This window comes from Agelaius tricolor, unplaced genomic scaffold, assembly GCF_023055355.1.
Source record: "Agelaius tricolor isolate 1412-34295 unplaced genomic scaffold, bAgeTri1.0.p SCAF_20, whole genome shotgun sequence".
Lineage (NCBI taxonomy): Eukaryota > Metazoa > Chordata > Aves > Passeriformes > Icteridae > Agelaius > Agelaius tricolor.
In genome coordinates this window covers 4203792-4323140 of record NW_027269280.1, presented here as the reverse complement: position 1 = coordinate 4323140, position 119349 = coordinate 4203792, and the positions used below count along the sequence as shown (strand labels likewise).

The window sequence follows — 119349 nt, the reverse complement described above, 5'->3', positions numbered from 1 at the left end:
GTGAGCTTCATTTTGATAGAAGTATAAAAATAGAGCTTCATATTTATATATATGACTATAACTATGGGGAGGCTTTTGCAAACACTTAACTTGAAATAAAAAAAATAAAAGAGAGAAATCCCAAATATTCACATTTCCAATCAAATGCCCTGAGTTGCTTTGACCTTTCACGATTTTTTCCTGGATTTTTTTCCAGCACCCGTGTGCTCCCAGGTTGGAATCACCCCCTCCCACACCGTTTGCCTTTGGGAGCTGCCACCTCTGTTGCTTCTTTTCCACAGGGACAAGTGCATGTGCCCAGTTTTCGTTTCCCCAGGATTTCAAGGCATTTCCCCCCCTGCCCTGTCCTGCTGGTGATGTCCTGAGTCCCACAGGTGGGACCACAGTGATGGGGAAAAGGAGGGGGCATCATCCTGCCCCCAGCACCACATCCATCAGCCATGCTGGTGCTCTCCAGCCAGCAGTGATGGAATCATGGAATCCCAGACTGGTTTGGGTGGGAAGGAACCTTAAAACTCATCCAGTTCCACTCCCTGCCGTGGGCTGGGACACCTTGCACTAGACCAGGTTGCTCCAAGCTTGTCCCCAAACCTTGGGCTAGGATGTGTCTTTATGGAGACTTTCAAATCACTCTGCAGAGCCTGGAGGGAAAACACACGTGCCTGCTGTAAATTGGCAAAAAAACCCAAATGTAACGTAATTAATGGGAATATTGGCTCTCAGGTCTTGGGGTTTTATCAACAAATCTTAAATTTAGAAGCTGCCAGGGCTCTTTTAAAGAGGAATTAATCGGAAGTGGTGCTGTAATTGCCCACGAGGAGTAGCCAGGGTGAGAGATAAGCTCATAATGAGCTGTCACTGCCGGGTGGCTTTGGAGTATGAACACCCAAATTAATAAACAGGGATAATTGGAAGGAATCAGGAAGGGACCTTGCTGGTCCCTGCAATCCCTGCTGGAGCTGGAGATCACTGGGTGCGATGCTGGATGGATGGGATGGGATGGGATGGATCCATGGATGGATCCATGGATGGATCCATGGATGGATCCATGGATGGATGGGTGGATGGATGGATCTATGGATGGATGCATGGATGGGGATCACTCCAGGTGGGATGGTGCCTGGCTGTGGTGCTTGGTGGGTGAGACACGGCCCAGAAGCAAAACCTGATGTTTGGGATGCTCAATGGACGGGATGCCCAACAGGTGGAATATTCATGGCCCTGGATGCTCACTCAATGGGATGCTCAGTGAACAGGATGCTCACCAGGCAGGATGGGATACCCCATGGGTGGGACACCCCTTGGATAGGCTGTCTCAGGGCAGGACACCCACTGGATGTGATTCTCCCACGGGACACCTGGAATGCTCAGCAGGTTCTCCCTGGACACCATGGGATGCAGTGTGCCCTGCTCACCTCCCCTTCCAGCCCAGCTCCCACCCCTGCCCTGGGCTGAGCACCCAGAGCATCCCAGCCACACCAGCCCCACTTCCCACTGAAATTAAAAATATAACTCATGGAAGCCCTTCCACTTGTGCTGGGCTCGGAAAACACCAGGCTCCCTCCCCCTCCTTTTTAATAACATCCAAACTGTGGAGCTAAACTACTTGACAGAGGCCTTTAAATATGTGCAAATATATATTTGGACTCGGTCGTTTTTTTTTTTTTTCCTTTTCCCGGAGGCTCTTCCATTAGGTAATATTTGTTGCCAACATTAATTTCATTAGATTTTCATGGCATTTTAATAGGAGCCCCGGTGGTTTTTTGCATATATTAGCATGCGGGAGGAAGGAGAGTCACCAAATTAGAGTGTAAAAAAAAAAAAAAAATCTGGTGTAAGAGGCAGCAAAGGGAAATTCCTGGGAGTGGGGGAGAAGGGGAACCGTGGCACTCCAGGTCTGGCATTCCAGGTCTGGCTCTTTCCCGTCGGCTCCGGAACCTGCCAGCCCTTAATGAAGATATTTCCACCCTGATTGTCAGCGGCGAGCGGGGCCTGATTAGAGCCCGAACCCGCGTGGAAGAGCTCGCAAATTAAATACGCGTTGATTATGCAAACTCGATCCCGGGTTTATCCCTCATAAATAAGGCATGAGCCGGGCTCGGCTCTCCGAGGGCAATATTTATTGTATGCAAATCGGGCACGGGGCTGGGAGGAGAAATAATCAAGTGTTTATCAGGCCAGGAGCTTGGGAATAATCACCCGGGAAAAGCTGGGGATGGGCGGAGGAGGAGGTGGGATGGGGGCGGACAGGGGTGGCACCGGCAGGTGACCGAAATGCCCGCGGGCACCTGCCTGGCACCGAGCCCGGGGCAGGACTGTGAGGTGGACATGAATATTTTGGGTCTAAAGGGATATTTTGGGGCGTATAGGGGTATTTCGGGGTGTACAGTGATATTTTGGGGTGTATAAACTGGCACCAATCCGGGAATCTGCAGGGAGGGATTTTAGGGTGGACGTGAATATTTTGGGTCTAAAGGGATATTTTGGGGTGTCTAGGGGTATATAGAGATATTTTGGGGTGTATAAACTGGCACCGAGCCAAGAGTCTGCAGGAAGGGATTTTAGGGTGGACATGAATATTTTGGTATCTAAAGGGATATTTTGGGGCGTATAGGGATATTTCGGGGTGTACAGAGATATTTTGGGGTGTATAAACTGGCACCAAGCCGGGAATCTGCAGGGAGGGATTTTAGGGTGGACGTGAATATTTTGGTGTCTAAAGGGATATTTTTGGGGGGAGTATAGGGGTATTTTGGGGTATATAGAGATATTTTGGGGTGTCTAAACTGTCACCAATCCGGGAATCTGCAGGGAGGGATTTTAGGGTGGACATGAATATTTTGGGTCTAAAGGGATATTTTTGGGGAGTATAGGGGTATTTCGGGGTGTACAGAGATATTTTGGGGTGTATAAACTGGCACCAATCCGGGAATCTGCAGGGAGGGATTTTAGGGTGGACGCGAATATTTTGGTGTCTAAAGGGATATTTTAGGGTGTACAGGAGTATTTTACTCTGCATGGGGATATTTTAATGTGTATAGGGGACTTTTGGGGTGCAGGGGAGTGTTTTAGGGTGTACAGGAATATTTTTGGGTGTATAGGTGTATTTTAGGGTGCGTAGGGATCTTTTGGGGTGCACGGGAACATTTTGGTGTGTGTAGGAGTATTTTACTCTGCACAGGAGTATTTTGGTACATATAGGTGTATTTTAGGATACAAACAGGTATTTTAGAGAGCACAGGGCACTCTTAGTGTGCACAGGGGTATTTCAGTGTGCTATAGGTGCGTTTTAGGGGTATTTTACTCTGCACAGGGGCATTTCATCACCCACAGGCGCCTGTTCCTGTGCTCAGCTCTGCTCCACCTGGTGCCATGCAATTCCCAGGAGCCGGGCTCCAGAATGTCCAGCACCTCCAGATCTCCCGTGACCTTCGAGCAGAATGAAAAATGGCATTTAAAGTTTTTAGAAAAACCAGCCCTGGCAGCCTGTGTGGTCCTGCCCAGCGGTGCCCCTTCGGGGAGCTCTGGCAAGGAACATGTGATGATGATAAATGCACCCAGGGCGGGTTTTTCTTTTTTTTTTCCCTTCCCTCTTTTTCTTTTTTTTCTTCCCTTTCCCCCCACATCATTTTATAGGAAATACATGTTGGAAATGAAATTGAAATGAAAATGAATAAATATTTCATAGAATACAATTACCGTGGCTCAGGACCAAGACAACTGCAGCAGCTCCTGCTGCACACAGCACGTTTGCAATTCAGTGGCAAAGAATTGCTCTCTGGGCTTTTAATCTGCTTTTTTGCCAACACAAATAATCCCCCCAGCCCCCAGCAGGGAGGTGCCCATGGCAAGGCCTGGATCCAGGCATTCCCCATCACCCCAGGGTGCACGCTGGATTTGCCACCCCATTAAAAAAAAAGTCAACTTGAATTCAATCCTTCTGCCATAAAAGTGAAAAAGAGTGAAAAACCCAGCAGGGAACAGCCTGGAAGGGCTCAGCTTCAATAAAAGGTGACTTGGTGTCTGCCCTCTCCCTGCTGCTGCAGCTCCCGTGGAGCCAGGGACAAACATCCCGAGCCCTGGCGTGGTTTCCAGCCACCACCAGTCAATGGAGAAGAAAAAAAAAGCTTTTTTTTTTTCCAGAGCACAGCGGGAAGTGGAGGATTTATGGGAAACAATTTGGTGTTGAGAGTTGGGTTTGTCTGTTTGCTTTGGCTGCCGGGGTGATGTGAGAGCGCCCCTGGGCTGTGACAGCAGCTGGGGCTCATCCCGAGGGATCCTGCTGGGATCTCCCAACTTCTCTGGCTCCGGGGGCATCAGGGGGTGCCCAAGCCAGGGCTGGCTGGCACTTCCCAGATCTCCAGGTGTTGTGCTGTGATTTCATGGTTTACCCCAGAACCCCGGGTCCCTCCCCTGATAATTCCCTCCCAGGTGTGTCCGTCTCCTCTCCTTTCCCCTCCCAGCACTGTCTGTCAGTCCTGGCATTCCAGAAGGGCGTGGAGGGATTGGCAGATCCAAAGGATGCCCTCTACCCTTGGGGGGCAGTGGGCCATCCAGGTGTCCTTTGTCCCTTTGTCCCTCCCCTCCTGTACCTGCTGGTGGCTCCCTACCCCTTCCCTCCCCTCTCCCTGGGGTTCAAAGGAGCAGCAGCCACGGGCTCAGGGAGTTCTGTTGGAGCTGGTGCTGGATTCAGAGGCCTGAGGGCCAGAATAAAGCTCTGGATCCAAACCCTCCAGCAGAACCGATTCCTTTCCTTCATCATCACCTTAAAGCTTCTCCACAGAGGGAAACCTGAGGAGCAGCCCCTGTTATGGGGGGAAGCTCCATCCCAGCACCACCAGAGCTCCTGCAGGCCTGGACTCATCTCCACGTGCCCAGCTGCAGCACCCAGCCAGCCAAAAGTGTCTGTGGGGTGAAACACCACACACCCAGCCAGCCAAAAGTGTCTGTGGGGTGAAACACCACACACCCAGCCAGCCAAAAGTGTCCCTGGGGTGAAACACCACACACCAGCCAGCCAAAGGTGTCTGTGGGGTGAAACACCACACACCCAGGCAGCCAAAAGGGTCTGTGGGGTGAAACACCACACACCCAGCCAGCCAAAAGTGTCTGTGGGGTGAAACACCACACACCCAGCCAGGCAAAAGTGTCCCTGGGGTGAAACACCACAGTTTCCGCTATTTGGTTCAGCACCAAGGGCCAGACAAGCCAAGGCACGTCCCGCCTGCAATATTGGTGATATTCCAATAGCCATGAGCATCCTCCTCCCTCTCCCGGGGGGACACTCGGCGCTGTCACCCTGAGGGGACGCTTTGCCCGGGAATCCTCCCCATGCTCCCCATCCCAGGCCTTCAAACCCAAGGAGAATCGCACAACCCCGGCACAAGCCCGCACCCATCCCCATCCAGCCCCCCCGAGCTCCCGGTGGGGCTTTGATGCCGGCGGCGGCGGGAGCGCGGGGCCGCGGCGCCGCTTTGAACAGGAATTACAGGGAAAACTCAACAAAATGGCACAGCCGCGGCGGCGGCGTCGTGTTCTCCCAAAGCAGGAATAAAACAGACGCGCAGACGGTGCTTTGCAAACAATTTAATTTGCCTGATGCTTTGATATAGATGAGGATGCGGCGAGGCGGGCGCGGGGAGAGATGAAACGGCGCTGTCGGAGGGAGGGGGGGGATGCGCCGTGGGAGATGTGCCGAGCACCGTGAGAGATGTGAGATGTGAGATGTGCCTGTGTGAGATGTGCCCGTGAGAAGTGTGCCCGGGAGAGATGTGAGATGTGCCCGTGTGAGGCGTGCCCATGTACGGTGTGCCTGTGAGAGATGTGCCCTGCAGGGTGTGAGATGTGCCCCTGTGAGATGTGCCCGTGTGAGGTGTGCCCATGTATGGTGTGCCTGTGAGAGATGTGCCCTGCAGGGTGTGAGATGTGCCCCTGTGAGATGTGCCCATTAGAGATGTGCCCATGTACGGTGTGTCTGTGAGAGATGTGCCCTGCAGGGTGTGAGATGTGCCCATGAGAGATGTGCCCATGTAAGATGTGCCCCTGTGACATGTGCCCCTGTGAGATGTGAGATATGAGATGTGCCCATGAGAGATGTGCCCTGCAGGGTGTGAGATGTGCCTGTGAGAGACGTGAGATGTGCCCATGAGAGATGTGCCCCTGTAAGTTGTGTCCCGTGAGAGATATGCCCATGTAAGATGTGCCCGTGAGAGATGTGCCCCTGTGAGATGTGCCCATGTAAGTTGTGCCCATGTAAGATGTGCCCATGTAAGATGTGCCCTGCAGGGTGTGAGATGTGCCCCTGTGAGATGTGCCCTGCACAATGTGAGAGGTGTCGGTGGTGGCCAAAAGCGCCTCTGCCCCATCTCTGAGCTGCTGAAGTGACCACAAGCTCCTGCAGGACTGGAGCATCGTGTGATGGAGGGACACCGCTCCATCAGTGCCACTCAGGGACACTCTCTGTGGCCAGGGCAATGTGACATTCCAGGCTGTGACAGCAGCTGGAGCTGGGGCAGGTGCAAAACCTCATATCCTGTTGGGATATCCGAATATCCCCAGCTCTGAGGGGACATGAGTGTCACCCCGCCCTGCCCAATGCCCACACCGGGCTGGGTCTGTGAGAAACCTTCACCTCCCACCTCCTGCCATCGGTGCCAGGGTGACTCCAAGCTCCTGCACTGTGAGCATCCCGTGCAGGGACACAGGTGACACTCAGGGACACGCGCGGTGCCACCCAGCCCTGCTCGACGCCCACGCCGGGCTGGGGCTGTGGGAAACCTCCACCCCCAGCAGCCGAAGAGGCAGGGCTGGGAGCGTGTGAGGAGCACTGCTGTCAGATATGGGGCACGCTGAAATATTAATGGAACTAACATTTCAATTACCTTTTATCTGTACAGGCTCAGGCTGCGGCGAGGGGGCTGGGGCGGGCCCCCCCCCGCGGGCTGTCACCCAGACATTCATGCTGTGCTGGTTCTTTTTATTGGTTTTCATCACTTTTGACATTGCCAACAATGAACCTTGAAGTAAATTTTCAGTAGTGACTGTGTCAGTGGAAAACCGTCTCCCTGTCATTTTTCTAAATTAGGCAATGATTCCAGTCCTTGGGGCTGGGGTGGGAGGGGGAAGGATGGGGCTGAGCAGCACGAAGGGGTGGCCATGGGGAGCCTCCCCCAGGCCCCCCTAGCAGGACAGGGGGACTGTCACCTCTTGCAGATGCCCCTCACCTCCCTCCTGACACTGCCAAACCTGCCCTGAGCAGTGCCCAGATGTGCCCTGAGCTGCTGATGCTGCCAAACCTGCCCTGAGCAGCACCAGATGTGCCCTGGGGCAGGGCCAGCAGCAGAGCCACGGTCCGGCCGCCCACCCTGGCCCCCCATGGCACCTGTGACCCCCTCCCTGCCGTGCCATCAGTCACCCCATAGCTGGCACTGCCACCCCTGTGTGACAGCCCTCAGTCCAGGGCTGGCCCCCTGCTCCCAGCATTTCCTTGCCTTTGCTGGTCCCGGGAGCACTCAGGGCTGCAATGCCTCCTCTCCATCCCCACCCATCCCTCCCCACACCCCTGGTGATGCCAGGATCATCCCTCAGCCTGGCAGAGCCCTGGCACATGGGCGCCCCTCACCTCTGCTCCACCGCGGCCCCTCCTCGCCCCGAGGGGGGACACTGAGCAGAACTTTAATTTTAATGTTCATTGAGCATGTAAAGGGGAAAAAAAAAATCAATTTAATAACCTCTCTTCACAAACAGTGCCTGGAGGCTGCTCGGCACACGCGGCTCCGCGAATTTCAAAGTCTTTTGTGCCGGTTTTTATGGCGGGGATTAAACGGGGCCGGGAGGGGGAGCAGCTCCGGCGTTCCCCAGGGGACCTGGGGCGGCTCCAGCCCCACATCGGCAGCACCGGGTCCTGGAGGCGAAGCCAAGAGGGTGTAAAGGGGTGTGAGGGCTCACAAACATCACCGGGAAAAACTCCTCCCTCGGCTTTTCCAAAAGGAACGCTGCCCCTCCGTCACCCACTCCCCAAAAGCGGCTTCAGGGAACCCCGAGGATGGGGCAGGAGTGGGGGGCTCTGGCTGGACACCCAGGGAAGGATTTATTATCGAGGTCCATGTGATTCCTGGAGAAATCATTCAGCAAACGCCGCTCGATGCAGGGCAGGAGCCCCGGTGCGGTGGTGGGAGCAGTTTGCCTCCCAAAATCCAGCCCCAGAGCTGTGAGGGAGTGATGGGCACCGTCCCCATCCCTGCAGCACCGTCCCCCTCTGCACAGGAACAAGTGTTTGCCATCAGCTGTTGATTGCAGCCTCCTTGTCTGCAAGTTTCAGCGCGGTTACAAATCCCAGTGTTATTCAAATCGCATCAATTATTCAATTCCTGCTGCTGGGAGGGTGATGGGAAGGTGGCTGGCGCTGAGCAGCACCCACCCAGCCTCCTTGGAGCGATTTCTGATTCCCATGGGAAACCTTTGATCCCGTGCCTTTGGCTCCTGTGGAATCAGAGAACTGCTCCAGAACCACTCACAAGTTCGTATCCAGAGGCAATTTGCAGTGGGAATGATTCGAATAAACTTTCTGTTGACTTTCTGAGCGATTTTCCCAGCGTTTTTCCCAGCCCAACACCTGACACCCACCTCGTATTGGGCTTTAACAGCCGGGGGGGGAGCGATGCCAGGGTCCTGTCCCCCCTCATCCCATCCCCATTCCAGCCCCAGCGATGCTCCAGAATCACTCCCAGGGGGAAAATCCACTCCCAGCATCATCACCGCGAGGGTTTTGGCCCCAAGGTGCCACCAGCACGGGGATGCCACCGCCAGCCCCGCCGTGCCACCCCGTTTGTGCCCTGCCGGGTGTCACGCAGACACAGAATTGTCGCTGTCATCGCTCCCTCCTGTCCCCAGGAGGTGTCACCGGCATTTATGGCACTGCCCCGGGCCCTGCTTGTCCCCAGGGTCGGCTCTGGGGACACCGGGCCTGTCCCTGTTGGGGACTCTGGGTGCTGCCAGCTCTTCCCGCGGGGTGCTGGGGGTCAGTAAATCACATTTCTGCGGGGTTAAAAAGGGGGCTCAGGGCTCCTCTGGGGTGAGCCCGCTGCAGCATTCCCGGGAGAGGAGCAATCCCGGATTCCCTGCATCCCCCCTGCCTCGCTGCCTCCGTTCTCAAGGCTGAGATTCCCGATGGGATTGAGGAGGAACAGGGGAATGCTCCGGGGAGCTGCGAGCTCCGGCGTTCACCCACAGGACCCTCCGAGGCTGAAATATTCCCTTGGTGCTCCAGATTCTGCTCTGCACACCCCCCCCTCCCCCTGCTTCATTCTTCTGGAGGAAGCCAGAGGCAGATTTTGCCCGAGATCTCCAATATTGGTTCTTTCCCACTGGGAAATTGTATAAAATTCCAGAGAAAACGCCACAGACCCAGAGCTGCTCAGAAATTGCCTCAGTTAAATGAAATCGAAATAAATTCAGAGACGTGGCTGACATGCAGAGGTGAGGGATGGCACACGGGTCCCCCTCCCTCCCTGCTCCATCCCCATCCCACCCCAGCATCCCGACCCCGCTCCTGCCACCCCCGTGTCGCTGCCTCCCCTCAAACGGGGGCCCAGATTTCTTTGCTTTCGGTGACTTTTTCCAGGCACGAGGATGATTAACACATCAAAAGGCTGTTTTGCTTTGCTTAACAATATTATCTGCTTAACTGCCCCGTTAATTGAATCAGGCAGCGTTTGTTTGCGCAGGGGGAGTCACCCCAACAAGTCTGTTTTATTTTGATGACTTTTGTGTCCTATTAGCGGTTTTTAATGCTGCCTCTGCCTCGCAGCAGAGCTGGGCAAGGACAAGCAGGATGGACGTGGAGCAATCCCGGTGTTTCATCCATGAAATCCTGGCTGCTGGATCCTCTCCAGGGCACAAGGGGCAGGGATGGGACCCTCAGGGAGGGCAGAGCCCTGCAAGGTGAGCTCCTCTGGTGCCCTGAGTGTGCCCAGCCCCTCAGTCCAGGCAGATTCAGTCCCTGTGCCAGGTGCCAAAATCCGTCCTGCCTCCACAGCTGGCAGATCCCTCTCCAGGGCTGGGAGCAGGGACAGGGACAGTGTCACCCCTGGGGTTGTGGGACCGCAGGGATGCTGGGGGTGGAGTGGGTGCCCTACAACCCCAGTTGGTGTCCCAGTTTCCCAGGTTTTGTTTGTTTTGGGGGGTTTTATGGTTTATTTTTGGTTTTGGTTTTTTTGCCGTTTTTCTGCAGCCCCTCCATCTCAGGGTGGAAACCAAACTCCGCCGGATTGGGAGAACAGCCCCGGGGGTCCCCCCCAAAGCTCCCACTGAGGTTTTTCCCCCCCGGGCCCGCTCTCCCCCTCCCCTGCCAGGGCTCCCACGCCTGAAGTGCACGGAATCAGATGAAGGGCAGCGGACAAAGCCCCGCAAAGGAACAAACCCCGGGGGCGGGAAGGGCCCCGGGGATGGGGTGGCCGGCGAGGGAACCGAGCCCCGTGTCCCCCGCAGGGTCCCTGTCCCACCCCGAGGGACACAGGGACATCCCCCCGGTGAACACAGAGTGGGTTTCCAGGGAGGGTTTCCAGGCCCTGCTGGCGACAGGAGATGCGGGGATGTCTCAGGTGCGATGGGGACACGTGGGGACACCTGGGGACAGTGACCCCGGGGCAGGACCCGGTGCTGCAGGGTCAGGAGCTCAGGGCTCGGCTCCTGCAGGGGTTCTATCCTTCCACTGCAACCGGGGCCGCCACATCCCCGTTTTCCTTTGGTTCCCGGTGTTCCAGCCAGGCTGGGCTGGGACAGGATGGAGACAGGTTGGGACAGGCTGGGGACAGGTTGGGGACAGCTGGGGGACAGTCTGGGTGATGCTGGGAGCGGAGGAGACTGGATCGCTGGAGAATCCAGACAGCAAATAATCTGGCTCTGAAAAGAGCTGCTGATGCCTCATTAGCAACTTTGAAAAGCATCCGGTGAAAAAGCCTCTGCCCTTGTGCTGGGGGGTTTCTGCTCATTCCTCCTCTTGTCCTTGATTAATAAGGACATTTGCATGTAAATTGGCTCCTGGATCCTTCCCAGCGGTGCCGGCTCGGCTCTGGCCCCACCTGAGGCTCTCCCAGTCTGTACCCACTGCCCTGGGAATGTCTGTGCGCCCCTGGCACGGCCTGGCACGGCACGGCTTTGTCCAGGATGGCACATGGAGCTGGGACACGAATCTCTGCTCTGCTCTGCAGTAACAGCTCGAGTCACCAATGCCTGCAGGGCTGGGGCACGGGGCAGGGACACGGGATGGGGACATGGGGGAGGGATGCAGGGCAAGAAGATGCAGCTGGGATGGGGAATGGGTTGGGACACAGGACAAGGACACAGAGCTGGGATGTGGAATGGGGACACAGAACAGTGACAGGGAGCAGGGACAGAGTGTGGGGACTCAGGGCCCCCTGGGGGAGCTGCCAGCCCAGCAGTGCCCAGATTCCTGCTGCTGCTGCCCGGCCGTGTGAGCAGCTCCACTCTGGATCCTACAAAGGCTTTTCCAGTGTTGGAACTCGCTCCCTCTCCCGCCCGCACTCCCCTGGGATGGCATTTTCCAAAACAAATGCATTTGCTGGATGCATATGGGAAAGTGCCTCTCTGCCTGTTTGATGGCTGTTTCCACATCGTGTCCTGTTAAAAGGCAACTTTTTGTGCATGGAAAACACTGCCTGGCTCCTCCCTTTCCTCTCTCCCACCCTCGTTTGATGGGGGGCACGACAGAGGGACAGGCCATGTGCCACCAGCACTGCCCATGTGCCATCTGTGCTGCCACTTTCAGAGCAGTGGCGTGAGGAGCAGCAGACACGACCCTGCCTGTGGGAAGGCAGCACAGGGAGCAAAGCTCAGCCCCCCAGCCACGGCAGGGAAAGGGGACAGTGGGGACAGCCGGGGGACAGAGGTGTCACTGCACCCTCCCGCTGGGTACAGCCAGACCCCCATGGCAGGAGCTGCTCCCCCAGGGTCCTGCAGAGCTGGAGGGGTCCTACACTCCCAAAAGACACAGCCAGGCTCCATCTGCACCCCGACCCGGCCTTGGGAACCCCAATACCCATTCGGGCAAAGCCAAGCCTGCAAGGGGCCTGCAGAGCCACCAACCGTGTGACATCAGTGCCAACAGGGACTGGAGGCAAATCAACAGGAGAAGGGCACTGCTTCTAGCTGGGCACCGAGTGCCACCACCACTGCCGTCACTGTCACCGCCTGCCAGCCCCTGGCGGTGGATGGAGGGGGCCGGCTCGGGGATGGCCCGGAGCCAGCGCTGCCACCGCTCGCTCGGGTGACGCTGATTTCCCAAACACGGCACAGCGAATTCCCCAGCCCCCGCTAATCAGCAGCCGGCGCTTAATTGGCACAGCTCTGCCTGGCTGGGGTCTCTGCCAAGGAGGGAACCTCGGCGCTGCCGGCAGCCGTGGCCTCCCGTGCCCTCGGTGGGGACAGAGCGGGGACAAACCGGGATGACCGCGGCCACCCGCTTGGCTTGGCTTGGCTTGGCCTGGCCGCATCGCTCATCCCTGGGTGTGCCCATGCCGGGGGCAGCACGGAGTCCCCCGGAGCAGCCGTGCCGTGGCAGGGGTGACGCGGGTGACGCCGGCGGTGGCGCTGGCGCGAGCCCCCGGTTGTGTCGCTCCCAACCTGCCAGCGCGAATCAAAGGAGCTGCCACGCACGCCGCAGCCCTTTCTTCTCATATCACTCACACCACTGCCACGCTGCATTGTGACAATGGGGTGTAATTAAGGTGTCAGCATATCATTTAGCCTTTTCAATATAGAACCGGCAGAGAGACAGGCTGGGAAATCTGCGGTGTTCTCTTTAATGAGGAATGTAGGGGGGAAAGAGGAGAAGTGGAGGTAGTGGCTTGGCAAGGGCGGGACAAAAGGCACCTCTGTGGGGTGTGGGGTTCTGGAGGGTGCAGGGCACTGGGCTGGCACGCTGCTCTGTTCTGCTGGGACCGTCCTGTCCAGGAGGGAAAAGGGACCCTGCCAGGGCCAGGCACTGCCAAGGCTGTGGGAGCGTCCCTGGGGGGCTGCAGGAGCCACCAGCACCTGGAGAAAGGGCCTGGCAGTGCCATGCAGGGCATTCCAGGCGTGTCCCAGCTGGAAGTCGTGCTCAGATGTCGCTCCCACCCCGTGGGGGCCTTGCAGAGCTGTGTGGGACACACAAGGAGCTCATGGCATGACCATGACAAGGGATGGATGTGTGCCATAAGCTCACTCTGGTGCCACAGCAGCACCGGGTTTGATCAGTGCTGCATCCACCACGTCGCTGTTGGGGTCATCCCAGCCCTGTTAATATTTTTCCCCAACTCCCAGCAGTTCAGACCACGGCTGCATCCCCCCAAAAGCCACACATCCCTGTTGCCCCCACCATCCCATGGGCACCGCAGCTCTCCAGGGCCGGCTGCAATCCAGAGGGCAGCCAGCGAGTTCAACACCATCAATAATCCCTGATGGCTACAGAAAGAGCTTTCCCGAGGAATAAATTCTTGCTGCATCAAAAGGAAGCTGCAAATCAATGCGGGAATCGCTCATTCTGAACGATGGGAACTCGTCTCGCTACAGTGGGAAGCGTTAGCTGGGAACGGGGGGAGGACACGGGGCCGGGAGCACCAGTCCCGTCCATAAAATAGGAACAAAAATTAATGATGGGCTGGAACGGGAGCGGGATGATCCATCCCGGTGTCCCTGCTCATCCCGCCGCCGCGCCAGCCCTCGGAGCATGGCTGCAAACTCCTGACCCCGCTGCCTACGGAGCAGCAAATTCCAAATTCCATCGGGATTTTTTTTGTTTTGTCTTTGTATGATCCCCGACAACTTTTCCGCGCGGCGCATCCCGCTCGGGCCGGGCGGTTCAAAGCCGCAGCGGTGGTCCCGGAGCTGCCTCCGCCTCCATCCCCGCCTTTGTCTGCGCCGGCTCCGGCTCTCAGGGCACTTTGGGAGAGATGGATGTGCGGCCCCGCCGAGGCAGACATGTTCCAGGCGAGATCCTGGGAAGAGGTTTCCTTAGCAACAATAATGAAGTGTGAGCGAGAGAAAAGCTCTCCCGGCTCTGCTCCCTCCTCTGGGGACTCCCAGCAGGTTCGGGGACCCCAGGAGGAGGGAGGCATTCCAAGTGTCCGGAGTGAGTGCTGGAGCGGGAGTGGAGCTGCTGCAGATCCTGGCATCGGGATCAGCCGGGAGAGGGGATCTGGGTGTCAGTGCTGGTGTGTGGAGAAGCCAAACCAGAGCAGGAGCGGTGACCCTGGCACTGCCTGAGCATCCCATGGAGCAGCCTCACCTCCCAAATCTCTGAGCTGCCTCTGCTCAAGAGGATGCAGATGTGCCATGGAAGCAGCCCCCGAATCCCAGCTCTGGTGGGAAACCCTGGAATGCGTGACCCCATCCCTGGCAGCACCAGGAGGCACCCCCTGCCCGGCAGCTCCTGCTGGGCTGCTTGGGAAGTGGGATGTGCTGTCCATACTCCGGGAAACATCTGCTGGAGCAAGGGACGGGGATGGCTGTGCCAGGACAGCCCCTGCTCCGTGCCCCATGTCCAGCAGGACCCTCCAGACCCCTCGGGGAGCTCCAGCCTGATCCGAGCTCCAGCCTCAGCTCCACGCCCCCTCCTCCCGGCCGGGGGGATGGCACTGTGCCTCGAATCACAATTACAGTAAATAAATCCTATTAGAAGGACTTTTACTACCGCATGCTCCTCATTACAATCTGCCCAAACCCCCGGCTCCTGGGATCGCCCTGGTAATGAGGCCGGGATGGATGGATGTGGGGAAATTAACGCTGCTACAAGTTAATTTGTTTTTATTAGCAGGCGGCGGCTGGCAGGGGGCGGGGGGTGGGTGCCATCCCGCTGGAGCAGCGCAGGGATGAGGATCCCTCGTGGCACCTGGATCGCTGCGTGTCGCCGTCCCCTCAGCCGCTGCCTGGCTGCTCCTGGCCTTGGGGACAGCACTGTCCCACCCCAGGGCGGGACGGGCAGATGGCAGTGAGGAGCCAGCTCGCTGGATGAGGTCACATCTCATTAATAAAGGCTAATTAAGAGTAAATCATCAAAAAGGGGGGTTGGAGTTGTCTGAATAACCCACGCAGGTGCTGCTGGTAATTAACTCAGGGCTGTGACAGCTCCTGTGGCACCGGGGGGTCACCTGGAGCATCCCCATCCCCATCCTCCGCCCTGTGGCCACCAAGTGTCCCCTTGTGCGCCCTGTGGCACCAAGAACTGTTCCTTGGGAACAGCTGGCCCTGGGAACAGCTGGGCCTTCCTTGGGCTTGGAAAATATAGATCCCGCCGTTAATAATACATACATTTATTAAAATTAAACCACCGTCAGATATTACATCCAGCGGCACTGAATTATGGATAGACCTCAGCCCAACCTTTGTTTTTAATTAAAAAGCCCCTTTCAGTAATTCCATTAAAGCAGCAGCTTATGTTTTCCTCCTCTTCCCTCCCTTTCAAGCGCAATCCGGCAGCGTTCGGGTTGCGCTGATGAAACGGCTTTGAAGTTTCATGAATTGCTGATGTAATTGAATAAAAATAATATTAAGGGGAGAGAAGGGGTGGGGGGAGAGACAGAGACAGAGACATAGAGAGAGACTTTTCTCTAAACCTAAATCCTAATGAAATCACCTTAGTGCGCCCAGCAGAGTGACAGCGAGCCCTGGATTTGCGCATATTCCCGTAATCCTAAACCCATTAGCCAGGAGGCTCCGTGTGAACCACATGTTGCGGATTACAGCCGGGGAAAAAGGCTCCCACAAAACCCCAAACCTCCCTTTAATTGCCAGGGGGAGGTGCAGAGATCCCCCCACCCTGAGGGTGGGAGGTGCAGCTCAGATTCCCCCTTGCCAGCAGCTCATTAATGCTTTTTTTTTTGAGGAATGAAAGTGGGGACATTTCCAATTATTTTGCCGTGTGTTGTCATTAATGGAAATTGGGATTTTTGCCATCACTCACCTGGTTTTGGAAGAGCAGTGAGGGATGGCTGCCCCCGGGATACCCAGCTGGAGGGGATGCTTGGGATGAGCTCTGGTGCTTCCAGAGCCCAGGTGGGAAGGGGACCATGATCTCTGGGATTGGGAAGAGAAAGAAGCTCCTCTCCCCATGGAGAGGAACCTGCTCTGGTGGAAAGTGTCCATGGCATGGGGTTGGAACGAGATGATCCTTAAGGTCCCTTCCAACCCAAACCATTCCAGGATTCCATGATCCTATGACAAACTCGCCTCTCCTTTCTTCTCTCTCTCCTAATTCCTTCCTTCCCAATTTAAGCTCCTCTCCAGGATAATGCAATAAAGACATGAAGCACCTAATTTTCGGTGGGGGACAACAGACGCGACGGTGTATTTACCCAGTCAAACCATTATGAAATCCTACAATTAAGGCTTCAATCAGATAAATGCAATTACATAATACGATCTTATACGATATAATTAAAAACATCTGCAATCAAACCGAAGCCGATGGTACAGTAATCCTTAATCAGAAATTACCCAGCTCCAGCGGAGAGGTTCCATCCCGGAATCTGGTGGGACACGGTGGTGACGGTGCCATCCCTCACTGAGGGAGGATGATGATGGCCATGGGGAGCTGGAGGGACCTCTGGGCCAGCCCATCTGGTCCCTGCCTTGCTGTGCCCCCAAATCCATGCCCACCTCCCCTGGGACATTGGCTCAGCAGGCACGGTGGCACACAGAGGTCATGCCACGAACAAGGAAGGTGTCCTCAGGCTGGCAGTCCCTGCCTGCAAAGCCACCAGGGATTTCCACTGGGAATGGACATCAACATCCACTTTTGGTTGTGCTGGCCATGCCATCCCCCATCCTGCTGCTGGGCCAGGCTGCAGCTCCAGGGCGTTGTGCCCAGGCCTGGTGCGTCCCTGCAGCCGCCGGCTGGCACCAAATGAAGACAAATGGGCTGGGTGACACATCAGCATCCATTAACGGCAGCGCCGTGCCGGGAATGCTGGGGATGTGCCAGCACTGTGCCAGCACCAGAGGAGGAGCAGCAGCACTGGGGCCAGCACCCCACCCCAGGGTCACAGGGGGTCAGCAGGGCCAGCCTTGGGCTTCCACACCCCCAGCTCGGCTCTGCTTGGAGCCCACTTGGAGCTGTTAGCAAGAGAAGGAGCTGGGTGGGATCCAGCCCTGGCAGCACAGCCCTGCCACATCCCCAAAGCTCTGAGCCCCTCACCCCTGCAGCCCCAGCTCCTGCCCTCCCTCACACCTGCCTCTCACAGGGAGCTTTTGGGGGTGCACATGAGAACCCTCTTTGCCCGTGCTGACTCATCTCTCAGCTGGCTCAGGTATACCAGAACAGCACGTGGCATTCCCAGCACTGGAAGGGATATCCCAGGCACTGGAATGGATATCCCAGCACTGGAAGGGATAGCCCAGCACTGGAAGGGATATCCCAGGCACTGGAAGGGATATCCCAGCACTGAAAGGGATATCCAGCCCATGCAGTGTCTGTGCTGCAGTTGTCCAGGGGGCTCAGGAGCAGCCTCAGGATGAGGCAGGAGCACCGACCCTGCCAACCTTTTCCACCCCCTGACCTTTCCCCAGCCCCTCTCGGAAATGCCACGGAGCTCCTCGCCCGGCCAGACGAAATGTCAGGAAGGTGGATGGAATATTTCCAGCCGCTGAGCCGGGCGCTGCGGGCGGTTTTCCCCAGCGCTGTGAGTGGCTCCAGAGGCAGCAGGGGCCGTGCTCCAGCCTGTCCCCATCCTTGTCCCCATCCCTGTCCCCATCCTCGTCCCTGTGCCACCCCAGCGCGGGGCCCAGCCGCGCTTGGCTGGCTGCGAGCGTTTAAGCAGAATTGAGTGTGTGTTCAGGCACTTTCAAACACAAGTAATCTTCATCTGGGAGACGGGAAGTGAAATATGTTATTGCCGAGCACAGTAAATTACCCGTGCCAGCCCCGGCGGATAAAACATCGCCGTCGCCGGCCGGCGCAGTCACTCACCCGCGCCGGGCCGCCACCGCCCCATCAATTACAAAACAAACGGCTGCTGGTCAGCCCGGACACTGCACTGGGACTTGTGCGGCCACTGTGGCACTGGGACCTGCCTCAGGACTTGTGTGGCCACCGCGGCACCGAGCTGCCCCAGGACCAGGCAGGCACCCGGTGTTGGTGGATGGATTCCTCCTGGAGAGCACCAGAAGGGCAGCGGGAGCTGGAGATGGACTGGCTCTTCCAGCAGCTCCTCCAAGCAGCTTGTGCCGGCTGGTTCAGCCCCCGCTCCCCGGAGTGGCCCCAGCGAGGTGTCCTTGTCATCGTGGTGATGCTGCTTCGTCAGGGCTAACGAGCTGCTGAGCTGCCGCGGCGGCAGAAGCACCCGGGGAAGGCGGGAGGCGAGAGCGCAGCTCCCTCTCCTTTATTTTCCTGGGAAAGACCTTCAGAAAGCCAATCCCTAGCCCATAAAATAAATAAAATAAATTCCTGCAACTTTAACAATCATTGTGTTGGATTTGGGAGATGTTATTCCTCGTGACAGACAAGGGCAATTATCTGCTATCCGCCAGCAGTTTTAGCCTAATTTCATTACTGCTGTGCAATTCTTCCCGAGCCGCCAGTCTATCACTGTCTCCCAGAAAGGATTAGCCGGCACTTTCTTCATCTTCAAATGAATTTTAGCTGTCATGCCCTTGATGAATAGAAGAGGGAGGATGGTGAACCCACGTCGGTGAGCAGCAGCCTGGCTGTGCCACGGCGCCAGCACCGGGACCGTGCCAGAGCATCACCAGAGCTGCCTGGATGTGCCCTGGGATTTCCTGCCATGCAGGATGAATCAGCCATGGGGTTTTCTTGGAGAGCACCCTGGAAATGGGCAGGGCTGGAAGCTGGTGACCAGCATCCAGGAGGGATTAAAATGACAGGATCTGTAATACAAGGAAATAATGAACACGCCGTCCTTCCCCCTCGCCAGGAGATGCTTATCTGTCAGCCCGGGCCACTGAGGGATAGAGAAAAGCAATTTCAACTTCAGAGCTGAAACTGCAGAGGATGTTGCAGGGAGAATGTCCAGGAGATGGTGTCCCAGGAGGATCCACCACAGTTCTGAGCTGGGAGAATTGAGGGTTCATTTTCCTGGCCGAGATAGAATAAGGCACACAGATCCCAGCTCAGTGTATGCTGGGATGCCTTGTCCCCATAGCCTCAAGCTGTGCCAGGGGAGGGCCAGGAGGACGCCAGGAAAAATTTCCTCATGGAAAAGGTGGTCAGGCCTTAGCAGGGGCTGCCCAGGGAGGTTTGGAGTCCTCATCCCTGGGGAAGTGTCCAAAGAAAGCCTGGATGTGACACTCAGTGCTCCGGGCGGTGACAAAGTGGGGATCGGGCACAGCTTGGACTCGATGCTCTTGGAGATCTTTCCCAAACTGAATGATCCAGGGATTGTATGAAATACCTGAGCTTACCAGCAAGGAGGGCCCAGCTGGACACCCAGAGGGGTGCAGAGCCCATCCTGGGTCCCCCCAGGACGTGGGACGTCACCTCGCGTAAACGGAAGCTGCGGAGCCGGGGGCTGGCACCGGCCCAGGGCTCCGTTATTTTTGTAAACGTTCATTCCCACCCGGCACAGCATCCTGGCAGAATATTTTAGCACCTTTAATGCAATTTCCTTCTCCCTCTGAAATATCATTTTAATAGAACCCAGCCACACCGTGTACCTGCTCCCTAATAAACCTCTGCGACTTTAATGAACTAAATAGCAAATTACTTTTTTATTCAAGAATGAAATTTCATCATATTCATAATTCATATTTTATTTCAGACATCTGCTGCTGATTACATTACATTTAACTAAAATTAGATGATGCTCAGAATGTAATTAAGCCCCTGCCAAATTCTCTGGCCCACCAATACCAGCCTCGCTCAGCGGGGGCCGCTTGGAACCTAATATGTAATTAGGAGCTATTTTCTAGCTGTTTTTAAAGTCTGAAAATTAGCTGCCTTTATTAATCACACAGACAAATATAAAGCAGAGCCAACGCTTGCTGAAATTTCTAAAAAGGATTTTTTTTTAATTATACACCACATAGCGCTGAGACTCATTTTGAATGTTGATTTGTTGTGCACTGACATTTTGACAACTAGTTCTCAATTTGTCTGTCGTAGTTAGGCAACAACAAAGCAGACGGTAATACTTAACTTTCAAAACCTTCAGCGTGCTGGGAGGGGAGAGGGATGGGGGGGAACAGGGGGGACGGGCTCCCCACGAGCTCTGGGAATGGGGGAGCCCCAAAATCCCTTGGGATGAGAAGCAGAGGGGACAAGGGAGGTGCCAGATGCACAAATGGCCCTTAAATGGCTCTGGGGGTGTCCCTACTCGCCCCAGGGGACCTCCCAAACCTGCCAAGTGTGTCTGAGGACATGGCACTGGCCCTGCAGGCTGTGCAGGGGGTCCCAGTGCCACCTCCTGTCCCCAGGAGGGACCCCTGGAGCAGCGGGAGCCCCGGGGGCGTGAGCAGCCCCCCAGCCCCGCCTGACTGCGCGCTGACATTTCCTCTCTCTCTCCCTGACCCTGTTCCTGCTCTCTCCGTGATCTCCAATAATGTCACTGCCTCCTCAGCATCTACTCAGCGGAGCAGAAAGAAGGCACTGCTGACACCGAGTGCAAACAAACAATAATACCATCTGTGCCTGCCAGGGCCGGCCGGGGAGCGCCGGGTCCGGCTCAGGGGAGGGCGTGCAGGGGGGCAGGAGCCCCTCGGGGCACTGGGACATTCCCCAGGGATAGGGGGAGACACCCCGGCAGAGATGCTGCCCCAGGAACGGGCTGTGAAGGACAAGGACGATTTTAAAAGGTATTTTTATTCAAAGTGTTTTCTTTTTGTTGTCACTAAACACCGGTGACCCCCAGTTCTCACCTCTGCAATTCCTCAATCCCTCCTTTAGGCTGGAGCACAGTCTCCACTCCCCGTCCCTGTGCTGGCTATTAGAGGCAAAGCCAGGCTCGTTAGTCTTGCTGCAGAGCTCGTAATGTGAAAAATGAAGCTCAAGAAAAATTAGCCAAATTACCAGGCTAATCCTTCAGCAGCAATCGCTGCCCTGCTGCACATCCGTCCCGCGGGGTGCCTGCGAGAGGAGGGGCTGATCCGTGGGGAGAACACGCTCCACAGGCTTCAGTTTTGCTTCCAAGGCAGCAAAACACACAAGAGACAGAGCTGTGCCTCCTTCTGCCCCTCTCTGTGTCCCCGTGGGGCACCAGTCCCACGGCAGCAGCTGCTCCTGCCCCGGGCTGAGGAGGGGCAGGGATGGTTTTGTGTGTGCCAGGGCTCAGGAGTGGCAGCAGGAGGTTGGACTCTGAGTGCAGGAGTGATTCCCGTGTGGAAGGTGGGGTGAGAGACATCCCAGCCACCCCTCGGGCTGTCCCTCTGGGTGTAGCAGTGCCCCTGCAGAGCGTTTGATGGAGCTGGTGAAGGAGGAGTTTGGAAAGGATGGAATGGGCACTCCCGTGCTCACAGATGGATGTGAAATCTGTGCTCACTCCAGACTGGGACTGGCTCCAGCTGCTGACTTCGGCAGATCTGGTCCCTGTGGCACAGGGAAGGCAGATCCCAGCAGTGCCTGTGTCACCCTGGACCCTTCCCACAGACCCCGGCGTGGGTCACCCTGCTGCCACGACACTGCCACCACCCTCCCTGCCCCGGAATGTCACCGCTTCCACTCTGCCACAGAGCAGAGCGGGATGAGGACTCAGGCTGGACATCAGGAGGAATTTGCTCATGGAAAGGGTGGTCCCTTTTGGGGAGGTTTGGAGTCCCCATCCCTGGAGGCATCCAAGGAATGCCTGGATGTGACACTCAGTGCTCTGGGCTGGGTGGGAAAGCGGGGATTGGTCACAGGCTGGACTTGGAAAGCTTTGCCATGCTGAATGATCCTGGGATTCTGTGAATTTCCCCTCAGTTCTACTCCCCAGCCCTCAGAGCCAACAAGGCTCAGCCCCAGACATGCTGCTTTGAAGGGAAGCTCCCCGTGCTGGATCTGGCATCTCTTTGTGCCAACATCACAAAGTCGACACATGTAAGTGGTTAAAGTCAACACGCTCCCAGATCCTCACATTGATTACACTGTATTAGAAAATGGTAAATTATTTATCAGCCTTTCTGACTTGTGATTAGTGTAAAGCAGCTCTCAGATGCAAATTGGAATTGTAATTAGACATGTAGAAAGGCAGCATCTGAGACCTGCTTTCCTGAAGCAGTGTAAGGTGCTTTTTTCCTTTTGTATCCAGCATAATTATCAAAGAACACTTTGCACTAAAAAAAACCCATGGATTTATTAAAACCAGAGACAGTTTTACATGGGATCAGGGAACTAAAGCTGGTCACCATGACGCTGGGAGTTTAGAGCTAGAACATCTCAGCTTCTCACAATTAGTTTTTTTTAACCCTGGGTTGGAAGTGGAAGGCAAATTCCCCACCTCTGCCAATTCATTACTCAGCTTTGAGTGAAGCGATTCTTGAACACAGCTACACTTAAAAACCCACTTAAAAAACCCACCCCAGACAAAGAGAGTGATGATAAAACCCCCTTGGCAGGTACAGCAGAGACCACAGTCCCTCAGAGTCAGCTCATGACTCCCAGAGATTCTGGCCTCAGCCACTTCCCTTTCATTCTGTGGCACAGCTCATTAAAATTTCAGGAGTAAAAAATGCATTTACATTTGTGTAATAAGTCTAAATGCATTTAGGTTTTAGAGTTTGTCAACTGCAACTTATGGTGAGCTTTTGAGGACGTGGTTTGGGTTTCTTTCCCCTACTTAATTACACCAAAGTAAACCCAACACCAGGCAGGGTCAGGGACATGCTGGTTGAAGAGTGAAGTGTGAGAGAAGAGCTTTTACAAGGAGGAATTTTAAGCCTGCCCTTGGCCTGGAGCTGCCCTCCTTGCAGGTGCTGTTTGAGCCAGACCTTGCACATGTGAATAAAAACCAGAGCCTGACTACAGGACTCTGCTTATCAGCCCAGGCAGAGATTATAGAAAAGAGTGAAAATCAGTAATTTCACTAGAATTGTGCTTTATCTTGCATTTTAATTACCCAGCACTTAATTAATAGCAGGGAAGAGCTGTATTAAAGGTTTCTTCTTCACTAGGAATGCAGTCCAGAAGAAACAGAGACCGGAGCATCAAGCCCTGAGCTGCCAAAGATGCTCTTCACCCAAAAACGTCAAAGCACCATGCACATCCACCTTGCCAGCTCCCACAGGACAGCAGGGATGAGGGAAGAGACACCACATGCATCTGAAGCAGCAAAGTGTCATTATCCACCCTGGAATCCAGCCAAGCCCCTCTTCTCCTGCCCCTTGGGATCAACACAGCAGTTGAGGAAGGAAATTCAAACCAAGATTTTTGAGAGCTTTGGTCAGACACCACTGGGTGGGTGCTCCCAGGTCCCCATTGCAGCCCCAAATCCCAGTGACACCAGGCCCCAAACTGGCTCCATACCCACATCTGGAGGCCCTCAGCCACACAGGAGAGGGGAAGGAAGTTTCCAGGCATCTGGGCACGCAGAGCTCTGACGAGGTGGTGCCAAGAGGCAGCAGCTCAGCTCTGGGCGAGCGCGTGCAGCACTTGGGCACTCAGGGAGGAGCAGGAGTGCAGGGTCACCCCGGGGGCCCCAATCTTGGTCTCCCAGCATTCAAATCCACAGGCACACAAGTCTTGCTTGGCTGCTTCCACGGCCAGAGGGGAGGTGTCTGCCAAGAGCAAGGCAAGAGCAGCCAGCGAGTCAGCTCGGCCACTGCAGGGAGAGGGAAAGGGCCATGGCTCCTGCAAACACAGCCCCTGGCACAGGGCCAGTGCCCTCAGGGGCTGACACACATAAATGAACACTCTGAATCGGCCCTGGATCACACACTGCAACCCACAGTGCCAGGCAGTGCTGGGACACATCCCACCCATCCCTCCAGAGCCAGACCAGGGCTGGCAGTGACTCCTCTGCTCCCAGACCTGCCCCACCTCCCAGAGCTGTGAGGAAGAGGAAGATGCCCAAGGGGCTGTACTGACCTGGTGGCAGCAGGGTGATGCCACAGCCACCCCCACCAGCCCCTGTCAGTTTGCTGTGCAGGCTGTGGGATGCTGTCACCTGGCACAGCCTGTCCAGGGAGGGGTGGCCCACTCCGAGCACATTTAAGTGGTGCTGGTTTATGTCAAAGAATTCCTAAAAGCAACACAAAGAGAGGAGATGAGCACACACAGAGGCAGAGGCTCTTTACAGCAGTGGCAGCCCTGCCTTCCCAGCCATCCCTTCACAACCACCTCATTTCTGCAGAAATTTGGCCACCAGCTCGAAGGAGCAAGGTCAGGCCAGAGTCTGAGCTCTGAGCTGCTCGTGTATCCCTGTCCCCCATCACAACTTGCACAGTGACAGGGGTACAACACTCCTGCACCTTCCAGGAAAATCCTAATCACTGCAAGCTGCCAGCAGGAATTTTTTCCAGAGCTCTCCAATGCCTCCTGACTGCTTCTCCTCTGCCCTGTCACTGAGTGCTGAGCAGGAGGCTGTGCAAGGCCCCTCGCTGGCCGTGGGAAGGGCACTGAGCCAGCAGCTCTCATTCCTGGCTGTCACCCTGCCCTGCTCTGCCATCCATCCAGCAAGGCCAAATCCAGGGACTTCTGACACGGCTGAGGCATCGCTGGAGAGGTGACACAGAGGGACGTCCCTTTGTTTGCTCTGTGCTGCACTTCTCCCTCCTCACGGGCAGGGCCCGGGCCGGGAGCCAAAGAGCAGCACCACGCTGGGAATCTGGCACCCAGCTCAAGTGAGGTCAAGAGGGTCCTTCCCTCTGGGAGCAGCACAGGCCCCTCTCTGAGTGAGCCCACCCTCCTGGCAGAGCTGTGGGAGCATCTCTGCCACACTTCCCAGCCAGCCAGACCTGCTACTCCTGGAGAAAGCTGCCCCAGCAGCAAGGTCCAAACAGCCCGAGGGACGGACAACACCACACAGAAATGGAAGTTACAGCTTTTCCCCTCCCAGCAGGACAGGTGAGGAATTCAGGAGCAGAGGGAAGGGCCTGGCCTGTGCTTGGAGTAAGTCTGGAGCAGGGCCAGGAGCAGACACCAGCTCCCTGAGCACCACAGGGCCCTCCCAGCCCTGTGCTCCCTCCCCCAGCAAGCAGCACTGAGCTGTTCCCTGCTTGCAGCTCCCGGTGAGCCAGGAGGGGCTCTGTGCACAGGGCAGGTGTCAGCCACATCCCCCTCCCTCAACTCCACCCATGAATCCTGCCTACCTCACACAGGAGGGGACACTGCAGAAAGAATCCCTCTCCCCCCTCCAGAGAGAGCATTTCTGCCCAGTGCTTAGGGAACTGTGGGAAGAGCAAGGAGCGGGTGGCAGGCAGGGCTCAGCCACCGCCCACTCCAGGCTGGGCAGGACACACGTCCATCCAGAGGCCTCTTTATATGCCTGAGTGAGGGCACAGCAGTGCCTGTGATGATCCAAGACACCTGTCATCTCCTGATCCAAAATCTGCCAGGAATCCGATGACAGCTTATGACACACTAGACTAGTTCCATGGTTCAAATACAGCGCTGGCCAGAGCTGCACATTTCAGAAACAGCCCAAAAGATGTATTTATATATCTGTGTGCTGCATCTAATCAGCTGGGCCCCTCTGGGCTCTTCAAGCACAAGACAAAACAACAAGATTCAAGACAGGAACCTGCTCACTGCAGTGCTGCTTCCCGGGTGTGGGACACAAGGATGCTTTGGCATTTTCCATGTGAGGAGCTCAAAGCACAACTCAAATTATCCCCTCTCTTCCCTGTCCCCTGACACTTCTGACAGCCTGAGGACGTGGAATTAAGATGAGTTGTGTGAAGCTGTGCTGTGAACAGACCTCTCTCAGCTGATGGCAGCTCAGCCCACCGTGAGGGGTCCAGAATCCCACCCTGATGCCATGGGAGCAGGACTCTGCTATGAATCCCATGGGAACAACCCAGAGCAAGAGCAAGGACAAGCAGAGATCCTCCTGAGAGCCAAGGGGAAGCATCCAGATGCCAACAAGGACTGCCAAATGGCTCCTGAGTGTCCAGGCTGGCTCCCAGGGCCAGGCCAGGTTTGCCTCAGCTGGGACACAGACACAAATCCCTCCCCCACGGTGCTGTGGAGCAGCATTACAGCACTCTCAGCACTTCTTCCACTCGGAAGCCTGTTCCTCCCCCCTCCCCAGCCTCTGCTCTTTGAGCAAAGCCAAGACAAACAGATCTTTGTGTGCACCTCGTGCATCAATGTCAGGTCAGCTCTGGGCACAGCTCTGTCTGTGGCTCTCTGGAGCCAGGATGAGCCTGGAGCACCAGGAGCTGGCTGGGAACCAGTCAGTCCATCACAAACCAGTGGCTCTGGGCTCTCCTCACCCCAGCCCTGGCAGTGACAGAGCTGTTGATTCACAGGCAGTGACTGCCAGAGCTGGGGCACTCAATGTAAGAGAAACAAACCCTCCAGAGCCACAGGTCCCCAGAGCCCCAGGCCTGCCCCTCCCTCCCTGCACACAGCTGGGAAGAGGCACCAGCAGCAGCTTCTGGCTCCAGGAAGGGCATTAAAAGCAGCACACCCAGACCATGGTTTCGCTTAGAACTGAACATTTCCTGCTATCACTTTTTTTTTTTTTCCAGACCTAATGTTCTTTAAATGACATTTTGATGTTCAGCAGTAACAGTGGCTAAAAATACTGGCGAGCAAGCCCCTTACCTCCAGCACAGGGTAATGCTCTGGTGATGGATTTGCAGGCATTGCTTCCAGAACACTTTGGCACTCCTGAGAAATGGCATTGATGGAGTCCAGCACCGGGTTCATGATGGCAGGGAACTGGAAAGGGGGAAGGAGGGATGTCAGGTGCCTGCTTGCTGCTCTTCCAAAACCACTGGGAGGAAACTGGTCCCAGTCTCTTTGAGCTGGGCAATTCCTCACTCATTCCCAGAGCAGGGTGATGGTAACCTGCTCCTGGCTGCAGAAAAGGGAGGAAGAGAAGGAAACAGGCCAGAGGAAGGAAGTGCTCTTTTCATGGTCGCAAATTGGTGATTTTAACTCCTGTTAAACTGGAGGAAGGGAGGAGATGAGCTGAAACCCCATTCCCAAGCAGCTGGGAGATAGGAATACAGTGGCCACAGGAGAGATGTCCCAAAATATCCTGTGGGACCTGCAGTCCAGGGTTATCTCTCAAAGGTTATCCCCCACTTCTCCATCCCACAACCACCTGCACCTTCAGGATCTTCTCCTTTACACCAGCCACCAGGACCTTGGTGCTCCGAGGGACTTTGGTGTTGGTCAGCAAGATCCTCAGTGTGGGCACCCTGGAAGCAACAGGAGACAGAGAATCCCAGAGTGCTTTGGATTGAAAGGGACCTTAAAAGCTCATCTCATTCCAACCCCCTGCCATGGGCAGGGAACATCTCCTGGCCTCTTTCCTTCACACTCCCCAAGGCTACAGCTTATTCTGCCTCAAAAGGCCTCCTTGAGCAGGAACCTAAGATAAGGAGTCCCACTCATTTTACAAAACTTCAGCAGGTGTTTCAGTGCTGGCTGGGATCAGGCTTGTTCCTCCTGGATACAAGGAACAACTGTACTAGAGCTATAAATAGGACTCTAATGTATTTACTAAAATCCGTGTTTTTGAAGCAAATTTTTTCCTTTGAAATACTCTCTACAAGAGTAGCCAGCAGTGGCCATTAACTGCTAATAGAGCAATTTCATGCACTGTGAAAGATTTTAATGGAGTCAGATTATACTTCTCTGGCAGGAGGCAGAGGGAACACACAGGACCCAGATTTCTCTCTGCCAATGGGTTTTCCCACCACCAGGTAAGCACAAAGTTCCCCCTCCCCACAATGTCATTTGCTGCCAGGAGCAGATCCATTCCTGCTGCCCATAATGCCATGAAATTAATATTGATCCTTGCTGCTGTGTTCATCTAATGTCAGATAATGACCAAATGTTTTATTGTCCCCATCCACCCCAACAACTGAGGCTGCCCATACCCAAAATGGGGTTGCAGAGCCCTTCCCACACTCCAGCCATCTCCCATCATTCTCATACCCTCCAACATCCACCCAGAGCCTCTCTGACATGTTCCACCCACCGTGTGTGAGGGTTATTTTTAAACTCCAATATTACCTCTTTAACGGTGTGATTTTTCCTGCTTGGTATCTCAGGGCTCCACCTAAAGTAAAATACATGTTATTGTCTCAGCAGAGAGCGAGCTGAGAGATAACACAGAAGGTCTTTCATCTTCAGAACCTCACCCAGAGCCTGTGACAGTAATTGCAAGAAGCACCAGCTAAATGAACCATGTTCTCCAGCAGCACGGCCCTGCCTCACCCTGCGGCCTTAATGAGAGGGTCTGGCTGGACATGCTCAACCCAAGGCCTTTCCCTTTGCTCTCCTCCTCCTCCTCCAGGATCACATCAAATAATTTTTAAAAAGGCAAAGAGTTTGGCCAGCACGAAACCTTTCCTGAGAAAACAGAATCCAGCAGAGCCAAGCACACGGGATTCCAGGGACTGAAGTGGTGTGCACTGGTGTCAGCAGCCTTCCTGCAGCATGGAATTTCATTGTCCAGAAGGAATGTCTCACTTGGCTCCTACCCTCACACAGGCACTGTGATTAGGTCTCATTAGAAAGATTATTAACAGTCTCCAAGGACACTTTCAAAACACTGGGAAGTCTCTGCTAATTGAAACTAAATGACAGCTGTCCAACTGCATTTTCCCCTGCATTATCCCTGGGACAGGATTAGGTTTCTTTGTTCACTGCAGAATGTTTAAATATCAGTTATTTGCAGCAAGGTCTCTGCCCTGTGGCACCTGCCTGGGGGGGACAGAGCTCTGGTGCTCCTGCAGCCCATTCCCAACATTCCAGCTGGCTCCAGGCCCAGCTCACAGATGGGGCAGACTGAGACAGGGGTAGGATTCCCTGTGCTCAGGCCAGAACAGGGAGCTGAATTTGGGAGTTTCTGCCTGAGAAGCAGCAAACACACCTACCCCAGGTGCCAACAGCATTGTCCACACCCGATGGATTGCCATGGATCACCTGCTCCCCTCGGAAGGCCCAGCTGTTGATCAGTGTCAGCTCTTCTTCTGTCCACCTGGAAGGCAAGGAAATAACTCCAACCAAACAACTCCAAACCAGTGGATAAGGAGGGATCAGGTTCAGGGAGAAGATCCCAGCTTTGGCCTGGTGTAGATCAGATTTAATGGAATTCAAGTCCAGACTCATCCCCACCTCACCAAACAGGGTGTGTTACCACACACACTGGAAAGGCTGAGGGAGCTGGGATTGTTCAGGAGAGGAGTAGCTTTGAGGACACCTCATTCCAGTGCCTGAAGGAGCTACAAGAAAGATGGACAGAGACTATTCACAAGAGCCTGGAATGACAGGACAAGGGGGGATGGCTTTAAGTTGACAGAGATTGACAGGTTTAGATTGGATACTAGGAAAAAATTCTTCCCTGTGAGGGTGGTGAGGCCCTAGTTGGGCAGGGACACCTTCCACTGTCCCAGGTTGCTCCAAGCCCCATCCAACCTGGCCTTGGACACTTCCAGGGATGGGGCAGCCACAGCTGCTCTGGACAGCCTGTGCCAGAGCCTCACCATCCTCACAGGGAGGAATTCCCAGTACCCTTTAATCCTGCTCTCAGTCTGAGCACAAAAACACACCTCTGATCCTCCCTGCACACCACAAGTCCATTCAACAGGTATTCCATGCGGGGGAAGAGGCACAAATTCACAATTTGGGAAAGCCTTGCAGCGTCTTGCAAGGCAATGCAGAAATTCCAAGAGCCACCTGCTATCCAGAAACTGCTCCCCTTCACTCCTGCTTCCCTGGGCCTTGGCTGAATGTCCTTATCCATGTCCACACACCTTGCATTCCACCTGCCAGGATTTAATCTGGGAGCACTCAGCAAACAGCTCACAGCAGCAGCCTCAGGAACAGAGTAAACCACTTGTTTTTAATCCTCTTTGAGAGGCTGCAATTCCTCCCGACACAGGAGCCTTTCTATCCCGCTGTTCTTTTCTTGCCATGGGAAGCAAAACCCTTCTGAAGTCTGACAACCCCAGCTCTCTGCACACCAGCTGCAAGGCAGGAATTATGCTGGATCCATGCTGAAGCCACGGAGGGTGAGCAGGGAATGAAGACATCCTTGCTGCAACACTTAGAGCTGCCTTTTTATTTCCCAGTTTGGGAGATTTGCTCAAGTGCTCCCAACAAGAACCTGTTTCTGGGTCAGGCTGCAAGTTCTGGCTCAGAAGCAGAACACAGAACCACCCTCCTTGCTGTCTCACTCTCAGCCCCACACAAAATCCCACACAACAGAGGTTCTGCCCCTCCAGCTTTGATTTTAAGCAGCTTCACACAAAGCTCCCTCTCACAGGGGCACAGCACTCCAGGTTTCCAAAGGGGAGCTCCAAGGGCAGAAGGAAAGAAACTCTCTTTCATCAGGTACTGATAAAAGGGAAAGACAGGCAGGAGATCAGGAGGAAATGTAGCACATGCAGAAAAGAATTCATGGGAAATGCAAAAGAAACCCAGAAAGGATCCTCAAGGACTCAAAGCAAAACCTGGAAGATGCTCAGAGCCAGAGGAAACTGAGCTTGAAAATTTTCAGTGTGTTTTATTAGATTGAAAAAAATAAGGGTTTTTCGCCCCTTTTTAGGTATGGTTATCTGACCCTAAACAAGGGAAACAGGGGGAGTTTTACAAAGTCTGGGACAGGGCTGGGAACACTGGGCATGGACAGGAGATGGGCTCAGGGTGTCACTTGTGGTGACAGCCAAGAGAGACCAGCAGAGGTGGCAGTGCCAGAATTCGTGCAGGCAAAAGGAAAGGTGGGGCACAGAGCTGTGCATGCCAGGCTGGAATTCCTTACCTGGCTGTGGATTCTCCCTCCTGCAGTGGGCAGGAGATGGCTCCACACAGCATGAGCAGGGCTGCAGCCAGGCACACAGCATAGGCAGCACTGGATCCCAGCCCTGCTCCCGTGGGCAGCTCCGACCACACCACGATATCCACGCTGGGAACATCCCTGGGGAGACAGACACACACACAGGGACTGGCACCAGCACCCTGAATTCCACCTCCACACACAGGGACTGGCACCAGCACCCTGAATTCCACCTCCATACAACACAAAAAAGGCAAAGAAGCCAGTTAGGAGGGATCACAGGGAAAGGTGGGTGAGGATTTGCAAATCAGCACGTGCATCTGACACACTGGGGCTGCAGGAGGGCTCATTCCTGAATGGGGCAGCCTGGCCAAGCCCTTGTGATGGAATAAAGCCCTCCTGAGCTGGATCCATGATTTGCACAGTTTGTCAGGCTGCTAGGAGGGCCTCTTGGTAACTAAATACCTGAGCAGCACCATAAAGAGCCCTTTCAGAGGTTGTTATAAACATATTTCTGAATAAAGTGTAAACATCCCAAATCTGTAACTGCACAGCCACATCCCACTGGAGCAAGAGGCTGGTGGGGGAGATGGAACATGGACATATCCACATCCCTTTGCTCCACTGAACACACCTGGGTTGTGTTACTGACTCCAAAATCAAGCCCAGGAGCTTTTCAGGGCTGCTGAGTGACAGTCCCAGTGCCACCCTGAGACTGCAGGGAAACCACAACCCAGCTGCACACCACAGTTCTTTGTCCTTGGATTTCGTGGATGAGAAGATGGAAGTTGGGCTCTGCTTTGGTTTCTGACACTGCCCTGAGCACCCATCCAGTCACACAGATCACTGATGGTGTTGGGCAAGGCTGGGAACTGGAACAGCCCCAAATTTTCAGAGTTTTAGGCAGATTCAGCCCATAAAGAGATCAGACTTAGTTCAGACAACAAATTCACAGTTTATTTCTGCTTTTCCAGCCTAAGCCAGGATGACAGGAGCTGCCTGCTGTGGGGAGGGGTGTGTGTGTTGTGTCTGTGGCATGAACTGCTCTGGTTTCAGCCCTTAACACTAAGTGAGAGCAGAGGCTCCCAGCTCACCTTCCTGAAGCACCCACCCACCACCAAAATTTTGGGGCAGGAGCAGAGCCTTACCCATACTTAGCAGAAATAGCCAGGCACATATACAGGAAGGCAAGAGTAGCAAGACTTTCTGGAGCTGTGGCCCCGGCAGCAATTCCAGCAAACTCCCTCAGTGCATCCAGCTGTTCTGCACTGGGGGACTTGGACTCATCACCATCAGCTATGGAAGCAAGCAGGGGAGAGTTTAAACACTTAAAAACCAGGGAATTGCTACACTGAGAGCAGTATTTACAACAAAACCTTCTGTTACAGCAGGCAGAAACAGCTGGGGCCCATTTCAGGTTCTACCTGAGGATCTGTGATGAAATAAAAGCAAAATCTCCACCAGGCACTCTGAAATCCCAAGGTTTCCACACTCCATATTTCCAAATGCTTCCCTCCCTACACCTGCCATTGCATCCATCCATAATCACTATGGAAAACATGGCAAGTCACAAACTCTTCATTAAAGGATGTGGATATCTTGGGGATATCCTGGGGCTCCAGCCAGTGAAAGGTGCTGCAGAAATTCCTGTGGGGGCTGGTGTGGGACAGACAGGCAGGAAAACAGACCCAGCGTGGCTCGAGGCACAACAGAACCAGAACAAGTCCCTGGAACCCAAACCAGGAGGGGACAGGGCCGTGCACGGACACCTGAGCATCAGCGGGGCCACAAGAGGAATGTAAATAACTGTGAGGGGCAGGGACAGGTCAGTGAGCAGGGTCAGAGACAGCGAGGCCTCGAAACACTGCAGGGGGGACAAATAACCCCACGGGGGTCCCTGCAGAGTCACCCCACGGCGGGGGGGGGGGGGGGGGGGGTCCCAGCACGGTCACCGGGGTGTGGCAGGCACCGGACGGTACCGAGAGCCCCTCAGTGCCCCAGGGCAGCTCCTCCTTTCTTTCCCCGGGCCTTGCCTGCGATCCGCTCCCGCAGGGCCCGGAGGTCGGGGGTGTCCCAGCTCCTCCGGACACCGACGCCGGGCAGGGAGACGCTCAGCCGGCCCTCAGCGCCAGGCCTCAGGCGGAGAAACGTCCGCAGGTCCAACGCCACGGCCAGGGCCACCTGCGGGCGGAGAGCGGGGGTCAGCGGGGCCGGGCAGCCCCGGTTACCGAGCTGGGCAGCCCTTTCCGGGCCGGGCTTCCCTCGTTTCCCCGCCGTGCCCTCACCTTGCCCAGCACCACGGCGTGCTCCCCGTGCAGGATCACCTTCCCCGGTGCCGACACCGCCAGCTCCCGCGCCCACATCGCCGCACGGCAGCTCACGGCCCGCGCCGACTGACAGCCCCATTCACCAATCGGGGGCCGCACCCTGCCCCGCCTCCCTGCGCTTAGCCAATAGCTGTGTGTCGTGCGAGGGCGGGACTTTGCGGATGGCCAATGGGAAGGGGGCGTTGCGGGGTGGTGCGGCGCTGGGGTGACAGCGTGGGCTGAGGGCGGGACGGTGGCCGCGCGGGGTCACGGCACGGCGGCGACGGCGGCCGGCAGGGATGTGGCGGCGGGCGGCGGTGGCGGCGGAACGGGGCCTGCGGGGGATGGCGGGGCGGCGGTGGCGGAGCGGGGCGGGCAGGTGAGCGTGGGAGGGCCGGGACCCCCTCACGGTGTCGTTCCGTCCCTCTCGGTGTCCCCCCCCGCCCCACAGTGTCCCCTCACGGTTTGTGCCTCCACAGCCCCGAGCGCGCCGCTGGCGAGCGGGCCCCGAGGATCTACACGAGGACGGGAGACTCAGGTAGAGCCCGGGGGGCCCCGGGGGCCGCGGGCAGAGCTCCCCCGCCGGGCCCTGAGCGCCTCCCGCCCTTCCCAAAGGATTCTCCAGCACCTTCACCGGGGAGCGGCGGCCCAAGGGCGACCGGATCTTCGAGGCCCTCGGAGCCACGGATGAGCTGAGCTCGGCCATCGGGTAAGGACCGGCTGGGAGTATCCGAATCACATGGAAAAAAGTATGTTTGTTATGATTTCTTCATTCCCAGCTAACTGTGTTTTGCTTTTTTCTCTCTACTCAAGGCTGGCCGGTGAGTTTAGCAGTGAAAAGGGTTACACGTTTGTTGATCAACTTCATAAAGTGAGTATTAATGATAATCTTCATTCCAGTGCTATTAAAACATGAACTCCATTTTAGCCACAGTGCTCCCACTGACACACAGGAATTCAATACGTTAAGTATTTTAATATATAAATCTTTAAGACTCCCTTGATTGCTCTCTAAGAGGCAAATTTCTTTAACCAAGAAGGAAGCTGGTAGATCAAATTATTAGTTATGGGCAGACAGATTCATCTCTAGGTTTATTCTAAGTCAGATCCACAATATGAACATGAGTTTTGTTGTAACAGAGCTCCAGCTTTGAAACTGGGACACAAACAACCACAAGGGCACAGCAGTGACACAGGTCCTGCCTGGGCAGCCTGTGAGTTTGGCTGATCAGCTCTGCTGAGCACAGCAGTGCAAAAAGCCATGGCTGGGAGTGACAGCAGTTGTGGTTTTTGTCCAGGTGCAGTGCATGCTGCAGGATGTGGGCTCCAACATTGCCACACCACTCTCCTCAGCCAGGGAGGCTCACCGCAGTAAGTCCTGCCTTTCCTGGGGTGGCACAGCCTGTTGTGGGTGGTGGGATGCTGAGTATTTGGTTTCTTAGGACTTGCTGACACAAGGAAGCAAAATGAGAGCTCAGCTTGTTGTCTGAATCACTTTTTTCCATCCGGTTCTTCTCTCCCCTCTATAGAGCGAACATCGTTCAGCGAGAAGCCCATCCTGGAGCTGGAGCAGTGGATTGACAACTACTCAGAGCAGCTGCCTCCCCTCAGAGCCTTCATCCTGCCTGTAGGTGCTGCCTGTGCCCCTCACCTCCTTGGGGTAGCCCTGCTGCTCTGCTTACCATGGGAAAACAGCCTGGGACGCTGCTATTCCCATGGGCAAACGCCAAGAGAAAAGCAGAGCCAAGGAGCTGGGAGTTACATCTGCCCACCCTGCTGCACTGGGCTGTCCCTGCCTTGCCTGGCCCTGGCACAGGGCTCAGTTCCCTGTGTGTGGGAGGGCAGGGGGAGCTGTCCCTGCTGGTGCAGACCCTGAGTGGTGTTTCCTTGCTGTTCCAGTCTGGAGGCAGGAGCAGTGCTGCTCTCCACTTCTCCCGAGCCGTGTGCCGTAGGGCTGAGAGGTGGTGAGTGCTGTGCTGGGATCACCCTGAGGAAAGGGGATGGGGATGCTCCACTGACAGCAAACCCAGGGCTGGGCTGGGCCTGGGGCTCAAGCCAAGCTTTTGTGTGTTTAGCCCAGTTCCAGGAGTGCAGGAGGCACAAAGCCAGGCTCTGTTCTTCCTTCCCCATCCTAAACCTTTTGGGATTCTGCAGCCCTGTCCAGCCTGACCTTGGATGCTTCCAGGGATGGGACAGCCAGAGCTTCTCTGGGCAGCCTGTGCCAGGGCCTCACCACCCTCACAGGGAGGAATTTCTCCCAGTATCCCATCTAACCCTGCCTCTGGCAGTGGGAAGCCATTCCCTGTGTCCTGTCACTTCAGGCCCTTGTAAAGTCTCTGTCCAGTGATTTCCATGGATGAGTATCCTGGGAGGAGCAGAGCAGGGAGCTTCCAGGACAAACACAAGCATTTCTGGCATTATTTACCCCTCCCAGATCCCCCTGGGAAGCAAAGATCCTTCACTTCTGCAGGAGTCAAAGTGGGGACTCCATGGGGAGGTTTGGGGTGGGAAGGGGCTCCAGCCTTTGTGCACTCAGAGCTGGAAAATTAAACACCAGCATTTCCCTTTGCTTTTCCCAGTGTGGTCCCTTTAGTCCAAGCAGGGGAAGCAGATCCAAATGTGGCCAAGTATTTAAACAGGTAAAAAAATAAAATCCCAAACCATTGCCCTGTCCTACTGAAGCATTCCCTTATTCTGGGAATAAAACTGGGGGGTTTGCTTCTCAACAACCTTCTCTTCTGGAATAAGATCACTGGTTTTCCTGCTTTTCCCCTGTTTTCCAGGCTCAGTGATTATCTCTTTGTCCTTGCACGTTATGCTGCAATGAAGGAAGGGAAGGAAGAGAAAATCTACATAAAACCTGAGCCCTAGCTGGGAGCTGGAATGTTTTTTTCCTTGATCATGGAAAACTAAATCCAGTTGACTGCTTTTGTCCATCAAGGAAGGGAGAGAGAACAAGCCTGGACTGGAAATGGGAGCTGCCAAGGATTTCCATGTGAAATAACCAGGACCTTGTTGATAAATCCTGAGAGGAACAGAATCACAGAATATCCTGAGTTGGAAAGGACCCAAACACACCTGTCCTATTCCCTGGGCCTGGCCCACACATCCCATGTGGAGATGGCTCTGGAGCCACTGCTTCTCCTAGCTGGGAGTAGAGGCAGGAGAATTCCATAACATTTTGGAGATGCCTTCATTTCCCTGGGCAGCAGCAGGTGCTGTGGGAAGGCTCTGAGGGGACTCTGAGGGATGATGAAGGGAAAACAATCAGGAAAACAATGAGCTCCTCCTTTGAAGTCACAGTGCTCGTATGGAGCAGCAGCTGGAGGCCTTTGGGAATTTGTGTCCACAGCTCTGAAATAATAAATGTGAATTTCCTTGTACCAAAGGGCCACAAACTGTCACGTTTTAACACCGAGCCCTGTGAGCTTTGCTGCTCCAAGTCCCTTCCAATCCATCAGCTCTGGCTGGAGCTGAGCTGTACAGATTTACAGGAATGCACCAAGAATTCCTTGGCTCTGGCTGCCTCTCTTTGTGCATGTGAGGAATTCTCTGTGCTGACAATCCAGGGCATCCTCTGCCAGGCACAGGGGTGAAGCAGGAAAGGCCAAATCCCAGGGTCTGTGTGCTGGGGGTGTCTCCATGTGGAGCTGTCCCTTGGAATGGTAGGTCCAGCTGCCCCTCCAGCTGGGGGAGCAGAGCCCAGGGTCTGGGAGCATCCAGGGCACTGAGGGTGCAGGAAAAGGGGCTGGGGTGAGGAGCAGGGCCCTGCTGGAGCTGGGTGAGAGGGGCAGCACCCCGAGGGCTCCTCCCAGGGGGTCTGTGCTGAGCCTGGAATGTTTCTGCATGGAGCCCTCAGCAGAGCAGGCTGGAGAGAGCTCACACCCACATCACACACAATTCCAGCTTTGCACTCATTTTCCAGCTTGGAAATACAACTGGGAAGACCCCATGTGAAGCCTGCTGGTGTAATTTTCCCCCCTGGGAATGCTGGGGGCTGCAAGGTGGTGATGCCCATCCAAGGGCTTGTCCTGCTTTTAGTGGGGCAGCTTTTAAATCCATCCTGCCCCTTTTCCCATTCCATTATTTGAGTAGAACCAACCTTAAACTTGTTCTCCAAGGAATCTCTGGCTCTGTGTCCCTTTTTGGGCAGTGAGGAATGCCCAGGAATGAGTGAGGAGTGCCCGGCACTAACAGATCCCCCATCTCATCACTCACCTGGGTTTGAGGCAGATATTTCATGGCTCTTGTTAATGCACATTTTTCATGGAGTAATTTTCCAAGCCTCAGCCTGGAACACATCCCAGTGACAAATGCTCTGGATTTGGATGGTCCCATCAGCTGCAGTGTCACCTCAGCCATTCCCTCTGCCTGCTCCAGCCAGTTTTACGAGAGCTCTGGCTCTGGGACTGAACCTCAGGAATCAAGAGGCTTTTCAAGTTTAATTTAATAAAATCCTTTGCAATATAAATTCTTCATGAATGCTCCATAAATCAGCTTGGGGAGGGATTTATAGTATTTCCTTTTTTATTTTTTTTTCCCAGCTGGGGGGAAGAAATCTCACTACTGTTTTGGGACCAAAGCTGGCATTTGTTTGGATTGCAAGGAGAAATAAATCAAGCTGCTACACTTAACATGATAGAGAGATTAAATTTACTGGGGTGCTCCCAGCTGCCCCCTCCCTCTCTACCCACAGCAGTTGTTTCTGGAGGGCTGAGGCAGAGGGAGGTGCTGGGGTGACCCTTGGTGTGTCACTAAGCAGGGCTTGACTTAAAGAGGGAGTTGAGACAAGGCTGGGACATTCTGCCCTGAGAGTTGTACCCAAGGTCACAGGACAGCCATGGGCTCTTGAGCTGGGGAAAAGGAGGCTCAGGGGGGACCTTGTGGCTCTGCACAGCTCCTGGCAGGAGGGGACAGCCAGGGGTGTCAGGCTCTGCTCCCAGGGAACAGGGACAGGAGAGAGGAAACTGCATCAAACTGTGCCAGGGGAGGGTCAGGTTGGACATCAGGAGGAATTTCCTCATGGAAAGGGTGCTCAGGGACTGGAAGGGGCTGCCCAGGGAGGTTTGGAGTCCCCATCCCCAGAGGTGTCCAAGGAATTCCTGAGCGTGGCACTCAGTGCTCTGGGCTGGTGACAAGGTGGGGATCAGGCACAGGTTGGACTCGATCTTGGAGGCTTTTCCAACCAGGATGAGCCTGGAATTCTGTGATTCCCCGGGCTCTGGTGTACCCTCCTCACCAGGCTGGAGCAGAGGCACAGAGCAGCTGAGCTGCCCCTGCTGCTGACCCCACAAGGTCAGCCAGGCAGCAGCAGCAGCAGAGTGACCAAAACAAAACCCAGCCTCTCAATCCAACTAACCTCCCTTGCTCTGGGCTGGCAGTTGTTTTTCCAAGCTCTTTGTCTCTTCCCAGCCCTCCCAGCCATACAGCATAGGGATTCCAGTGCCTGCACCTCATTAATATCACGGGGGAAGGCAGATGCTTTGTCCAGGCTGCCCAGCTCCAGCGCCCAGCAACATTCCTGCCTCGCAGGGTGCCTGATCTGGGACTGCTCTGGAGCTGCCAGCACAGCCATATGTTGCTAAGGGTCGTTTATTCTTGTTTGTAAAATGTATGGCTGCTCCCAGCTTCCACACTGTCAAAACGAGAAGAACTGGCCCCAAAATCTCTTGCTGCATGATTGGATCAGACGCCCGTACATCTGTTAACGCTGTAGGAGCTGTAAAATGGAATAAGTTGGGCTATAACTCAAGCACCTCGATTACCACCACGATGTGGGAGCAGCAGAACGGCTGCTGCTCCGCCAGCAACGACACAAACATCCATTGTGCCAAGTCAGATGTAAATTTACACAAGGCAGCATTTCCTGGGCCAGGGCTCAGAAGGGAGGAGAGGGATGAGAGCCCCCACCTTGTCAGGGTGTGCTGGAGCCCCAGCACGGTGAGTTTTGGGGTGCACAGCCCTGGCAGTGCGGAGCCAACAGCTCCACTGGAGCTGCAGGAGCAGAGAGAACCACAGGGCAAGTCCTGTGGGCTCACAAGCTCCTGAAACCCCCTTTTAGCCTGGAAATGGGCACAGAAAAACCCTCCCCATCCCAGGGCAGGAACCATCAGCTCTGTGCCTGACAGGAGCAGGCTGAGCCTGTCTGTGGAGGAAGGGGCTGTATGGGACCCTCAGCTCCCCCTGTGCTGCAGCCTGGCCCAAAGTGCCCACCCCAATGCCCACCTCACCCCAGTGCCCCATCCCTGCCTTGGCAGGGCAGGCACAGAGAGGCAGAGCAGCACAGGGAGGGCTCAAACCACCCCAGGGAAACTGGAGAGGGTCAGGCTTGAAGAATTTGACCTCAGAAACAGCCACAAAAGCAGCTTGTGAGCACCAGTTCAGTGCCACTTACCCAGGTGGTGACAGTGCCAAGTGCCACATGGTGTGACCAGTCCAGCACCTGCTGCAGGAGCTGCTGCACCTCTTGGTAAATGGGAGCAAACACAAAAATGAGCTGCAGAGACATCAGGGATGTGGAGACCAGAGCACAGCACAGCTTCCTCTTCATCCTAACCTGGAATCCAGCATGGGGCACAGGTGCAGAACAGAGGGATCAAACAGAGGGAACACCAGCCTGGGTGTGAGCCAGGGGTTTGGGACAGCCTGTAGGAGCAGGAGAGGGGCAGCAGGAGCTGCTGTTTGCTCCTGAACACTCCATGCCTGCAGCAGGTTGGGACACCCAGCTCTGCTCTGTGCCAGCACTGAGCGAGCACCAGGCTCCAGGGATCTCTCCCATCCTCCAGGGATCCCTCCCATCCTCCAGGGATCCCTCCCATCCTCCAGGGATCCCTCCCATCCTTCAGGGATCTCTCCCATCCTCCAGGGATCTCTCCCATCCTCCAGGTACCCTTCCCAGCTCCTCACCCCACAGTTCCCAGTTTTATGGGGTAGCCACGGCCACATCTCCCCTCGGTGGCCCCGAGCGATGCGTGCCCAGGTCCCGGCCGATGCCAGGGAAGCTGGGGCTGTGCAGGCCTGGCTGCTGCCAGCTCTGCCTTGGCAGCAGCTGCTCTGGGCTTGCTTTTTGCTGTTCCTGACAGTGCCAGATGCCTCTGTGTCAAAACAATGGCACTTGCACACTGACTGGGAGCCTCTCCCTCGCTCCCACCGTGCTCCCGCTCCCAGCAGAGCCAGAGAGGGCTGGGAATGGCCAGGGGGGCAGGAGGGCTCCAGGCAGGGATGGAGGGGCACTGAAGGGCTCCAAACCCAAAGTCAGAGGGAAGCTGGAGCAGCAGGCACAGCTCTCACTCCTCCAAGGAGCTTCCAGCGTCAGGCTCAGGCAGAAACACACAATATTATGATATTGTTATTAATATCAAAGCCTGTGTCAGCTCCAGTGGCTGCTCCTCGGGGCTGCCCCCACTCCTGCACTGGGGGATCCCACTTGGATTTCCAGCCTGTTTCCCTCTCCCCCAGTGGTTCCAGTCACCATTCCCAGATGTGCACTGAGCATTGCTGATTGCAGCACTGCCCCTGCATCCGAGGAGCACCAACACCCTCAGGAAGGACCAAAGTCCCAGCACTGTGCAGGACCAGGCAGAACTTCTGCAAGCATATTCCAACATGAGAAAATCCTGCTTCAAACAGTGCTGCCAGGTCCCTTTGGGCTCAGCAGGTCTCGTATCCCCCCACCTGGAGCACCCCACAGCTCTCAGGGGCACCAGGAACCAGCCTGGCAACAGGAATTGCCATGGGAGCAGCAGGCTCCATGCCCAGACTGACAGACTCACAGAATCCCAGACTGGTTTTGGTTGGAAGGAAACTCAAAGCTCATCCCAATCCACCCCCTGCCATGGGCAGGGACACCTCCCACTAGCCCAGGCTGCTCCAAACCCCGTCCAGCCTGACTTTGGACACTTCCAGGGATGCTCTGGGCACCCTGTGGCAGGGCTTCCTCACCCTTGGAATAAAGGCAGGTGCCCTCTGAGAGGTGCCAGGGCCCCAGTGCCCTGCTCTGCTTTGCCAGGAGTATCCCACCAGCACATTCCCTGCCCTAGGAAAGGACCAGGAGACACCCAAACACCTGAACTCATCCCAGCTTTATTTTCTCTGCAGCTCAGACACACAGGGATGGAACCAAGGTCTCCACAACAGCAACTCTTGGATAGAAAAGATCCTTGTGAATCTCCTGTGGCAAAACCATCCCTGGGCAGAATCCATGGAGCAGGCAGGGACTGACACAGCTTCCCTGGGACACAGCAATCAGCCCCTCCACAGGAATCCTTGCCTGCATCCACTGGGAATTTCCCAGACATTTATCACATTTTCCACACCAGCTCCAGCACGGGAGCAGTGTCTGTAGTGCAACATCTCCAGGTTTGGAGGGACCAAGCTTAGTCTGCAGTAAGATTTTTCCTAGGAATTGTACTCCTGAGGAACAAAGGGAAAAGGGGAGCAAGGGTTTGATCTCAGTGCTCAACAACTCATTTCACTGAATGCTCATTGTGCTCTAGTCAGACACACTGCACTTCCTAGAAGGAAAAAGGAGATTTTGGGAGATATTTAAACTCTGAGAGGTCCAAGGTAGTGCCTAAACCTCCCAACTACACAGTCACCAACTGGTTAATGCTGAAATGTTCTATGTATTAAAAAAAAAAGAAATTTACTATCATCTTTAATTTCTGTGACTCACAGCCCAGTGTCCTGAACTCTCTGGATGCAGACATTCCTGTCTGCACCAACACTTCCCATCACTCCTGTTTAATCTCACTGATTTGACAGAGAAGAAGAATCCTGACATTGCTTTCCAGATGCATTTCCAGGCACTGGCTCTAAAAAAAGGGTTATTTCTCTGAAATCCATCTGAAGCACGACAGGAGGAGGATGAAGCCAAGGCCATCTCGCTGCTCGGTGCCGAGGGTTTTCCGACCCCTTGGAAATCTTGTGAAATCTTGTAGTTAAGGGGATCTTCCAGAGCCTAGGGTGTGGAGATCTGTGCTCTACTGAGCTCACCTGGGCCCAGGAATCCCATGGGATGGACCAGGCAGGGCAGCAGGAGAGGTGGGATATGGCCAGGGAGGGGAATGAGGATCCCCAGTGCCACAGGGAGGGAAGGAGGGAGAGAAAACCCTGGGCAGAAGCCAGAAGCCTGTGCAGGAGCTTGTTTTAGCAGTGAGGTGAAGGGCAGGAGGTGACTGGCTTTTAACCCTGTCCCCAAAAGGGCAATGCCATGGCTCTGCTCTGTACCAGAATCCCAGCAGGGCCAGGACAGCCCAGGAGCAGCCCAGTCTCTCCTCTCTCCAGCCTGGGCCAGGGCAGGGCTCACAGCAGCTCAAGGGACCAAAGATGGGAAGCTGCAGAGACACTTTATGAGTGTCTCAGAAATGGCAGGAAGGATCCACACCTTCCCAAGTCACCCCCTGCAAAAGCTGCCTGCTCCAGGCAAACACCAACTGACAGAAATAAGGCCAGAAAGAGACAAAGCGACAAAACAAAGAGTTTGGCAACAAAGCAAATGTGGCCATTACACAGAGAGCCTGCCCTGGGTCCAAACAACTCCCTAAGAAAGGGCCTGCAAGCAAAGGGAAACTTCCATCCCAGAGGGATTCTGCCAGTGGAGGTTTCCAGAGGATTTGACACATTCCCCTGGTTCCAGAGAGGAACCTGCCCCACCTGAGCACCGTGCTGGAGAGCCAGAGTGTGTGCCAGCTCCTCTCCTCTGGAAGCCAAGGAAAATGAATCCTTTCCTGCTCCTGAGAAATTGAGACATGACTCTTTCTGTCCCAAGGCCTGGTCTGGCAGGAGCCTGGCAGAGGCACAGCTGGCTGAGCCCACTCCTGCTGCTCCAGCCCTTAACCTCCAGCATTCCAAAGCCTTCCTGAGAGCCACAGGGTCCATCTGCTCCTGCTGAAGCTGCTGCTTCCCTGTGATTCCTTCTCCAAGACACACCTAAGACCCTGCAGGAGCAGGGACATCTGGAATCCCCTGTCCTGAGAGAGCAGTGCCCATCCAGGCACTTCCAACGCTGCCATCTCCTCGTGGGCTCTGCCATCCCTGTGCCTTTGTGCAGCTTCCCAGACTCACTTCCAGCCAGCCCAGCTCCTGGGGAAGGAAAAAGCAGCACTCCCATGCCCAGCCTGCTGGGGGGGTCTCACTGTCACTAATCTGGGTGGCACTTGGAGCATTCCTTCCGTGCTCCCTTGGGGTTTGCTTTTAAGGACGATTTCCATGGGTGTCAAGTGAAGGGCTTAAAGTCAGGCCCATCCCCTCCTCCAGCCTGGAGCCGTGCCTAAGTAAAACCAGCCCTGAGCCCAGCAGCTCTTCCCTGGATCCCTGTGAACCTCCACTAGCAGCTGCCTCTCCAGGCCTCCAGCGAGCACTCAGCTCCCGCCGAGCTGCTCCGGGCTCCACGTGGGAAGGGCTCCCCCTTCCTGCAGCAGCTCCAAGCCCCATCCCGAGCCCAGGCCGTGCCTAGGACAGCTCGAAGCCGGTGTTCATGCTGATGGCGTAGCGCAGCTTCTCCCTCAGGATGCTCTTCTTGCTGTAGTTGGGGAGCTTGAGGAGGTTGAAGCACGTGGAGGAGGTGGGGAGGCGCCCGCCCGGCTCCTTCTTGCGGATGGTGAAGAAGCCGCGCAAAACGCTGCCCAGGGTGTCCCCCGTGTCCTGCAAGGGCACACAGCTGTCACCTCCCTCTGTGGGCTCCTGGCACAGAGGCACGGGGCAGAGGCGCCAGCACAACATCTGGCACTGGGAATAGGGAGAGCCACAGCCCAAAGCTCAGTTTCCCACCCTTCTCCAAGGAGCTTTGCTGGTAACTCAATGGCTGACACGGGCAGGGTGTGCAGGGAGACAGGAGGGACACAGGGAGATCCCAAACACAGCCCTGGAGGAACCCAGGGAATCCAGGCAGAAGAGTCTGGAGCTGCTCTGTGTGTGTGTGTGTGTGTGTGTGTGCAGCCATGAGCATCCTATTGGGGTAGGGCTGTTTTCAGGTACAGAATCCCAGAACAGTTTGGGTTGGAAGGCACCTTAAAGCTCATCCCATTCCATCCCCTTGCCATGGGCAGCAACACCTTCCACTACCCCAGGTTGCTCCAAGTCCCATCTAACCTGGCTTGGGAGGGACCTCTCCAGGGATGGGGCAGCTACAGCTCCTCTGAGCACCCTGTGCCAGGGCCTCACCAGCCTCACAGGGAAGCATTTCTCCCTGATATCTAATCCTAACATCTCATCTTCCCACGTTAAGGGTCTCCAGGTGAGATGGAGGGGAGGAAGCTGGGCAGGGAATTCCCAAGCCCTGAGAGCAGGATGCCTACCTGGTCATCAGACACTTCCACGCAGCGGATGGAGAAAGGAGGCTTGAGGTAGGCAAAGCCCAGAAGTGGAGGCCTGGAGCAGCTGGTGACAAACTGCAAAGTGCCACATGGTGATGATGGGAGCACAACAGCCACACAGTGACACAGTCCCAGCACTTCTGGGACTGGCACTGAGCACCCCCCAAGTGTGTGTCTGACAGCCTTTGGGGAGTGCCACCTCTGCAGGGCCACTCATGGTGACACCACAGCATCCACAGAGCTCTGCTGGGCACTTCCAGGTGTCAGGAATTCTGGTACTCCTTCAGAGAGCACCCAGCTAACTGGAGAACAGCCCTGGCCCCACCACCCCAGATCCCAGCTGGGCAGGGATGGCTCCTCACTCACCTTGAGGAACATGGCTCTCTCCTCAGGGCTGAAGTCGTTGGCCAGGATGTCCCAGAGCCAGATGATGACACGGTGACTGCCATGGAAGCCCCCGTAGTACACCGTGTGTTTCCTGGGGAGGGAAAGGCTCTGACAGGCCTGCCAGTGCAGCAGGAGGGGCACAAGTGCTGGAAAGGTGGGATGGCTCAGAAGGGTCCTTAAAGCTCATCTTGTTGCACCCCCTAATTCCAGTAGCCCAGGTTGCTCCAACACCTGCAATGGGTCAGGGTTCACTGCTGACACTGAGCCCCCAGCACTCCCAGGGCACTTGGTCAGAGGAAAGGGAAAAGCAGACAGGAATTCTGCTCCCAGGAACCAGTGGAAGAAAGGACCCGTCCCAAATTAGCCTTAAGGAACACATTCCAAAGCTCTGCTCCTCCAAGTAGGAGCAGCAGAAATTGTGGCCAAGTCACTGTCCTGCCACCTCCCAGGAGCTCTGCAAAGGAAAAGCTCAGTTCCCAGGCCAGATGAGGGAAGCCCAGCAGCCCCAGGTGTCACTTACTTCAGGTCCTCGAGGTCGATCTCGGCGTTGTCCCCGGAGATGAGGCGCTGCAGCTCGGGCGCGGAGAACATGCGGATCCACTCGGGCTTGATGATGGCCCTGAAGCCACCAATGAGGGCAGAGGTCTGGCTCTTGATCTGGGTGTGCATCCGGAAATGAGCCATCAGGTGGATGTAGCTGATCCTGGGTGTGAAAAATGCATATTTTATTATTGGTTTTGGAGAATATGAGGATCCACTCAGGCTTCATGATGGCTCTGAAGCCACTGATGAAAGCAGAGGTCTGGCTCTTGATCTGGGTGAGCATCTGGAAATGAGCCATCAGGTGGATGTAGCTGATCCTGGGTGTGAAAAATGTGTGGTTTATGATTGGCTTTTTGCAAATATTAAAATGAATATTAGATGTGTTATGTTAGAAAGTCACGCTGTATTAATTTTTTTTAGTAGTGCGTTAAATATAGTTTTAGGTTATAACATAATGTTAAAATAAAAACTATGCTATGTAAGACACTTTTTTTAAAGAGGGCTTGCAGTGAGATAGCAGCCACAGGACACCTAAATCTTTCAGAGAAAGGGAATTTATTGCTCTCTTATCAGAAGAAATGAACTTCTTCCCACCTTGCTCAGCCATGAAGATATCGTTAGGATTAAGAGGAAGAAGCTGATGCTGACCTGACAGAATCCTGTGTTTGAATGGAATTTATGCATCAAGTATGAGATGTATGAATATGCAACAGGCTATTGCTTTTAAGGATTAATCCTTTGTTAATGTGTGTCCTTTTTCAGGCTTATTTTGCCCAGAAAGATGTACCCAGACATCTGTAACTGTTTGTTTTTATTGTCTCATATTGTCCTAATCCAAACTGTCCAAATTATTGTTACTCTAATTATATTGCTATTTTTATAACCATTTTGTTATCATGAAACATTTAAAATTTTAAAAAACAAGTGATTGGCCTTTTCACACCGTGGGACAGACAGGTGCCACGGGGGACATGGAGCTGACAGGGACACCCAGCACTGAACTGGCCCTGATGAGCTTCTCCAGCCCCAAAAGGACTGGGGCAGCCTGGACAGGGCTGTACTTCTCCCTCCAGGCTCTGCTTGTTATTTAAGCAGATGAAGATGTTTTATCTGCCTCTTTCCCCTCCTCTGGGACTCTGCTCATTTCTCAGAGCTCCTGCCCAGCTCAGGACTAATTGGCTTTAATAACTCCTTGATCAACCTTGGCTTGGACAGAGCTCCAAGTTCTTTTAACAGCTCAGCTCTCCTCTAGGTCTGACCAACAGCTCATTGGGCTCTGCTGCCCCATGGCTGGAGAAACACCATAGCAAAACCATGAAGCAGTTTCCCACCTTCCTGCAGGATGTGGGAAAGGTGCAGCTTTTGTTAGAGAGAGGCTCTTCCTCTTCTCACCTCCAAGCAAAACACCTGAACTTGCTGATTCTTCTTCAGCAGCTCCCACACAGACCCCACCCCAATTCCACTGCCTGGGTTTTTGGCAAGGTCACCTCAGCATCCCCAGGCAGAGCTGTTTCCAGATTGCTGCCATTCCCAGCACTTCTGCTCCCTCCCAACTCCCAATTTGGGTGCAAAAGCTTTAAATTTCTGCTATAAATTACTAGAGCAGCATCCAGGACTTTCAACTTTTTTCCCCCTGAGCTGACTTGCGACAAGCCAGAGGAAAATCCTTTCAAATGCAAACTCCCTGGTCAGAGCTGGAGAAGAGAAAAGCCTGGAAACATCAGACTGCATAGCACAGATCCAGGTGGGATCCAGCTTCCATTTGTCAGGGAAAAGATAACAACCCCCAGATCACCAGTTCAAACACACATTTGCTTAATAGATATTTCATTCTGCTTTTATGAGCACTGAAGGGGATAGGGAATGGGAAAAAAAAGAAGGAACAAAAAGGTGGGGTTGGTTTTCAGGCTCCGGAGTTGACATTTCTGATAACGATCTAAAAGCCGGTTATCTGTGAAAACAGCCCCGGGGCTCGGTGTCTCCTCTGATTTCCTGGCTCTAAAGAACGACTGTCGAGTACATTTGAATTCAGCACTGTCTGCTCGGAACACGGTGCTTTATACAACTGCCACATGTTATCATTCTGAGGAGATCTGTCTGCTCCAAGGTGTCTTTGAGCATCTGTGCCCTCTGTGTTCACGACTGTGTGCCTGAATTGCTTTGAATCCATCTGTCTGTATCCATCACCATCATTAAATCCTGCAAAATCTCCCTGACTGGGTGCCTTTGACCTCAGAAGTGCTGTTTCAAGAAGTAAATTGTCAATTTTTATTTTGCAAATCAAATTTAATACAATTTCTGCCGATGAACTGTAACCAGCAAATTCTATTAAGATATTTATGTGCTCCTTCTGCTCCAATCTATCTCAATTCATTCCAGATGCAAGCCCAAGGAACCAGAATAAAGTATTGTGCAGTGGTGACCTTAAAAATCTAATTGCTGTACTTACTTATTTTCATTGGTAACAGGAATGGTCTTCCCTCCAGGAACAAGTTCATGGCAAACCAGCTGAGGGAAGAAATGATTGGATTGCTAATTACTGCCTGGAACCACAATGGAAGGAAATGCCATGCTAAGCTGTTACCTCCCCATAAAACATTTATTTTTACAATAAAACAGCAGGATTTAAAATTTAAGTAATAATCCTGCTTCTGCCTTGAACCAGTTTCACTTAACTATTAACAGAGTAATTGAACAGTAGGAACTGCAGCTCTCCCACCAGTGCAGCCAGCCCTTCTCCAAGGAAGCCTCCTCTGCAGTCTGATCCATCACTGCTGAACCACACACAAATCAATTCCAAGAGCCCTGGGGGACTGTCACAATCCCAGAATCCAGAGGCTGAGCAAGCTCAGAGAGCTCAGCCTGACAGCACAACCCCAAGCTCCTGAGCTGCAGGTCCCATGCAGGAGCTCTGTCCCTGCAGCCGGGCGCTCCAGGCAGGAAGGCAGAGAGCCAGGAGGGATCTCCCAGTGCCTGCTGATCTCCTGCAGCTCAGGGCCAGGGCAGGACCCTCCAGGTGCTGCATGCAGAGTCCCCACTCCTCTTTGCCCACTTCACAGAGGCCTCTGTGTGCGGCTCCAGGAGAATTCCAAGGTCAGACTGAAGGCAGCACAGTGAATGACCTCAGCTGTGACATGGCTGTGGCTGCAGGGACACTGAGTTCAGTCAGGGTGACCCCACCTGGCTCCTTCAGCACGACCAAAGCACTGGGGAAACAGGAGTGCCTGGGTTATTTTATTTTTAACCTCAGTGAACCACAGCCTGCAGCGTCTCATTGCCGGGCTCCACATCCTGCTCCTACCTTCATTTTTCACATGGAACAACCCTCCAAGCTGAAACCTCAGCAATCCTGCAGCAGCAGCAGGTGTCCTCCATGGCTCCCCATGGAATTTGCAGCAAAAAGCATTTTTATCTTATCTCTCTCCAGATTTTCCAGCTCTGCACACACAACTTCACAGGGCTCAAGTGAAACCAGGTACCTCCAAGTCTTCCTAAGGGACTGCCAAACAGCTTTTCATTCTCTAGGCCAAGAGACCTCCTGACACACTTGGGAGTTTCCCTGACAGAAACATCTATGTGGGAAGAAAAGGAATTTCTCCCTATTGACAGGCTCTTCTTTTAAGAGGGGAACACAAGTTATGCAGGGGAAGCATTAAACACTTTTCAACCCTGGAAGCAGAAAAATTAAGGGTCAGAGGGGAACCTTTTCTTGTGGAAAAAACTGTTTTCTGCCCACAGGTACATATTGAATCCCATGGCTGAGTTCAGACAAGCTGAGAGGACAAAGCAGAGGTAAGGTCCAAAAAATCACTGAATAAAAACCTACCTGACCCATCACATCTTCATCATAGGACAGGGTCAAGCCCAGGTCACTGATATCACCATCATAACGCTGGAGAACAACAAGGAGAAGGAAAAAAGAAAGGGAAAAAAGGTCAGGGCTCAGCAGCAGAACCACCAGTCACTCCCAGTTTCTAACAACAGGAAGCAATCAGGGAGGTAAATGACAGGAAAATTCTTGCTCCAACCTTAATTGAAGTGAGATTTTTATAGAACTCTGAGTCCAAGGAGGGCAGTTCATCCACGGAGCTGTAGAAGACACTGTGGTGGTGCCCAAGGAGCTGACTCAAAAAGAAGGAAGCAAATGGCACATCCACAACTATGCCCTGTGGACAAGAAGAATGCACAGGTAAGGTCCTGCCACACACTTGTGTTTATGGCATCTTTGGTTACCTGCAAGGCAGATCTTGTGATGTGGAACAAGTGCAAAGAGCACTTTGCAAGGCACCAAAATCAGCTACAAATCCCACATTCTCTTAAAATCCATTAATTAGTAAGGCAGGTGCAAAAAGGCACTTGAGGAACTCCATGTGTTCTTTAAAAGAGCTGCATTGCATGGTTTGAACTGAAAGAGGAGAATTTTAGTGAGATACATGGAAAAATCCTTCCCTGTGAGGGTGGGCAGGCCCTGGCACAGGGTGCCCAGAGCAGCTGTGGCTGCCCCTGGATCCCTGGAAGTGTCCAAGGCCAGGCTGGACAGGGCTTGGAGCACCTTGGGACAGTGGAAGGTGTCCCTGCCCATGGGAAGGGGATTGGACTAGAAAGTTCCCTTTCAACCCAAATCATTCTATCAGAGTCATTCTGTTATTTCATCCTCCTTTTTGCCTCATGTCCCTTTAAGGTATCCACAAATGGATGTTTGTAAGGTGGAACACCAAAAAACCAGGCTGGTGTCCCAGCACCATGAGGAACAAACAATGCATGACCCAGGTTTTACCTCCAAAATTATTTTAAACATATGCCTAAAGAAATTCCAGTCTGTTCCACTAAGAGGATCTTTATCCAAGCTGTTTTCCCAAACTCCACTCTTCAATAAAACCCCCCCAAGCAGGACAGGTGCCCTCAAAGGCACCATCACTGACAAGATCCCAACCTGGTGCTCCTGGCTCACCTCATACACAGCCTTCCCAAGCATCTTCCCCACAAACTCAAAGAGCTGCAGGTAGTTCTCATGGATGTAGGATGTTGGGGATGGATACAGCCTCTCATCACCACTGGTGGTCTGCACAAAGAGATAAGAGCCCAGTGAGGCAGAATGGCTTTGCCTGCACCAGGTCACCTCAGGTGGCACCTGTGTCCTACCTTGAATAGGTTCAGTGCAGGGTCAAACACCTTTTTAATGATTTCTTCCAGGAACTCTTTGAAGACCCCATCTTGATCAATACCAGCCTCATCAACCCCCAGGTCATTGACAAACTTCACCCTGATCACTCCCTTCATGGCGTTCTGGGAAAGCTGCCGGAGCTGTTCGTACCCATCCTACACAGAGCAGAAAATCCAGAGGATAATCCCGGAGAGAGACACGTGAAACACCCATCCAGAGATGCAGCAGAGACAGGACACGGGCCCACCAAAGAAATCTGAATTTGTCATATGGTCCTGAGCTCAAAAAACCAGCATTTTCCGAGTCAAAATTCCAGGTTTGCAGCAGCCTGAGCTGAACGAGGATCCAGCATTCTCCTGGAATGTCAGCTCTGGGTGTGGGTGCCTCAGCAGCCACAGAGAAGGTAAAATCACACCTCCCTGCCCTGTTTTTGTCAGGCCAGGCTGCTGCCCTGTGGGCTGGCTCGTGTCCCTCACCTCGAGCATGCGGGAGCGGCGGATGGTGATGTGGGTGACGTGAGGGGACGCCGAGCTCGTCTCCACCAGCCCCAGCTTCTCCTTCTCCTTGGTGACCATGTTCCGGAAGAGCAGCACCCTCTGCACAAAGAAAGCAAATAGACAATCCATGGGGATCCTTCATCCTGCAGGGCAGCAGGGGTTTGGGAGGCTCCTGACACACAGAACTGCTGCTGGTTGTCCTGATCCCAGCTGTTCCCAGTGGTGCCACTGTCACCCACTCACTGCGTGCAGCTGCACACACAGATCAGTTCTGTCTCAACACAGAGATCAAGGCATTTGAAGGAAATGCACTGGGAAGGGGTGAGGACACAGATCAGTCCTCTCTCAGTGACAGAAATCAAGATATTTAGAGGAAATCTATTGGGGAAGGTGAGGATGAAGGAGAAGATTTTTATTCAGCTGGCATTTCAAAAGAAGCCCCATGTCACAAAATGCTCCAGACATGTGTCCCTCCCACCCCAATGGTCACCCAGGCTATTGATTCCCAGCCTCCACCCTCTGCCCCCATCCCACTCACGTTCTTGTGGGGAATGACATGTGGGATGTACTGCAGGAGCAGCTGGGCTCGTTTCTTGTCCTTGTCCAGCTCCTGGAAGAGCACGCTGGGCTTGAGGTCCCTTGACAAAGAAAGGCAGAGATTCAGAGATCCCAGGTATGAAAGAGAGGGAACAGGCAGTGATTCCAAAGATGACTGCAGTGCTCAGTTTACACACTAAGAAGGTAAAAGGGGCCAGGGACACCCAAGCTCTTGGGTGCTGAGTCAGTTTTCAAAGCACCACCTAAACCTCCCACCACAGAGAAAAGCACAACACGAGGGGCGTCCTCAACTGCAAATACAGGCAGCAGTTCCACCTCGATCCCACAGGCAGAATGTCAATAAGGAATCCCAAATCAGGCTCCCCAGAGGATGTGGGGCAGTGGGACAAGCCTGGAGCTGCCCAGGATCCCTGCCCTGGGCCACTCACTTGCGCAGCCAGTGATCCTCGGGAGCGAAGCGCCGGCGACAATCCCGCTCGTACAGCACCATGAGCCAGCCATGCACAGAATGGAACAGCTCCAGGGTCTCCCCTCGGGCATTCTCTGCACAAAAGGAACAAGGCAGCAAAGTCCAGGCACCCCTGGCACCAGCAGGAGCCACACCTTGATTATCCTCCCCACAGGAACATCACTGGGGTGCTTTCCTGATCTGCACGGCCTCTGGAGGGAAGGATTTTGTGCCTCTGGGAAGAGAGATGGTCCCTTCTTTAAACAGAGCTAATCAAAGCCATCTCATTTCACATCCAAGCTGGATATCTCAGCTAATTACCAGAGAGCTGAGCTCTACCCAAATTATACCAGCAGAGAGATCCACAGCAGATTCTACAGAGACCCAAGCAAGCTGCTCTGCCTGGTCACAGCACTGCCCTGCTCTTGTCCAACACATGGCCCAGCCTTGCTAAACCTCATCTCTGCCAAAAACCAACATGCCCATCATGTCTGTTACAGAAATCCTTACTGGAAATAGGGAAGTGCTCTGGATTTGGCACAAAGCATGATCATGGCATCTGGACATCAAAAGACTGGGACATATTCCCACATTGAAGTGCTTTTTGTGCCAAGGAATAATTAGCAGAAGCTTCAAATTCCAAAATTAATGCCATTTGTGGTTCTAAGAGTAACATCAACTCAATCTACTAAAAGCACTCACCTACAATTCCATCCCAGATCATCTTAAACACAAAGGAATTCAGGAAAGAGGAGATGGTCACCAGCTCTTCCAGTTTGAATGAAATCTGCTCTTCGTAGACCTCGATGTCATCCAGAATCCTGTCAGAGCAAACAAATGCAAATGCACAAGTGTAAATTTAATTCCCTGTTGAAATTTTCATAAAGGCACATTATCCTTTAGCAGCAGCTCTTATTTCTATGACAACTGACACCCATGAGGATCCAAAGTCATAAACAACCAAACCTTATTTATGGATTTTGACTGATAGCAGATCCTCACAGAAGATTATATGAGAGGCTGAGATACAAGCAAAGTCAGTGTTTCAGGCTTCAAAAAACCTTTTCCATTCCAAAGAAAATTTTTATTTTTTTATTCAAGAGGAGAGAATTGTCTCTAGTGACCAGCAAGGGCAATTTTCCACCCCCTTTCCCACTTTCTGTGTTGTTTCTTTTCCTCTTCCTGCCCAGTTTTGTCACCAGCTGCAAGCAGCACATGGCTGAGGGAAAAAAGTCCTTTTGAAGCCTTTTATTTTTCAGGAATCAATCCCAAAAGCTTGCTGCTTTACCCTGCCTACTTATCTTCATGAAAAGACATAAACCCTTGAATGTTTCTCTTGAACCTGAAGGAACACAACAGCTCCATGTCACAAATCCAGGGATCCCCATCCAAGTGCTACCTACGTGATGAGGTGACGGGAGCAGTCACAGAAGAGCATCAACATGGCCAGCAGCCTCTTGGATTCCTCTGTGTCGTTGTTCAAACACTCCAAAAAGAGTTTCAGGCCTCCCTGTGGTCCCAGCTCACAGATGAAAGCCCACAATTTGGGCAGCAGATCATCCAGGTAAGTGAGACCTATGAAAATATAAAGTGCACCCAGTAAAGCTCATTCTGCTGCTTGTGAAAGCTCAGAGAGGTGAAGCTTGAAGCTGAAAAAGCCTTTTGCAAAGCAGAAGAGGAACATGAGCATCCCAATTGGCTCCCAGGCCTGTCTGCATTAACAGGAGAGGGACAATCATCCAGAAAAGCACAAAAAAAACCCCCAAGCTTTTAGTGAGGCATTGTTTGCACATCTTAAACCTCTTCCCCCTAATTCTTTTGCAGCTTTAGAAAATAATGAATTCCTGTGATCTCATATCCACCTTAGGGATGAGAACACAACAGGGCTGCACCCATGGTCACTACAAAACACCCAAAGCTCTGGACTCACTCCCTGCTCTACCCAACAGACCAAAACAGTGATCTCCTCCTCCACCCCTTCCCAAGACAGGCAATTTGTTCTCAAGACATATGAAAGCATTCAGTGTTCCCATCACAGAAAGATTAATATTGCCAGGCTCCCCAAAAACCCTGACTCAGGCTGAAGATTGAGAGGGAGTAAGCAAGGTTTCATGAGAGGAAAACTTGCTTTAATTTGTATTCTTGAGAGTTTGTGCTTGATCAAGTGGTGCTGAATGTTATTGATCCCACGGATGATTCAGGATGGAACAAGCCTTCCCCAGCCAGTCAATAACGTGTTGGCAGTGATAAAACTCCCAACAAATCAACAGAAATAAGGAAAAAAAAAAAAAAAAGGGATTTGAGCAGCAGGGAGGTGGCCTGACCTGTGAGGATCTGCAGGCGGATCTGGGTGAGGGTGGTCAGGGTGGTTTGGTACAGGACACAGATGCTGCAAACCTTCTGCACCTCGGCAGAATCCACGCGCTTCCCTCCCACCGGCTTCAGGATGTTCCGGACCGAGGCCGACTTCTGGAAAGCTCTCTTGAACAGGTCTGGGGGCAGAAACACAGGAGGAATGCCAGAAGGCAGGGTTAGATGGGATTTTGGGAAGGAATTCTTCCCTGTGAGGGTGGGGAAGCCCAGGCACAGGGTGCCCAGAGAAGCTGTGGCTGCCCCTGGGTCCCTGAAGTGTCCAAGGCCAGGCTGGGCAGGGCTTGGAGCAGCCTGAGACAGGGGAAGGTGTCCCTGCCCATGGCCCCAAATCCCTTCCAATTCACACCATTTCACAGTTCTGTACATGCTCTACAGGACAAGGTGAAAAGAATGAGCTGTGAGTGCCCTTCCAACCCAAACCACTCGTGATCCACAGTCCTGACCACAGCAAATAACGACCACAGGATCCTGTGTTATGAGCAACAGCTAGAAAATATCAGATTTACAGTTATCCCAAATCCTTTTCTGCAGGACCACCACACCTCACAGGTGCAGGATCCAGGTTCACCTTGCTTCCCACATGCGAAGCTGAGCTCTCATCTTCCCTTGGAAGTCTTAAGTTTTGCCAAAAGCACTTCAGCTTTTTGAAAAGAAACTGCTAAAATAAGCAAATATTTTTCTAGCACTAAAGAAAGAGACTTGCCCCAGGTCACAGAAGCATTCCAAAGAGGAATTACAAATAGGAGGCATCACATCTCCACCTAAGCAGCAGCAGCTGCTGCAAGTAATTATTCAAAGCTTTTGGCATAAGTGGAAAAGTCAAAGCTCTGCAAGTCAGGGAGAGAGATCCACATAAACACACACACACAGAGACAAAAAAATCCCAAAACCCTCCAGAACTGACTTTTCATAGGAAGGCTGTTCTGAGGGGAGATTGGCTGTGCTGGCAGCTGAGCTATCTCCTGATTTTCCAGCAGTTTCTTGCTGAGCACATCATTGAAGAGGATGCGGATCATGTGGACCCCCCAGAGGTGCTGCAGCTGCTTGGTCAGCAGGGGCATGGACTCATTCAGCCTGGAAGACAGGGCAGGGGGACAGCTTAGAAGGCAGCTTGGAATAAAACACCAGGCAGTGATACTGATCCATATAGCTCATAATCCCAACTGGAATATGCACCCACCCATGGAATAGTCTGTGCAGGAATGCTGCAGTTTATGGTGCAGCTAGAACCTGAAAGAGCTGAGAAATTATTCTCACTGTTCATCTCAAAACATACAAGACTTTGCAACATGTTAAAAAAATTAAAAATAAAAGGAGAGGCTTCATCATCTCTCCCTGAGAGGTCCTTCCCACTCACCCATAATCCACAGTCTGTGAGAACCAGCCCAGCACAGGGTGCCAGTGGGTGAGGTTGGATTTCTTCTGGGACACGTACTTCTGGCAGTAGGAGAGCATCTGGATGAGCACCCCCACAAAATGAGCTGTCTCCTCCTCCAGCACCTGGTCATTCAGGGAGCCCAGGAACACCAGATTGCCTGGAGGAAGGACCAGCACAGCAAGGCTTAAGGAGGAACAGATGCTGTGGGACAGGGGTGACAGGTCAGTGAATGCTCTCCCAGTCCCAGGAGAGGATTTGTGTCAGCAGTGATCTCAGAGGCCACCCTGCAGGAAGCCATTTCCAGCACACATCAACCCCTGATGTGGCATGTCCCTTTGGCCACCTTCCCACCAACACCTTCTACAAACTACTAGAAGTTACAACCCACGGTTATCTCAGAGTCCCAACTGGTAATCTTGTTACTTTTGCAGAAATGTGAATTTAAATATGTAGCAGCATTTAGAGGATGGAGATCCAAGTTTGCCACACTCCAAGACTTGCTCAGAGTCCAAGTGAAAAGCTGGCAGAGATGATGCATGACATGGGTACAAGAACAAATCTCTGGCCCTTCTTCCTTTTGCAAAGGTCTCAAACCTTTTCTGTAACATCCCAAAACACACCTCACTTATTACTTAGAGAAAACTATCAAAATAACAATTAAAAATGCTGAGTTGGAGGCACCTCTGCCTCGTGAAAAAAGATGTGAATCAAAACTCTATTTCCAAGGCAGCAGAAGAGGTGGAGGTGCTCACCCAGCAAGCAGAGGGTGTGACTGCCCTCCAGGCACACGCACACGTCCCGGCACTGCGACTCCCGGCTCAGGAACAGGATGAACTTGCGGAAGAGATCGTGGGATTCCATCACTGCCAGGCGCTGGAACACAGCATGGAGGGGCCACTGAGGCTGGAGAGCAGCACAGTCCCTCTCCTCACCTGCCAGCAGCACCTGGCACTGGCTTTTCTTCCCAAAGAAAGCAGCAAGTTGAGGCTGTTTTTGTGTCAAACACTCTGCCCCATAGAGTGTTTGACACGGAGCTGGGCTGGGAAATAAAACCCCTGGCAGGTGAACAGGTCATGCTGGAGATAGAGCCAGATCTTTGCCATGATCTGTCTGCAAGAACACAGGATTTGCCCATTTGGCACAAAACCTGCCTGTCTGCACCAAGCAGATTGAATTGGATTAGTGGGCAGCACACTTGTCACCCCCACAGAGCCTCTGCAACCCAAAAGGGTGATTTTGGCTTTGGGTCTGTGTGTGGTTATGGAAGAGGAAGAGCAAGGACATGAAAAATTCAAGCTGTGGGTCATATATGCCTTTATTATTTATTTATTCAGGTATTTTAGGGCAGTTCAGCCCATCATCCCACTGGTGTTAATAACTTCTGCATTAGAAATCCAGAGTATTTGTAAGGCTTTCACAACAGAGAATTGAAACAGGCAAAGAGAAATGCCAAAACTCTGTTCCAAGAGCTAGTAAAATGGAATAACAAGAGCCCTGATGTGATAATCAGTCCTCTGAGATCACCCACTTACCTCAGGGGTGAGGGTAGCAAGGTGAGTCATTATAGCAGGCACAGACATGACATGGATCAGGAAGGACCTCAGCAGATTGTCTGAGAACTGTGCAGCAACCACAGGGCTACAGAGAGAGAGAGAGAGAAACACTTCAGAGCTCCACTCAGCCTGGGAAAGCAACACAGCCTCCAAATGAGCCATCCAGAACTGGATCCAGGGAATTCCCTCAGCAAGAACCGCAGACACAGGGAATGGGTTGGGCTGGAAGGGAACTTCAAGCTCAGCCCATCCCACACCCCTGCCATGGGCAGGGACCCCTTCCACTATCCCAGGCTGTTCCAATCCCTTTCCAACCTGGCTCTGAAGCATCCCAAAGAAAATATCAAAAGATCATTCACTCACACCTCTGTTCTCAGAGCAAGCTCACCCTGAACTGAACTGCACCCTCAAGTTTAGGCTCACACTAATTCCTGACTTAAAACCACTCTAATCTGAAAAAGGGTGACAGCAAAGTGAGCCATTTGCCTAAAGCAACTTCTTTCCTCAGGGTGATATTCTCAATGGCAGAAAACCACTGAAAGAATGAGAAGTCTTAAAAAAAACCAAAAAAAAACCCAGTAAAAAAGGACAAGTTTGGCTGCAAATCCCCCCAGGCTGCTCCAGCTGACTCACCGCAAGGCGAGGGAGAAGATGGCAGTTAAGGAACCTTTGGACAGGGAAGGTCTGGATCTTGCCAAGCCATTAGTTAGCAAAATCTGGAATGGAAAAAAGAAATAAAAATATAAAAACCCTGTAGTACTCAGGAAAAAAGAATACTATTACTCCTGCAAGAGATTAAGGTTATTTAATGCAGAGAAAAAGAACAGCAGAGCAGCCTAAAATCCAGTTCTTACAAGTTCTTACAACTAGAAGGGCTTCAGGTTAATAATGGCAGAAGAGAGATACTGCAATGAAATCAGACACTCTGCAGGACTTATTTCCCTAGAACCTGTGCTCACAGGCTTTAAAAATTAACAGGCAAGGCTCAGAGTTTGGTAATGTAATTCTTATTTAAAAGATTCATTACATCAGTTCCTTTTCCCAGCAAACAAACCCAACCAATACAATGTGGCAGCTGCAAAGTTTGGCAAAATTATGTAGGACTTGTCCCTGTTCATCTCATGATGAGGTGATTGAGCAGGATTAAGGTTCAGCAGCAGTGACAGAAGGGGAAAGATGGATTTGGTCTCAGGTGAGGACACTGCTTTACTTGAGAAACTTGAGAGATTTTTGCTTTGCTTGAGAAAAATATAATCATGCACAAATCACCAGCAGCTCATCCCTGAGACCCCAGCACAGGCCCAAAGAGCTCCTCAGGAGAGGGGCACAGGCAGGGCTAGGGCTGGTTTGGGTGGAGCTGGGGCTGGGGCAGCCCAGACTGACCTGCAGCACGGAGTAGAAGCCCTTCTGGTTCAGATGGCCCATGATGTTGGCACAGATGTGGTTCATGGCAGGTCTCAGGGTCTCACCTTTGGGTTAAAGCACTGGTGTCACTCCCACAGGAAGGTTTGTCACTGCCCAAGCCCTCCTGACACAAAGTCCCTGTCCTTCTACACAAACCCATCATTCTGGCAGCATTTCACACTGTATTGTTCAGGCTCTAAGAGTCTCATTTCCTCCCACTACTTGTCTGCCTTTTCTACCCCTATTTCCCACAAAACCCGAGAGCTAGGAGCACATTCCCTTATCCTCTGAACACTTCTTGTGTGGGGGGTTTTGGAATATCATGAAAATGCTGTAACAGCTGTTGGTGTCCTAAGGGAAACAGCCTAATCCCAAGGGGAACCAGACTAATCCCAAAGGAATCCTTGTTTTGGGCAAACACAGGAGCAGAATGAATGTTTGTGGCAACCAATGAATCTTTGTGGAAACTGGGTTTTTTTCTGCATAAACAGAATCCCAGAACAGTTTGGGTTGGAAGGAATGTTAAGGATCATCCCATCCCAAACCCCTGCCAAGGGCAGGGACACCTCCCACTATCCCAGGTTGCTCCAAACCCTCTCCAAGGCCAGCTTGGACACTTCCAGGGATGGAGCAGCCACAGCTTCTCTGGAACTTGTGCCAGAGCATTCAGTAAATTTTAACATCAAGCCCCAAATCAGTGGCTTAAAGATTTGGATGCACCAACCTTTTCCCCGGAGGATTTTCCAGGTGGAAGTGTCTGTGAAGGTGACCAGCATTGTGAGGTGCAAGTTCACCAGTCTGGAGTCCTGCAGGATGTCAGGCTGGGATAACAAACAGAGAGTTAACAAATCCCCTGAGCCTTGTGCCACCTGCCAAATGCAGGGAGAGAAAACACAAGAACAGTCCTTACCTTGAGCTGCTTGAGGAATTCACAGCAAAACCACAGGATGTCTTTGATCTGTTTGATCCAGAGCAGTGTGAGGTCCTTGGAGAGTGCCAGCGACACATACCACACCTGAGCAAGGGAAGGATGCACAGAGGGATCAGGGTTTGTGCTGCTGCTGGGCAGAGTTTGGGAACTGAACCCAGCAGTGGGACCAAGATGCTCCTCTCCCCAAATTCTCACATCCCTCACCCCAGAAACCAAGTGTCCTTCAACTCCTGTGGCTGTACAGAGCAAAAATATCCTAGGAATACTAAAGGATTTGTCCAAACTTTCCCTGTGGAATCTCCACAGTGCTCATGGGCTTCTGAAAGCTTAAAATTACATACTAGCAAAGTGAATCCCCACACAGAGAGTTAAAAACAAGCACCAAGCCCTCCCCACTCCAAACCAAACCCCCCTGCTGACCTTGGGCTCGTTCTCCACATCCATGCTGTTCAGGATACAACGGCACAGCTTTTCAAACCTCTGGGAAAATCCAAAGGTGGGATTAGTTCTAACTACAGAAAGGGTTGGAAAAGCACAAGAACAGCTCAGCAGAGGGAGGAAGATCTCTCTGTCTCAAATCAGCAGATGTTCCCAGCATATTCCCAACAGGAATCCTGATGGCTCCTTCCCTGGGAGCACACACATCACACTGCTGCTGTGTGCAGGATTCCCTCCTTTTTTTGGGTGCTGTACCTACAGAAAACTGCATTTGAGCACAGATTTCCATGGGATAGAGATTAACAAATCCCTCACTGCTGCTGCCATTGGAACACAGCGCTCCATCTTCCAGCTGGTTTCCTTCCAGTCAGCCCTCACAGCTTCCTGGGATGATCATTTCAGGGCTTCACTCTGAACCCACAAGTTCAGGGCATGGTGAGAAAAGCTGCTGGGGGACAAACAGCCTTCCCTGTGCCAGTACTGATCTCTGGGAGCTGTCCCAATGTACCTGGGGTGTGCCAAAATCCCCAGGCACTGCTCAGCTCCTGCAGCTGGCACAGTCACCAGGAAAAACATCCATTAAAGGACGTCCCAAATACAGAACCACTGCTGAAAAATTCAAGGCTTCTCCTGTTTCAATTCTTCAGGAAGAGCCAGGAGTCAGAGAGAACATTGCTGAAGGGAAAATATATTGCAAGAACCCCCAAGATCACATGGTAAGGAATTAAACATATTTAACCTGTTCCCAAAAGCAGGGCAGGATGTCAGGGCAGTGTCCTCACCTCCTTGTCCTCCTTGGGACTGAACACAAACAGCAGCTTCCTGGCAATCCTGAACACAGACAGGGCACTTCTTTTACTTGAGCCACATTCATTTGTCCCAAAGAAATCATCCACCTCTCTCCTAGCAAAGAGGGAAAAACAAGGAGTTAAAAAAAGCAATCACAGAGCAAAGAATTCCTTCCCTGAAGGAGAAGGAGGAAGATGGAAGAGAGGAAGATGGAGAGAGACTTTTTACAAAGGTCTGGAATGACAGGAAAAAGGGGAATGGACTCAAACTGACACAGCACAGGGTTAGATGGGATATTGGGAAGAAATCCTTCCCTGTGAGGGTGGAAGAAGCTGTGGCTGCCTCACCCCTGGAAATACTCAAGGCCAGGCTGAAGCAACCTGGGCCAGTGAAAAGCAGCGAGGGGTTTGGAATGAGATGAGCTTTAAGGACCCTTCCAAGCCAACCCATTGCATGATGCCATGAATCCCACACACCTGATGTCCCTCTGCAGGTGGCAGCGACACAGAAACCTCCTGACCAGGGCCTGGAGCTGCACTGCTGCTCTCTCCCTCTCCTTCAGCTCCCGCCGCTCCTCCCGCGCCTGCCGCGCCTTGTCCAGGAACTGCGCCCTGGAGGATTGGCTGGCACTGAACATGGCAAAGGGAGCAAAGGATCCTCACAGCAAACACCTGGAAAAACAGAGCAGAGTGGAAAAAACACCCATAGAAAGGCAGTTCTTGGCTCCCTGCAGGGGAGAATCCGACAGCAGAGGGAAAAGTGGGAATAAAAGAATCGCCAGTGACTGTCACGGGACTGCAGCAGGGACACAAAAACACTGGCAGGGAATCCTTCCAGCACAGCCCACAGCCTGCTGCAGGCTGGGAGGTTTTAAGTGGAAAAATAAACAAATCAGTGGTTTTGACACTGTGCTCCACCCTCTCCAGCCTCTGTTCTTTCCTTGGCAACAGATAAGAACAATTCCCCGGCCAGGGACAGGAGGCAAAGGGCACAAGGAACACTGATTTATTGCCGCTCACCAGATAAAACACCCAGGGCCAACCAGATCTTTATAAACAGCAACAAAGAACTCACCTGAGGGGTCACTTCTTCGAGGGAAGAGTGTGATGCTCATTCACACACGCACATGATCCCCATCCAGAGGCTTTGGGCAGCTCCTGCATGGACGAACACATTCCCTGCGGCTGATTTGGGGATTTAGACTTTCCCTCCACACTCCCGAGTCCTTTGGACCCGATTTATCCCTCCCTGCACCCGCAAGGAAGACGGTAAGTGGGAGGAGAAGCAGCACCGCGGCTCGGCGGCGGTCACCAGCACAGGCACCTGGAGGGGACGGATAATTCCGTCTGTGACAGCACGGAAGGACAAAGCGACCCCAAATCGCAGGGGTCGCCGGGGACCGGAGCAGGTGCCACCCCCGAACAGGACCCGAGAGCCACCCACAGCCTCGAGCTGGGCTGCAGCTCCTGGGACTCGCCCACGGCGCAGCCACCGAGCCCCCTCAGCCCCTGTGACAGCGCCCGCATCCCTCTCGCAGCTCCCGTTCGCATCCTCAGCATCCCCGGGCCAGGCTCGCCTCGCCGGGCCCCGCCGCTGCCGGCAGCCTCCCCGCAGCCCCCAGGCGCTCACCCTCGTCCCGGCGGACACCGGGCCGGGCGGGCCGGGCCGAGCGGCCCCGGAACCCCCCGGTCCGTCCCGGTTCCCCCGCCCAGGCCGCGGCCGCAGCCCCCTCCGCGCCCCCGTGTCCGCGCTCCCCGTCCGGCCGCCAACCCGCCCCGCCACTGCCGTTCCGCCGGCCCGCTCACCGGCTCGGCGCAGGGAGAACAGCCGGCCCTGCGTCGCGGTGATACCGGGAAGGTCGAACCAAGCCGGGCCGAACCAGGCCGGGCCAAGCCCGTGAGGCGGCAGCGCAGCGCGGCAGCGGCCAGGGGGGCCTGGCGGACCATCGGACGGGTTTGGGGGCGCACCCGGGCGGCGCCGGAAGCGAGGCGAGGGGCGGAAGTTCCCCCGCCCGGCGCTCCCGCTCGCTCGGTCCGAGGGGCTCGGTCCGTTCATGGTGAGGGGGAAAGGGCGGCGCGGGGCCCGGGGGACGCGCCTGCAGGGCCGGGATGGGCTCTGGTCCTCGCGGGGGAGGAGGGGCTGCAGGGCTGAGGGGCTGGTGGCGAACGGGGGAATGGGGAGGAGGGTGTGAGAGGCTGTGGGGCCTCGGTGGGGCAGGGGGAGCTGAGGGGGCTCCGGCCCTCGGGGGGGGTGGGGGTTAAGGGACTCTGGGCCGGGGGGCTCAGGGGGGTTTGGGCCATGGGAGGGGGCTGAGAGAGGCGGAGGGGCCGGGGGTTGCGGGTAGCGGTCCTGCCCGGGGGTGCGTGCGGGGGCCGCTGCGCTGGGGAGGGGTCGGGATGAGGATCTGGGGGTCGGGATGAGGATTTGGGGGTCCGGATGAGGATTTGGGGCTCCGGCCCCCAGAGCGATGCGGGTGTTGAGGAGCGGCAGCCCCCAGGGCCGGGCTGGGCCAGCCCCGAGGCTGGAGAGAGTGGCCCGGGGGGAGTCTGACCACCGGTCATTGTCCGGTTTGTGTGTGTCCCGTCCCCAGCGTGGTTTGGGGACGGCAGGGCTGCGATTTGGGGTCTCTCAGTGGTGGGATCGATCCCCTCTGGAACCCCGATCCCATTCCTGCCCAAGCTGGGGTGTTCCGGTACCGGAGGGAGCTGGAACGTGAGCTGAGGTTGCTGCCGGTGCATCCCGAAGATGATGGGATCATGTCTAGGCCATCCCTACCCCTCCTGCTCCCTCTCCTGTGCCGCACAGCTCCGGCTCTTTTGGGAGTTTCATGGCCGTGAAGCAAAAATCCTTCGGTTCGGCTCATCCCGGAGCCCTGTGAGCTGCAGGAGCAGGGATGGAGGGGGTTAATTATCCCACCCTGTCCCATCCTGAGGAAAGGAGGCTCCAAGTGATTAAGGATTTATCGGCTCTGGGGGCATTTGTGGAGCTGAGCCTCCTGTGCCAGTGTGACCTCGGTGACAGGGAGGTGACAGGAATGTGGCTGGAGGCTGCTCTGTCCGGCTGGATTTTGGTGCTCTGAGCAGCGTGGGAGGGCAGGGAAGAGCAGGAAAAGCTCCTGTGTGCTCTCCCTGTTTGCTCTGAGGGAAAAAGCCTTGAAAGCCTGCGGATATTCTGCATTTTAGCACTGGGGAATCTGTTGATTTCTGCATTTGAACTCGCAGGAATCATCTGCTCCACTTGTGTGTGTTGGGAATTGCCCAATTCCATCCCAGATTATTGATGGAGTAAGAGCTTTAAGCTGTGGAGTTGTGTAAGAAATGAAAGCAGTTGTTGTGGGAAAGCATTGGCTTTGCAGTGCAAAACCCAGCTCAGCATTCCCAGGGCTTTTCCCCGGGAAAAAAAAGGGGGCTGTGTCCACGAGTGTCCTTCAGTTCCTGAGAATGAAACATTTAAAACACTTGAGAACTTCACACAGAGAGCCAGGGGAGGAGCGGAGGTGTGAAACACCCGGTGGGAACGGGGGGGTGTCACACTGCAGGGTGGGAACTGTTCCTTTGGGCTGGGAGGTCCTTCCTTGAGCTGGGAACTGCACTCTTGAGCTGGGAGCTGCTCCTTTGAACTGGAAAGTCCTTCCTTGAGCTGGGAGCTGCTCCTTTGGGCTGGGAACTGCTCCCTTTGAGCCGGGAAGTCCTTCCTTGAGCTGGGAGCTGCTCCCTTGAGCTGGGAAGTTCTTCCTTCAACTGGGAGCTGCTCCCTTGAGCTGGGAAGTTCTTCCTTGAGCTGGGAGCTGCTCCTTTGAGCTGGGGAGTCCTTCCTTGAACTGGAAAGTCCTCCCTTGAGCTGGAAATTGCACTCTTGAAGTGGGACCTCCTTCCTTGAGCTGGGAACACTTTCCTTGAGCTGGGACCTGCTCCCTTGAGCTGGGAAGTCCTTCCTTGAACTGGAAATTGCACTGTTGAAGTGGGAGCTGCTCCCTTGAGCTGGGAACTCCTCCCTTGAGCTGGAAATTGCACTCTTGAGCTAGGACCTCCTTCCTTGAGCTGGAAATTTCTTCCTTGAACTGGAAAGTCCTTCCTTTGAGCTGGGAGCTGCTCCCTTGAGCTGGGGAGTCCTTCCTTGAGCTGGAAATTGCACTCTTGAAGTGGGACCTCCTTCCTTGAACTGGAAAGTCTTTTCTTGAGCTGGGAGCTGCTCCCTTGAGCTGGGAAATTGCACTCTTGAGCTTGGCAGTCTCTCCTTGAGCTTGGAGGACTTTCCTTGAGCTTGGAAGACTTTCCTTGAACTGGAAAGTCTTTCCTTGCGCTGGGAGCTGCTCCCTTGAGCTGGGAAGTCCTTCCTTGAGCTGGAAATTGCACTCTTGAAGTGGGACCTCCTTCCTTGAGCTGGGGGCTGCTTCCTTGAGCTGGGAATTGCACTCTTGAAGTGGGACCTCCTTCCCTGAGCTGGTGACCCCGTTCCTTGCAGGAAGAGATGTCGGGAGAGAGCGTGGTGAGCTCAGCAGTGCCGGCGGCCGCGACGCGCACGACGTCCTTCAAGGGGAGCAGCCCCAGCTCCAAGTACGTGAAGCTGAACGTGGGGGGGGCCCTGTACTACACCACCATGCAGACCCTGACCAAGCAGGACACCATGCTCAAGGCCATGTTCAGCGGGCGCATGGAGGTGCTCACGGACAGTGAAGGTAAGGATTGGGGTGTTCCTGGTGCCCTCCACGTCCCTCCTGGGCAGGGAAAGTCACAGGGGTCATGGGAAGGGCAGAGGAACTTCTGTTGGTAGGGTTGGAGGGGTGGAGGATGACTCCTGCAAGGGAGGGTTAGGATTGTTCAGCCTGGACAAAAGGCAGGTTTGGGGTGACCTAATTGTGGCTTTACAGTGCTCGAAGGAGCAACAAGAACCACAGAGAGAATATTTATAAGGCCCTGGAGTGGCAGGACAAGAGAATAGGTTTGGATTAGATATTGGGAGGCAATCTTTCCCTGTGAGGCCCTGGCACAGGGTGCCCAAAGCAGCTGGGGCTGCCCCTGGATCCCTGGAAGTGTCCCAGGCCAGGTTGGACAGGGCTTGGAGCAACCTGGGGGATAGTAGGAGGTGTCCCTGCCCATGGCAAGGAGTGGACTAAATAATCTTCAAGGACTAAATAATCTTCAATCTCCCAACCCAACCCATGCTGTTGTTCCATGATGCCATGATTATACAGCTGGGAAAAATGTGGAACAAAAGACAAGGATGACCTGAGTGGTTGCCTGAACAGCAGAAGGACACTAAGAAGTGCCAGAGCTCCTGTCAGGCCCAGGTGACAGCTGGAGCATCTTTTCCTTTCAGAATACTGACACTAAAGCTCTGAAGCCCATGGAGAAAGGTGGGGATGGTGATTAGGAATCTTTGAGTTGGGATTTGTGTGTCCTTTTGGAAGCTCAGGATGCCATTCCCTCTTATTGTCTCCTTGCTTATAAATAAAATATAAAACATGCTCTGAACATAGGTATAAATGAGTTAAAAGCTGATTTTTAAAAATGAAACAATTTTCTTGTGGGACTATTGACAGCTGATTTCCCTACAACAGAACCAGTTGCAGGATTTTCAAAAAAATTGGAATTTTATCTCCACATTCCCACATTGTAGGTGTGCCAGAGTTTAATTGGAAGCTCAGCTTTATTTTCACTCTGATGTTTTACCCATAACAATATTTAAGAACCTTTGTCTTTCACTGCAGCCTCTGCAAAGCTGATCCTGGAGATTGAAACACCTCCCTTGGGATTAGTTAATTATTATTAGAAAATTTTGTTTGAATTTGCTGAAAATAGAGGAAATATATTACAGGGTGGACTGAGTTTTGAGTGCTTTAAAACAGTCTGTTTAGAGGTTTATGATAAGCTTTCCTGAGATAAAATGAAGTGGATTTGAAGGGAAAAAATGTAAAAATAGAGCCTGATTAGCTGAATATTCCTGGTTTAGCCAGAAGTCTTTATATTTAAGCTGGGGAAAACAAAGCTGTGTTGTTCCAGGTGTAATTCCAGGCCAGGATAAAGCAGGAATGTGGATGCTGTGATTTGGATCAAAGGGTCTCTGGGATACTTATCCTGGATACAGACCATGGAGGTTGCATTGAAAAAGTCAGTCTGTGGGTCAAATTTTGGGAAAAAAGTCAAATGGGAATCCACATTGGGTCCAATTTTGGGAAAAAACTGTCAAATGGGAATCAACACCTTGACTGGGAGCACTGGAGCAGTGGAAATGTTGTGAACATTCTCCCTTTGCTAAACTTGGGCTGGATCTTCCTGTCCCTCCCTGACGCTGCTGTGCTGAATTTGATAATTCCAGACTTCCTGTGGTTGGAAATGGATTGGAAATTCCAAATTCATTTTGGAAACTCACCCTGGCATGATCCCAGTGTCCCGGGCAGGTACAGGAGGGTTGGGACATCCCATTCCCAGGGCTCAGAGGCTCTGGAAGTGCAGGTGCTGTTTGCACCCCAAATCTGAGGATAACTGGAGTTTCTCCCACTAAAATACCACGTTTGGGATGTAAAATCCCAAGTTTGTTTTGCTGTGACTCCCACAGTGTGTGTGTGGGATTGTTCCATGGAACCAGTTTGTGTTTTGAGAGGAATTTGATACTTCCTGTGTGTTGTAACACGGACACTCCCATTGCAGCAGTTCTTGCTTTATCTCCCCTTGCCTGGAAACTGGGACAATAGCACTGGGGCTGCTAAAGGAAACACTTTTTATCTGGAATTCTTCAAAATCCTCCTCATTGGTCACACCCTAAACCTGGCACCAAACAAAATGTTTCTTAGGAGAAGAAGCCAGGCCTGGGGAGCAACTGAAAGGAGTTGAGTTTAACCAGTCTGGAATTTGGGTCCTGCTTTGTGTCTGGGATTCAGATCCCAGCTCCTCCTCCCAGCTGAACAATTCCAACCTGCTGCTCCTCAGGCTGGAGGAGAACAGTCTGGGCTTCTCTGGCTGTGGGTGGTAGATGATTGTTTTCAGCTTAGAAATTATTGATGAACTGTAGCAAATCAGCATATTTGGAACATTTTCTTTGGATGGTAATGAGCAGGGAGAAGGATGTGAGTTTTCCAGGTGCATCCACCTGTTTCCAATTCTCTTTTTTCTCCTGACTCCCTGCTGCTGTCGATGGGGAAGCTGTTCCTGGTCCTGCTGCTGATAAGAGAGTGGAGCCTCAGGCAGTGTCCAGTGTCAGGCTCCTGTTTCACCTGCCAGGGCTTGCTTGGAAAATACCTGGGTTTAGCTGGAGTGTTTGGATCCTGTCCCTAAGAATTCCTATAAGACAAAGATGAAGTTCTAAAGATGATGTGTCCATGGACAAAGGCAGTGAGGGGAGGGGGCTCTGCCCCTCTGCCCAGGTGAGACCCCACCTGCAGAGCTGCCCCAGCACAGGGAGGAGCTGGAGCTGCTGGAGAGAGCCCAGAGGAGACACCAGGATGATCAGAGGGATGGAGCAGCTCTGCTGGGAGGAAAGGCTGGGATTGTTCAGCCTGGAGAAGGGAAGGAGCTGACAGAAATGAGGGAAGGGACTATTTGCAGGGCTTGGAGTGACAGGACAAGTGGGGATGGCTTCAAATTGCCAGAAGGCAGGAATAGATGGGATATTGGGAAGAAACCCACCCTGTGAGGATGGTGAGAGGTTGGGATGGAATTCCCAGGGAAGCTGGGGCTGCCCCATCCCTGGAAGTGTCCAAGGCCAGGGCTTGGAGCAGCCTGGGATAGTGGAAGGTGACTCTGCCCAAGGCAGGGGGTTGGAACTGGATAAACTTTTAAGTTCCCTTCCAACCCAAAGCATTCCATGATTCTATGTTCCATACAGCCCATGGATTCCATGCCCATGTTCCTAAATGGATCACAGGATGTTTTTGGAACACTGCAATTAAAAAAATGGCTCCAAAAGACTTCAGCCCACTTGTTGGCTCTGCTGTGGCCGAGTGGCACCGGGGTCACTTCCCTGTGACTCATCTCCTTTGGGCTGTTAGGGGGAAGCAGAAGGGTTTTTAAAAGCTCTTCTAGTGGTCACTCTGATTTTGCAATGCTACTGGAAGTGTTTTCTCATCCCCACATGAAAATGAGCAACTCTGCTTCAGTTTCACCATCTGTAAACATGAAGTTGCAGCAGATTTTTGCAGCCTACGAGGAGTCACAGAGGAGTTTGGGGATGGTAATTCTGCTCTCAGCTGGCCCTTTACCTTCCTGTGTGCTCCAGTGAGCTTGGGAAGAAGCTGCATTTGTGGATGTCCTGGTTTGTTACCATGGCTTGTGCTTCCTCTTTATCACAGAATCCCAGAATGGTTTGGGTAGGTAAAGACTTTAAAGCTCACCTTGTTCCACCCCTGCCATGGCAGAGACACCTTCCACTAAACCTCCCACTAAAATGGGATTTCTTGCTTTCCATAGTCTGCACTGCCAAATGGGCTTTTTTCTGCTCTAGTTGGATTAGCCATTAGTCTGGATCAGTCCTTTCTTCCATCATTTCTTTCTCTAGTTTGTTGTTCCAGCCTGTAAAATCACACTTGGAGCACACTTTGTGTTGTCTGTGGACAGCAGGAATGAGGGAGCTGGGAAGCCTGGAGTGAGCTGCTGCAGAGTGTCTCCTTTTCCCTCAGAAAGGGCCGTGTTCCCTCTCCAGACTGAACCAAATGTTCAGACTTTCCCTCGTAATTCCATTCATGCAGAGCACACAGGGGCTGCTTTAACCTACTTTCCTTATTTGTCCAAAATATGACTCCTTCCCCACAAGCGTTTCCTCATTGCATTCCTGAGCCTCAGCCCGTGAGAGTGGCCATCTGTTCATCAGGGAAACTCCAGCCTTGGCACTGCCTGACTCCTCCAGGGTCCAGCCTCATCCCAGCAGTGAGAGGTGAAGTGTGGATGCTGCACCCACAGCTTTGGTTGTAGCTCTTTTCTTCCCTGGAGAAGAGAAGGCTCCAGGGAGACCTTGGAGCACTTTGGTGCCTAAAGGAGAGCTGGAAGAGAGACTTTGGGCAAGGGCATGGAGGGACAAGACAAGGGGGAATGGCTTCCCACTGCCGGAGGCAGGGTTAGATGGGATATTGAGGAGAAATCCTTCCCTGTGAGAGTGCTGAGGCCCTGGCACAGGGTGCCCAGAGCAGCTGTGGCTGCCCCTGGATCCCTGGAAGTGTCCAAGGCCAGGTTGGATGGGGCTTGGAGCAGCCTGGGATGGTGGAAGGTGTCACTGCCCATGGGTTTAAGGTCGCTTCCCACCCAAACCATTCTGTGATTTCCATCAGCCTTGAACACCCCCAGTGCCTCTCTCTGGTCAGGGCAGGGTCAGGGGTTATTTTTACTCACCCTTCACAGACTCCTCAGTAGGAACACATGAATATATTCCCAGGGACTGGATGGGCTTTAAGTTCCCTTCCAACCCAAACCCTTCCATGATTCTCCTCCCGCCATGGTCCAGCTGTGCTGCACTCCCTGCTCGCATTCCCCATTCCATCCTCCCACTCCCAGTTCCATCATGTCCTTCACCACTTTGCTCTGCCAAGGCCTTTTGCCACATTGATCTCAGCTTGTCCTCACTGTGGCCTTCCTGTGTCCCCAGGCTGGATCCTGATCGACCGCTGTGGGAAGCACTTTGGGACAATCCTGAACTACCTGCGGGACGGGGCCGTGCCGCTCCCGGAGAGCCGCCGGGAGATCGAGGAGCTGCTGGCTGAGGCCAAGTACTACCTGGTGCAGGGGCTGGTGGATGAATGCCAGGCAGCCCTGCAGGTGGGCACGGGGCTCAGGGGCAGCTGAGGGTGGGCAGGATTTTCTCCTGGTCTTCATGTGGTGATTTTGGAGGCTTGGGATGGAAATGGGGGTAGTTCATGTTGTCATCTGCTGGAGTCTGGTCACATCTAGGAGAACCAGCTTCTTCCCAGAGCTGCTGGAGTCCTGTTGTGATCTTTGTTATGCTCTGAGGTTGCCATCTTGGGTTTGATGCCACTGTCACTGATGTCCTGTTTGAGAGAAGCCCCATTCCAGATCCTGCTGTTTAACTGGGCACAGAACATTCAGTGGTGGAGCACAGGAGTGAACACACCTCAGGTGCTCCCTGAAGAATGGTACCTGGCCAGCCACAGCTCCCCAGGGACACCACAGGGACAGAGTGGACACTGACCCCTCAGCAGAGATCATTCCCAGGAAATGTGGCTGTGCCCTGGGAGCTGCTGTCACTCAGCTGCTGTTTGGTTCTTCTCTCACAGAACAAGGACACCTACGAGCCCTTCTGCAAGGTCCCAGTGATCACCTCCTCCAAGGAGGAGCAGAAGCTGATTGCAACCTCCAACAAGGTGAGAGAGACTGAGGTGTGCCATGGAGAGAGCTGGGGGTGTCCAGCCTGGAGAGGAGAACCTTTTGGGAGACCTCAGAGCTCCTTCCAGTGCCTAAAGGGGCTCCAAGAGAACTGGAGTACTGGACAAGGGATGGAGTGACAGGATAAGGGGTGATGCCTTTAGGCTGAAGGAGGGCAGGGTTAGATGGAATTTTAGGAAAAAATTCTTCCCTGTGAGGGTGGTGAGGCCCTGGCTCAGGGTGCCCAGAGAAGCTGTGGCTGCCCCTGGATCCCTGGAAGTGTCCAAGGCCAGGCTGGACAGGGCTTGGAGCAACCTGGGATAGTGGGAGGTGTCCCTGCACATAGCAGGGAGTGCTGATAAGACAGAGGGAAGATAAGAATAGTGAGGAACCAGTCCCAGAAGGGGTCAGGAGGGATTGCAACCCCATTGCCAACCTGTGCATCACAGGTTTGCAGCAGCAGCAGTAATACCACTGAAATCCCCCTGGGAATTTGTCATTGCAGCTTCTCTGTGGGGCCTTGGGCTGAGCTGAGGTTCCAGCTCAGGCTGTGCTCCCTGGAACTCATCTGTGCTTTGTTTTTTACAGCCAGCAGTGAAGCTGCTCTATAACAGAAGCAACAACAAATATTCCTACACCAGGTAAATGACTTCAGCTGGAATTGTTGGAAGTTTTTCATAGACTAAAATCCACTATAAAAGTTTCCTTTTTCTTCCCCCAGACCCAATGACAGATTGGTGTTGGCAGGCACTCCATTTTTTCCCAATTAATTTCAAACTGAAGTCAGAAGGGAGTCTGCTGCCATCCATGGAAGGCTGAGCCTGTGCTATTTCTGTGCCAGAGGAGTTCCTCTAATCCTTAGGTGCAGCTGGCAGAGGCTCCTGGCCAAGTGCTGTCTGCGTTCCCATGGACTGCAGTGTGGTAGTTGAACACAGGGAGCTCAGTGAGTGGTGAAATCATCAAACTGGATTGATGATTGATGCCCTTGTCCTTTTTCCCTTATTCCCTTATAAGTTTCATGACATAACACTGCCCATCCAGGGTGCTGAGCTCAATGGTTTGAAGTGAAATAATAAGAATAAATTTCTTTGGTTTGCCCCATCCCTGGAAGTGTCCAAGGCCAGGTTGGATGGGGTTTGGAGCAGCCTGGGCTAGTAGAAGATGCCCCTGCCCATGTCACAGGGTGGCACTGGATGGGCTTGAAGGTCCCTCCAACCCAAACCATCCTGGGATTCTGTGACACAGGAATCTGAGACCTCAGAGCTGTCAGCACTCACTGCTCCCACTCTTTGCACGTGCTCTGTAAATTCCTGCTGCTGCCTCCATTCCCACAGCAACTCTGATGACAACATGCTGAAGAACATTGAGCTCTTTGACAAGCTGTCCCTGAGGTTCAACGGGAGGGTGCTCTTCATCAAGGATGTCATTGGGGACGAGATCTGCTGCTGGTCCTTCTACGGGCAGGGCCGCAAGATCGCCGAGGTCTGCTGCACCTCCATCGTTTATGCCACCGAGAAGAAGCAGACCAAGGTACAGGAAAACTGGGAATGCTCCAGCCTGGCACCCTGGCAGCTGAACAGGCTGGCACTTTGTCATTGTTCAGCACCTCTGGAGGGTAATCAGTGCATTGAGAGTGGGGCAGCAGCTGGAGCTCACCCTGGGGGTACAGCAGGAGCTGCCTGCACTGGGCAGTTGGGATATTCCATAAAGCCCTGTGGTACTCCATAGCACATCATGACATCCATAATGTTCAGTCCAGCTCTATCTTCAGACAAACTGGTGCATTTAGCTACATTTGGGTTTGGGAGTTGCAAGTAGATGACCTAGGGATGAAACTGATTTTTAAGGTCCCTCCCAACCCAAACCATTCCCTGGCTCTACACCCCCATGTAAGGAAGGATCCAGCAATGGCATACCTTCCCTGTATTCTTCCCTTTCCCAGGAGAGATCTGCCTGGTTCTGGTAAAAACCCAACTTGTTGTTGGACTCAAAAGCTGGAAGCAGAAAATGGAATAGGAAGGATTGTGCCTGAAAGGGTTTCTGTGGCTGGGGTGCAGTCAGGGAGCTGCAACAGTGGGTGTCAGGAACCCAAACCGAGGTAACCTGGCCCCTGCAGTCAGCGCCCTTCTCTCCCCTCCCTGCCAGGTGGAGTTCCCAGAAGCCCGAATTTACGAGGAGACCCTGAACATTCTCCTGTACGAATCCCAGGACGGGAGGGGGCCGGACAATGCCCTCCTGGAAGCCACGGGAGGGGCTGCAGGGCGCTCCCACCACCTGGAGGAGGACGAGGAGCGGGAGCGCATCGAGCGCGTGCGGAGGATCCACATCAAGCGCCCCGACGACAGGGCCCACCTGCACCAGTGAGCCAGCCTGGGGACCCCCTCAGCTCTGGGGAAGGGGCTGCCCTGCAGCAGGACCAGGCAGTGCAACTCCTGTCCAGCACAGTCTGTAAATTGGGATTTGTAACAAACTCTAGGTTATTTGGGGTATTTAAACACGGTAGTTGTAGGGCGAGGATCCGTGAGGTGACTGGGCAGCCTGGAAGGGCCTGTTGAGCAGCTGGAGAAATGCCCAGAATTTTTAGCACTCTTGTCTGTTGCTGTTTTGTGCTGGAGAGGAGGAGGACTGGCTTCCTGTGACTTTGGTAATGATCCTGCACTTTAAAACCAAAACAACAAACAAAAGGTCAGCCAGCCACCCTCCTTCCCTCCAGGCACTCCCTGACCCTCCTGGGCTGGAGGGAAAGGCAGGAACCTGGACCCAGGGTTGCTGCAGAGCTCCCTGGCTCCTGGGAGAGAGCTTGGGAGTGCCTTGGGTGACTCCCCAAAGAACAAATGGCACAGGCTGATGAGATTCCTGGAGTCTGGGGGCAGAGGATTCCCTCAGAGCAGTGGGAGGGAGCAGGGGCTGCTCCCTCAGGTTCCCCACAGCTCTCAGGATCTGCTCCTCCAAGGGTTCAGTGGGGCTTCTGCAGCACTGAGCTGGGAACACCCATCCCTGTTTTATCCCTCCAGTTCAAGGTTAAAATTCCTCCCAAACGAGGAGAATCAGGAGCAAACTGTCCACGGTTGCTTTCCCTAGGAGTGGTGTTGGTACTGGTCAGTGCTTAGAGCTTCTGCCTGAGCCTGGATCTCAGCTGGGGGGTTGGTTTCCAGCAGCTCCCAGGTACCAGGAGTCACAGCAGGTTCAATCCCCCCATTTTGGGGGTGCTGGTGGGGGGCAGCAGCCCTGGTTCCCTTCTGGAGCTGATCCAGGAGCATTGCCCTGCTCTGAGTGAGGGGAAACAGAAGCAGGCAGTGACCCAGAGGCAGATATTCCCTGTTTGACTTCACCCTGAGGCCGTTCCAAACCCTCCCAGCCTTGGCAGCTGTGTGTGGAAGGGCAGAGCATGGAGAAGGCCACTGCACTGTGGTTTTCTACAAGTGCTTTTCTCTTTCAATGAATATTTTATCTACCTCCTTGTCTCCTGTTGCCTGTTGTGGAGTCAAGTGACAGCAGTGGTGGGAGGTGGGCTGTCATTCCATAGGGCTGAGCAGAGCCACAGCTGTGACAGTTCAGGTCACCAGTCCTGGGAGGGAGAGAAACCTGAGGTAGGAAGTGTTAAATTTGCACTGCAGCAGCACCCACGGGTGACACCAGAGCCCTCTGCCCTGGGCTAGAGTTTCTTTTGACCCTTTTTGTGGAATATTTAGCACTGGCTTTAACAGCCACACTCCTCTGGAGCAGCAGCTCTGTGTTCCTGCTCCTGGCTCAGGGCTGCTGAGGACATGGGAACAGTGTGAAACCAAAGGTGCTGCAGCAGCACCAGCCACGTTCTTCTGTTCCACAGAGCTCGTTGGTAGAGGCTGAAACACACCAGGAAGTGGCTGTACAGTTTTGGATCATCAAGTAAAGCTCAAAGATTTTCAATTTAATCTGAGGCCATCTTTCTAGTAACCAAAGACTTCTCCACATTGCAGGCAGCTGCTGGCTGTGGCAGGTGGGGGTGTTATACCTGCCTCCTCTCCTCTCTCTCCTGCAGCTGCTGATTGTTCACTGAGAGCTCCACAGTCTCCTGGGGGTTCAGCAGCTTCAGCTCTGTCCTGACACCTCAGGACTTCCAGTTTGAGTTGTGCTTAAACCTGTTTGCAGCACCCTCTAGGGCTGGAGCAGTGCAGAGGGGGAAGGAGCCAGTGCCTCTCCCCTCAGGGCTGGGGTAAGCTGAGGGTGAGGCAGGGAAGGCCTGGGTTGCTGTTTCTCCAGCACTGTGTACTTTGGCACTTACTGGTCATTACTGGGCTGTCACTGGGCTTCTTAGCATCTGGAGCAGCCCTTGGGGGTGGAGGCTGTGTCCCAGCAGAGGGGGACCAGGGCCCAGCCCCAGTCCTGCAGCAAACCCTGCTCACTCCAGCTGGGAGCTGCTCTCCAGCTCATCCCCGGCTGTGCTGACCCCTGCAGACCCCAGACCCAATCCAGTCCTGTGGGGCAGAGCAGCTTCAGCCCCAGGAGGTGACACCAGTACTAAGCACCTGACAGGTCACAGCTACGTGATTAACGTCTCTGTAAATAGATCCTTAACTGGCTTCAGGCTTTTCCCTTTCAGGATATGCAAACTAAGTTCTTAAAAACCAGGGGAGGGCTGTTTTTAATCTTTGTACAGCGCTTTGTAGAGCTGTTGGTTTAGCAAAGTCACTCCAGGAGAGTAAAAGTTTCCATTTCAGTTTTGTTACTTCGTTTGTGGGCAGACTGTGTCTTAACTCACTCCTGAGCTCACCCTCGGGGTGCTGGAGTGGTGCAGCCAAGCTGTGCTGTCCTGGGGCCTGTCCTTTACCTGCTGTCCCTGTCCTTGCTCTGGCCACACCCTGCTCATGCCCTTGCACAAATGCTCTCAGCCCTGAGCCTCGTTACTCTAAATGGTTTTACTCTGAGCTCTCAGGTGCAGCTGGGGCTCAGGGCAGGTGGCCTGGGCACAAGCAGCTCTTCAGATTATCCTTCCCTGCCTCCCAGTGCCAGGGAGAGCAGAGCTGGCTGCTTCCATCCCCCAGCACCAGCAGTGCCAGCACGGCCCAGGGGAGCTGAGCAAAGTCCCCCTGGGGAAGGGATTTTGTCCCCTCCCAGCTCCTGACACGGGTGGGGCTGCACAAGGAGGGGACAGGGACCAGCCCTGGTGCCCCTTTCCCCCCTCTCTCCCTGTAGCAGCTGCTCCTGCACTTCCCCAAGGCAGGTTTGGACCCCCTGAGCAGCACCTGGGCAAGGCTCCAAGCTCCCATCCTACCTTAGAGCAAAGCATAGGTAGAACCTTTCAGTCTTAATGGAATTGTTTCATGGACAACAGCAAATTCCTGTTCTGTACAATCATTCCCACCTGTCCAGACTTCTGCACAGAACAAGCTTCAGCTGGATTTCAGTGTATGGTTGATGTTTGCAATATGTACTTTTGGTTTTTTTTAATATAACACAATAAATTAGAAGATATTTCATATTTACATGCGTGTCACTTTATTACTTGCTTGGAGCTCCATGGCCTCATGGGCTGTGTGGCTGGAGGAACTTTTGGGATGAAATATCAGATCTCCATCCTAATTAATGTCAGTTTGACCTCCCAGCCCTCCCTGTGGGAGAGGCCCAGCTGTTGGGATTCTCTCTGGTCAGTCTGCCTTGAGAAAAATTGTTTTTAGATCAGGGTTAATACTGCTCTGCACTTCTTGCAGTGCTCCTGAGTCGTGAGTCAAAGTACAGCTAGAAAAGCCTTTTGGCTTCTGTCCTAATCCTTCCTGACCTCTCAGAGATGGAGATTTTACCTTGGAACTTTGGGGATAAACGTCCCTGTGACCACGTAACGAGCGTCTCCTACTGGGAACGTTACAGCAACATCAGGGATTTTATTTATCTATAGTTGAATAGTTTTAAGCTATAAAAAAAAAGAGCCTAAAAGATGCAAACAAACTCTCAAATCACAGCAGCCCTGTGGCATCAGAGATTCCAGGGGAGATGTGAGGGCTGGTCTCATCCTGCAGGCTCCTTTCTGTTCTCAGCCAAGGGAACAGCAACGGGTTCTCATCAAGACTTTTTTGGGGTTGACACCTGGGAGGAGAAGAGGAAGGAGCCATTAAATCAGGAATTCTCAAAGTGCCTGGGAAGAGAGGTGGTGGTGGAGTTTCTATTTGCCCATTGGTAGATAGAGACAGTTCCCTCCATCTCCTCTGCAGGATGGAGAACTCCTCTTGGAATTCTTCCTTGGAGCTGTCAGCTCATCAGAGGACCTGCTTGGGTGACAAGAAGTGCCTTCCCTCCATCCCCCAACTCACTTCAGGCATAACTTGGTTGAGGGAGGTGGAAAACATCCCCTGAGGCCTCATTTTGCTGGTTCACATTGAGTTTGGGTCAGACTAAATTCTCTGAGTGCCCACACCAGGAACCAGCCTTGCTGCCCCCATCCCTGGGCCAATTCCTGCACAATCCCTGGACCTGCAGCTCCCAGCCCTGTCTTGGATCACCTCCTGCAGGTGACACTGACGGGGTGGTCACCTCCTGCTTTGGGAGGGCACTCAGGCCCTCCTGGACTCCCAGGAAGGGAGGGCTGTGTTCTCTGCAGGTGGAGATCCAAAGGGGGAAGCACCAGGTGGCTCCCTGTGCTCAGCTGAGGCCTTACCACTGTCAGCTGTCCAGTTTTGTCCTTGAAGACCTGAGGCTCTGGCCCCACGGTGAACACCATGGTCCCCTCCTTCCCGGAGCCCACACGGAACCGGAGGCTGGAAGCACAGGAGGGCCCTTGTCATGGACAGATTTTATGAAAAATCCTTTCCTTTGGATTTTTTTCTCTTGAGAAGCTGAGAGGCCTCAGAAACGAAATGCAAACAATGGTTATCTGCTGCTGTGGGATGCAACAGGTGCATCTGTGGATTGGTCTTGTGTGGTTGTTTTTAATTAATGGCCAATCACAGCCCAGCTGGCTCAGACTCTCTGGTCAGTCACAAGATTTTATTATCATTCCATTCCTTTTCTATTGCTTTGCTAGCCTTCTGATGAAATCACTTCTTCTATTCTTTTAGTATAGTTTTAATATATCATTTTAATATAATATATATAATAAAATAATAAATCAGCCTTCTGAAACATGGAGTCAAGATTCTCATCTCTTCCCTTGTCCTGGGACCCCTGTGAACACCACCACAGCCCCTGGAGAGCTCTCCCCACAAGAGGCTTTACTCCAAACCCCCTTTATTTCTGTTCCCTGGGCAAATCTCGTTAAAGGAGCAGATCAGAGCCTCCAGCTTAGGTGAATTTCCTAAACAATTGCATTATCCCAGCGAGCCCAAGGGGTTGATGAATGGAACAAGGCTGCCTAGCCCAGGCTTTTTGAGTCTTCTTGGTGCAATTAAGCACTGGAAGCTAAGCAGATCTGACCTGGAGGAAAGCACTGAGCACACCAAATCTAATTAGAGCTGAAATGCAAAGGCCAGGCTGAAAAGCTGGAGCAGAATTGCAGGTTTCACCTGCCAGCTCCAATTCCCAGAGAGGCTGGAGACATGGGCTGCATCCACCTGCCAGGAGCACTGGGAGGAATCACATTTTGGGCCTCCTCAATCTGTCTGGGAGAGGAGCATTTGTCCTGATGTGACCCACAGCTTCCCAGCTGGCTTTCCTGAGGCTAATGGGATCCCCTGTGGAACCACTAAAGCCATGACCTCATGCCCAGGTCACATCAGAAAACTGAAAAAAAAAGTGGGTTTAAAATAAAATCACCTAGAAATAGGTTGGGTTTAGGCAGGTGGGGCGTGGGCAGCTGTCAGAGCAGAGCAGCACCCCCAGCAAGGTACAAGGACTCTTTGGAATGATTTTTAAGACATTTTCTCTCAGTGCATCCCATTTCATCTCCCTGTGCCTCTGAAAGTCACAAAAACAGAGATGCTGCTGCACAGCTCTGGGCAATGTCTGCTGGGGTGATTCAACAGTCTTGACCTAGTCCAGGCCTAAAAGGTTTTCCCATAAAACTGAGCCTGCCCAGGGCTACCCATCCACCTTCCTGCCTTCCTTACCTTCCCTTCACCACTTTAACAACGCTTTGCTTGTTGGCCAATATGCAGAGCTTGGTGACTGTCTCAAAGATGTGCTCACACTGCAGGATCACATCTCCCTGGAAACAACAAAAAAAGAGGGATAAAGTCACCTGGCATCACCCCAGCACCTGATGGTGCAGAGAAATTCCTTTGGAATGACCACCAGGCAGAAGTGACCAATTTAAACACCCTCTCCAGGGATTATTTAGGATTTATTTGGTCTAAAATAAGGAAGGAGTGTGTCCAGAGAAGGGGATGGAGAATCAGCCACACCAGGAAGGGCTGAGGGAGCTGGGGAGCTCAGCCTGGAGAAAAGGAGGCTCAGGGGGGATCTTCTCATTCTCCACCACTCCCTGGCAGGCTGGGATTCCAAGTGAAAGTTTTCATGTTGAGACAGCAAGGATGTGAAGGCCTGGCTGATTACACACTGAATAAACACCAGGAATTGTGTCATTCCAGGAGTTCATAGGATGGTATTGGAGGCATCAGCCCCATGGCCTCACTTGAGCCACCATCCCCATTTCCTACCTTCTGCTTGTTGTCCTCAGGAACGTGAATGACCACGATCCCATCACTCAGGTTACTGGTGGAGATCCCTTCAAAAGAAGCCCAAATTTAAAGGAAAACACCAAACCCAGCTCCACACCACCCTCAGCTGCTTCCCCCAGGAGAAGCAACTCCAGCCCCACATGGTTAAAGGGGAAATCACATTCCTGAAGGAGGGCTCTGTCCTTCCTTAGAGTGAAGATAATTCCCATTCTTAGAGCAAAACACACGAAGCTCCTACTTGGATTGATTAATTAATCTGAATTTTCAAAATATCTTCTGAAGGTCCCTTTATGTCACCCATTGTCCATAGCACAATTCCAACAGTGGTGATTTAAACCCCTGCAGGAGCTGTTTGCCCCAAACCTTTCCCTGGTGCCTTGGTTTTGGTAACAGGAGAGGGGAAAGGATCCATTCTACCCCTGAACTGTAGTTCCAACAGTGCCAGGATTAAAAAATACCCACAAACCAGGGTAGGAAAGGTTTGGGTCATTTTTTCTCCTCTCTGTGTCAGCAGAAAGTGACGTCCTCCTGCATTTAAACATTTCAAGGAACTCTTACTCATAAAATCATCCTTCAAGGCTTTGTTCAGCCCCCAGGAAAAGAGGGACAGATCATTCCAATATCTTTGCAAGACAAAGTTTCATAATGTCATCCTTCCTTAAAGGATGCCTGGCAGGACAGGAATCCCCACAACAACCCACAGAACCATCACGGAATGGTTTGGGTTGGAAGGAACATTTAGGATCATCCCATTCCACCTATCCCACTAGTCCAGGTTGCTCCTAGTCCCATCCAGCCTTGGACAGCGACTCCCAGAGGTACCTTTCAGGGTGGAATATTCGATTTTCTGTTTGATCTTGGCCATCTCCACCACGTAGGCCGAGCTCTGGGTGAGCACCAGGAGCCGCTCCCGCGCCTTGAACCCGTTCCTGTCGTATTTCACCACGGGGGTCACGTACTGAAAACAACGAGCTGGAATCAGCATTTCCACCCCTGCAAGCTCCTGCTCCAGGGGTTTGGATTTTCCTGGCTGGAAGCAGCTCAGAGAGGAGCAGCTCTGCCCGTGGAGTGCAGGTCTGAGCTCACAGGGATCTGGATTCCCTACACTGGGAAATTCAGGAGGCAGAATCCTGGGAATGATGGGGTCCCTGTGCCCTCTATGCCATAACCATGGGAAGTGCAGGGACACTCCAGCTCTGCTCCTCCCCTGGACAGGGCTAGGAATGTTCTTTAAGCTTTCATTAAAAGGAATCTTAAGTAACTCTTAATTAGGTTTTCTATTATTTCAGTTATTTTTCTCAATGATTTTGAGACCTGTCTCAAATTTAGAAGCAAGGAAATGGTGGCTCTGCTGCTCTTCGTCAGTCCCCGAGTGAGCAACCAGCTCCAGGACTCCAGTGAATGTAATTCCAAGAGTTCTGTCCTTCCCTTACCTTGATGTTCTCCCCACGGATGAGCTGCAGCACTTTGGGGTTTAGGTCATTCTCTTCTGAGGAGCAAACCATAAAAACAAACTGGGTGTGGGTGCCAGAGCCACAGCCCCAGACAGACACTCCCCACTCCCCAGCAAACTCCAGAGAGCTGGTTCAGCTGTCTTCATCCCAACTGGCTTTCCCCCCTTGGAATGCTCCCTTCCAAACTGAGGGCAGCCACCTCCAGCTGCTCCCAGACCCATTTTGGTGACTTTTCCTGCCTGACAAGTAAATTCACACCAGGAGTTTCTGCCTGGTTTTGGGTCTGCTGTTGGTTCAGACCCTGGTCCATCCCAGCTCCCATGGAATTCTGCTCAGGTTGATGGCTTTCTGTGCCAGAGGGATCCCAGTACCCCCAGTTTGAGAACAACCCAGCAGTGATGTGATGTCACTCGATGTGACAGGGAGGAACTCCACTGGCAGGTGATGCTGCCTCTGCCAGGAGGGAATTTCTCTTGGGAAAAGAGAGCCTGTTTGGTCAAGCAGGAATTTCCAGAGCCAGGAAGACGTGGCTGAGGCCCGCAGGGGTTTGCTGCACTCACTCAGGCGGGTCTCCAGGAAGGGCTGGCTGAGGCTCTCCAGGTACCCCTCCTTCTTCCCACTGAAAACAGCACTGGTCACCACCTTCTGCTGCAGCTGATGGGAGAAGGAACAGCCTTGACCCTCAGAATTCCACCACAGGGAACACCAGCAGGGACAATGCAAACACTGCCACTCCCACAGCATCCTTCTGCTCGTACGCTGCCTGCCTGACTCATGGAATCTTGGAATTGTGCTGCTTTTCTCCTGGCACCTTTGGGTTATTCTGGGAAAATCCTACAGATCTTTGGTATTTATGGATCTTTTCCAATTCTATGCAGAGCAGATTTCATGCCATTAAATTAAGCTCCACCTGTCTGCCCTCTCCATCATGAGGGACACCTGGCTCCAGGAGTTTGCTCTCCTATGATGAGAAGTTTGCTCTTATCCCTGAAGGACTGACTGGAGCAGCAGGACCAGAAGGTGCTGCCTGTGTCCCAGGTGATCCTCAGGGATCACACCTGTTTGAACTGCCACATTTGCATTCCAGGGGTTGTTACCTGCACTTTCCTCTCAGCACTGAGCCCTCGGCAGTATTTCCTCACCAGGTTCCTCACGCAGATTTTCTGGAGCATCTCGGATGTCTGCATTAAAAAAAAATAAATCAGGAAAAAATAAAGCAGGGAAGTTGTACAAACAGCTCTGCCTGTGCCATGAGCCTAGAACCCCACGGGATTAATTTTGTCTTTATTAGGGCTTGTGAATTCACTCTACTGTCAGTGCATTTTCCCTTTTTATTGTTTAAACCAACAGGGAGCTTCATCATTTCTCTTGCAAGGACCAACCACTGTGCTATTCCACCCATTCCCACCCAAACACAGCAGATCATGGGGTTTTCCAAAGGCTCTGAACAGAGGATGAGCCAGCAGCAGATCATTTTCTCCCACCTGGAATGTGCACACACATGGCCACCAAACATGGGCCACCTCCACCTCTCCCAGAGCCTCCAGGACCCCTCACCTCTTCCAGGATGGAGGGAGGCTGGAGCCAGCTCTTGTCCAAGACATTTTTTGGGAGGTGGTCTCGGAGCTTCATCAGGTAGTGGTACTGTGAAAGCCTCACAAAGTCCCTGTTCTCTTCACAGAGGGGTTTCTTCCGATTGATGAAGCCGATTATGAACCTACAGAAAATATCCTGTGACCTCCAGAAATCCATGGAAATGAGGGGAGGGACAGGCTAAGGATCGCTGGTGTTAGCTCAGGTACACTGAGGGTCAGCCATGGAAATCTCAAGCTTTAGAATATTCTAAATATTAACAGGTTTTTACCAAGTTCTGTTGGCCAAACCACAGCGCTTTGGAGCTCAGAAGGAATCAGCTCAGGAGCTGGGTTTAGGGGAGCGGAGAGGGAATGATAAAAATTATGAGGAAATTCTTCCCTGTGAGGGTGCTGAGGCCCTGGCACAGGCTCCCAGAGGAGCTGTGGCTGCCCCTGGATCCCTGCAAGTGCCACAGGCCAGGCTGGACAGGGCTTGGAGCAGCCTGGGACAGTGGGAGGTGTCCCCTTGGCAGGGTGGGGGAACTGGATGGGCTCTGAGGTCCCTTCCAACCCAAACCATTGTGGGATTCTGTGGCTGGGCAATATGGTTGGGACAGTTACTTCCTGATGGTCTGCACTGCCCACGTCCTCTTCTTGGCTGCCCTCCGTGCCAGGGCTCCTCTCCAGCAGGCCTCCAGCTTGATTGCTGCAAGAGGGAACCAGTCCTGGGCTTTGGCCTTCACATGCACCCAGCAGGAGCTAAAACTGGTTATTTTGCAGCTCTAAAAGCCGGCTGGTGGGAACAGCAAGTTTGGAATGTTTTTCTTCTCCGTGGTGGATCAAGTTCCACTGTGCTGTGGGGCTGAGCAGCAAGGCCAGCCCTTGTCCCTGCTCTGCCTCCTGCTGTCCCTGCCCACAGCCCAGGAAGCTGCTTTACAGAGCCTGCACTTTACATCAGCCTGCTGTGATAAGAGGGGCTTTTCCCCCAGCAGCTGAGGATCAACCCCCAGGTACCCCAGAATGTCCCCAGTGTGTGACAGAAGCTGCTGCTGCTGCTGCTCAGAGCTGCTCCCACAGCTGAGCCAAGAGCAGCTCGTGGTGTGAGGATCCAAACAGAACCAAAGGAACCTCTGGAAAAGCTCTGGGAATGCTCTGGGTGCAGCTGCCACCTCCTGTGACCCCAACAACCCCAAGTGCTGCCACAGCACCACGGATCTGGGACCTCCCAAGGCTCCAGGCCCTGTGGAAAGCCCCCAGCCCTGAGAGAATTCCCCACTGCAGAGCCTGTACCTGCTTTCCTCTTCTTCTGGTAGGCTCTTTTCCCAAGGAATCCTTTGTATTTGGCCTGGAGTCTTGAAACTGGAAAGAAGGCAGAGACATCACTGGCACCTGCAGGGTCAGGGGGGTGAGGAGCTGAGCTCCTGCCCTCTCCATGGCACAGGGGACAGAGGGGACCAGAAGCAGCCCCTGTGGGCACCATGCCCTCCAGTTCTGCTGCTCAAGGAACCCCTAGGATGAGACAGAAGAGACCCCAGTCCCAAGGGAAAGGCACTTGGTGCATCTGGGCACAGACAGGGAGGTACTCATAGGACTGAAGAGCTCCAAAGGAGCCACAAATCCACAATTCAAGGGATTTCCCCCCAGCCTGGAGCAACTTTACTGAGTTTTCCATAAATTCTGAGAGCTAGGCAGGCCAGGCTTGGGAGAGACCTTAAAGCCCACCCCACTCCATCCCTGCCATGGGCTGGGACACCTTCCACCATCCCAGGCTGCTCCAAGCCCCACCCAAGCCAGAGCCAGGAAGAAGGTCCCAGGCCAAGGGAACTGGAACTTACTCAGCAGGTGCTTTCTGTACTCAAAGGCATCTTCTGTGGCAAACAGGGTCTTTGGGAAACGGATGAATATTTTGGTTCTGAAAAAGAGACCAGGAGCAGGTTATCCATGGTGAGCCATCCTTCCTGAGCAGGCTCAGAGCCCCCCAAACAGCTGTAATGCCACTCAAGCCTGAGCTGCCTTGGACTGCCCAGGGAAGCAGGAGAAGCTGGAGCCCTAACACAGAAATGGAAGAAATGAGGTTGGATTGAAGCTCCCATGGAAATAGGTAAAAATAATGAGGAAATTTGTGCATCGAGGGTTTTATCTCTCTCCTTGCTGCTGTCACAGACAGGACATAAGATCCAGGACAGCAAACACTGAGCAGCCAGAGCAAGGAACTTACCTTCCTAATTTGTACTCCTCAGGCTTGTAACCAATGTGTTTGATGAGTCTCTCCACACCCTCTGCTGCTGGCCCATGCCAGTGTGGCCAGGTAGCTGGGCAGAGACTTTTGTACCTGAAAGATCAGCAGGACATCAATGCAAACAACCTGAAGTTTGAAGAAATCCCTCCTGAAACCACCCCTGAAACTCCCTCTGCTTCACTCAAGGCGGGAGATGCCAAAGCAGATCAAAGCGATGCAGATAACAACAGGCAAAGGACATTTTTGAAGCAGAGGGGGTTCTGCTGACAACTCTCACTGCTGGGACTGGAGTTTTGCTTGCTCTGCAGCCCTCAGGAGGGCAGGATTACCTGGCCACAGGGGAGGCAGCCCCCTCACCTTTGCAGGAAGAGCTCGTACTTGCGCCGGTAGGCGAAGCCGGCGCGCCTCACCCGCAGGTGCTCCATCAGCCCCAGGTACTTCACCTGGTGTCGGATCAGGAAATCATCAAACTTCCCTGCAGTAAGAGCACACCTCCACTGGTCAGTTCTGCCTGGGGAAGCTCACCCACATCCCCACGTGCTGGGGGAAATCAGGAAGGAACCAAATCCCCAATTACCCATGGGGACAAATTTGCTGCCAGCTTGAACAGTGTTTACTTCCCAATACCTATCACCTGTGTTAGACAGTGAGACTTCTACTCTTAACCAATCTAAAAGTGCCAACATCACAGCAGAAGATAGAGGCCAAGAAGAAGGAAAAAGGCTGGACATGCCCAGATCCCTCCATTTTGCCTCCTGAACCCCCATTCTAAAAACCCCAAAATCTATTTTTTCACCCAGTGATAAATTCACTATCATTCTACTTAAACTGTCATGGCTTGTAATCCTTCATGTAAAGGTTGGTAATTCTTTTTTCCAAGGGCTCAATCAAAGGCACAGGGGGCTTGGGCTCTGTGCCAAGGTCTCTGAGCCCCCTGGCAGGGTCTCCAGTCCTCCAGGGCAGCCAGAGGAATTTCCTGGGCTCCCACACATCTCCACAACATACACACACTGCACCCTGCTCCAAGGAAATCCCTCTGCCCACTCCTTGGAGTCAGCAGAGCCTCCAGGCCCAGCCTCACCAGGCTCCTTGTTCTCATTGGGTTTGATGCAGCGGATGTACGAGGGCTCCTTGGACATCAGGATCTCGATCAGGCTCGTCAGGCTGTTCTTGAACTGGGTTGCAACCTAAGACAGCATCAAAAGGACTTCCTGAGCTCTGGAACTCCTCCCTGCAGGGAGGGAAATTGACTCCCTGCATCCAGCTTAACCCTGGAAGCAAAAGCTGATGGTGCATTGGTAGCCTGGAGTTTTTGGAGCGTGGTCAGTTGTGTGAGTGCTGAGCTGGAGCATTTGAGCCCTGGCCATGCAGCTGGACACATCTGGACACAGCAGGCAGCCCTTCAGATCCCCCTGCTCCTTGGGGGATGTGCTGTGGGATGTGACTTTGCTGGCTGCTGTCTCAGCAGCACCACTGTTCCTCTGCCAGGGAGCTCTCAGGGGTGGATGGCAGCAAAACCATCCACCAAGTGCAGGAATCCCAAACCCCCACAATTTATAGGGTGGGAAGGGCCCTCTGGAGATCACCCAGTCCAACCCCCTGGCAAGGCAGGGTCACCCAAAGCAGGTGACACAGGAATGTGTCCAGGTGGGTTTGGAATGACTCCAGGCCCTCCCTGGGCAGCTCCATGGAAAGCTCTTCCTCAGGTTGAGGCAGACCTTGTCATGTTTTAGTTCATGTTGTGTTTTAGTTTATGGCCATCAGGACTGAGGAAGGGATCAGTGATTAAACCAAGGCCTGGGGAGCTGAGATGATATTCAGAATTAAGATTAAAGACAGAACTCACAGTCTCTGGTCTCCTCCTGTTGTCCAGCTCTGACAGGAGGAAACAATCCCTGATGATGCTGTTCTTGGAGTTGCACAGCACCTAAAACAGGAGGAGATAAAAGTTGACCTATTGAGCAGCCTTTCTACTCCTCCTGGGAGCAAAACAGCCCTAAAGATCAGTGCTGAAGAGAAAAGGATGTTTTTGTTTGCTACAGAAAGTAAATAAATATTCTGCACCAAGCAGGTGATGTAAAAGAGCAGCATCCCTTTTTTGTGCTTACCTCCTTCAGGTTTCTGTACAGCAGATCATTATTCTTCTCCAGAAATCCTGAAAAAAAAATTTAATTAAAAGAAAATAAAAAAGAAAACAGGAACATTCACATCCTCAAAATTCTCACTGCAGCCACATTTAAGACTTGCAGGTCAGTGCCTGCAGAGGGCAGGTAATTTGTAATTCCTCTGCCCATCAAGTCACCATCACCCACAGCAGTTCAAGGAGCTCAGGAGCTCCAGCCTGGCCATTCCCACTCACCCACAGCAGTTCAGGAGCTCAGGAGCTCCAGCCTGGCCATTCCCACTCACCCACAGCAGCTCAGGAGCTCAGGAGCTCCAGCCTGGCCATTCCCACTCAGCAGTTCAGGAGCTCCAGCCTGGCCATTCCCACTCACCCACAGCAGTTCAGGAGCTCCAGCCTGGCCATTCCCACTCACCCACAGCAGTTCAGGAGCTCAGGAGCTCCAGCCTGGCCATTCCCACTCACCCACAGCAGTTCAGGAGCTCCAGCCTGGCCACTCTCACTCACCCACAGCACAGTAGGTGACCTCTCCAGCGTAGTGGAGGAGGCGGAAATCCACCCAGTCGATCGATTTCCGCATCTTCTGATCCGCCAACTTGCGCCTGCCGGGGGAAAACCCAACAGAACACCAGGAGAAAGAGCAGCAAAGAGATTCCCTCAGCCTGGGGACAGCCACAGCTGGGGGACAGCTGGAAAGGTGGTGTTTGAGCCTATTGATGGGGCTCTGACTGTGGAGTTACGGCCTTTGAGCAGACCTTCATCTCTCCCTGCTGGCAGCTCCCATAAACTCCTCAGGATGTCTGGGATCTACTCATGGCCATTTGGCAGTGATCACCCATTCCAGAAGTATTTCTATTTCTTCCCATAACATCAATTTAAATACATTTTTACTGCTTATGTGGGGGGAAAAAAACCACCAGCTTCCTCAACCCCAAAGCAAACCCGGGGGGAAAGGATTTCAGACATTTTTGCCCTAGAGCGAGAACCCAAATACAACGAAAGAATCCCAAATGTTCAAGAATAGCAGGAATATTTCAGAAAGCAAGGATTCCTGGGGGGAAAAAAAGGAACCAAACAAGAAGAAAAAAAAAGAGCAACTTCACAGCTGAATTTTCAGCTTTGTAAGCAGTCACAAACAGCAGAGCTGAGTGTCACAACAGCACGTTCGTGTATCAAAGCTCCTTCCAAGAGCAGATCCCGTGGAAGTAGCTCCAGCACTTCTATTTAAAGCTTTTAATCAGGCAGAACAGCATTAAGGCACATTGTGGTGACAAGGAAGTTGGCTACAAATTTTCCACTTGGCTGTGGTGGAGTTCAGAGCTGCAGGAACAGTGACAGCTCAGCACTGTGACTCTCAATTGATGACTTGTCACAGCCCTTCAGCAGCTCCTGCAGGGAAGTGCCAGCACAGCTCGGCGCCAACGCGCTCAGCTGCCACCAAAACGGGATCCAAACCCCCTCCAAATGGAGTATGAACCAAAATGTCACTCATCTGGGGGAGAGGAGCACAAGCGCTTTCTCTCCTCTTCGTACTCCAAGCTCACACAGAACAAGATGGGTGTAAATATTTACATATCCCCCCTCAGCTTCAGGCATTTGGCTCCTTGTCACAACATCTTCAGCTTTTCCTGGAGTCCCTGGGGACCAAAGCCATCTATGGCCAAAGCCATTTAACCTTCCTGGGCTAAAATCCTGGGCTAAAATCCCCTGATTTTGGTGTGGAATGACAGACTCAGAGCTCAGCATCAGAGCAGTGAAGAGACAGAGCCCTGCTCACACCTCCCAGCACCCCGGACGCACCAGTGGGGATTTCCAACATCAGACACTGGATGGGCTCTTTGATTCCCTCTGGGACAAGGCAGAGATTGCTCCCTCCCCAGCCCTGGCATGGATTTGGGATGGGAAGGGTCTGGGATAGGATACAGAGGGTAAATGCATACGTCACGAAGTGGGCATGGTCTCCTACTTTCTCTTCCAGCTTTTCCAAGAAGCTCAAATCAGTGGCTTCCCCAGGCCGTAGGCACTCCTCATCCTGCAACAGCAGACACTGGATCAGAGCTGCTCTGAGCTCAGATCCCCTCCTCAACAACAACATTTAGGGCAACTTTGCCCCACAAACCCAAAGCTCCATTGCAGGGGAAGCAGAACATCCCCCACCTTTAACTCCCCCCGAAATTGGATCCTCTGGGTGTTTGTTACAGGAACCTGTGTTTATGTTCTGGATAACACAGACCCATCCCATAATTAGAGGGTAAAATGTGATTAAGAACCATTAGAGCAAGGCACAGGCCTGCATTTTAATTTAGTACAAACTCTGTTCTTACCAGGATGGAGATTATTCCTTTGTGCTTCTGCTCAACCAAGTCACAGATTATTTTGTTGTTAAAATATGGGATTGGTTCCCACTGGAAAAGGGAAAAAGGAAGAAAAATTTTAGATTAAGACCTTTTGTTTGCAATTTTTAAAGTTCTTTGGAACTTAAATAAGATACAGCCTCAGATCCCCCTGAAATGAGTGGTGTGAATTAGGATCCACTGAGGGAAAAGGTGACAGCACAGTGATCCACAATCCCACTCCAGAGTTCTCCTGCTCCCAGCAGCCCACACCATCCTCTTGTTCTCTGCATAAATCCTCTCCATCTTTCCATGTTTTACACTGCTGGAATCCCTCATTCTCCAGGGACATTGTCACTGCTGAGCATCTGAGTTCTGGGGAAGGTCCTACTTCTTCCTTGAATGATGTCAATTAAGTCTGGGCTAAATTGCACTTCAAAAGGGCTACAGAAAGAGACCCCTGCAAATCCTACACTTCCCATGGGAACAACAACAATCTAAAAAAGCAGGATGACTTTCACACTGGTGATCAAAAGCATTCAGTGCAATGGCAGTTCAAAGGGAAAAGGGAGGGTGAAATATAATTTACCTCAATGCCTTCCAGTTCATATTCCTCCTGCTCTGCCTTCAGGGTCATCTCAATCAGCAGCTGCTGCAGCTTCTCATTGCAGTAATTAATGCAGAACTGCTCAAAACTTCAGGGAGGTTAAATGAGCAGCAGGTTTGATGCGATCCAGGGGCACTTTTGCTTCTTCCTCCACCCATTCCCATAGAGAGACCAAGCCCTCATTTCCACAGGGACCAAATTCCCCATTTTCACATGGAACAAACCCCCCATTCCCACACAAACCAGCCCACCCCTTGCTCCCACACTGTTGCACCACAGCCCAAAGCAAAGCTTTTCCTGAGGTCCAGCAAACCCTGCACCCAGGTTTTAGTGCCCTGTACTGGGCTGAGGGCACTCTCAAAAATTCATGCAGGAATGTCCTGTACCCCCAGGTCACCCCAAATCCCAGGAACAGCCCTTACCTGTTTGTGTCCAGCACTTCAAAGCCATAAATATCCAGCAGGCCAATAACTGTTTTCTGAGTTGGGTCCTGTCAAAAACATCCCTGCTCTGCCATTGCTCCTTCCCTGCACGTGGCTGCTCTCACCTGAACTTCAAACTTTCTCTTTCAGAGAAATCTCAGTGGAGAAGCCACTTTAAGGCAGGTAATGAACTGCTAAAACTCTTTAACAGGGAGTAACTAAAGGGTTTTCCAGCTCAGGGCTGGGGGATGTCCCAGCAGCAATTATCCAACATCCCAGATATTTGGTGATGGGGGTTGTGGGGCCTCTCTGGAGAAACTGCTCAGCATTTTAGGAGCACTCAGGACCCCAGACAAGAAACCAACCTTGTTGGCAAGAGAGCCATTGATTTTGTTGACCAGCCAAGTGAAAGTCCTTCCATAAATTGCTTTTGCTACGGCATCCCGGGCGTAGAATGCCAGATCCACGTTCAGTGGGCTGAGCACCTGGAAATAAACATATCCCAGAGAGGATGAGCACCATGGGGATCAGAGCAAACCTCTGCACAGCCAGGTCACCTCTGTGGCTTGGAGAAGCAGCCACATTGTCCCACAGCACAGCACAGCCACCCCTGGACTGCAGCCATTCCTGCAGGGGGTGACAATTGGACCATTTAAGGTCCTTTCCAACCCAAACCACTCTGGAATTCCCTGATTTTCCCTACAGCTTTATTTTCCACTAGTGTTCCTTCAGCCTGGTGTATCCCCAGCTGCCAGCAGGTTTGGGGCACTACATTTTGGTGAGTATTAATTTAGACGAAGCAGGAAAATATTCTGACCTCGTTTTACTTCTATATTATTAAAATAAAAATATATAACGTTCAAAGAGTGGTTTTCTCTGTTTGTGCAGCCCAATTTCCCAGGAAGCACCGTGGCCTGGGCAAGGGGAAATTGTTTGGCTCAAATACAATTCCCCGTTCCAGTTTTTTACCAGCTCCTGCCCTGTTCAGCAATAAAACTCCAATATATTTTAGTTTAACGTCTCAGGCTGGAAGAAGGGGATGTGGAGGAGGAGAGGGACAGTCAGAGGGATCTGGTTTACACTCAGAACTGGCTCCTCACCCACCCCCCATGTGGGATCTCCCAGATTAATCTGGGACCTCACAGAACTCCCTGGTACCTCCTCGGATCTGGCTTCAATCTTCCTGTGGGTGAGAGCTTCGTGCAGGATGGACAGGTGAGCACCCAGGAGCTGCGGGGAGAGAAATATCTGCACTCAGAGCACAGCCACGGGAAATAAGGAATAATAATCCTCCCTGTTCAAATAAGCAGCACTGTGTGATCAGCAGGGCACAACATCCACCCCCTCCCCAGCCACCCCCGTCTTGGAGCCACAGGAGATAAGGAAATTTCAGGGAGAAAACTCGAGGTGCTTTACAAGAAGAGCTGGGTATTTTTAGAGTTACCCTTGTGCTTTTGGGAATAAATATTTTGTACCAATAGGAAAATCCCAGCAAGGTTCAGGTTTTCCTCCCAGCACTGGGAATTCTGAGCCCATCTGGGCAGAGGCACCTTGGAAATCCACTTGATCTGGGAGCCGTCGCGGATGATGGCGTGGCCGTTGCTGTCCTCCTCAAACTGGATGTTCCCAAGGTGCAGGACACTGGCAACGATTCCAAAGAGATGCTGATAATGGGAGATATTCCATTAGAACGTGATTTCTCACAGCCCTGTGGGGTGGTGCTGATCTTTCCTGCCATTAATTAACAGAATTTTGGCTGGGCTGAAGGAGGCGAACCAGAGGATCCAGTGCCACCCCTGGCATCATGCCCTTCACCACCCACTCCCTCAATCCCACCGAATCATGGAATCCCAGAGTGGTATGGTGTGGAAAGGAACTTAGAGATCATTCAGTCCCACCCCTGCCAGGGCAGGGACACCTTCCACTATCCCAGGTTGCTCCAAAAAACCCCATCCATCCTTGGACACTTCCAGGGATGAGGCAGCCACAGCTTCTCTGGGCAGCCTGTGCCAGGGACCCAATTTCTTCCCAATATCTAATCCAAACCTACTGTGTGGCAGTGGGAAGCCATCCCCCTTTGTCCTGCCACCCCAGGCCCTTGTCCAAAGTCCCTGTCCATGTTTCTTGTCAGCCCCTCCAGTCCTGACTACCCAAAGTGTGTCCTGTTCCACCTTTCACCCCTCTCCACAGCTGCTCCCATCACTTCAGGAAAAGAGCAGTGCCCTCCTCTCTGAAATCCCCTTGCTCAGTTCCTTTTCACCAGCAGTACCTCGATATCTTTTTCAGTGAAGTCAATGATGGAAAAAGCTTTCCGGACGATTTTCCAGTCATTCTTGTCATTGATAGAAAACACTTTGGCACATCGACCCTGGGCAGCAAAAGAAAGATGAATTAATACAATTAATTGATAAAGAACTTTTATTATCAGCAAACAGACACCTCTGGGTACACTGCTTTCACTGCCAGTTCCCTCAGTGAGTTTTCTCACTGTTAGTTAATCCTGAGCATGGCTCCTTTGATCAAATCTTTCAGTTTCTACTGGAAACCCCAAATAAATCAAACCCCTGAGAGTGGAGAGCATCACCATAAATTGCCTGAAGCTGTGCAGAGCTTGATCTTCCAGCCATCCCTTATTTTTAGGGTAAGAATACCTTCTGGCCAAGCTGCATTTTCCATCCTTACAATTCCTGATGAGCCACAGAGCAGCTGCAGCTCCCACTGACCTGGATGAGGTACGTGTATTTCTGGGGGTTACGCTCCAGCCCGAGCCAGCCGAGCAGATCCTTGTCTGCCCCCTCCAGCAGCTGGTAGAAAATATGGAAATTCCTCTCTCCATGGTTTTGGTGGACAACTCGGGATTTCTCAATCAGGTAGCTGAGGATGTGCCCTCCCACTGGAGCTCCCTGGCAGAGCAAAGCAGGCAGATCAACACCAAAAATATCAATAATCCCCGTGATTGCTGTTTCTTTACTCCCAGGAATGAGGAACAGGCTCAGGAAAAGCCAAACTCTGCTGTCATTTATCTGCCACCTTTTGCTTAAGAATGTCCAGCAACAGTGCAAGGATTTGCTGTCCTGTAAGAGTAACCTGAGCTTTAGAACTCTCTCAGAGCTTTCTGTGGAGCACTGCCAGGATTGCCAGCAAGGCTGGAAGTTTTCAGGATGGATAACCAGTGACCTCACCTGCAAAATGCAAGGTCTGCAAAAACAGGGGCAGAAATGTGCAGGGTAAGAATTAATAAATCCTGGGCTGCCTGCTCAGCATCCAGGGGGTTTCTCAGGCACAGCTCCTTTCCCCAGCGCTCCACTGAGTTTGTTCTCACCTTAAAATCAAACTGGATGTCCATGTACTTCCCAAATCTGCTGGAGTTGTCGTTGCGCAGGGTTTTTGCATTCCCAAAAGCCTGGGGGCAAGCAGAGAGGGAAAGTCACTCCTCACCTCACTGGGACCAAGTAACCAAGACTTGCTGCTTCAGCCAAGTCCCACTGAATTTAGTGAGATTAAAAAAAAATACAAACGAATGCATTTGCATAGCTTTAAAGTGGAATTCAGCTTAACCAATTACTGGTTTTTCTTATCTAGCCCTAAGGAACTGCTGCACAGTGCAGTTTTCTTTTATTTTCTTGTATTTCTTCCAGCCATCCTCAAATCAAACCCCCAAATTCAAATTTCCGAACACTAAATGATACGAAATCCCAAATATTCTTTCAGAGGCTGTGCCAATATTGGCCATTCTTGCTCAGAGCTGCAGATTTGCAGGGAATCCTCGAGCAGTGGGGCCACCAACTCCAACCCCTCTGCATTTTTGGGTCTTCCTTTGGTTTCTCACCTCGAGGACGGGGTTGGAGAGCAGGAGCCGGTCCCGGACAGTCTGGAGCTGCTCCGTGGTGGGACAGGTGACTGCATAGTACTGCAGGATCTTCTTGGATGCCTCTGTCTTGCCAGCCCCACTCTCCCCAGAGATGAGGATGAAGTGGTTGTTGAACTCATTGCACATCACCCTGTAGGCGTTGTCAGCTATGGCATAGCTGGGACAGGCACAGGAGGGGAAACATCCATTAGGAATGGCACAGGAGGAGGAATGGCAAAGGTTCCCAAGAGTTCTTACTCCTGGTTTAGTGTTGGACAGGGTAATGGAATCCCAAAATGGGTTGGAAGGGATGGTAGGGATCACCTCATTCTGGGCAGGGCTCTGTGAAAGCTGGGCTCAAAACCTGAGCCTGACTCAAGGCCTGACAGTAAAAACCAGGCCTAGTGACTGTGGACACCCCCGTGGTGGCTGGAGAGCATTACAGGGAAATCCCGAATTAGGAATACCCACAGAGATGCCAGGGGAACACTCACAGGTGTGGGGGCAGCTCAAAGAAGTTCACGCCCCGATAGAGCTGCATCTGAGACACTGTGTAAATGTCCAGCTCCTGGTAGGGGTTCACAGACACGAGGAGAGAACCAATGTAGGTCTGCAGGGAGAGAGAGCCCAGTGGGACACCTGCTTCACCCCAAAATCCCAAAGGAGGAGCCAAGGGACGCCTGCTCCACCCCAAAATCCCAAAGGAGGAGCCAAGGAACACCTGCTCCACCCCAAAATCCCAAAGGAGGAGCCAAGGGACACCCGTTTCACCCCAAAATCCCAAAGGAGGAGCCAAGTACCTCAGGACATTATCCACAAATAAATGTCAAAACTGGTACAGAGCTTGTTGTGAGAGAACCAAACCAACCAAGAACTCTTCCCAAACTGATACCAAACTTCTTCCAAAATCCCCTTGGTCAGGAGTAAAGCTGAACCATGAGAGCAAGCTCAGAGCCTGACAATTTGAATGCAAGGATTTGGGATCCCTTGGTGCTTCCAGGGCCCTTTTCCTACTCAAGTTAACACAACACAAAAATAAAACCCTCAGCCCTTCCCAGACAAACCTTGTCCTGCCTTCCTTCAATCACAGCATTCCCTTTTCCATTCCCTCCCTATTTACTGCACGTCCTTTAAAGCTTTGCAAGGCAACTCAGAGCAAGCTGAGATTTATTTTCAGGAGTTCAGGCAGATGAATTACTCCTGGGTGATCGCTCTGCTGGGCACTACCAACACCTTGTTAGATACACACAGGATACTCAGCTCTTCCTCCTGGACCTGACCAGCAAGGCCCCCTCAGGGACATCTCAGCAGCCATGAGGCCACCTTAGGGACATCTCAGCAGCCACACGGTCACCTCAGGGACATTTCAGCTGCCACATGGTCACCTTAGGGACATTTCAGCTGACATGAGGCCACCTTAGGGACATCTCAGCTGCCACATGGTCACCTTAGGGACATCTCAGCTGCCACAAGCTCCCCTCAGGGACATCTCAGCTGCCACAAGGCCCCCTCAGGGACACTTACATAGATGAGGTTCTCCTGGTAGCGCTTGCGAAGGTTGTTGAGGAAAGCAGCCTCGCTGGTGTGGGAATCCAGAAGGACAAAATCCTGCACCCCGACCTTGTCCCGGGCTATCAGAGCCCCTTCCATGATGGGCTCGCCGTTCTCGTCCACCTCCTCCTTCTACAACACAAAGATTGTGGGGTGCAAGGTCAGGAGGGGGAGAGAGGGTCCTTCCCAGGGACAAAAATCAGCCTTGCACAGGTAATTCCAGGAGATCATTATCCCAGCTTGTCCAAGGATGGCAATTCCATCCAGGCTCTTCCCAGTCCAGACTCGCTGCTGTGAGCAGGAAGGAAGATCCCAGTTTCCATAAAAACTGAGACAAACCCACCCCTGGAGATGCAGTCAGGATCTGAACACTCAATAACTCGGTCTAGACAGAATTTTCCATGTATAAAGTTGGAATAAACAGTGGAAGGCACCAGAAAAAAAACCCTTAGTTTTTCTCCTTTATACACATCTAGGCATGAAAGTGGAGAATCCCTGGGAAAGGCTGCGAGGAGTTTGACCTGTAGGCAAAAAAGATGAATCCCACAGCACCACCCAGCACAAGAATGTGATTCCCAGTGCTCCCAGCAGCAGCTCCAAGCCAGCTTTCAGTGCTGGCAGCAGATGTCCCCACACGCCAGCGAGAGGCACGGCCACTGCTGATAAAACTGATCAGAGAGGGACCCGGGGATGTTCAACCCTGCCCAGCATCCCCCATCCCTCTCCAAAGGCTGAGAGGTGCAAAAAAGGCTGTCCCTGACACAACCAAATCCTCTTGCACCCTCCATTTCTGACCCCTCATGGTAGAAATTGAATTCATCTGGGAAATTCTCACTGCTGAGGGTCAAGCTCAATTCCCAGGCTATAAAAATAAACTGTGCTTTTTATTTACCTAAACCAAGCTGCTAATTTCATGCTAGCAAATAAAATAAGCATTTTTGTGTACATATTTCATACATATTATGGTATGACAAATTATGGTATGACAAATTATGTCTCCATCACACATATCATGGTAATATTCTGCTAAAGTTGGCTTTTCAGGGTTTCCTTTTGTTTTTACAGACACCAGGGTTACCCAGTTCAGAGACAAATTCCTATCCTAAGGCAGAAATGGACAGAAACGAATTCAGTACATTTGGAGCAGCTTACCTTGGAGTAAACTGCCTTGGAGTGAGCTGCCTTGGAAGGCTCCAGGGTTGGAAAATTAAAGGTGGAACGTGGCTGAGCAGCCAGAGCAGCTCCAGGCCATGCTCACCAGCCCAGCACCTTTGCTGTTCTCCTCCTGCCCTCAGGGATATTGCATTGTCCCATTTTGCTGCTCCACTGCTCAAGAGGACCTTGTGGTTGCGTGTGAGGTTTTCACCAAGCACTAAAAGGACAGGGATGCTCTGTTTGTGCAGGTTCTGCCCCCTTTTTTTAAATTTAATTTTGATTTTTCCAAAGCAGAAGCTTTGCAAACTGGAAATAGGCAGCAAGTTGAATGTTCCTGCTGAGCTCTGGCAAGCCCTGACTCTGGAGGGAGGATTTTGGGATGAGCCTGCATGAGGCACTGGTGGATATTGGGGCTCAGTGGATTTGGGAGCAGGGTTGCAAAAAATGAAGAGCAAAGGACCCAACCACACAGTATCCTGTATGACTGTGGCAAACTCAGGAAAATCAGTTCTTAAACAGGAATTTTAAGGTTATTCTCATTTTAATCCAGCCTGTTCTTTGCATTTGTCTCTAAGAGCTGAGTTTTGAGATTTATGCTCAGCAGCAACAAGACCACAACACTCCAGAGAGAAAGATGGCCTGAAAGCAGGTTATTTAAATAACAAATAAAGAAATCAGACCTGCACTCACTTCACACACAAGAAATGCCATTTTTTGCTTTGCTGACTGTCCCCAGCCCCAGGATTCAGAATTCCCCATTTTTCCTTAGCCAGGGCATGACCTGATTGTGATCACTTTTCTGTCAGAAAGCTCCCTACTTTTACTTTAAATATTAACATCCTTTTTTCCCCTTCCCCTGCACATGACCACTCTCATCCATTTGTTTTGCCTGCCCTTAGCTCAGGCTCCATTGGTTTGGAAGACAAAATAAAGGAAGATTTTTGTTTCTCAAACCAACACCTGGACAGAGCTCACTCCCAGTTCAGGGAGGAACATGGAAGGGGGAGAGAGAAAAGATACTACTACTACTACTACTAATAATAATAATAATACTAATAATAATAACTCATCATTATTATTTTTATTATTTTGCTTCTGACAGAGCTCTCAGGAAAAGCCACTTTTCCTTTCTCTCCCAGCGGGGAAGCAGGAAAGGATCAACCTGACTCCCCCTCAGCACCTGCCCTGCTCAGGTTTCCTTAACCCACTTCTCTCACGTGTCTGTTAATGAGTAAATGACACTGCTCCCCACCAGACAAAACTCCTCAACTCTTTTCTGGCCTGTTTTGTGCCCAGATTTTCTCAGTATTTTGCTGGTGCTGATAATTTTATGATCCCAGCACATTTTAGTGCCCTGTTCCCAGCCATTTCTGGAAGTTCACTTCAATTTTTGTGTTTCCCTGAATAAGAGATGCCCCAGGACTCATCAGTGCATGTGAGCCCAGCAAGACACTGCTCTTTTAAAGGATTATTTCCCTTCCCTCATCACTCAGGAGCCAGGAGATTTCTTTCTCTCCTAAAGACACGAGCTTGATCAGAAAACCTCTCCCTCACTACAATGAAGGGTTTTGCTTTTCCCACAGGGATTTGTCTGTCAACAGGGAAACTGCAAGGAACTCTGTGGGATCACAGCACAAATTCCTGAGCTCTGCAGCTCCTGAGAAAGAGTCAGGCAGAACAGGCCAGCTCCTTTGACAAAGTTTGCACCACTTTGAAGCAAGATCTGTCAAGAAAACAACTTTAAAAAAAAAAACAAAACAGAAAGAAACTTTGCGAAATTATTATTTATCGTCACCAGAGGATCAAAACTTCATTTTTCAATTGATGCTCCATTGATGCTTCTTTGGTTTAACGCCATAGAACAGAAGAGATGAGGGTGCAGGGGGGAGGAGGATCACTTATGAGGCCACAGCTATTTTGGAAGCGCTGGAAAAGCCCAAACCATGCAGGTGAGAGCCTCAGGTGGGCATCAGCTCATCCCATGGACCTTTGAAAGCCTCATAGCTGCCACCCACGCAGGGAACTGCACCAAAAGGTCCAAGCCAGCAAACCCAGCTTTACTGGGGCCACCAACAGCAAAAAAATCTCCTCAAGGATCCTCCACACCCCAAACCATCCCGGAGCTGCCGGATTTCCCTTCCACCACCCTGCAAATCCCGAGGTGGTTTTTATGTCACACCTGAGTCCTGCTTTACCTCCACCCTCCCCTCACCTCCTTGTCCAGCCCGTGCTGCTTCCACAGAGTTCCCGGGGCTGGAATTGAGTCCCACGGACACCCAGGATCGTGTGTCGGGCTCTGTGCTGCTCCCTCCTTGGGCAGGGATGCGCCATCCTCCCTCTTTAATGAATTATCCAAGAGCTGTCAGCACCCAGCGCCGGGAGCTGCCGCCAGCACCTCCAGGAGCTTCTGCCTCTCACCAAAACACCCACGGCTGTCTCTGGGGATGAACCGAGGGGTTCTGACCTTCCCGATGGGCAATTCGGGCAAATTCGGGCACAAAATGCATCAAAATGCATCCCATCACTGCTCAGCCCCTTCCCACAGCTCCCGGCTCGGCTCCCACTAGAGGTCACTGCAAAACCCAGTTTAAGTCGCAGTTTCCATGGATTTTCCTTCTTTTTTTTTTTTTTTTTTTTTTTTTTCATATGCAACAGGCAGTTTTCTCCACTCAAACATTATTTTCCTGCTGGACACCGACTGCCACTTGGTGCCAGCTCTTCCTGCCTCTGCCCACCTGTCAAAGACAGCAACAACAGAGATTTCCCCAATTTCCAACAGGATAAAACCCATCCATCTGGGAAATGAGCAGCACCAAGTGACCTCTCCATTCTCCAGATGATCCTTGCATTAACTGTGAGCTCTGTATTCAAGGAGTTTCCCACCCTCGCTGGATGAGGAGCTCCTAAAGGGACTCGTGGCAGGATCAGGTTCTGCAGAAATGGGAGAGCCCTTCCTGTGCCACAGGACACCTTGGTCTTACAGCAGCACTCAGGAATTGGATCTCTTCCCTCATGCCTCAGAGCACGAGCCGGGCAAAGGCATTTCTGACCTATCCCCAGCTAATAAATACTGGGGATGAACAAAACCACTCAAAACTTAAAATGAAAAAAAACCTCAGTAAGGCACATTTTCACAGAGAAGTGGGAAAAGGACCTGTTTATTAGCCACGTTGTTTAAACCCCTTTGTTTCCCAACAGAATCAGGGTTTGGTATCAGAAACAGGTTTTGGTAGCAGAAAGTTAATTTTTCCCACCCAGAGCACATTTCTATTCTGATCTCTGCAGAACTTCTCCTTCCCATCCTCTTCAAAACTTCAAGCCTCATCTAAGGCTGGACACAGAAATCCTAAAGCCCAGTTTGGCCTGTTTGTTCTGCTCTGTCTCCACCTAGCACCACAGAATCATGGAATATCCTGAGCTGGAAGGGACCACAGGGATCATCATCCACTCCTGGCCCTGCACAGACACCCCAACAATCCCACCCTGTGCATCCCTGGGAGTGGTGTCCAAATTCTGGAGCTCTGGCAGCCTCAGGGCTGTGTCCATTCCCTGGGCAGCCTGGTCAGTGCCCATCACCCTCTGGGGGAAGAACCTTTCCCTGATATCCAACCTAAACCCCACTGACGCAGCTCCAGCATCCTGGAAATTTCTGTGACACCAAACTTCTCATTTTTGCCTTTTCTCTGCAGTTACAGCCCTGAGATAAAAGCATATAAAAGTGGTGCCGCAGGAAAGTGCAGGAAGTGAACATCCCTGGTTCAAAAGAGACATGAGATAAAAAATAGACATGAGATTAAAAATACACACAAGATTCAAAATGGACACAAAATTCAAAATGGACACAAGATGTAATAGAGAGGCTGGCCCAGCACAGCTGAGCTGGGAGCAGCACTGCTAACACACATTCCACCAGGAACATGGGAGCTCTGTTTTGGAAATACTCCTTTACTGAGAGAGGCAGCAGCTCCCTGACCCATCCTGCTCCCCTCGTGTGCTCCAGGAACTCGCTCATTAGGAGTCCTGGGCTGCAGGGATCACAACAAGGAACCCCCCAGCTCTGCTCCACCCTCGGCTCTCGGGAGGAATTGGCCCAAGGGGCCGTGACCACAGAGAATGGAAAAGGAAGATGTTCTGCCAGAGGCATTGGCAGGGTCAGCGGGGGAGCACGGCCACGGCCCGGCAATCCTGGATCTTCCTCTGGCCATGACCTCGGGGTCAGGACAGCATCACTCTGTAGGGATGCCCTGGGTCTGCTCCAGGAGCAGTCAGGACTCATCCAATTGTCCCCAAAGGAAATTCAGAGTGTCAGATCTTGGCAGCAGGACTTGGGGTGACACGTCCCCACCCAGGAAGAGCAGCCAGCACAGGGCAATGGGAATATTTTCCCTCTCCTGAGGAAACCTTAGTGTGGCTCCTGAGAATTCATCTGCTCGGCTTAGTTTTTAGATAAATGAGAAGCCCATAAAAAAGGGATTAAAGCAGAGCAGATTCCACCACAGGACCAAGTTACGCTCGTCCCGTCACAGCAAAGCCAACAAAACAAGATGATTTTTAGATATTTCACTGAGACTTTTCACAGATCTCTGGAAACCTCGTTCAGATTTCTAACAGAACTGGAATGCTGGACATGGACCATGCTTGGGAATGCAGCAGCCATGGAAAAGGGATATTTTGTGTGTGCAGGGAGGCACTTGGACCGTCTGGCACTACTGTACACGCTCCTCTAGGCAGGAGAATTCATAAATACAATTATACTGTGGAAAAATTTACACATTGTAACCTAATTTCTTTTCAAAAGAATACAGAATAAGAGGGTTTTAAGGTTAATCAACAGCCCAGGGAAACGCCAAGAGTTCTTAAGGCCTCTTGTCTGTCTCCAGGGCATGGTCTGCTATAGACTTGTTAAAGGGTGACTGTCTGTCTTTCTCAATAGAGGAGAGGTCGAGGTGAACCACTTCACTTTCATAAATCAAAAGAAAGAAAAAAAGTGAGAAAATCTCCCGAGTTCAAACATTTCTTTAAACCCCAAACTTTAAATACTAAATGGGCTTCATGGCTGCCATTTTGAAAAACATTAGTTTGCCAAAGGACCCTTTTGATTCCTATTGGAAAAGCGAGCGCTCACAGATAATCCATTGAGAATCCAAACCCCCACAAAAGGCTCCCTGAAACAATCGCGGCGCTGCTGAAGGACAACATTTTTGTGCCCAAAAGAAAACATTTTAACGCGCTACAATCCATGACACATATATTCCTCCATTTCCTTTCAGTAATTATTCATTAGAAAACATTTAACGTCACTGCGGATTTCACACTGGGCAGTCTGCACACAAAGGAGAAGAGTTGGCCCATTTAGAAGGGGCTGAGGCCGCCTTTTCTCATCCCAGGAGCTCCAAGGCGGAGGGGGCTGCCGGACACAAGGGGCCGGCTAAATTGTGCGGTTAACGGTCAAAGCCCCCCTGCCTACTTTGACACTCATTTAAAGATGACAGGGAACAATAGAGATTTGTTCTTAGCAACTCTTTCTTGTGCCACGGGGTCCCCGTCAGCCGCGCCGGGCGCTCCGAGGCCTGCGAGTGGGGCCTAGGCCCGGGCCCACCTGCCCCCAGCGCTCCCCACTTTAACACAACGAGACAGGTAAAGAATATCAGCAAAAAAAGAGCCCCATTCAGCACGTCAGCTTCAATAAAACAATGGCCTGTCAGGTTCATGCCAGCAGCTCGGCGTTTGGGTGGGTGCCAGCAAGCCCGGCCCAGGTTAGGCAAATGCTTCAGAATTCCCAGTTTGGATCTGTGCTCCCAGGTTACAGCAGGCAGCCAAGCGTTCAGGCACCTGACTTAGAGCATAAAACATTTCTTTAGAGGTTTTTTCACTCGTAGGAAGGGCCCTTTTGCTGTCTCAGCTTGTTTCACACGCACAGAGATGCTGCCCAAAACTCCCTGCTCATCCCTAAGAGAGGAAAGCAGCAGCAATTCCACCTCCCTTGGGAAATTTAGGAAAAAAACAGGTAAAACCCAGCTCAAATCCAGTCAGGCCAGAGCACAGACACTGAAGTGCTCATTCTCTCAGTTGTTGACTTTTAGATCTGAATTTTGGAGTTTTCTTCATGCTTAGATTTACTGACCAGAGACAGCTCCTTAATGAATCCTGAATCCCTATTAATTGCAGAACAGGATGATTTATTTAGAAAACATCAATTACTGATAAACTCCATAGCTAACCTCCTTATGCTCCAGAGCATTCCCCAGCTGACAGAGCACAGAATTTCCAGCTGAAAAACTAAAACTCAGAGTTATAAATCCTGGGAATACAGCAAGGCAGATTGATTAAATTTCTAGAAAAAAGATGGATGGTCGTGACAGTCCCTAAGGTACAGTGAGAGGAGTGTTTAACCACAGTAAATTCATGTATTCCAAGCTGAACACACCTCCAGGGTGTTTACAAACCTTGAAGACAGAACAGAGAACCAGAGGAAAATGGCCCCAAAATCACATTTACGACCACAGAAAGAAGGCCACTGATAAAGCAGGGATTGGGATCCCATCTCCCATTGGACTGTTCCAACACCCCCCAAAGACCAAACCCTTTGGGCACCTGGCAACAGGAAGCAGCTGCCTGTGTGAGCCAGCATCAGAACTGAGAGCAGATGAGACAAATGACACCTGGTACAACAAATCCCAGCCCCAGCCAAGATTTCAAGTCCAGTTCCCACAGCAAAATTCAGTTTTTATCACACCATAAGAGCTCCCCCAAAAGTCAGGGGCTACTTCCATAACATCTACACACCAGAGACTTGCAGAGGCAGCAACACAAGGTCTGATTGAGGAACTGCAGCCAAGGTCACCCAAAGCTCTCTGTGATTTAGGACAGGCTTTGCTCTGGCTCTGTTCTGTCAGGGTTGAGGGGACAGCAGTGCCAGGGCTGCAGTTTTGGGTGGGAGGAGCTGGAGGGGCAGCAAAGAGGCTGGAAGGGCTCATGGTCTGGCTGAGGAGTGACTGGCAGGGCAGGATTTCATGGAGATGCAGCCACGATGGGAATGAAGAGCAAAACCTCCTGCAAACTCCTCTAGAAAACACCTTCATCTGCTTTTCCCTGAACCCCTGGCACACAAAGCACTTTGGTACAAGATTTTAAATCCAGGAGTCAGGCACAGAGACATTGTCATCCTCTCCAAAATACCCCCAAACTCCTTCTCCCTCTGTTCCTTGGAGAAGGACAACAACCACTGCTCCCAGTCAGGTCCCAGCTTGCCATTATCCAGAAATTCCCATAAAACCTAAGGAAGAGCTCAGAACTTACCCCACTTTTCCACATTGCTACAAAAAGGCAGCCTAAGGCAAGCCAAGAAAAAAAGAGGAAAAATTAGTCCCCCCCACACCTTCTGAAGCACAAAATTACTCATTCCATGTGGGGTGGAGGGCAGGGCAGAGCAGGTGGAGGCACAGGGGACTCAGCTGATTCCTAAATGGCTTCTGGATGGCTGATAGAGGGAAATTTAATCCTCTGAAACAGGGAAAACCTGGAAATGGGTCAGAATAGCCACATTTTATTGGATTTAGGGGCATGTTTGAATCAGAAAGTGTTGCTATTCCTTGTCTTGAAAGTTAAATGTACCTAAAACTAACAAGTTTCTTTTCAAGAGTCTCATAATTCTTTATGAATTATTTATTATTTTTTTTAATACTTAGAGCTAAATGTTATTTGAGGAAGTAGAAATAACTGCAGTGATTTAGATGGAAATGTTCTGCCTATTAAAAATAACACAGGAGCACTTTGAAGGAAAGGGATGAAACTTCCCTGGAAGAATTCCTCACTGAGGACTATTTACAGGGAATGGAAATTATCCTGGCAGTCAGACTGAGAATTTCCCTGCTGCTGGATGAGGAGCAAAGAGAGGATGTGGGAGGAAAGCAGGGAAGAGGGGAGAAAGGAGAAGGCAGATCCTGCAGCCAATGCTCTGCCCACATCCCAGCTCTGCAGCAGAACAATTATCCCAGTAATTATCCCAAATTATCCCAGTAATGAATGTGCTCATCCTGTTTGCTGGAATTCTGCCTCGTGTCATTAATACAGTAAATAGCCAGACAGGGAGCCCCATCCGAGGGGGAAAAGGCCCCTCCAAACCCAAGCCTTCCTGAGGAGGAATTATTCTTGAGCCTCCTGCAACCATGAGTGAAAAGAAATTCCCTCGTTCCTCTATCAGCTCCCAGCCTCAGTGGCAAAGTCCTTATCCCAATGGATGGACCTTTCTGCAGCTGAATTTTGGGCCACGGAGCAGGGGGATCCACCACCCCTGACTCAGCCAGATCATGCCCAGAGCAGCACAACATGCAGAGTAAAAAATCCCATCCATGCTGCAGCAAGGAAAACTCCAGGGATTTCCTAGGATTGTCCCACAGCCAGACACCCCCAGCAGCTCCCAGCTCAGCCCTGAGGACTTCAGCTCCCTGAGAGACCCCTTTGCCTCCCTCTCTGCTGGGACCCACCAAAGCAAACCCACCTCTCACTCCGTGTTCTCACCAGACTTCAGATGTGGAAGGAATTCATTGTGGCTGATTAAAAATTAAATCCTCCCTTGCCTTCGGTCACTGTATTTCTCTCTCTCTGCCTCAGCCTGTCACGCTCTGCCTCTGCCACCTTCTCTCTGGGAATAATTTCCTTCCTTCTCCTTGGCCTCTGCATCCAGCTCTGCCATCTGCCCTGAGGAGCCTGGCTCCTGCTCTGCTCCCAGCTGAGCACCTTGGCTGCAGCTCCTCTGCCAGTGCCTCAGAGTCACTCCTTCCTTCCTTCCTTCCTTCCTTCCCTCCAGCCCCCCCAGCTGCAGGGCCTCCCCTCCTCCTGCCTCTTTCCAGCCCAGGGAGCAGCTCCCTGGGAAGCTTTTCCAGCACATTTGGAGCTCCCAGAGCTGCTGCAGGACTGACCTTCCTGGGCTGAGCCTGGGCTCTGTCTCCCACCAGTTTTCCACAGGAACAGGAGGACAGGAGATGCTCAGGGAGCCTCTTGCCTCTGAGCAGGTCTCACCACACCAATGCCCAATAAATAAGCCAAGGATTAACCAGGTTATTTGCAGCAGCTGGAACGTTTACCAAGGAGACCACAGGAATTTCAGCCCCATCCAGTTCTTCAGGAGGCAGCTCAGGACAGAGAATGTCAAGGTTACCTGGATGTTTGTCCTGCAAAAGCCATGCCCAGGTTTTGTGATGGGATTTGATGCAGATTGCAGAGCACCACACCAAAACTGTGACCTCTGTCCAAAGAGCCCAGCTCCAGAGCCTTGGGAGCATTTAGGAAAATTTAACTGGACTGTTTAAGAAATCAGCCTGCACCCATGTTAGTGGTGCAGTACTGCAGAATTTTCCCTGGAAGTTTCCCTAAAGTCTGATGAGAGAAACTCATCAGCAGAAACCAAGAAACCTGCAACTTAATTATAATTTGTTATAAATCTTCCCATTTCAGTATCTCCTTGGAAAAAATAAAAACGTAGCTGGATTGATCCTGGAGTTCCATCTGTCATCTCCTCTGTCAAGACTTCATTACCATGCAAGTGAGATGTCATCCCAGTCCCAGCTTCCAAGATATTTCTGTGTTGAAGTCCAAAAATGCCATTAGCCAGCAGAGAAGGAAAGGGAGCCTTTAGCAGCACACAGGAATCGAGGAGAAAAGTTGCTCTTACCCCACATTGTCCAGGATAAACCAAATTATATTTCTGCACCAGGAAGTTTGGGAAATGAGTCCTGATGTTTGTGACTGAATTGCATCAGTTGTGCGCTTTATAAAAGTACAATTTTCAGATCATTACCCCATCATTTAATCTATAGAAATGCACCACTCAAATACACAGTAAAACAGACAATAGAAATCTTAAAATACCAGAGTGATTGGGTTGGAAAAGACCTTAAAAACCCTCCAGTTCCAACCCCCTGCAGGACATACCCCATGGAATAAATCTCTCTGTTAATGCATCTCCCCCTAGAGCCACGATAATTTAAGTTACCTGGGTGTCCATCCTGGCTGCTGTTACCAATTATTCCAGGGAAACCATTCACTGGGGGCTTTGAACCTGGGCAAGGTCCCTCAGAACTCTGGGCAGCTGGGCAGGGACAACGTCCTCACCCCAATTGAGCACCTTTAATAATTTACTGGGACCAGGGACTTGGACCTATGGCACTTGCATCCACTTAGTGGCCACTTTTCCAAGATAAGAACTAGAAACTTTATCTTCCTCCAGGTTAGGTTGCACCTGGGATCCTTGAGGAGTCAGGGTGAGCGTTCTGTGTTAATTACAAACTACCCAAATTAGGGAGGGCATCCTTTGGGTGTGTTGAGCTGGAGCCATCCCAGGTTGATGCCACCTCATTGCAGGTGGTGGGTGCTCAGCTGCTCCTTCAGAACCCACAGTGGCTGAGGCTGCAGGAGCTGCCTGGAGGTGGGAGCTTTAAGGTTAATAATGTATATTCCCTTGGTTATAGGATCTCCCTTCCCCAGGCTAAGACATGCTTAAAAATTAACAGTGCAGATATCCCACAAAGGAGGAGCAGGTGCTAAGACTCCACATGAATCTTTCATGTGATTCCAACTCACAGAGGCAATTTTAGCAGCTTCCCTGCATTGCTGCAGCCTTTGGCATCTCCCCACCTCACTGGGACAGGGCCTAGGGTGGGCACAGATTACCCTGAAGGAATTGGAATAAAACTCTTGTGGAGGATGAGGGCCCCACTCTCACATGCAGATATTGAATTCTGCCTTTTTTCCTCCCCGGGGTCCTGACGTGCTGTAACCAGATCTGGGGAGAGGCTGCTCCTCCTGCACCTTGCCAGCCTCACTCAGCATCAGCTGCTGAAAAACTACACCCCGAGCTCTGAGCCATTCCTACAGCTGCTTCTACAGGGAAAATATTCATTAAATTCACTCAGGACTTATCCCATTCATTCCTCTGAGGCGTGGGGACGCATTGCTGTGGGTGTTTGAACTCAGAACACAAGGCAGGGAGCATTTACAGGACTGAGCAGCACCAAAGCTTTAGGGTAAAAATCCCAGGGATGAACTGGGAAATGCATGTTAACACTGCCAAGCCACTCAGTTTAGATCCTGGGCACCTTCCAGGAAAAGGGAGAGGAAAATAGAGAAATTAATATAATATGAGATGGTGTAACACAGAGATGGAAAGCATATAAATGTGTGTTATTGACTTTGGGGCAGAAACACTGAGGAAAACCCATTAATTCATTTGGGGATGTGTTGGAGCAGAGCTGAGGGTGTCACTGAGAGTTACAAGAAATGGAAAACAAAGGGTGCTCGTGGCCACTCAGACTCTCCAGGCAGGTCCAATTTATCCCTCCCAATCCCTTCTTTTGCTGACAGAAAATCCCAAAGTCCCTGTCTGGTCACAGGAACAAGGAGAATCTTTTCAGTGAGCTGGCCTGGACTCCTGGATGTGTCATGGACATCCCTTGAACCACCTGGACTGTTGGACATGCCAAGAAGGTGTTACCCTGTCCACCAGAACAGCTCTGCTCTCTCTTACACATTATTTCTCACAAATTACAACTGGAAGTTGCCACCAGCTAAAACAAAATCCCAAAGAGATCTTTCCATGCCATCAGTGGAAAGGGGATTACTCAGAGAATTGCACAATCATTTGGGTTGGGAAAGACATCCAGGATTGAGTCCAACCTAATCCTGACCTTGTCCCCAGCCCAGAGCACTGGGTGCCACATCCAGTCCTCCCTTGGACACCTCCAGGGCTGGGGGCTCCAAACCTCCCTGGGCAGCCCCTTCCAGTCCCTGACCACCTTTTTCCATGAAAAAAGCACAGAAAAAACCAAACTAAAAGGAATTAAAAGAGAGACAGAAATGTTGTTCTTTGCTGACAAATGCAAAATGACAACTTTGTAGCTGGAGCCAGGGTGTTGTGATGGACACATGGAGCTCTTCAAACACTCCTTGCAGCTCAGAATCCTGCTTTCCTCCAGCAAAATCTTTTGTTTCCAACCCACATTCTTTCTCCAGCTGGTTGAGAGGAAACAAAAACAAAGCAGACAAAAAAAAAAAACCAAAAAAACAAAAAAAAACCAAACCAAACCAACACCCCAAAACAGCACGGAGGGAACAGGAGATCATTTGATCCTGGTAAAATCCATGAAAACAACAACCTGCTCATTCCTATGGACGGCTCCTGGGATGGCTCCCAGGAAATCATTTCCCTGTGTCCTGCTCTCCCTGGCCTTCACTCCAGCACAGCCCCAGCTCCTGGCCTGCTGGCACAGGGACATTTCAGCAGCTGGCAGTGGCTCCCTGTGGCAGCTCCTTTGTGTGCAGGGATCACCTTCAGCGATTATTTATTGCAGGAGTTCAGATTCCTGCCTTCCTGTGACATGATGAATGACTTTTAAGTAACATAATATCTGGTTTCCTCCTCTTTCACACACCCATTTCATTGCCAGGTGTCTTCAGTGACCAGATCCAAAGGGATTGGTCGCAGTCAAAAGGGAAAGAGAAATCCTTTACCACGTGTCCAGCCTCCTCTTGTTCATATTTAATGGAATTCTTGCTTGGGTTGAAATGATTATCAATTATTCACCCTCGATCTCAGTAATTCCAAACATCACAAGTAATAAATAGCACTCCTCTACTGCTGGTCAAAATCCCCAAATATCTTTGTTTTCGTTTTTTAAGCTCTTCTCCAGGTGACTGCAAGCTGTTCAGGGAATTATAGAATATAAATGTATATATTAATTAAAGAATAAAGCAGGTTAGCAGGCCAGGAGTGTCAGGAGGCAGATCCCTCAGCTCAGGATCTGAGTGTCTCCCATCACTGCTGGGAACAGCACTGGGAACAAAGTCCTGTCCTTTCAAAGCAGCCCTCAGACCTCTCTTTCAGCCTGTTTTAACATTTGAAAAGAGTATTTTTTGTCTGGCTAAATTAAATCCTTGACATCTTTTGTTTCTAACCCACATTCTTTCTCAAGCTGGTTGAGAGGAAACAAAAACAAAGCAGACAAAAAAAAAAGCAAACCCAAAAACCACCCCAAAATAGCACAGGGGGAACAGGAGATAATTTGATCCTGGTAAAATCCATGAAAACCACAACCTGCTCATTCCATGGGCCTCTCCAAACCCTGCTGCACCTCTGGAACACAACAGCCACATATGAGGAAATTCTGCCATTGTAAGGTTGGAATCTGAGATTTTTACATTGCATTTAAAGCCCAGACAAGGTGGGGAACAATCACAGGTTGGGCTGGATGGTCTGGGAGGTCTTTTTCACTCTCAGTGATTCTGGGATTAATCCAGCAAAGCCATAGTAATCCATGAGCTTCATGTGGCACCAAGGTGGTGTTGCACACATAAAATCATGTATTTATCCCATTAAAAGTTCATATTCATGAGGCAAATGAGGAATCAGGGAAATGTGAACTTCTCTTCAAATGAACAAATCGTTCTCTGCCCTTTAAATTGGGATAAATTTCTCAGGATGAGGATTTAAAGTTTCTTCCTAACAGGAAAACTTCATGGAGCCAGCAATGCTGTGTCCTGACTGGGTAGCTGCAACTTATAGAAGTCAATTACTACAACAAATTTGGCAGTAATATTTTTGCTAACTCAGCAACAGAAGGGGGGGACACTGAAACCCTTTATTGCTGGTGTGAAATTTCCCAAAAAAATGCTGTGGAGAACAAGTACAGGCATAAAACCCAGCATCCAAACCACTCCAGTCTCCCTCACCACAACCTCCCCACAAAAACACACCCCCAAAACTTCAGCTCCACACCCAGAACGTGGCTGACCCTTGAAGGATGGCAATCCTTCCTCTCCCTGGTGTGGCTGCAGGGAATATTCCCAGCAAAGCCTAAATCCTGATGTGCAAGAGGCATGAAAATCCCAAATTTAGACCCACGGGATGATGGAAAGATGTGATAAATCCCAAACACTGATACACAGAGGTGTGGGAAGCTGTAATAAATCCCCTTCAGGCTCACTCCTCACACAGGTCACTAAAGCTGGGCTGTGTTTTTGGGAGTGTGCTGCTCACTGGACAAAGGCCTTTTCTCTCCAAGTTCAGTCAAAAGGACAGCAGCACATGACAGAGCCCTTGGGTCTCCTGGGATTTTAGGGTCACAGCAGGGACCTCCTGCAGGGCCAGGGAAGGAGGGGGGTTCTCAGCCAGGATAAAGCAAAAAAAACCCCAAAACACCTAATGAGTGGAAAAGCTGGGAAGCTCATGCAGTTGGTGCTGTCTAGCTGGAATAGCACTTCCAGGCTGGCTGTGGGCATGGAAAATCATCCCCAGAGGTGTCATCACATCAAATCTCAAGTGAGTGGTTGGGCTGAAAACAAAACAAAAAAAAAGCGGTTTTGGTGCTATTTTTGGAGCTATTTTTGCTCCCCCAGAAGTGACAGCCTCTGTGTGCAGCAATAGCAATGCCAGGAGAAAAGCTGGAGATCCAGCATGGGCGGGCAGCAAAGGGCTCATCCAGGAGCTTCTCCAGGCTGCAGGAATTCCCTGCTCCAGAAAAGATGCCAGAGGCAGCAGGGGAAGGGAGGCACCACTGAGCTGGGCCTGGGAAGGGTGGCTGACACCAAGGAGAGCAGCTGGGAAGGAGCAGGGACTGGGCAAATATTGGGTGATCCTTGCTCATTTTCTCCAGGACAGTCCCAGCCTCCAGGCCTGATGTCACAGAGTTTCCATGATTAAGTGTTTAAGTTAATTAAACACACAATATATAATTACTAATGCAAACTGCCCAAACTCCCAAGAGTAGAGATCCCGCTGTTCCAAACTGAAGGGTCCTTGTCTTGGATTCCTCAAGACATTTTGGATGTGTTACTTCTCAAGGGAGAAGTGCTGTAGTTTGTTTATTTGACCTTCAAGCAAAGCTGAAGAGGAAAGTACAGAAAATATAAATATATTAAAGGAAATGTCCTTTGAAACGAGTGTTTAACCTCACCAGTGCAAAGGAAAATCCAGTATTTAATCAAAGCCTTGGTTCCATGAGTAATCCAAAGAGTTTTGTGAGGGATTAACTGCTCTGAGAACTCTGGCAAAGTTAAAGCTTCAATAACAAATGACTTGGTCTTGCAGCTGACTCAAAGAAAGAGCACAGGGAATGATTTACCAAACTGATTTTTATGGCTGGAAACCACCAGAAGAGTGAGACAACTCCTTCCTCAGCACAGACTGAAATGTTCCTTCCCTAAGAAAATCCAAGACCTGAACATTTATAATATTTACAGCAACAGGATGGTTCAATTCCATCTTTATCTAGAGGTGTCTTCACAGAAAAGCCCCACCTGATAGTGTTAAAAATGTTGCTTTGTGGCAGAAAAAAAGCTGTGAATGGAACAGTAAAAATGCCCTTGTTGAGGTATTGAGAGGAATCTTCCCTTTAAATTCCAAATAAAACTTCCCAGAGGAATTTGGGGAAAACTTTCAGCAGTTTCTCTGTTTGCATGACACCCCTGCAAATCTGTTTAAAGCTACCTGAACCATGTGAAGCTCTCACAGGCAGCCTGGGCTGATTAAAGAGATTTTTCATCACCACCCTGGGCCCAAGTTTGGATTTTTGGTATAAAAGTGTAGAGAAAAGGTCCAACAGGTGCAGGGCCAGGTCAGGTTCTAATTAACAGGAGTGTCCTCACACCCCAGGCCGGTTTTACACAACACAGAGCTCAAAGCAGCAACACTCAGCAAAAAGCAAAGCCTGCAAACAAACCCTGTTGTTCCACGAAACTTAAAATACAATTTGACTCTGTCATAGCCATGTAGATGAGCTATCTGCATTAAATTGTGTTTAATTTAACTCTAGAACTATAGGGCCCAATTAAAAATAATGAGGCCTGTCTCCAACTGTCAGGCTTAATTAGAGATAATGGGAAGTGATAGTTCCTGGAATAGATTCATTTTTGTCTGATAGACGAACTGGGGCAGGGGTCTTGGCAGGGGTCAGTGGAATAGACCTGCCAACAAAACACGGGTCAGTCAAGCTTAAGGAGTCTTAAGGAACCTGGTTATTAAATAAGGAAGTAGGAAGTAAATCAAATCCAAAAGCACATGAATAACCCCAACAGATTCTTTTTTTTGTTGTTGTTGTTGTTTTTCCTGTTACATCCCCGTATATCAAAATTCATCTGAGCGTTAAAGTGCTCATTCTGAAACCAAATATAGGAAAAATAAAGGTTAAAGCTGTTTGGCAGGGCTGAGGGGAACTCAAAAAAGAAGGACCCAATTTCATGTCCCAAGGCAAAAAACTGTAGCAAAGCCACTGAGCTTTTATCTATAAAAAACAACCACCAGCAATGATGATTTGCATGTAGAAAGAAACCAAGGTGTTGAAGTAAGAATGTAATAAGAAACCAAGCAAGGTGTTCTGTGGGCAGTGGATTTGTAGAGAGTTTTTAGGGTTTGATAGAAAACCCTAAAAACTCTCTACAAATCCATTTTAGGGTTTGATAGAAAACCCTAAAACCTCTCTACAAATCCATTTCCCACAGCGTTCTGTGTAATTAATTGATTGCTTCGGGCAACAAAAACCGGAAAAATTTGCCGACTTTTCCTTCCAAAAACACAGCAGAGCAGTCAGAGCAGCCCAGAAGCAAAACCATTCACCCTTGAGGAAGCTCACATGGGTGACAGCTCTTGGTCACCAGACAGTGGCTGTCATTTTGGATGAGTAATTGATCCTGAGTGGGGAGGCAGCCACAAGCCCAGGGCCCGTGTGGGACATTCCGTGCGTGTCCGCACTCCAGGCACTGCAGGAACAGAACCCCGTCCTTGTCCTCGTCCCAGCAGCGCCTCTGGGGCTCGTGTTGGATAATCCTGATGCTCCCACCCAGCCTCTCCTTTTGTTTGTGTGGGAAGACACTTTTTTAATCTAATGATATCTCTCTCCATGTCCAACGCCGCTCGTGCACCGTGCCCGCGGCTCCTCATCCCTGCTCCCCTCCCCGCTGTGCAGCCCGGCCTGCAAAGTCATGCTCTGAATTTAAATCTCTGCTCTGGGGCTTCTGAGGAGGGAAAGAACAGCTCAGGGACTGAGCTTCTGCCCAGCTGTTCTGAAAAAAAAAAAATGGGCAAATTTCTGATTAGAGCCGTTGGTTTCTCCTCGTCCCTCCCTTCTCGCTCACCAAGAACCTCAGGAGGGGATACAGAATGACAAATGTGTCGCTGCTGAAATACAGCAAAGGGTCACTGGCAATGCACAGGATCAATGTTATTCCCTTCCTGCAGGGTTTTATCAGGTTTGAAGGCTCTGACAGACCCTCACCCCAGGTCTGGGGGAAAACCTTCCTGAGCTGCCCCCGTGGGAATCACCACAGGCAGGAAGAGCTTGGGAGCCTGGGCCACGACTCTGCAGCTGTGCAAAACTCAGAAAAACAGGGAGTCAGCTTCCATCACCATCCTTAGCTGTGATCTAGTTTTAAAAATCCCTATAGAGATGTCTCAGTTTTCTCTGAAGGATATCCAGCTCCCGGCAGGCAGCACTCGGGATTTGGAGAATTCTGAAGTTTGAACGCAGTACAGAAACTGCTCCTGGGATTCAGGGATGAGCTCCTGGTGGGATTTCAGGTGTGTGAGTGCAAGGCCCAACCCCTGGAAGTGTCCAAGGCCAGGCTGGATGAGGCTTGGAGCAAACTGGGATAGTGGAAGGTGTCCCTGCCCATGGGAAGGGGTGGAACTGGAGGAGATTTAAGATCCCTTCCAACCCCAACCATTCTGGGATTCTCCAAGTACAAGAATGTGTGTCCTTAAGAAAAGCCTCCTGATTACTTCATATCTTAAAATGTTAAGCTTGGAGCACTCCATAAAATCAACTGAAATGTTTTAAACTGTACTAGAGACAGTTCTAGACCCTGACCTTGTGTGTCATGGGTGTGGCAAAAGGAGAAAAGCCAGGAAAATCAGATTTAATGTAGGGATTTGTAAGGTTGACCAGGGAAAACGTTTTGATGATGAGTAGAAAAAAATAAAATCAATTTTTCCATGCAGCTTCTGAAATGGTAGTAAACCCCTGTGTTTACAGAGCAAATAAAGTGTTTTTACTGTTTTTACTGAAGTAAGAGCAAAGCCAAAGATTCGAGTTTCCAAATATCAAATCCTACATGGAAGAGAATTTTATTTATGGTTAATTCTGCCTCCCTCATGAAGCCAGAGATTGTTTTACCTTCAATGGCCAGGAGCAGACTCTTGTTTCCTTTGGAATCTCACAATAAAATCAACTTCATGGTGAGACCTCTCCAGAAGGCTCAGAAGGTTCCTCCAGCAGGTGCATCCCACTGCTCCAGAGAAAACCCTTAATTTGCTATAAAGACTGAGATGTTGCCATCACTTAAATCTGAAGACTGTCACCACCACAATAATCAGACGTTTATCTTGCGGGGAATTCCAAATACAAAGAAACCCAGCGGGCAGCCAAGGAATCCCCACCCCCGGGGCTCCTCTGATTAAAAAAGAACCTTATGGGGAGGAAGGGAAAGAGACACACCATTCATCCTGAAGATACCGGGGGGTTTTCCTGCTGAGTGGGCCTGGTTTTGCCCAGGAGCCCAGGGAAGCACCAAGGTCGTTCAGTCGCCCCTTGGTCACTTGTTACTGTAGCAGAAAAATCAGTTTATTCTCTTGTGACAGTAACCCAGGGAACAAATCCATGATGACACCGTTCCATGCATTGGTGAACTTCGTGGCCTCGTAGGTCACTGGACAAATCTCTCTAAACTGAACTGTTGACAGTTCTTTGCAGGGCTCCCCCCAGGAAACTGAAGGTTAATTGACCATTCTTTCAAACCATGAAATGCTTTTGAAAATGTTAGTTTTAAGTCTCGTAGCCTAAAAGCTGATGAAGCAGCGTGTTCTGTACTGGGGTGTCTTCTAATTACTGGAATGAAGAGTTATGGCCAGGGAAGGTGCAGAAATGGTTTAATTAGACTTGTGTGTCATGGAAGCAGGAAACAATATTCACAAAATCATGGGGCTGGTCAGGGCAGAAGCTGCTGAGGGAGCAGGAGGAGCTGCTCACAATGGAGCTGAGGATTTCTTGGATACGTTAATTTGGTGATGGCCTTATTAAGAGAAGGGATCTTAACTTTTCACTCTTAAAAAAAAAAAAACTCAGAAAAATACTCACAGGCTTCTCTTTGCTCACTGGCTCCAAGGGAACGGCCACTGCTGGATTCTGATGGATGCTTCCACCCAGGAATAGTTACACAAACCCTCAGAAACAGGGATCCCTGAAAACACCCAACACCCTGGAACACAAGTAGGGAAGATATCCCTCTTTTCTGAGGGATGATGCATGGGTAGAACCAACATTCACCCAAGATTTACAGAAACCAGGAAGAAAATGGAAATGGAACCTTCTGTCCCTTCTGAAAGGATTTGGGCTGAATTTGGGCTGTACACACTTGGATGTTACTCTGACATCCTGCGGGTGCTATTTTTTATTTGAGGTAAAACGTGTCTGTGATACACTGAAAATATTGCAGAAACAAAAACCAAGGAGGAAAAAAACAACAAACCTGTGTGTTTGTTACTAACACTTCTCCACAAACCTTGGAGAATGTTCTATTGAGCATCTCCAGTCATGGCTGACAACCCTGATGCCATCGGGAGTTTTGAGCTCTGCAACATTTCCAGTCCCAGACCAGACTTTGGCATTCTCTGCCATCTCCGTGGTTCTGTGTCAGAAATTCCAATTTAACCATGGCCAGACTGGGATCCTCAGAGCACCCCTGTCCCCGTGCCAATGGAATTCCCTTGCTGGGAAGCAGAATGGGCTCTCTGAAAGTTGGGCTCCAGCTCTGGGTGCAGCAGCTGATTGGGTTTTTCATGAGCTGTGCCTGCAGCTGAGGCCACCTGAGCCCTCAGGGATGAACTTCCTAAAATATTTCTGTAGTCACTCAACATTCATTGCTTGCATTTGCCCAAAGATGGATGCAAAGAGCTCCAAAATCTCCTTTTTTTCCTTCTTTCCTTTTCACCTACTAAGACAAAAAACTTCACGTGAGCACAGAGACAGAAAAAGCACTGATTGCCATTATCTGCATGACACAATCCATGGGGATTTGCTGAAACAAGGAGGGATATTAATTAAGGAAAAGCTCATTAATATGATGAAGGAATAGGTGAGACCTACACAGGATTCTCAGTTCCTCAGCTGTAAATAAACCACAGGCTACAAAAGAGCAATAAAGAGATCAAAAGTGACAATTTTGTGTGCTCTGGGGCTGAAGTTGTCTCCTTACAATGACAAATTAAATTAGAAATTACATCCATCAGCCAACAGCATATTGATAGCCCTCTGGTTTTGGAGAAAAAAATATAATTTCAGAAGCATTTATTTCATCCCCTAAATGAAAAATAACAGTATTCATTCTATGCTGACATAATACACAGATTTGTTCGAATTTCATTGCTTCATATTATTGTACACAATAACCACTGCACAATTATAGCACCTATAAACCCATTTTGCCCCAGACTGGACATAAATCAGAGCAAAATATTCTTGTAGTGCGCTCACAGAGGTAAAAATTGTGCTAAGCTCAGGTTTAACTGGCTAAATAATAAATATATTGTCAGGCCTTGTGTGTCTTTGTGGGTTGGGTTTGGGGTTCTGCCAGCTCTTAAAGCACAAACAACTCTGGCTCTGCAGGATTTCTGTTGCAGGGGCATTTTAGAAGCCCCAGGCCCATTTTTTCCAGGCAAATCATGGAATCCAAGAGAGGTTTGGGTTGGAAGAGGCTTAAATCTCCTCTTGCTGCACTCCTGCCATGGGCAGGGACACCTTCCACTATCCCAGGCTGCTCAGAGCCCCATCCAGCCCAGCCTGGGGCACTTCAGGGATGGGGAATTGCACTCACACGCCTGAATCCCCACCTGGAACAAGCAGCACGATGGATTCTGCTCCTAAGAACAATTTCACATCAAAATCAGGCAGTAGCTCGGCTGGCAGTTGGAATTTTCAGGGCTGTGCAGGGCAGCAATGTCATTTCACAAGGATAAAGAATAATTTCTTCCAGGCCAGACTTCCAGCACTTCACAGCATTTTCCCTGTGGGATAGACAGAATTAATTTTGGGAACAAGAAGCTGCCAGACTCTGAAAGGAATCCCCCATTTGTTGGTGTTCGCAACCTAAAGATGCAACAAAACAAAACAACGAGGGGAAAAAAAAAAAAAAAAAAGGAATAAGAAAAGTAGCAACAGCATTAGGGAGCAAAAATGGGATTTTAAAGGGAGTCAGAGCAGGTTTCCCTTTGTTTGGGAAAACTTTTCCAGGGCAGATTTTCCAGGACAGCTCTCCCAGCAGGAGGCAGGCCCCAGCACCTCCGGTGTTTGCCTCACCTTGGCCATGAGGAAAAGCTTTCTGTCCGTTACATCCACGCATCTCATCAGGGACCGTGCCTTTTGTCACACTCCCAGGCACCATCTGTGTGCTCCCAAGTGGCCAGACGAGGGCTAAACCCCCACCCCGGTGGGATTAATCTGCAATTTCACACCAAATGATTTTTAAGGATAATTTGTTAGGATACAGTATCCCGAAATAAAACAAACGGTCGGTGCTTTTGCAGGGGGATAAAAGGAGGGAGCTTGTGGAGTTTCCTGTTTCCAGTGGCTTGGACAGAATCCATTTGCACATTTTTATTCCCGTATGAATGCACAAATCCTGGGAAAAGAGCCTGTGGGTAATGGGAAGAGCTGCTTTTGATTTTGGGGGGTGAGGATAGAACCCCAGATCTGGGCACTGGAAAGGGGATGCAGCGTAACCAAATCCCCATCTCCATCAGGGACTGAGAATCTGAGCCTTATCTGAATATAAGATCTTAATATATTAAGATCTGAATCTTATTTCAGTTCTCCAGAAGTGCCTGATAAAGGCATTGATTCATAGAAGTATTGATTAATCTCCACGTCTATTGAGAGCAATTAACAGAGAGAGATTTGATGCTCATCAAAGTGAACAGTTGCTGTTTAAAATGCGAATAGAATATTTTTACTTCTGTAGGGAGGGGACTGGAAAGATAAATTAAATCTGGTAAATAAAGGAGGAGCTCAAAAACCCAACCTTTCCCATAAAACAAAGCCGGCTTGAAGTGTGCAAGGAAATTATTCCCTTTTAAGAAGCACTAAATGCTTTCAGAGCTGAATTCACATCAGTATTTCCCCCACATGTTTCAGGTACTCTGGAGGA

At 51.7% G+C, this 119349-nt stretch overlaps 5 protein-coding genes across 8 annotated transcripts; 2 read left to right on the top strand and 3 right to left on the bottom strand.

The window, feature by feature from the left end:
• Window positions 1-19993: 19993 nt before the first annotated feature.
• Window positions 19994-33292, bottom strand: MVK (mevalonate kinase). Its single transcript, XM_071445231.1, has 10 exons — window positions 33164-33292; window positions 32912-33059; window positions 32027-32174; window positions 30864-31019; window positions 28978-29081; window positions 28112-28157; window positions 27201-27291; window positions 26690-26806; window positions 24008-24161; window positions 19994-23697 (listed from the first exon to the last, which is right to left on the bottom strand). The coding sequence occupies exons 1-10, from the start codon at window positions 33239-33241 to the stop codon at window positions 23546-23548; spliced, it is 1194 nt and encodes a 397-aa protein (XP_071301332.1). The 5' UTR covers window positions 33242-33292; the 3' UTR covers window positions 19994-23545.
• A 146-nt stretch (window positions 33293-33438) lies between these two features.
• MMAB (metabolism of cobalamin associated B) lies at window positions 33439-37660 on the top strand. Its single transcript, XM_071445230.1, has 9 exons — window positions 33439-33563; window positions 33664-33722; window positions 33800-33893; window positions 33998-34055; window positions 34483-34555; window positions 34714-34811; window positions 35084-35148; window positions 35764-35823; window positions 35968-37660. Exons 1-9 carry the CDS (start codon window positions 33484-33486, stop codon window positions 36053-36055), a joined length of 675 nt encoding a protein of 224 aa, XP_071301331.1. The 5' UTR covers window positions 33439-33483; the 3' UTR covers window positions 36056-37660.
• A 3590-nt stretch (window positions 37661-41250) lies between these two features.
• Window positions 41251-62905, bottom strand: UBE3B (ubiquitin protein ligase E3B). 2 transcript variants are annotated; one of them, XM_071445225.1, is made up of 28 exons: window positions 62768-62905; window positions 62037-62119; window positions 61439-61633; window positions 60956-61076; window positions 60156-60215; window positions 59715-59819; window positions 59529-59625; window positions 58784-58869; window positions 58034-58116; window positions 57380-57485; window positions 56600-56720; window positions 55827-56004; window positions 55374-55543; window positions 54421-54588; window positions 53500-53671; window positions 52799-52917; window positions 52077-52191; window positions 51629-51728; window positions 51070-51189; window positions 50572-50748; window positions 50381-50491; window positions 49458-49595; window positions 49256-49321; window positions 47879-47937; window positions 45407-45589; window positions 44866-44977; window positions 44482-44574; window positions 41251-43828 (listed from the first exon to the last, which is right to left on the bottom strand). In XM_071445225.1, the coding sequence occupies exons 3-28, from the start codon at window positions 61597-61599 to the stop codon at window positions 43637-43639; spliced, it is 3213 nt and encodes a 1070-aa protein (XP_071301326.1). In that variant the 5' UTR covers window positions 61600-61633; window positions 62037-62119; window positions 62768-62905; the 3' UTR covers window positions 41251-43636. The 2 variants fall into 2 exon arrangements, with proteins under 2 accessions (XP_071301326.1, XP_071301325.1); XM_071445224.1 differs by lacking the exon at window positions 62768-62905 and adding an exon at window positions 62592-62712.
• Window positions 62102-76734, top strand: KCTD10 (potassium channel tetramerization domain containing 10). Of its 3 annotated transcripts, none has more exons than XM_071445229.1 (7): window positions 62102-62230; window positions 65427-65640; window positions 70536-70705; window positions 71182-71268; window positions 71858-71910; window positions 72604-72799; window positions 73415-76734. In XM_071445229.1, the coding sequence occupies exons 2-7, from the start codon at window positions 65433-65435 to the stop codon at window positions 73631-73633; spliced, it is 933 nt and encodes a 310-aa protein (XP_071301330.1). In that variant the 5' UTR covers window positions 62102-62230; window positions 65427-65432; the 3' UTR covers window positions 73634-76734. The 3 variants fall into 3 exon arrangements, with proteins under 3 accessions (XP_071301330.1, XP_071301329.1, XP_071301327.1); XM_071445228.1 differs by lacking the exon at window positions 62102-62230 and adding an exon at window positions 62876-63007; XM_071445226.1 differs by lacking the exon at window positions 62102-62230 and adding an exon at window positions 62886-63018.
• A 574-nt stretch (window positions 76735-77308) lies between these two features.
• On the bottom strand, window positions 77309-96123 carry MYO1H (myosin IH). Its single transcript, XM_071444900.1, has 31 exons — window positions 95983-96123; window positions 94953-95068; window positions 94438-94636; window positions 93931-94011; window positions 93332-93511; window positions 92878-92976; window positions 92159-92272; window positions 91767-91838; window positions 90974-91093; window positions 90609-90676; window positions 90169-90274; window positions 89571-89651; window positions 89187-89278; window positions 87754-87848; window positions 87233-87279; window positions 86971-87051; window positions 86206-86311; window positions 85482-85599; window positions 85104-85217; window positions 84721-84797; window positions 84176-84244; window positions 83507-83591; window positions 82869-83028; window positions 82409-82492; window positions 81872-81965; window positions 81291-81346; window positions 80680-80815; window positions 79837-79904; window positions 79288-79385; window positions 77901-78000; window positions 77309-77332 (listed from the first exon to the last, which is right to left on the bottom strand). The coding sequence occupies exons 1-31, from the start codon at window positions 96106-96108 to the stop codon at window positions 77309-77311; spliced, it is 3066 nt and encodes a 1021-aa protein (XP_071301001.1). The 5' UTR covers window positions 96109-96123.
• Between the last annotated feature and the right edge of the window lie 23226 nt (window positions 96124-119349).

Bases quoted from the DNA above. Each gene is read 5' to 3' on its own strand.
- MMAB (XM_071445230.1), top strand. From the start codon at position 33,484: ATGTGGCGGCGGGCGGCGGTGGCGGCGGAACGGGGCCTGCGGGGGATG. The intron at 35,149-35,763 runs GTGAGTGCTGTG...TGCTTTTCCCAG, and splicing joins TGCCGTAGGGCTGAGAGGTG to TGTGGTCCCTTTAGTCCAAG. The intron at 35,824-35,967 runs GTAAAAAAATAA...CCTGTTTTCCAG, and splicing joins GTGGCCAAGTATTTAAACAG to GCTCAGTGATTATCTCTTTG.
- KCTD10 (XM_071445226.1), top strand. The intron at 70,706-71,181 runs GTGGGCACGGGG...CTTCTCTCACAG, and splicing joins AATGCCAGGCAGCCCTGCAG to AACAAGGACACCTACGAGCC. The intron at 71,911-72,603 runs GTAAATGACTTC...CCATTCCCACAG, and splicing joins AACAAATATTCCTACACCAG to CAACTCTGATGACAACATGC.
- MYO1H (XM_071444900.1), bottom strand. From the start codon at position 96,108: ATGGAAGGGGCTCTGATAGCCCGGGACAAGGTCGGGGTGCAGGATTTT. The intron at 90,677-90,973 runs GTTGGTTTCTTG...TGTTTTTGACAG, and splicing joins ATGGCTCTCTTGCCAACAAG to GACCCAACTCAGAAAACAGT. The intron at 83,592-84,175 runs GTACAGGCTCTG...TCCCTCTTGCAG, and splicing joins CCAGAAGAAGAGGAAAGCAG to CAATCAAGCTGGAGGCCTGC.
- UBE3B (XM_071445225.1), bottom strand. From the start codon at position 61,599: ATGTTCAGTGCCAGCCAATCCTCCAGGGCGCAGTTCCTGGACAAGGCG. The intron at 60,216-60,955 runs GTGAGGACACTG...GGATTTTCCCAG, and splicing joins GTCCCAAGGAGGACAAGGAG to AGGTTTGAAAAGCTGTGCCG. The intron at 56,721-57,379 runs GTAAGTGGGTGA...GCTGTGTTCCAG, and splicing joins TTGCTACCCTCACCCCTGAG to CGCCTGGCAGTGATGGAATC.
- MVK (XM_071445231.1), bottom strand. From the start codon at position 33,241: ATGTGGGCGCGGGAGCTGGCGGTGTCGGCACCGGGGAAGGTGATCCTG. The intron at 33,060-33,163 runs GTGAGGGCACGG...CTCCGCCCGCAG, and splicing joins ACGCCGTGGTGCTGGGCAAG to GTGGCCCTGGCCGTGGCGTT. The intron at 26,807-27,200 runs GTGCAGGTGGTT...CCCCCTTTCCAG, and splicing joins TAAAGGAGAAGATCCTGAAG to TTCCCTGCCATCATGAACCC.